Genomic DNA, 103,551 nt, shown 5'->3' on the forward strand with positions numbered 1-103,551 from the left:
GGGAGTCTGAAGGGGTTGGAGAGGCGATGAAATTTTCAGGCCGGTCGAAAGATTTATTCTAATTGACCTTTTGACCCGTAAAATGTGGCAGGCCTGCTTGAGCCGCCCCAGCCGCCGAATTGGGCGTGTTTGTTGTCCTCAGATCCGGCAGAGTGACAGGTTCGGCTTTTTACCCTCTTTAATACCTTCCCCTAACGCGATACTGTGAAACTGATACCCGTGGATGGTAGCAAAGAAAACATTTCACTAAATAGCTTTAAGTAGGGTTATCGTTACCCATATAAGGATATTGCAGTGTTCTACTAAACGCTTCAAATGTTTGCATTATAAGACCTTGTTTAACTGTATAGATTTGCACTCCCGTGTCATTGCCTCTATGGAAATACGAGAATGAATACGTCTTATAATATAATATTCAGTGTTTTCCAGTTAAGCTAGTGGAGATACATATTGACTCTTTCCTCTTAATCCAATTAATTATGAATATTTTACGAAATAAATGTCACTTTTACTTTATGATCCTAGTGTTATAATCAACTAGCATTTTAAACACTAGGAATATACAGTTATTTCTACAAGGGTCAGAGCTACGGCCTGTGTTATTTCTTTATTCATTACTTATATTGCTCTTCAAGTAGCATATCAGGGGGCGTGAAGCTACTTGATGCTACTTATGATGCCACTTTATATCAGTAACATCTGATAGTTGGCCAGAACTAGAAGAAAAACTCATATAATAAAATGTCTCAACTCAATGGGTTTCTCGATGGGTTAATCGTCTTACAGTAATCAACGAGAAAACAATTGTAATTGAACTTCATATATTTCAGATCATGCTTGGCCTTTTTAATATTTCATTGGTGATTTACATAAATTGCTAATCCGTCTCCATGCACAAAACTGCTTGGAATTTACATTTTTTTTAATTTATGATTTACTGATCACATTGGTTCAGTATGCAAAAAGTTTTGTTACGAAGCCTTTTTTGAAACCACTTTCCTAAAGGGGAGTCCAACGTCCCTATACCGCCCATGTTAAATTGACATATTTTCGGTACCATTATCTCCTGTTCTACTAATAGTACACTTTTGAAATTTTTTGCAGTTACTTATGTATGGTTGCTGAGGCATTGGACGAAAAATCTATGTTCAAAAATACATAAAAAAATTTTTAACAATTTTTATTTAAAAAACATGTTTTTTTACAATGAATTTATTTATAAAAATATTTTTTTCCTTGTTCAGTTTTCTACCAATTTAAAATATTTTAGGTCCAAAGCTTACTTATAGAATAAAGGAAGTGCAGAAAAAATTTCATCAAAATATCTCCAACGGTACTTAAGATATGTGTACCTAAGTATGAAAAAAAACTTATTTTCGGAAATCAACGATAAAAAAAAATTCTTTGAATATTGTACTTTAATTTGACAATTTACTGATAATCTTTGATCACTCGCTTTTAAAATCCTCTAGGGCAGTACTCAGTATCATCCACTTCTTCTTCTCTCAATCTTTCCCTTCTTCTCTTGACCCTGGACTCCTTGGATGCCAACCCCGCTGCGTACTCCGATTTTCTGATTCGAGCTTTGTCAGCAACCTTCAAAGCGTCTATTGTGTTTACTGCCGATATCTGAGATTCCCAAATGCTTAAAAACTTCTAATCTACCCAGGTTTCCATTATTGAAAGTTATTATGGCATCGTACACCCCTAGTTCGAGTGTTTTACGGCCAACAAACACATTTTTTTCGGCAACCTGGTCCACACAACGTTGTTGAAACTGAAAGTCGTCAGCTGATTCAACACAGATTTCTGGGTAATTGAAACAATAACTATTGCCAACCTGATAAACAAAAACTACAAACTAAAACCACTCAAATAATACATGTACTATAGCTATTGTATGAAAACCCACTGATGTGAGGCAATTGGTGCTGAAGTTCTAGCAATCAAAATGTGAGACGGCATGTTTTCAAAAATTATTTAGAAATATTTAAAATCTAGTTGACACCATGTTTTTGGTATTAAAATGTTCAGAAAATACTAAATTTGTTAATAAAACAAAAAAAACTAAATTTGAAAATTTTTCAATTTTTTAGTGTTGGAACCACTTTCTTCAACCAAACGTTTTGTAGCAGCGTATTATGAGCTAATTTATCCCTATCTACGTATACTAGACTATTCAGAATACATGGTAAGCGTTATGCGTGATTGTGGTATACAGTGTACTTTTGTAACCTTTACATTGTTTTTAAAACTCCGTTCATTAGTTCTTACAGATTCAAAAAATGTCCTTATTATCATCTTATTAGTGGAGAAGAATTACTTACCATTAATCGCAATATGGTAATTTTATATGATATACTGTGAGATTTAGAAATTACGTCATAATCTGATGAGCTCGTATCCAGTGTAGTAACACTTACACACTACCGGTGAGGAAACTCAACTCAAGTGGTAAGAATAACTATTTTTACAAGTTGAGGCAGATAGGATATAGAATGATATGAAAGGTGGAGTTACTGAGGTCAAAGGACCTGAGGATTATCAAAGGACGGTGGGTCACATATACATAACACTCTGCAAAGTATATGTAACATTGAAACATACACGCAAATGTATTAAATTAATGTGTTGTCATCGCTTGATTCTTTCCAAAAACATTCGCATCTGATGTTCCAGACACATATTTTGGATATATCACACGTTTTTATTCATATATAAGGCCAATGTTACAAATTTTGGAATGCATCTGGTTTTAAAAAGTCCCTAAAGTAATTTTTTTTTTAACCTGTAAAACTGTAACGTTTTACTTTGTTTTATTTTCTTTTTTACTTTTAGGTTACAAATGGTACGGGTTTTAGATACCCATCATCCAGGTATACTGAAGTTTGGGAGTAATTGATGAGTTAATGAGGGCGTAGTAGTGGTGTGTGATGACACTCATATATCAAACCTTAAGGTGCTTGGTACAGTTTAAACTATAGTAACCTACAGAATTGATTGGTTGACATCCCGGCTGGAATTTCGTCTACCTCCTAAGGAGTTCTGGAGAAGACTGTGCGGTCTCATTAGGCCTTCCTGTGTGTGACTTTACCACCGCTACCCTTGCCGCCGCCCTTGCCGCTGTCCCGCCCCTACCGGAATATAAGGTGGATATTAATTTATCTTCAGGAAGCAGTAGCCCTACCGCAGATCACATATTCCGCCCTTTGGCGGCAAACCCGCCACACGAACACACGGATGTTGGAGTTCTTGGGGAGTCTTGCTGATTTATTGTTTTCAACTGAAACGTTGATGATTCTTCTAAACTTATTCCTTAAAGCTGGGAAACTTTGGAAATCAAGGAAAAAGTTAGATCCCTTTTTATTAACCTTTTAGTTTAGAACCTTTGAAATTCCAAAGATCTAAAATGTCACGGTATCTGAATGTCAAGGCCTGGGCATTTAAAATAGGTTTACTGCACTGTAAAAGAAAAATTTAGAGACTCTTTGGTGAAGAAGAAGAAAACCTAGAAAATCCCATAGGCATAATGAAAATGTAGTCAGACTAACGTATGTCTGATGGGCCTGAGTTTAGTGACGAATTATTAAATTAGAATATCCATTCGTTATTGAGGAATATCCATTAGAATATCCATTACAGTGTTGCAGCCTCAAATATTATATTTTAATAAGTAGCAATATTAATGTGAATATCTTGGTGTATAATCTTTAAATGTTCATAAATACTTATAAGGATTGCATTTCAAATAAAGTGTAAACTAATTAAAACCTAAGAATGTATTAATATTAAAAATAACCGAGATATAAAATGAGCTACATAATTTCAAGTTTTGAAATAATTGCATATGTAAGACATAAACACTGTTTGAGGTGTGATGTGTAAGTTTTGACGGAGGACAAGCATGTGCGTGCGTACATATAAGTATCTGCTGAGACCAAATGAGAGGGTTGGTATAATTAATTCTACATTTAATTCCTTATAAACCTGATATTTTTCCTTTTTTACATTTTTTTCAATAACTTACATCAGTACCTATAACGAAAAAATTTTCTAAAATGCATTCTGACGATTTGATTTGATTGTTTGAGATTTATAACGAATGATTACCCAGATATCACAAATTAAAACATCTCGTTTAAAACTGTAACAATCTCAATTTTTGTAAAAAAATAACAAATTTTATAGTATAAAATGCATTATATTGTTATAAATATATAATATTATTATTTTTAGTATTAATATATTATATTATAATATTATAACAGAAACTGTTTATGTTGTATACGTTATAAATAACTACAGAGCATCATTTGTTTATTGTTAATGTTTAGATTCAATAAATATGTTATGTATAATTTCAAGATAATTCGTTTATTTTAAAATAGTTAGCATAATTTGTAACTTTGTAAATATAAGTCTACAAGAATTTCGCCGAAATTTGTACATTATATAACTTACCAAATACTTACAAGTACATGACTACTCTGTCTGCATTGTTATAATTGTACTTTGGAGTAGAAATTTAACTAAAACCTTAACGATCCACAAAAAAGATAATTAATCATACTAGTCATTACTGAACTCTGTTATTGCGGAACTATTCTATTTAAAAGGAGAATGTCTGTGCCATATCTTAGCATTATTTTCTATGTTATTCTAGCACAGCTCTTGGGCTGCTACGAGGGTATAAAGAGCGGTTCTAAAGTTGGGAACTAAGAAATGTTCCATACTACAGTGACGCAAGTTGACGGCGAGAAGCTAATGAGCTTCTGCACAGTAGAAACTTGAAGAAAGATGCGATTGGTTGTTGTGGTCTTTAACTGAACCATAGAAGTCAGTTTTGGGTGAAGTTTGAAATGTATCTTCTATATTTTGTTGAAATGGACATTCATCGTAGGAGTAATGCTGCAGCTCTTTAAACAAGAGATCGCGATTTCGATTCAAAGGGAGATTAATACAAATTTTCATATAGTTTTGGACTGTATTTCTTTAAAAACTTGTATTGTAATGTAACCAGAGTAGAAATAACAGCATTAAAAATTCACGTTGCGTAATGATATTCATACAGGAGAGAACCATCATACGAGTAATTTTGAAGTCAGTCTCTCTTCAGAATAAAATCACTCGTAAGGTCAGTGTGTAATCAGACAAAATTTGATCCTTACTTTTCCACCGAACGTAAACTCTATGGGGAGTACCAGAGAAAGTAGTAAAAACTCTGTTGTTGCTTGAAGAAGATCGGCCAGATAGTATAAAAACTACTAATTTCTTGCTCTTCAAAAAATTCTATAAACGATCATTCTGTTTGGATGGAATCGGTCTGAAAGTGCATTAACTTGATACGTCATGCAAATAATCAGATTATTCAAACTTTACTACATTCTCGTTTGGAGTTCAGGCTTCTTTTTTGAGATCTAAAATACACAAACAACGGGCTACGATTAGTACTACCTCAATTCTGAAGGCGGTGGGCTCAGAAGAAAAAACAAAGGGAGGTGAGCCAATGTTTACCCGGGGTCTATCAGAAGAGGTTAGGGCAAGTTATCAGTCGGGCATGTCTGTGTTTGTTCTTCTATCGTGCCCTATCGATTGTTTCGCCTTGCCTCAATCCCGAGGACATCGGAGAGATGCACTCACAGACAAGCGGATATAAGTTGAGGTCTTCATATGCACGAATTCTGAACGTACAATTCAGTCTCGTTAATACGATTTCTTCAATAGACGAATTTAAACTATAATATACTTGCATTTAACACCCTTACAGCTTTATAACATTAAGAGAAGCCTACACTTATGTATATAGTATGATTTAAGAAATGACTCGTGAAAGAAGAATACATGTGCCCATAATACATTGACTTTATTGGCGAACCATGATTTATTTTTGTTTCATTCATTGGTGATAGATTTGTACTAGCCCTGTAAAATCAACCTATTGAGCAAACAGAAAATGTTTAATATACCAGCCAACGTGTTTAGAGGCCTCACATTTTCACCCTATTCAACATACAACCTTTATAGGGTTTTCGGATATACGGATTTAAAATTTTGTAAAAATACTCTCTGGGTATGTATGTTGCACTTTAGTGTGGAACATGAAAACAAATAACATCCTGCTAAATACAACACATTTAAAAGTTGTTCAAACTTTTTACAAAATTTGGCGTGTCAATTTATTTATAAGAAATTGACACCGCTTAACACCTTTAATGCAACGTAGTTTAAAATATTTCAAAGTTTTTGCTTAGGAAATAACTTTTATAATTTCCGTAATGACTTATAGAATTACTTTAATCTTATAACATTCAAAATTAAACTATTCCTCTCTAACCCCAAACTAATATAAATTGGAAAAATCCAAATTCCGTTTTTGAACACTGCTCATAAGGAATTCCAACTATTCTAGGGCTGATGGTAGTTTAAATGGTATTGATGCCATTTATAGGGTATTTTAAAGTAACATCCCCTTAAAAGAGTTTCATGGAAACAGGAAAATATCAAATACTTTATTTGTTCTAAGGAACTACAGTAATTTAGAAACAGCAAAGGGGTGCATTATCAGACCCAAAAAACAGCTGAATATAAGGATACGAATTGCTTACAGTATGTATAAGTAAAATAGCAGAAGGAAATGACACATTAATTTAATTATCTTAACGAATGATTTATAAAAAACTTATAATTGCCTTGAATTATGTGAAAATTCACATATTCATACAATAATGTAAAATGTTCCCATCCTTATCTTCAGCAGCTTTTCACGAGCATGGTTAATACAATATTACTATATTATTACTTTAAAATCCTTATAATTAAGGTTTAACAAAGTATTCTAGTTTTTCAGTTTTCAGTCGAGTTATTAAGGCTATTATTCTGATTAAAATAGTTGTTTAAATAGCTCAACGAAAATCCGATTGAATTATCTCAATAACAAAAACAAATTTAGAGAAATTATTCCCTCACCTCCCGATCCAACTATCTTATAATAAAACTATTTTATGAACGGTGTATAACTCTGAATTCATCATGCATACATGTTGTTAAACGTTTTCATCAATTATCACTGTAAAGAAATACTGTTGATTGAAAAGAAATGCACTCTCAGGAAAGCACACTCATCTAAATTGTAATGCTGCAGAAAGCGATATGTAACTTAAATCGGTATCACGATAACCTCCCTGTACACGATATGCCCCAATTAAACTACTAATTTATACGAATGATGGATTTCATTAATCAATTAGAAGTAGCGGAGACGGCGCGGCGGCCGGCAGGAAGTATCAGGTTGTTGGCGAGCCTGCGCTGATAACATCATCATACATCACAGTGATAACATCACAGGGACAAGGGGGCCATTCAGTGGACTCATTGCGTCCAGCCGAGCGTCCATCACCGCTCCTTGCAGCATCAGCTTCGGCCTAGTCGGTCCGTCGGCTCCAATTTTTATATCGAAATGTACATTTTTAATAATATTTGTCGTTCTGATTAAAGAATTCAGCTGAGTACGGTAATTCTTTATCCGTATTATATTCTGGGCCATCCTTCCTATATGGAATTCTTTCAAATTATATCATCAATACAAATCACTACTGTGTAAAAAGTATTTACAATAAAAAAAATTAATGCTTAAAATTGTAAGAGCTCTGAGAAAAGTATGAAGTGGGTACCATTATAGTCTCTAGAGTACTTGTACAACCTGAGAGGAGTTTAGAGACTATAGTAATGTTAATCTAAACATTTCTTAGACCTAAGGTATTTTCATTTGCCAAAACCTATTTAATGTGATAAGTAACGGAAAGCCTATAAAAACTAAGGCAGCATCTTCGGTTTTGGTTGAATTATATATTTTTTATTTAGCAAGTTTAGGATAACGTTTCCGATGTTAGGAAAAAAGTTATCGCTGCAGAAGAAGAACTAGATGCGTTTAAATAGCAAAAAATGTGTAATTTTGTAACCAAGATCATGAAAAAACTACGGAATATAGGAAGATCACTTAATGTATATGAATAAAATTATTTCATAGACATTATGAAAAGGTTTTCTACTCATCTTTAGCCGTTTTTTCGTAGACTTGATTTGAAGATAATATTTTTCTGTCTTCAGTGAATTACCTTAGATGGCTATGATTATGAAACTTGGAAAATTCCTTTTAATATTATCCGTCGAAAACCCCCATACCAGAAACCGATTACAATTTTTTTAACACGTCCATTTTATCATCATGTATCGATTAAAAACGTCCTAGCAATCGTTTTTGTATGGTGTATGATACTTGTATTATATTTTTAATATAATGATTGGAAATAAAATGTAGGGACCTAAAAAAGCTCCCTTTGGTCTTTGTAATAAAATTGTCTCGTTTAAAAACTAACTCCTATAAGTATGATCCTCATATCTGTGGTAGCAATTAAATTCTTCTGAAACTTTCAGTGAGAACGTTTTTGGACAAACACTGTGTGTATTTTATATACATATCATACGTTTGTATTACAACAAATTATAAGTTAAATTGAAATTCTAATGTAATGTGAATAGAACACAAAATTGTTAACTACTGGTATTTGGGGTATTTTTCGTTTAAGGGCCAGCACCTTACAAACATACTATACCTGACTGACAGTGCATTTAATCGTTTTTTTGGCGTTATTAGTTCGTAGGGCAGTAGTCCAGGTACTACTTCTAGTATAAACTCGTCTTATCTCATCAGTGATAAACGCGCGCCGCTTATCTTTTGCCTGTAATGTAACCTGCGTTAGTTCTGTCTGAGTTTTAGCGTGGTGAGTTGATCTGGGCTTGGACTTTTCAAGCTCGAGTTAATTTTTTTTCTAAAAGAGCAAGCAGCGCAAAGCGCTGCGCAGCGGGCAAGCATCGCGTGATCTGAGTTTTGAATAGGCAAGCTAGGGTCTTTTGTGCTGGCCCTTAAACGAAAAAGACCCGGTATTTGTAATTTTATTATTTAAGGACACTTTCGTTCACAATCGATCTTTAAAATTTGTAAAGTTTTGATTAATTTAAAATGTTAGGGGTTTTTATATATTTGTTATTTCCTTAAAAATGTATCGTTTCTCTGTTATATATTTGTATCCGTCAAAATAATTTTAAGATTTATTTTTTTAGAATTAAGAAAAATATTTCCAGAACAGAGAAAATTTATCAAATAAAGAAGTAAAATTATTTCTTTATATTAATACGCAAGTTAATTTTTCTTACATACTGTAAACATAAGTCTTAGAAGGATTATAACTAGGATAATATCGAGTGGGAGGGAATTACAAGAAGTTTTGAAACAAGACATGGTTTGTATTGACAAAACCACACATATATTATTTTTAATATCGTACAAGTACATTAAATTAGAAGATGTCTAAGACGTAATTAATATTAAAATCAAGTCTAAATTGACTGCGAAATAGGGGCGCAACAACGGATAGGGACGAAGGGTATTTATCTCTCCCTCACTTAAGAATATTTGATTTAAAATAATAGATTGCCTATTAGTCTATTTTTTGACTAAAAATCAGATGTGTTTTGGAACTTTTATATTAATCATAACTTAATATATAAATCCAAACCTCATAACTATTTTAATGTACGAAATATACGGCACTACACATATAATAATTCAATTTTGTTAAAACGCTAAATATTTTAATTTCACCGTCACGCAGAAATTACGACAAGGAGGTTAGTTCTTAGTAGTTGGTTTCTAATTGAATCAGGTACTTTCAGAAACTGAGTACAAAATGTACTGATTTAGAATCATACGTCGCAGAGTACTCCTAAAATGGTACAGGTACAAATTCCGTCCAGTTACTGTTAAATGAGTCCTAGTACTTTGTACCTGGAATGGCGGTAATCGTGTAAAGTATCTGTTTCGTAAAAGTACATGCACCAGGTACTTTCGGTTGACAGACAGACGAGTACCTGATATAAAATATCTGTTACAGCTATCCCGATATGATCAATTATCACACTGAGTGAACTGTCGAGCTCTGAGCAGTTCTGTGCTGTTTGGCACTATGAAGCAACCTCGCTCTAGGCAGTCTAGCGATTTACGCGTTTTGCTGATCAAAATTAACTAAACCTGCTTAGTTTAATATGTGTTAAAAATTAAACTTTTTACATATTGGTTTACAAAATTACGTGCTCAGAATAACTGAGTGTTTCACAACATGAACGATACCAGCTCTTATGAACTACCTAGTTAAGAATAAAAGTTACGACGGTAGTTTAATAAAAACTTTATTGTCCTGTTATTCTGAAATTCTAAATTAACATTCTCAATTACAATACACTTGTATCTATCTTGTACAAATATTTGTTCTTAATCAGATCACAAATTGCGAGTTGTGAATCAGTTTTTCAGTTTCGTTGAATAGCGCCAAAATCCGGTATTTTCCCTTGTTATCGATATAAAACTGGAAGTTATAGTTAGTAAACAGTTTTATATTTCGAAAATCAGAAATAAGTAAGGTACGTTTTGATATACATCCTGTTATTGTAGCTCTATTAGTTAGTTTGCTGTCAGTGTTTCAACTCGGGTATCTATACTTTTTGAAATGGGAGTAGACATCAAGATTTATTGTAGTAGCGTTGGTCTTTATTTGTGATTTAAACTTAACTATTTTGTCCAATATTCTGATAATGCAATGAAAAAATTTTGTTTTGGTTTAATATACTTCATATAAACTTTATTGTATATGTTACAGAATATTTTGTCAATGAATAAATTTCTTGATTGGTGGTAGAGTGGTGTTACTGTAAACTTTATACATTCTGACCTGAACTTTCTCCTCTTTTTATTAGTTCAGAAGTAGGCCTACTATAAAATAATGATTTGAGGAGCTAATATTTCGACGGGATTTCCGAACCCCGCCCGACTGATCCAGAGGGGTTCTCTATACCCTCGACTCTCCAGTGTTCCGGACACCCCCAGAGAAGATTTCTGGGTGCGGCACTGTTGCGAAATACATGTTAATTTTATGTGCAGGATTTTAGAAAGATGTATTGTATTCATCAGTCGTGTTTAAAGAAAAGTAGACAGTACAAAACATACTTTTCACAGAGAGTAATAACTAGTAGGACAACTAAACACAATTCGCTAGCGATGCATCTATGCCGCCAGAGGTAGTAGGCTAAAAACTGACAGCCAATTTGTACTATACAAGTGCACAGATGACATTTTCCTCTGTCGTACTAGTAGTTATGCAGTATCGTCGACAAAGAACTGAAGATAGACTGAAATTCGTCTCTTTAAAAGACTGTATATGGTTATCTGTCGCTGATGTGATATTTATTTTCGTGTAGGACGGTTGGTTTTAAACTTGTTAAGCTAAGAAAATTATGAACAAGTTTCTAAATAGTATTATTTAATATGCTTAACTATTTTGATACCGTCTAATTTTTTCTATAAATGTTAAGGGAACCAGGATGTGCAGTGCAAATTGGTTCTCAGCTTCCGGAACATGCTTTCAAGTGTAACAATTTTCCACTGAGACTTATGTGTTCTATCTTTTCTGTAGGTTAGTGCTACTAGGAGATAGCTGAAGGAAACTGAAATGTGTAAGCTTTACAAGCAATCCAAATATTTGTGTAGCTTTGCACTAATGCGGGTTATGAACATATGAAACTTATTCAAGAAATCTAATGTATCCATCGCTACCCTTGAGTTTTAGACCGAGTAGATCGTTTCAGACTAAATTTGATTTGGTACACGATAATCTTCAAGCATTTCATCAAAACTAGTAAACTTCACTAAGATGATTTACTCCTTTGTCATAATGCTGTTATAATAATTTATATATATATTTGAACGTCATTATAGTTCTACCTCGATTACATATACGCATTTAGAAAGTAAAGACATGACTTCTTCCTAAATTGTGAAAAACACATTTGTTAAACTTAAAGTGCCATGGTCCTGCAACCTTGGCGAGGCAGCTTCTTTGCGAAACTGGGCCAATCGTGCCCACCTGTCCAGCGCGCCTTTCTGGGAATGATGCCTAGTACATCTTGGACTGATTGATTGATTGACACGTGATTGACGTTCGTTGCTCGCCTCTGCTGCCACTGATCTGGCCGTGGTTGACGGACGGTTGACGGTTGATGCGTCACTCGAGAGTCCGGCAGGTTTTGAAATAGAGAATGGCGTCTTCTAAATCAGCGTGTGAATTCGTATTTCCTTATTAATATAGAGTATATTGGAAGCTAACGAGTATTTGTGTGGCACATCGTTAGTCTAAGGCTATTTAATCTCCCAAGACTCTATTAGAATGTCAGCCTTGAGATTGATCTCATCGTTTAGTTTCTTTGGCATTTAAAGAGAAACAACAGAATTGTTTCTACAGTTTCACATCGAGTCCTCCTCGAACTTATTCTTGCCTCATCCACGTCTTTTAGTTCTGCACGCAGGGGTTTCGTATACGAGTATTGTGTATTTAATTTTTAATTTTTGTTATTGCTCTTTGTTAAGGCGACTTCCTCGACGTTCTAAACTCTGATCCCTTGGAAGTCGCCGCAGCTTCCATATCTGTAAAGGACTCGTACTTTCAACGTCCAATCAAAACCTTTTCGCTATTGGTTTTAACGCGAGCTTCCCTCTGCTCGCAATTTGTATTGGTTTATACAATTTAAATTTTCAAAACCCTTTCGGAAATGCAACATTGCGAAAATATGTTTGATTACGTTTTGTTTGTATAAAATATAAGTTTCCTAGTTTACTTTCAAGAAAATAAAAACAAACAGGTAACACTGTTAATTTTTTAATACAATTTGCTAGCTTTCAATAAGTTATATTCGTGATGAAATACTGAATCATCAAATAGCAAAAAATTACATAGCAGATAGTTTTAATTTCACAATACATGTTTTTTCTATCAACATATAATTAGACCAAGCACATGCAGTTGAATTGGTTCTATCACCATCATGCATTCATTACAACTTATCGCTTATTAGTTTAATACAAAATATGTAATTTATTCTTATTTGCATTATTGACTCTGTTAAACAAATTTAAAATTTCGTTTTTGTTAAAAAAAACCTCGAAAATTATTAATCCTTCGCTAAAACATAAAATTTTTTCCATTGTATGTTACATACTGATTATAAAAGGGAAGTGAATTGCATTACTTTTCTTAGTGAATCTTACACATATGGCTTGGAAAATTTTAAGATAGTTCAAGCTTTCAACTCCAGGTTGTCATAGTTTGAACATGGGCGTGTAAAGAAACACGCAGATCGTTACGGCAAATCTTCAGGAGGATATTTGCCGGTGGTCTATCTGAACTTAATTTCTATTGTGGGGTTTTTTACTGTAAACTTCCATAGCTATTACATTCACTCGTGACTTCAAAAAAGATTGACTGGTTGTATTTTTTGTAACGAAACATAATTAGTCTCTTTTTGTATAAGATGTTCGACTTTGTATATGACATCATGTCACCTAATGAACACTGTCACCTTCTCGCCAAAATAGCGTAATTCGAAGTTGTGAAGTCGATTCCAGCAATCTACCAATATAGTACAAATCTGAAACACCTCTTTGGATTTCATACTTGTGCAACATTTTTTATTATCACTGTTACTTGAATTATTTCATCACCAATTCCAGTTTTTCTCCAAACACCATATAATTTTACCTTTTATTTTTTACATATGCCTGGTTTATACGTTTGGGCAATACTTCACAGTTGGGGTTCTTAGAGCCTTCTCTTCGGGATTATCCCAGACAGGGTTTCTCCTGGGTGACGGGGTCTTCGTAGTCTTATATATTTGTTACCTTACTATTACAATTCCTATACCTGTACTATGTCTTTATTTGCATAGAATATTATATATTAAATATGGGTATAGTTGTTATCGTTGCCATATTAACTTTGCTATTGTTGTTAACATTACACGTATAATGTTATTGTTATTGCTCATATGTGCGAAGTTATTGTTATGACAACATAGGGGAGTTGTTATATACTTTTGATCAATCTTTGTGATACCATTCTTATTGAAGTTTTTCGGTTAATGCCTTTCATATTATTTTGGTACGTCATAATTGCTATTTGAATATTGTTGTACCATCTTGGGTTTTATTTATTATGATTCATATTCTATCTTGCTATTACTCCTCACATTTAACTGTTGTAAAATGGCTCATATCGTAAGCAATAAAGGAAAAGAGTAAGAATAACATTTGTTAAGCGCATGTCAATCTCAGCCAATCAAAATTGCACATCATTTCCAAGTTTTTCATGACCCTTCATTCACAATCTTCTTAGAATACAATCGCTGATAGATAGATAAGGATAAAATATAATTCACAACTTGTAAACTCATCTTGATGTTAACTCTAACCAAACCTGTTACGCGAATAAATATTTATGAAGCCATTACTTCACATCTGAATCGTATAATATTTATTTATCAAGGGAACATCTCTGATTGAGCCAACTCCAAAACACAAATCCCGGTTTCAACCTGTCTAAGAAATCTATAAATTGTACTTAAAGACTGATATTTAAATTTATTTAAAGACCATGAGTATATGAAAGGATACAATTATAGCTTAATAAATCTCACTTCCTCCAAACCAAATTGGATTAAGAAGTTGGATTTGAACTATGGACTAAATTCAGCCAATTTTTAATTTAAACTTATTATTATAATTTTATTAAATCAAATCAGTTTTATTGCAGCGACAATAGTACACTGTATAGCAAACGTCATGGATTTTAAACTAAAATTTCTGACATTCATATCACAAAATTCTCATTCATACATACAATAGTATGTGTTGTTTGTAATAACTATACAATTTATTATGTTAATATTGTTATATTGTTGTTTTGACACACATTATTCATGTATGTGAATCTATTTTATTCTTCCATACTGTGGTGTAGTATTTTTGCTTGCCGTATGCTATTATAATGTAAAATAAAACAAAATGTTAATCCTACATTTGTAATTAAACAACAATCTATAGATGCTCGATAATAAATTAGTTGTATAATTATAACCCTAAGTCTCGAGATTTCAATGTAATTAATTTGTCATACCAGCGAAAAGTAAGAGATTCAGTAATTACTTTATACATCTTCAGATTACAACAAACGAAACAATGTTTTATTTACTAACTACCCGTTTATTAGGTGGATTTCACTGTTTCCATGAATACTTGTTTATATTCATATTTTTATAGCATATGAAAGCATGACTCATATTTTATACAAAAAATAGTAGCCATTTAATGTTAAAGTGAGTTCATATGCTAATGTTGAACTTTTTATACTGCTTTATAAGATTTCTTCATTCATAAAACACGTTAGTATAATAAGATTTAGAGTTTTTAGCTATGGATTTGTTGAATGAATAAATTATTGACCACGTAGCATTGTTTGTATTTACTTAATAACGTTCCTTTATTCACAAAATACGTTAGTATAATAAGATTTATTTTTTTAGTTTAGGTTTTTAAATAAATTATGGACCACGAAGTATTGTTTGTACTTACTTTATAATATTTTTTCAGTACAAGACACGTTTTTACCTATGAACTTTTCAAATAAATTAAGGAGCACGTAGTATTTATTGTTTGTATTAACTTCATAAGATTTCTTCATTACAAGACACGTTTTTAGCTTTGGAGTTTTCAAATAAATTATGGAGCACGTAGTATTGTTTGTATTCGTGCCGAACAGGCCAGTGAAGTTGAAATATCAAGGCACATATAATCACCTCGGGTCGAAAGTGCCATTGACCCAGGAGAGTTATGGTGCCGTAAATATGCTCGATCGCTTTTTTATTATTGCGGCACATAATTGAACAGTTTCTCCGAACTTGAAACTAGAACATTCCTAAATAATAATTGAGGTCTAGTGACTGTTTAATTACAAATGTTTAATTAACGTTTATGAGCCTGTACATCCTGTAGTAAAATATGTTTTCTTCAGAGAGAGTATGTTATAAAACTTTGGTAAATTTGACCTGAAAGACTGTCAATTAAGAGGGATATTATATTTGTAATGGATAAGTTAAGTGTATAATTTACGGTATTTTATAGCCAAGATTGACTGTTCATTAGGGGTGACACAATCAGGAACGTGGTGACCAAGAACTCAGATGAGCAGTTGAGAGGATTTCATATACACTTACATGATCTACAGGCTGACGAGATCCGTAGGTTCAGGACAACGAGAGAAATTTGAGCCACATAATATGGAGTGCCAAATTACCTGAGAGAAGCACGTGTCAGAATACCTAGATCACAGAATACTAGGTCAAAAGGGAAATTATTGTATTTCAATTTATATTACACTTAAAACGTTATCAAAAATTTAAAAAAATATATGTCTAATACAAAATCTTAGAGGACTAAGAGTCCTTTTAATCAGTCGAAATGAAATCACAGGATCTAAAGTACCCAGAGGTGGAAATGTAACAAGTCACGTCCAATCAAAAGACGGAAAGGTCTTTGTGGACTGGAGGACTTTGGCAATGCTCTCAAAAGTAAAAGACTTATTGTTTAGTAGATCTGGAAACAAGATCCGTGAAAGAATTTTAGAGAAGTGGAAATTTCCAAGGACCAACCAAGTACCAGGAGTTCAATGAGGTTAAATGTCCTAAACAAAACTCTTGCATGAGGCTTGGGAAACAAGATTTATTTTCCTTATTTACATAATTCAATTTGCAATGCTAATAGAATATTTACAACCATGATCATTTTATTGCCTATATCCAATTAGGTGAATTGAATAAATAACACATTGTTTTACTTGGATCAATACATTATTCTTTTGGAGTTTCTTTAGTATTATATCCATGCTTAAAATACTCCATCAGGAATTTATTTTAATTATGAATGTATTACATTTACTTGTTAAGCGTAATCATATAAATCATATATTACAATATTAATGGAAATTATCTATATTAAAATTAAATTTAAATTATTTTTGTGTGACCATAATAAAGTTATTGTTGTAACATATATGGTAATGATATAGTATTAAGATTCTCTCAGCACTTATTTTTATTTTATTTGTTTACAATGTAGCATAGTGTAGAATATATTTGGTTGGGAAACACCCAACGCGCTATTACATCCGGATTATCATCCTATACTTAGTATATAATTGGCGGAACCCAATTATCAGTTGTGATTCTTTTATATTTCTTCACTGCGATATAAAGTTGAAACTGCAAATGTTCCATTATTTAGAACGTGATTTACTTTTAATAGTAATATTAATTACGATAAATGTGTACTAGCATCTTTTTAGTTTGAAAGATATGAAAAACATATTGAAAAATTGGATGAGTTACAAACATATTTCTCACATGATTTAGTAACGAATGTATTAAGGCCGTCTTGTATTCCGCCTTGTTTTTGTCTAAAATCTCACAAAACACCCAAAACCATTAACATATCAAACGCCTCCGCACTGCTGTCAGTAATTTTTAAATTTAAATAAATTACGTTTTGAAAATTACAAACTAAACAAAATTACTGTAATTTTTCGGTGAGTAAGTTTCAGAAACTGAGAATAAAACTGTTACAAAAGTAAGAAACATCAAAGATTATGTTTCATAGCTCGGTACTGAATCAGCTGTTTCAATATTAGTACAACAGGTTTTATAACAATGGTAAAAACTGCACTATCGTTATTCTTTACCAGAAAAAAATGCACACCTTATCAGCTGACACACGTTACAGTCAAATTCTATAGAAGCTATATAGTTAGCTATAAGTTAAGGCAAATTGCTTTGCATCCTCATGGACAAACATTGAAATTGGGCTAGTGGAATTCGTATTAGAGGTTGATATGCTTGAAGAGGCCTGCAATAATTTTACGAGTTTTATAAGGACATTGTTTAGAGAGTGTTGGAATGAATAAATGGAAATTGTTATTTTTTCCTACACAACAGAAACCGCTTGAGATAAAACCAAAGTTTAAATTTGAAAAATGTGTTTTTACTACGTTTAATTTAGCTTAATTCAAGCATACGGTTGTATTAAATATTTTTTTTTAGTTACAAACAATTTTCAATTTTTAAAATTTAATAATTTTTAAGACTAACATTTTCTTGAGAACTGAACTTTCTTATTTATTTTTGGAAATGGTACGTCATCAACTATTTTGTGTAACATTTGGAGCTTTGTAAGTTGGTCAATAAAGTACCAAACCCTGTAACGCTGATTAAAAACATTCAATACCCTGTACATTTACAGCAAGAAAAATTGAAAAATTTATTTTAACAATCTGTGTCAAGAGAGAGAGAGAGACCTTTAAAATGAGGTACCACACTACTCTCCTTTACATTTAAAATTTCCAAAACTCCAGCAGGAGTTCCATGCTGGTGATAGCCAATTAATTCAATACAGGAGAAAGCTTGCATGCTGTTCATTTTCATCCCAATTTGATATTAGATTAAAGTTTGTTACTAACAAAGTGAAAACCAATTTATCCCGTAGTATAGAGGGCGTACACTAATAAATAAATCCCATCATTCTGAACTGATTATAATCATTTATTGGTGCCAAATATTAAGAAACACGTATATTATACAATAATTAATTCTATTTTATTACCGGTTATTGAAGTCGGTTTATATTTATTTTTAAAATTATATTATTTTTTTTATTTTTAGTGGCTAATGTTATGTACCCACTCCCATAATCAAGAAAACAGATGAAGATATTTAGGGATAGAACATAACATGTAAGATATGTATTTATTGTATATGTTATTCTGTAAGAGAATATGGCAACACTTAGTGGGGTATTTATTTCATGAATGCAATGAATTTTAACTTATTCTTCATTGATGTTTCATGCTATGTCAAACAGAGACAAAGCTTCAAACTCTGACAAAGCAAAAGTTCCCATGCAATGTCTAAGAATTAAAAAATCGCAATCCATGTATACCATACTATCCCTTTACTCCAAGAAATAATATATTCCACGTAGGTATTCTTAAAATGAGGCGCCATCGAAAAATATTAAGTAACGTAATTGCTTTCCTAGCCTTACTCAGTCCAATCGAAGTCCATGAAATAAATTCCTACTCAGCATACTAATCTATTCACAACTGGGATAAGAGCCTTCTTAAGGAAGGCAATATCTGGAATGGGAGTGAATGACGAAACATCCCGTAGCAACATGGTAGACTGCAAACTTTAATGTGATGGATCGCAATATATATACTTTATCCTTTCTCACTCCTCCAAGTTTCCTCATACCTCATACTCATACAACAAAAACACGTCAACCAACAGTCCAAACCACTCCAAGTGATATATTTATTGCCATTCTTGAGGTAAACGATGGTAATGGATATAAAAATACATCTCGGCAATATATATTCCATCTTATTGCTCCTTCTTACAAAATTTCAAGGTCCTTCTAGAGGTATCCTGATATAAGTAGAAACGTTTCCCAGGTGTATGTGGGGTAAACTATGTTTAGTTGACAATTGTTTCTTTCTGACCTCTCTTCATATTGCGGTTCTGAAATGGATTCTAATAGTACGAACAACATTATATTCCCTAACATACTATGTAGTCAGTTATAGCCGGTGAAATAAGAATACATCTCATAGGAGCGTCATTTCGACTCTGATGTAACCTGGGAAGTTTTATACAGCAACTCTGAGGTAAAAAATGGTTTCTTAAAAAAATCCAATCATAGCATTCAGTCCTCTCTCATAATCCCAGACGGATTTATAAGCTTTATTGCGGTGCGTTTACAAAAAATAATACCACACTTAACAAACATATTAATCCCATCATTTCCAATATAAACTTAAAGATAAAACAATTATGTATGTTTGTACAATACAGAGCACAGACAGTATGTTTGTTTGTGTATAGGTGTATGTTTTTAATTCCACATTTCCTCAACAGGAACAACACACAGACTATTAATATCAACAACGGCATGTTCCCTTAGCCTCTGTGAGGTAAGTTATGACCATTGTAGAAAGGCCTTGTATACCTTGGCAACTTATTCTGTCTTTTTTTTTCCATATAATATAACGAACTCTTAGAGAAGGTTGTCTGAAACATTCTTGTACACTGGGAAGTTTCCCACAACAACGCTGAGGTAATACATACTGATTTAAAAATTAAAATTTCATTGGTACAGTAGACATTCTACACTTCTTCCATCACAGTCGTCACTTGGACTATTACCATGAAAAACGATATGTTCTCTAGCATGTTTGAGGCAAGTTATAGTAATTATAAGAAACCCACATCTAATTCTCCCATTGCTCCAAATAATGTTTCAAAAGACTCCTATAGGAGCGTTTCTGGAAACCCTGTTGTAGACTAGGAAACTTCCTATTGCACCTATAATATAACTTCCAGAAGTTCCAACCTCTGTACTCAATCTTATACCGTTGCTCTAGCACGGATTTTGTGTAATTGCCTCCCCCTAGCACCTGTGAGGCTATTATACTATATATGCAAAACACTTATTATTGGGAGAAGTTTAGTTAAGTAGTGCTCAGAAAAGCTTTTAAACTGTATTCTTCAGCTCATCAATAGAAAAGTCTCGGTTGATGAAGAAGCAGGAAACAGAAATATTTCAGCATTGTTGGTAACACACCTCAAGTGGCCCTTGCAGGACGGTTAGAATAATACTACTTGAAAGTAGGGGACTGCTGAATTTGAGACATATTTTGAATATCGGCATATATTAAGTACATAGAAGTGTAAAACATTCTAGTTATAAGGCCCTCTTTGGAGGACGCTTAGATAAAAATGTATAGATCCAAAGCACCATTTTCCCAAGAATTTAAGTCATATTATAGAGACGTTATACAGAGGTACAGTATACTCAGTGCTTCTGCCAAAAGTTATGTTATTTATTTACAATTTTTTTATTTTTTCTGTATATAGGTACTAAAAAATCCGTCCTCTGCGGAGGCAACACTGTGACTGACATGCAGACGGTACTTCAGTCGATTTTAACAATTTTTATTTATTTCAATACAACTATCATGTCTCCGAAGCTCGAAGGAGGTCGTATACTGGTAGGTACAGTCAGTGCCACGCTAAGCGTCTCTCCATACCGAACACCTCTTAACCAGCAGATCTTGTAGAAGGCTGCAGGACACAGTCTCACCTCTCGTGTAGATGGTATGGCGCCTTCCGTAGGTGGTGTAGCGCCTCCGAAGCTCGAAGGAGGTCGTATACCGCCAGGTACAGTCGGTGCCATGCTAAACACCTCACAATCAGCATGTCTGGTAGAAGGCTGCAGGGCTCAGCACCTCGCCTCTAGTGTAGATGGTGTAGCGCCTCCGTAGGTGGTGTAGCGCCTCCGAAGCTCGAAGGAGGTCGTATACTGCCAGGTACAGTCGGTGCCATGCTAAACACCCCACAATCAGCATGTCTCGTAGAAGGCTGCAGGGCTCAGCACCTCGCCTCTAGTGTAGATGGTATAGCGCCTCTGTAGGTGGTGTAGCGTCTCCGAAGCTCGAAGGAGGTCGTATACTGCCAGGTACAGTCGGTGCCACGCTAAGCACCTCTCCATCATCAGGTCTCGTAGAAGGCCGCAGGACTCAGCACCTCGCCTCTCGTGACTCGATCCTCCTTTGTCCGCGCCTCCATTGTCCGCCAGTGATACAGAGCTCTCGCCCCACTAACTAGCCTCTGTCTAGCTACAGATCATGTTTGTAGTACCGTTATTACATAAGTGGAACTGGCGTAATACGGTCAACTTTAAACATTTCACTTCAAATGAAAACTTCGTTTTATGAATTTCTCCTCAGTGATCCGTATGTCAGTCCTCACAGTGGACATTTGCTTAATCGACAGAACAACGTGCTCTTCTACTTGAATTAGAAAGGATTGATTTCGGATTACATATAAAATATAGATTTTATCGTTTTCTATTTAATTTAGTTTTACCTTTCACAATGGGCCATATCAAACATGTATTACAGTGAGCATTAAAAAATAAACAAAATCTGTACTTCTGTGTGTAGATTAAAATGTAATTTAACTTAAGATATATTTTAAGTTCTATTTACTTCTTATCTAGGAAACCCCATGTAAGCTTCGAAGACTCTAAACTAAATCACACAACTAATAAAAGACTATTCGAAGAACTGAATACAATCACTGAAACTTGGTAATACAAATATTTGCACGATCGATTGGTTAAGACTTATAAGAATAATATAATTGTGTGTGTTATAAGAGAAACATACGAGCACTAATAAAAAATTTTAAAATTATCATAGAACAGCAAAAAGGTTGCATACTGAAGATAAAGAGGTAATAAATAAAAAAATAATAATGTTATTATAAAATATAAGACAAGCTTAATTAAATAAGAAAATTACACCTTATCTACACACACTGAAACAGATATTTGATATTTAGTTCGTGGTTAATTTAAGTTCTTAAACTGTCTTAATAAAACATAAATTAAAAAAACAATCAAATTTCCTAAATACTTTCAATAAAATAATTGCATCATAGCATATCCGTGAAATTTAAATTAAGAAAATATGTTACTGAATTGCCAAAAATGAGATTGAAGAACTTTCTTACGAACCTTTCAGGCCTATCAGTCTATTACTCAATCAAACTTATTAATTATTTGAAAATAAAAGTTATAGCAGGACTGAATCCAGGCTAAACCAGCTTTTATACAAATTGGAAATTTTTCACAAAACTATCATTATCGGATATATTGTAACAGACCAGAAGACTCAATTAAACAATTTATTTTTCTAAATTCAAAAGATTGTAGATTCATTAAAGGTAAACTTAATTTACAGGTAATCCCAGAAATGTATCGACTAATGTGTACAGGGGTTCATAAATTACCTCATATTATAATTTAATACAAAAATATACTAAATAAAAATCCTTTTATATACTAATAAAACCAAGAGGCTCTTGGAAAATGACAGTACTTGAGACATTTCGTAACATTGCGTATTAAACAAGACTTATCAGTTAGATTTCTAACATATCTACTACAAAGTGTTTGAATAAACAATTATGTATCTATTTATCATCACGATTACGGTATTCTTAATGCATGTTTGCGATAACTGTCACAAATGTTCTAAGCGTAAATGCTAAGATTGAATTAATTGTTAGGGTCACAATGAGTAACTTAGCCTTGTAATTGCATACGTTTAAACGGATATTTAAATACACTTTGAATGGAAGGATCTGTATTCAAGATTAGATCATTTTAAACAATGGGTATTTTATGAAACATAATTTAACAAAATAATAATTTTTGAGCTGCTGTATATTATATTGGACCGCAGGGGCTAAGCTGTGGGCCAAAAATATCATCCCGTGTGTATCTACTGTATGTGTGTTCCTTATAGTCTTTTCAATGAATGGAAATTAATTAAAATTGTCATATATATTTTATGGAGCAAATGTTTTTAACGCTTTCGCAACCAAGAGAAGAGCTCGAGGGCCACACAACTGTAATGGGTACGGAATCCGACAGAAACCTTACAGTGTCCGAAATAGAGTTTGGAAACATCAAGAGCCACTCAGAACCCGACACCTTTTAATGTACGAAATCATTGAGAGGTAGGAATGTTCCAGATCCTGGAATATGGATGTATTACAGGATGTTACTAGACACTGAGAACTACCAGTGGCCTCCAATCAGACTGAAAGCTTAAAAAATCCGATAGGCTCTAGAATCTGAATACTCCAGAGATCAGAACCTTTCAGAGACCCAATGCATTTAGAAGTGGTATACCTCCAGTTATTAAAAGTTGCCAGTGACCACACCATCTTAGAGTCTGGCAACTCGCCGTTTGGCTAGAACTCTAAAAGTCTGGTTAGAATAGAAAAAGTTTATGTGACCTTTCTATATTGCAGAAACTTCCAGACATCAGGAGCTTTCATATGCACTAGGAGTCAGGAACTCACTCCTAGTGACGAAGCCTTCTACATTCCGGAAAATCCTAACAATGATTTATTGAGATGCCACGAATTTGTAAATGTCAAGAATTTATAGAGATCGGGAGTTTCCAGAGCTGATAGCTAATAGGGGAGTTTTTAGATGCTTAGAACTCGCGAAGCTCAGGACCTAATAGAAGCCGGGAATCCTCAACGATTGGGAATGTAGAGCCCGGAGCTCAGAGACCAGAAGCTCACAGAGGTCGGAGCCTCTCTAGGATTCAAATGGTCGAGAGCCTCCTGAGGCAAGACCCTTTCAGAGGCTCACTCCTTTTACAGGAGTTTTTATACGACAGAATCTCACTCACACCAGTGGTTCCTAAGCCCACAGAGGTTGAGATCCTGAGAATACCCCATAGTTCAGGAGCTTCTAGAGAAAAAGAATCTTTCAAGTACCAGAAGTTCTCAGAAGGGGTTCTAAAGTTAGAGAGAGATCGTAACCTCTCATACAACTCTATATGTTTGTTCTCATAAAACTATCATAACAAAATTTTAATTCAAAGTGAATAAGTCTATTTCACAGCATGAAGTTTAATTTACCTACATAATATGTAACTATAACTATGCTTCCAGCATATATGTATACATCGTTAGGTTCTTGTTAGTTCCTACAGTCTTATATGAATAAAATCACTAAATTACTAGCAGCATACATTCCGCTACGAGACAAGGACGATAAAAGAGAATGGTTGGCAAATTTAGGATAGCCGCCCCACAAAAACAGTGTTTTCCCATACCTGAAACTTTGAGCACATTATCCAAACGAAGTGTTTGCTGTTTCATCCAGATAAGAATGCTGCTTCTAATGAATTTACGTTCTTGGAAGGTTCACCAAAGAACCCATCTACATAGTTGCTCTTTTCATCCGTACATCCATTCATAGGCTTTCAAAAACTGTAGTGCCTTGTCAGGATAAGGAAGCTAGGTCAGTTTAGTTCGCCCAGCGGGATTGTTCGACATTTTCTTGAATTAAATATGCCATTTAAAAAAGCATATATGTCTAACTAAATCATCTCGCTGTTTTGTTTGTGTAAAAAACAAAATCGTCAGTATTTTATATCATGATTTTAACACACAGGATAGGTAGCTGCGTTTCATTATTTTTGCATAATCACTACACTAGCACCCTCACGGTAAAGTGGCGAGTCGGGCAGAACGCAGCATTTCTAGAATTTAGTGTTGTGATTGTACTTCGCCAGATCTGCACCCACACTCACAAGTTAAGACAGTCAGTAATAAATATTGCCTGATTTCTAAATAAATACAAGTCTAATGATTACAAATTCAAATCAGTATTCACAGTATCATACAGTATCTTCTGACATACAGTAAGTGTCAATATAAAAACCAAAAACCGATTTCATAAGGGTTTACAAAAAAAATTAATTACGCATTTAATTATTAACTTAGTTGCAGTTTGGCAAAACTGGTCAAAACTTGCCTATACATACTACAATCTGTTGAAATTTCTAATGCTATATCTACTATATGGTGAATAAAATAAACTAGTACATGATTGTATAACCTATTTCCTATTCCGACCCCCATCTGATGAATTAAATAGCAAATGCAACAGGGATGGTCATTTCCTCACTGATAATAACTATGCTAATCTATTACCCTATTGCCCAAATAAGCTAAATTTTGAAGAAATTTGGATAGTTTAAAAACAATTACTTCAATAATAAAATTTTTATTTTTATATTAACTTTGCTGTAATATGAAAGATTAAACACGGTGTTTTCATGTGATATGATTATATAGATATATCAATTATTTTCTAAAGAAATGTTACTGTGAACTAGTGTTTATTGCATCCATTAGGATTATGCAGAACTAACTGAACTTGTATCGCCTAAAAACACTGAATCAACAATCAAAACTGTTTTACCTAGGGGTGACGTGAATTACGTCTCGACTAAAAGCGGCACTCAATTTTATCATCTGGTAAAGCCCGAAGTGTGTATTTAATTGCCGATCGACTAAACCACTAGGCCATTAAGCGCAATAGGAGTTTATCATTTTATCTCCTTCAGTCTGAATCTGTCTCGTAATATCTGTAAGTGCAGTGTTCATGTTCCTTAAGTGCCTTTACTGCAAATCCCATTGCGGATTCTGCAGGTAAGACACATTTACGATTACGGATATTCCATAGTAATATGAATACATTTGAATTAAACAAAACAACAGTTATATTGAAAAAAAACTTTCATAGATTTTCACTGAAATGTAGTAAGAGTTTTTAGAATAGGCCGAGACGAAAAATTATTTTAAACTGATCAATTTCGTGTGCTGAGAGGAAATATCCCGACTGACCCAACGTTTTGAAATTTGTGGTGATTCCACGAGCATTGCCAATTCGATAAGCGTACTATTCCCGAGTGAACCTTATCTTAGTAAAGATTAATTATCTGGTTAGGCTATTTGTTTATGCATGTTATAACGGGTTTTCACATGTATTTACTTATTTTAAAAAGGAATAACTATTACATATCAAAACAAGAAAATGAGATATATACAAATGAAATTAAATAAATAAGCTCCATAAATGCTAAACTATACTTAAATAATAAACAAACCAATAGCAATGATTACTAACATCTTATAAATTATAAAAGACTAATAATATGAATAAACAATAATAAATGTCTAAAGCGAAACATCAACAAATTTCTAAACCGAATAGAGTACTAAGATAGCTAATAAATAATTATTGTAAATCAATAATAACTTATATTAATTGTAAATATCTTATAAATTGTAATAAATAAATAATAACAAACAATAATCTATCACTACAACCCATTATGCAAGAAAATGCATTACAAGTGCATATATTCCACATGTATAACATTAAACTATTGAGACTGATAATAAATATTTACGTGTAAGGTTTCAGGTACGTAGTGACCTCGGCCGGTTAATTGTTCGACCAATGATAACCTAAATGTGTATATATTCTGAAAACGATAATTGCTTCAATTATGTACATGCTTACTACCACTTATTTTAATTCTATGCTGGTTTCTTATTATTTGCACTTTGATGTCGTAAAATATCTTCTAGGTAAAAATCTGAAACATTCGAGTATTAAATATAAAATGCTAAATATATCTATCTATCTATATCTGCATACTTTTGCGTAATAATTTCCAGAAAAATCTTACTTAAATAATATAAACTATATCTGAGTTGAAGACTCTTGGAGCAATTGGAAAACATTTTAAAATAATTGGTATTAAATGTTAATAAGACAATACTTTTCCAAATAGTTTTTTTAGTTAGTTATTTCAAGTTTGATATATTTTCGAACCTAGTGCAACCACAGTGATAGTGCGTCCACAAAGGTCACTGGTTACACTGCCATAAACATTATAGATCCTTCCTTCAACCTAGAATGATCGCTCCTACCGTTTAAGTGTTTTAGGAAATATTCCCGGCAGGCTTCTCGAAGTTGAAGCAATTCAATTCCCGGCCAACATAAGGTATGCCTATACTAATTGTACGATGTATAAGTATGATGCATTTTAGTTCATTGGAATTTGAAGAGTGAATAAGCTACTTCTTGGAGTATTTGCCTTTTTAAACGTTCAGTATGACCTTTTGTAGGTACAGAGCTACTACAGTGGTTCAAGTGATTGGCAAGAACTAGGAGTAAGTGTGAGACCGAACTATATCAAGATTATAATTTCTTGTAGTAGCAATATTTCGATTCGGAGTAACCAGATTTCGGAACTGGTGAACCAGGATAATTATAGTTGTAACATCCCCTACGTAAGCGCAGAAGTTTCTGTGACATATAAGAATATTTGACATGTCTAATGCTAAGATAGTCAATGCAACTACAAGTAAGTAACGAGTACAAGCTACAAGGACAATATGGATTAGCTCTCAAAATTATATGACCTGGAATTAGAAGGGAAAGTGAAACACATCCTGCACTATGTTGTGGGAGACCCTTTGTTTAAATATTTTACTAATATCTGGGTCATTGTGGCAACAACCAGTAGACTAAAAGAAATAGACCTAGTATTGAAAACATTTCTAAACAATCAATCTATATAATAATAACTGCAATCCTCTTTTACCAAATAAAATTGTAAGTGGGGACCGGATATTTATATTCAGTAGGCATTGACTTAGCAGACATGAAGATAAAACTTCATTGAATTGTAAATAATTAAAAACAAAACATGGCTACCGCGAAAGAGCTTGATGTTAGGTGGATACGAAGATATCGAGGATTCTGTATAGCTGGCTGTGTTATTTGTATATTTCAAGTCTTCCTAGCTTATATATTTTTTACCATTTACGCTGATGAAGGTAAACATTTAGAAAAATATGTGATAAATAAAAAATCTAATTTCGAGGTTAGTAGCCTATTCAACACTAGCCTTATCCATAGAATAGCAGAATAATTTTAAGAATCAAAAGTTTTGTTGGTACCCCCATTTAATTAACAGAAGCGTATTATTATTTACCAAAACTTAAATATTGTGAAGCAGAGCTATAAATCCAATTCATGGATCAAAAATTAATTTGTTACTGCCTCTCTTGTAAATAGAACTGTTTACAAAGTACAAAGGTCGATTTATGCAAAAACTGCATTATTGATATAGGCTAGTTAATATGACATTCAAAGGTTTAGTTTTGTGATTTATGAATATTCTGTTCATAAACAAACTTCTAAAGATTCAACTGGCCCATTTATCCTATTGAGACTTAGTATGTCAGATGTAGTGATAAGCCTCTTTTACTCCAATCCCTTTTAATAATATGGATAATAAGTACTTTAGGTACATTACCCAAAGCCATTATTAAGAAATTCTCTAAATAGTATGTTTTTATTTTCTGAAAGTATTTTTGGTGGTTACAAACTCACACACAATATGTTTGAAACTTGTTATATCCTAATTAGTCCATCAATCTAGAAGCCCCAGGAGAATCAGAAATTCTGGGCATTGTAAACATTCAATAAAATAAAAATCTTAACAAATCCGTTAACAGTAAAACATTTTATATCGGAAAATGTTAATCATGTATAAAGTACATTTAGTTCTAACTCTGCTTAAATGTATAAACCAAAGAAAGTATTGTTAACTCAACACACTAAAATTTAGTATTACTGTATTATACTGTACTACCAGTTACCCATGGCTTCGCGAACAATTTTATTTTGAAAAAAGGGACACCATGACCATATTCTTGTTAAATGACAGTCATAACAATCTTGAGATAAGTGATGGTGACTGAAATACATTCCAATCTCTTGATCCATTTTATATGTAAATTTAAATATGAGGTCCTGTAGTCAGAGAGTGAAACTTTTTTATAATAGTCCTAAAATTTCTTTCCAATATTTCATTGAAAAGCTCCAATGATTTCCTTTACAATTGAACTGTTTTAAGCCAGTGTGGAGAAATCCTACGTCTAGAGATACTAAAGTCAAAGTACTTAGCTTTTTAGTTAACACATTTATGTAATTAATTATGGCATTTTACTGATTAAAATCTCAATAAAAATAAACTTAGAAAAAGAAACACTTGTGCATGTAAAGTACATAACAGATGAATAACATAAAAAATGTATCAGCACCTGTATTAATATGTATAAATTATTATATTTATTATTATTGACGGGTAGGGTACGATAAGTGGACCCGGTTTTTTATATCGAAGAATATAATCATCGATACCTAATATTCGCATCTCGAATCCTAGACTATCAATTGATATAAAATATCTGTAGTCCTAAATAACAATTATGTGTTTTAATTTAAAATATAAATATGTAGACATATAGGAAAACTCATAAATAATTAAAAAATTACATAAATAATAAATCAACCAAAACGAGAATGATCAAACAGGAAAACTGTTTATGTCATAATTATTGATTATACACACGTAATTATTTATTATTGTTTATATATACACGTAATCGTATATATATATATATATAATAATACGATTAGAGATGTTGATTTAGATTAAGTTAATTGTTTAAAATAATCAATCAGTAGCCTGATTGGTTGTATCGATGTTTACGATTATTCAATATCGTTTGCCAATTTCGATATAAAAAACCTGTTCCGCTTATCGTACCCTACTATTGACTTCGAAATTTGATTAAAAACACTTGCTATCTGTTGATTAAGCCAAATCCATAAATGTATTGTATAATGGAGTGTTAGGGCATGTCCATGGTAAACTCACGTTACATTTCAACATGGGTCCTAAGTTGTTTGTTGAAACATTTTATTTTTTTAAAGCATAATATTAAGCAAAAATATCTTGCAGTATTAAGCAAGAATTATAATTACACATTGGCCAGATTTCAACTTCCTGAGACTAATAATTAAGGTAATAATAATTCTCTAGTTTCGGTAACTCATGTTACACAAAAAGGACGTCATAATTTGAAAGCAAACTTTAACATGAAACAACTTTTGTCCTAAATGTTTAATTTTCTTAATCTAATTACTTAAGATTGGCTCAAGAGTTTGTAGTTTAACTGTGACAACTACAACAATAAGAACTGAAAAACATAATTTTAATAATATACTATTGATCTAATTGACAGTAACTCACGTTACAGTAACTCATGTTACATTGTGTCTCTTTCCTAAGGACATTTATTATTTGTAGAAATAAATTTTGTTATGCAATGTTATATATTGAATTGTGTTCAATAACTACTTTAGTATCAGTACACCTAATTATTTTAGTTTGGCATAATTAAATATTTGTTTTTAATTGTAAAAATAATACAACTTTTTACCAGTGTAAAAACAAGTTTTATTATTTCTAAAAACAACATATTTTTTGCTTTAGGCCTGTTCTATAACTTCCAGTTTGTATTTTTCTTATTACACAACTATGAAAGAATAAAAAGATAAGATCAAAATAACTTTATGGTAATTATAGACTACATTTTTACATGGTTTGTATATATAAAGAATATTCACTAACGCTTAAAACTATTAGACAGTCTGTGTAGCTAACATTTTACTTTTCTCTGATATTTATTTTGTTTTTAAAATAATAATAATATCTTCCACCTTTCATTTTAATTTCTGGAAGAGGTAGTAGAACACTCAAAAATTTGTCCAAGTTTGACGAAAGTAACATCATTTTCGATTGGTTTGAATGTATAACAGTTTTTATCACTTTTCAAAACACATTACTTCAATGTCTCCAAACTTGTCAATTTACCACTTTGGCAAATAGCAACATAATTAAATGTAACCAAAGAGTCTTTTTCACTTGAAAGTTCAACTTTTGATGCTTTCTTTTCTAATTAGTTCACTAGAAACACTCGGAACGGATGATTCTTCATCAGAAAGGTCAGAGTCATCACTGTACACCAGATTATATATAGAATATTTCTTTACTGTACCACTACTTGTCGAAGGAACAATTGGGTCATTAACAGGCACTTCATATATTTCTTGCTTAGTAGAAAAGTTTGAAGATTATTTCTTAATCTTTAAAATATTACAGATTAATTTTTTAGGATTAATATTAATCTTGCCTCCTACTAAACTACCCAGAACTGTACATTTTGGGAATACTTAGTAACCAAAATAAAAGACAAAGGTTACCTCGAGAACTCACTTCTAGGTTGAAGTGGTAACTCACGTTACAACATTTTGGTGTGTACTTAAAGTGGGTCTAATAAAATCAAAATAATAATTTCCTGAATAAAAAGATTTATATAAGCTTATTAAGGTAAGGTTATCTAAGTTAGATGCAAGTTTTATATTTATTAAAATCATAAGATCAGACCCAAAATATTGGAACAAATTTCGGTAACTCATGTTTACACTTATATTTAGAAGTATGTTTGAACAATTAAAACAGGCATTTATATTCTGACCAATACAAATATAAATATTACATAATTATTTAATTGTTTTGGGGGTTAACTATGTTAAGAGCTTGTTTTGTATTAGTATTAACTCCAATATATAAACAATGTTTAAAGTGCTATGAATAAATATCTTTACAGTAACTCACGTTACAGAAAAACTTATATAAAATTCCTGCAAATGAAACAAATTTAAAAATTAAAAAAAAAATAGTACCATACTCTTAATAGTTTTTCTTAAATAGAATCTGTTTTATTATTGTTATTGGTTGTGTATTACATAAGTAAACTTGAAAAAATCTGTAATTTTGGTAACTCACGTTACATGAAGTAAGGTTTTAAAACATATCCTAATAGAAAGAACAATTCTTAACCTAAATGTAAAAAAAGCATATTTTTAGTTAGCTTTTGTTCTAAAGATGGCTTCTTGGTACTGGCCACCTTCTAGATTAATGTATAATCAGTTATAAAATTGAGATGTGAGGCTTAACAAACAGCCATCAATGAACTCTGCTAACAGGTGTTAACTAAACACAAAATACCAACAAAAATAAAATTTTTTCCTCTAAAAAGCTAATGCTGCCAACATTGCTCAGAATAATCTTTATCTGAAAACTTTCAAACCTAGGTTATTTCATAAAAAATATTTTTTTAATATTTTTGTCCTGTTTTACATGGACATACCCGTTAAGGGAGTTTTCAAAACCAGTAGAGCATAGTCCCATCGGATTTTCGAAATCAGTCCATTAGTTTTTACATGATTTAGTACTACACACACACACACACACACACCATTAGATTTTTATACGGTATAAATAGAAAGAAACACATTCTCCATGAAAAGTAGCCTATACATTTCAAACTAGCCTATAAATAACGATAGTTATGAATGTTGGATATATGGAAGTCATGTCATATATTGTATATGGTGTACAGTAGTTTTTAGTAACCTTCATTGTGCCATGGACCTGATATCACGCATTTAAGATCGTCACAGGACAGAGTACGATAAGCAGAACCAGTTTTTATATCTCCTAATATAATCATCGATATCAAAGTATCTAAAATATTTAAAAAATCACATTTAAAAAATAAAAACAATAATTTATTATGTTTAATGACATAACCTCATAAATTATAAAAGACATCATAACCATAAAACAAACAATGGGAAAATACAGTTTATCATCTTTAAATGCTATTTCGATTAGTTTTCCTAACTTAAGTAACATTTTTAGCTATTTCGATTAGTTTTCCTAATTTAAGTAACATTTTTATTTAGATTGTCACTAATAAAATATCATACTTACAATCTAAAATTGGGTTGATGTTGTTACAGATGATGTAAGTTAATTGTTCAATTCAATTAATCAGTGGCTGTTGATTATATCGATGGGTGTAACTATGCAATACCGTTTGTTAATATTGATATAAAAAACTGGATCTGCTTATTGTACTCTACCCTTATCACATAAAAGGCAGCACAGATATCAGACTGTGTCTCTGTATGCGACTAATGAATAGGTAAATATTTTCTGATGATTTTAAAAATCATATGGAATCACTACCTAGACACTACGGTTAGAATTGAGTATTCAACAAAAGCAGCTCTACAACTGTCCCTAGGCTGTTACCCAGCTAGTATTCTTATGTCTAACACTTGGTAATCCAATAAGTTAGACAAAATAGAGCATCAGCAAACACGTACCCAAGTGTATCAGGTATCGTAAGACTATTTTTAGACTTACGAGCATACAGTGAATAAAGCACACATACAGATATTTGAGAAGAAAGCACACAAGGGCCAGTATGACAAGGGTAGGGATTCTCAACCTTAGACCATGTCCCAGATCGTCCAACTTTTCTGACGTCAGATCATGTATAAGAAGGGGTGAAACTATTGATCGGAAATTCCCATCAGTGTGGCTTCAGTGGCGTCTTTTTGCCACTCCGCACTTCTGCAAAAAAGAAACACATTCCTTTACATAGTACCCAAATTTAATCTTAAATCACATTAGTGCTCTACATGCTTAACTTTCCTTATTTCAAAGAACGTAGGGGCTGGATTCCTTTTGTTTAAATGGGTTAACTTTGTGCTTTCTTCACAGTGCACTTTTTTAGTGACACCTTCTCATACATCTTACTCTGGAAAGTACATTATTGCAGTAGTCAGTTTATCAGAAAATGTTAAACTCAATACAAAACATTAATTTCTAACCTTCTTTATTTTAAATTAAACAATATAAAACAATTATATTATAAAACAGTCTTTATTGTGTAGTGAATCTTGTTCATGGAGTTTTGGAAAATAATGAATCCTTGTTAAATAAAATAGTAATTTTTCAGCTTCTTGACGATCGAAATGATATGGAATCTTCAAGAAGATTTAAAGAAGCTTATTTAACCATGGACGATGAAGAAGATGACAGTCCTGGCAACAGCAATGCTGTAGAAAAAAGGTTAAAAATTCCACCGGATAAAATAGATCCAAAAATTGGCCCTGGCGAAAAAGTGCCTGTGAAGTCGAAGATAGACATCCAATCTCCTGACGCTTCGAATAGGTAATTTTAATCTTATAAGAACTGATTTGAATGTTTTTTTCGCAAGGTACTATCACCATTGTTTATGCGTTTTTCACTATGTTATTGTAGTTCTATAGTTTATGGTTTATGCTCCTGCTTTCCATGTTCTACTTGTAAATATCAATGTGTTTGACTACATTACAATATATTTTGATAAGTTACATTAATTAGCACTTGTAATGTATTCTTTTAAATGGATAATGATTCGTAATGAATCTGAGTTGTAGCTGTATATGCAATAATTCCAGAGTATCAGCCAACAAGACGTCGACGTTGCGACTGGAAGAGTTAGACTTTGTGCCAATGTGTGAGATCACGGGGAAGGAAGCTGTCTCTGCAATTCACCGAGCCAAGACGCAGCATTGTAAGCAGCACTTGGCCAACATTACGTGCCTTAACTTGCGAGAGGAGCTCTATCCCCACCGGCTGCCACATCTTTGTCCCAATGGCGGTTAGTACACATCTGTCAAACTTTAAAATTCAATTTTTTTCAGATATTTCTCTGTTAAAACCATTTGGTCATCACAAAGTATTGTATGTATAAGTCACCAACAATTTAAAATGAAGTCTGGTGTTAATACCGAATGTATTAAAAGTTTTATATAGTTTAATTAAAGTTTCTTTACTTGTTCACCTCTTACTCTTTCAAAATTCAACAAATGTGAAAATGAAAATGTTATGATAATAAATTTAAAAACTTATAAGTTGTGCCATTTTAAATAATTTTAAGTTATAAACTATGTGTAGAATATTAAGAGCTGGCTGTACTGGCAGTTGTGTTGATTTTAGCCCCCATAACAACCATATTAACTTCACACCCGTTTATTTTGTTATTTTTGGTTGTAGATTTTTTTGGAAGATAACTAATTTTAAAGATATACTTAATAAGCATTCAAACACTATTTATATTGTTTTATATATTATCAGTTATTAGAAATACTCAAACTTTTTGTATATTGTCAGTTAAATACCAATAAAGTATACACGCAAAAAAACTTAGAAGCATTTGGATGCTTATCACTTATATGGTATAAATGAGATAGCACTCTTAATTGTACAACTAAAAATTTCTAATGGAGTTAAAGCATAGATTGTTTCACCACAACCAGCTCTTAACCTTAGATTTTTAACCATCCGATATGCTTCTAACTATTCACAACCATTACTCTACGAGACTACTCTTGGAAAAAAATAAAAAGTGTATAGTTTAATAATAATTTTATCGCTACAAATGTTTTTATGAAACTAGAGAATCTATTGAAAGTGCGTAAACAAAACTCACTAAAAATATAATAGCAGTTTTTCTCTCACTGATTTAAAATATATGTCTTGTTTATGCCATATTTATGACTTAAAATATAAATTACTAAAAAATACTATCAACACCTTAATAACTTTGTAAATGTAATAAGTAATTGATAAATCATGGGGTTTCAATATTTGACCTATCTTATTTACTTCATCACATGCACTAAATGTATGGTGTTTGAGCATACAGTAAGAGACGAAAACAGTACAAAGTAAACTTGACAACTCAGTTGATAAACATAAAAGTAAATAAATAAAGAGTAAATAACTAATCAAATTAATAAGTAAATGTAAATATCTTAAAATTGTTTTCACCAATTACATTATTGTTATGAGTTGGACCCACAGTTTACACAGATTTTCATCCTGTGCTTAAGCTACATATGACGCTGGCAGGTATAATACATATTTGTGTCTACTTTCTTTTTCAAGGACAAATAGAACATAATCTTCTGCTGGATCTGCTGGCAATACTGTTCATAACCACTCATCTTTGAGACTACAAATGAAAATTAAACAAAAATTATTTTAGAACTACCAATGACTTCAAGTCAACCTCACAAGGAGAACTAACAGGAAGTAGGGATGGAGGAATAGAAAGGGGTTTAGGTTCTCCACTCCGCCAAAATATAGAGACCAAAGTATAACAATATTAGTTCATTACAATTGAAGTCTTATTTTATGTCAGAACTCTTCTTCACATTGTAAAAAATAACTTTTTATAATAAATTAATACACTCAAAATTAATTTATAAATTTATTTACTGGACATGCCCTCCTTGATGAATATAATATATACAAATTCTTTATCATGTCTCTTGTATAGCTTGAATTAAAAATTGCACCACATTTACACCACCAGGCTTGATTGTTGAACCTTCCCAATATTTTTCCACTGGTGTTGGTTTTTCAGGTTCCATTAAAGTAGACATTAAATGTTTAATCCCTGTAAGGTATAGTCCTCATAGTGAGCCCCATCTTATCTACACTAATTAACGTGTTTTCATTAAACAATCAATATCAATATCAACTGGTTGAATCAATGTCATTATTTGAAGTAATAAATTTTATATTAGCAGTGTTTTTTTGAGATTTCAGTTGTTTTTAGAGTTTTTTGTAACCGTTTATAAGATAATACACTTGTATCTGTGTTGTTCATTGGTTTTCTGTAAAACATTTTATTGATGTTTGTGTACAGAGAAGGAGGCGGGAAAGTTACTGGGTTGTTACAAGGATGAGAAGGCCTTCAGACTGTTGACGGGTTATTACACCAACCTAAAAACCACCAACTCGCCACAGAACTGCATCAATTTGTGCCTTCAGTCCGGATTCCCTTATGCCGGAGTCCAGTATGTGTGAGTATTTCTTTGTGAGTCTTTATTTGGTTAAGTACTCAATATATTTCTTTATTATAATCACTTACAAACACTGGTAACATCAAATAAAGGAAATCATGGTCAGGATTGTTTGAAAATAAAACATGAAAAGTTTACAGGTCACTCATTATCTGCCAGCTGCCTTCAGTATTTAGAATTTGATGTTCGTGTTGAGATTGTGCTGGTCAGGTGTTTTATAGATTTCTAACGAAGGAATCTGTTTAGCTTTTATTAGTATTTGTGGAAGTAATGCTATTAATGCCCTAAAGATTTCTGATAATTTTTAAATAATGGGGTCTTCAGAGTAGTAAGAACATACATTTAGTCAAATTAAATTAAAATATTTGAATATTGCAAGAGAAATGTTTACTACTTCTTGGCTTATGGCCACTACAACTCTTCCAGTGTGTGTGGTTTGTTTGTATAAACAAGTACTATAAGGAACCTCACAAGAAAAAATGACAAATGCTACGGTCTGGGGAGCGAACTGGCCATGCTATGTTTCCAAAATGCTAGATGATTCAGCCATTAAAATTGCAACTTAAAAAGTGAATCATCTCATTGGCTGTTTGGGCAGTTGCCCCATCTTGCTGGAACCACATTTTCCTGCACACTAACCGATTTCTCTGAATTTCAGGGTTCAGGAAGTTATTAACATCAACAGATAACATTGTGAATTGACAATAACTGTTCAACCACTCTCTTCAAAGAAATATAGCCTAATGGCACAACTTTGTTACACTGCACCACATAGCAACCTTGGGACTATGCAGAAGACATTCATGCAGTTGTTCAAGATTTGTAGCAGAACAATAACGAAAGTCCTGTTTGTTAACATAACCATCTAGATATAAAATGAGCTTCATCGCTCATCATTAAAATCGTTTCATCAGACACTACAAGATCAATCATTTACTCTACGAATGCTTTCCATATTGTATAATCATTAGATTCTAGCTGCTGGACAATAGCCATTTTTTATAAATGCAGATTAAAACGCAGTATTAGTCTTACCTGAGCAGACATGCACAAAGCAGTAGCTTGTTTGCGGGCCGACCACTGAGGACTGGTTTCCACAGCTCTTCTTACATACTCAGCTGAGCACTGGCCCATGTCTACTAAAAATGTCCGCGTGTGGGCTCTAGAACGCGGTTATACTCAACATCTCCCACCACCTACTCGACATACAGTACCGCAGCGAAACCAGTCAGATCATTTTGCTGCTACCTGTATATGAAATTAAAAGTTTGTCTAACAACCTTAGTTTGAGTTAAAATTTTGAAAATGTACATTTTTTAAAGATAATTATAACATAATCATGACATTTTCAATCTTTAAATGCACAGTAATTCTCTGTGTGCCATTTCTGACAATTCGTTACTTTCATAACAACTGAGTTCTCTTGAACCAAGTAAAGTATAGGTTTTCACTATGTAGCTCCATTTTCCACTTTCTAAACCTTATTTTGGGAGGTGCTAATGCCTTCTTGATCTTGGTTTTTCCAATTAATATTCATATAATAGTTATATTATTCCAAACAAGCTATGTGAAGGAAACAAAAAAAATCAGTAACACTACATTTTGAGATCTGCAATCTGATCTCTTCTTCAGGTAAATAACTAACCTAACACATAATTACAAACTAGGCTAAAATAAACAAATCATACCAGAGCGTTGTGACACGCCTAAGTCAGGAATCACAACCACCATGTTGTGTGTCAATTTCACTAACTCTAAAACATGCACTTAATAAAAACTAAACACAGCACTAATTATTAAAACTGAACTGCAGAATACAGGTCACAATACGTTTGCATCTATCGATCAACCACCTGCGACTGATTCAAATAGAGTATTGACTTAGTTTTAAGATTATAAAATGTAAGTAAGAAAGCTGATAAATTATTGTGAGTTACTAATAATAATAGCTATAATAGGCCTGATTTTGTATACTCAGCATACATTATGTTTTTTTTTTTTTTAACACTGTCTTAAAAATCTACCAGACAAACATTGGTTCACTTAAGTGATCCAGCCCTCCACAGTTCTAGCTCTGGCTGATGTTCTTGAATTTGTCGTCAGGAATGAGTGCTTCTGTGGTACAGAAGAGCCAGTGTCCACGGCCAGATTGCCCGACTCTTCGTGTAACATGAAGTGCCCTGGAGACCCTCGAGAAGCTTGTGGTGGCTACTACACTGTCAACATCTACCAGACAGGCATTGCCAGTGAGTCCGCACTATTGTAGCTCTGGCTGAAGTTCTTTATTTGTTGTTTCAAGCCAAGAGGTGCAAGTCACTGATTACTTCACAGCTTTTTAATCTGTAGAATGGTAAAATTTATGCTGAAACATTATACTTCATGATATCATGGTACATCATATCATGCAAGTTTTTTGTAATACTACGTTCAACTTATTTTGATTTTTCAAGGACTGTGTATGACCATGTGTGGTTTGATTTATACAGGGTGTCCCACGAATAACCTGACAAGCTTCTCAGGTGGTTTCCTCTTATCAAAATAATAAAGAAAGTTCATATAAGCATATGTCTGGAAACGCTTTGTTAGCGAACTACGGCTAGCGAAAGATTTGGTCCGAATTTCTGAGAAAAGACGGAAATAAACCGAAACTGATATATTTATGAGCTAAGTTAGGTGTTAAATTTATCGGATTTTATGCAAAATTTATTAAAATGCGTCCCAGACCATCCAAATCTGATTACATTAAAAACATAAAACCAATATTTAATACATTTTTATTGTTTTGTGAGGCCTTTCGATATCTTGGATATCGAAAGGCCTCACAAAACAATAAAATGTATTAAATATTGGTTTTATGTTTTTAATGTAATTTAACAGTGACCAATATAAGCTCCATTTACAGCATCCATATCTGAGATATCAGACTAAATATGGAAAATTCAGTCTCATAAAACATGCTTTGTTTAGGTTTGAAGTAAATTAAATTCATTAAATGGGTAATAAACACGCAAAATTTTTAACCAAAACTTTTAGAGGATTTAATTTTAAAGAGAATGATGTAAAATAGGCCAATAATAAACAAACACCAAGTTAAAAAAATTAATGTTTAATTAAATCACACATACGATAAATAAGACAAATGCAATATCTGTTTATTAAATGTACATTCTTCGTAAAAAAATATTTTAATTGCTGAATCTTTTATTCCAATTTCCATATCTTGGGTTCAAAATGCCTTGATAATTTATGCACAATCTAAACAGAATCAACATCCATCTAACTCACAATGCACAAGCGTACAACGTTGTTCTGTGTAACATAACCACGTGTAGTTTTTTGGATAGCTTCTCGGCAGTTCTTAAGTAGTTCACAAGCGTTTAAAATTCGGTTGAATAATTATATTTTAGAATTAACTGGTTTAGCATCTACAAGTTGCTTTAAATGACCCCAAAGGTAAGGGATATAAATCAGGGGACCTAGTAGGCTGATTAATTGGTCCACCTTGACCAATCTATCTTCCTGGAAAACTTATCTACAAGTGCTCTCCAACATTTATAAATAATATGCCAGTGTGCCAAGTCAAGTGGTACATCTTCAAGTAGAAGTGGCAGATGATTCCCTAAAAAGTTTTTGTACACAAGACCAGTAAGGCGGTTTTCAAAACAAATGGGCCAATTAACTGGTCTCCAGTTATACCACACCATATATTTACCGGAAACCAAATTTGAAAGTTCGACTTTTGAATTTTCAGTTGACCGCCACTGATTATTTTTCAAATTTAGAATTCTGTATCTTGTAAACATAAATTTGTTTGTGAATAAAAGACACCTTACATTATTTCAATTTTCTAACACCAATTGACAAAATTGTAATCTTAATGCACTGTCACCTGGATGAAGATTTTGAACTCTTTGTAAGTGATATAAATAAAAGTGTTTTTTTTTTCAATGTTGTCCAGATTATACTACGAGACATGTTTAATCTATTTGAAAGTCGGAAGTGCTAAATTGAGGACTGAACTGTATCATGTCAGTGATATTATCTTATTATTATTGCACACAGGCTGCATTACAGGTTTTTTCTGTGGAATTAACAGTTGGAAAATATCCATTTGTTCATTAGTTATTGAAAACCAATGCAAATGTTTCATGACAATGTAATGGAATGCTGTGATGGAATTTCTTCCTCATTTTCTATTTACTAATGTAGTTTAAAAAATCATGGTCTGCGCTGTTTTGTGTGTATTTTTTCTTTCCTTAGTGTTGAACATCTGGTGTTTTGACATGACTATTTTATATTAGTTTAGTTTGATGGTTTTTACCAATGTGGTTCTTTGATGTGTTAACATCCTTCCAAGCGTACATAATGTTCTAGGGCTTGACTTGTAATGAAGAGAGCAGATACAGTTCTAAAAAAATTGTGTTTTAATATGTTGTAAGATATAACAATGTCAAATATAAATCCAGTAAGCCTATCAAATCATCCATCATTAGTAGTGAACCACAAACAAAATTGATCCTTTATGACTTATCCCTGCAGAGTTCAGCCCCCAACCACCCAACGAAGTGAGTTCGGCTGTTGGAGGCAACCGGCCGGTACGGATTGCCTTCCTCCTGACACTAAACGGTCGTGCCGTGCGCCAAGTGTACCGGCTTCTCAGGGCATTATTCCACAAGGACCACTACTTCTACATACACGTTGATTCGGTGAGTCAACAACGTGTGCATAACTGTACTATGATCATTTAATGTTGTGCAATCAGATTTTGGTTGGATTATAATTGATTTTTATTTCAGTCAAAGCCCTTTAGGTTAACTTCCCATACTTCCATAGGAAGGAATTACAGAATTATAACCTCAACTTCCTCTGGTTTCTAACCTCAATGTGGATACAGGTGCAACAAAAAAGAATTACAATCTATACTATGGTAAGTGAAACAAATTACCATGACTTTCATTCAGTTAACTTACCTGATGAATTATTTTTACAGTACACACTAACATGTTTACTCAGTCTTACATCACACACAAATTTACAGCAGATGATTCTAGTTGTTAAATTTTCAGAACAATTCATCTTCTATGAACAAGTCGAAGACAGTATTTACCATGTAATACGTTATCCCTTATTCTGTTACACTGGAAACTCAAAATTCAGGAAATTTTAAAAAATTGGTAAAAATTAAAAAGAATAGTAAAGTAGATATATAACAAATTAAAATGTAAAAATTTAGCCCGGACTAAATTTAGAATACAATTTTAGTTTTAGCCGTTATTGACATTTTCCGTATACAAATATGAATCACTATTATAATTAAATGTTACTTAGGTTCATAATTTAATTAGAACTTAACCTTATCTTCTTAACCCATTGCGGATCGTGTTGTTTTGGCGCGCGTGCACCAGCGGGCACGAATTAATTTACGGTCAGCGGCCGCACGAACAGCAATGGTGCGCCACATCGTATCGCTCGCTATTGTATACTAGAAAATTCAGCTGTGAAGGTATTCATTCATATGGAACATGGGCCTGCTGGAGTATCCGTGATGTAGGAACGATAACACGCGAGCAAGGTGCCAGGGTGGCAGGGATGATGTCTGAATCATAGTCTAAATAAAGCGGCTCGGGCGAAGCGATTGCAACATCCGGGCCATTGTCTAGACTAAACCCACCAACATTTACGTCTGCGTCTTTTCGTTGTGTCACTAACCTCAAATGTATTATAATAACAACTGAGGAAAACACCCAATCAGAAGCGCTAAAAAGCAGAGAGTAAACTCATATGAATGATTTTTTCAACTTCGACATACAACTGCGATCTGTAGGATATTTATAAAACTTTTGAAAACTCTAAATGTAGACCGTTGTTAAACACTCTTAGTTGACAAGCGAAGACGATCGCCCGATCTATCAGACATTAAAAGAACTATTTGGAGGGAAACTTGAAAGCAGACCGCTTTTTGCGACCTGAGCTCGTCATCGTGCCGTTAGGCCCGGCCGCTGCGTGACGAGCCCAACTCGTCAGTGATCCGCAATGGGTTAATTGTGGAGCCAAAACTATCTCTACTTAACTATAATTACTATAAATTACTTTTAGTACGGTATATGAAAGAAAATAAATTGTTTGAAAATTGGTATTATTATTATTACAGAAGATTCATTCATTCATTATAGAATTGGATTAACGATAAAGGTTCACTTCTGTTTCTAATATGATTAAAAAATATTATAATTGTTTGATTTTTATTGTTTGAAGTAAGAAATAGAAATGTTCAAAATTCAAACACGTTGAATAATTTCAACACTATTTATTCTAAGTACAGTATATAGATATTGTATTAACACTTATTAACTGCACACATGGATGTGATGATTGTGTGATTTGGGTTGTCGCTGCAGAGGTTGGACTACATCAATCAATCATGTCTTTATTCAATTTATACATTTTCTACAATGAATAGTGTTACACTTGTATTACAAATCCTTAAAACTAATGAAACCTAAGTGATCTAAGGTTCCATAATCCTGATCAGCCCATAAAATTCTTTACGTGAGTAAAGGGCACAAGCTCTGTCAAAATGTCTTTTAATACATACCAAAATTTCTTGTTGTCATCTTAGTATTTATTACAATTTTGAATTTAAATATTGAACTTTATCCAAGCACTAAAAGTTTTCTTTAAACAAATCTTTTTACATACTCTAAGTGGTGCTGGCCTTGGATATGCGACTGAGCAACTTGCGATTGTCACGTCACCGTCACTCCACCATCTGGAGTGGTACTTACTTTCACCTATCTCGTTGATGATTGTGTGATTTGGGTTGTTCCTGCAGAGGCAAGACTACATGTTCCGAGAGCTGCTGGCCTTGGAGATGCGACTGAGCAACTTGCGATTGTCACGTCGTCGTCACTCCACCATCTGGGGTGGTGCCAGCCTGCTGACAATGTTGCTGGAGAGCATGTCTGAGCTGGTACAAGCTGACTGGCACTGGGATTTCATCATCAACCTCAGCGAGTCAGACTTCCCTGTCAAGTAAGTCTCACCTAAACGTCTGTTAGAATAGACTAGTAATGTCTTCTAAAGTGTAATGCGTTTAATTTAACATTATGTTGTAATTTTTAGGAGATCCAATGTATTTGTTAAAAGACACCACTTTACAACAGAGATTACTCTTTTAACAAAAACTAAGTGGCTTACACAAAATTTGCTATTTATTTCAGTCTATTCAGCATCATGTTCCTTATATTTTTAAACTTTGATTTTAAACATTAGGTTAACCCTTTTAGGACGAGCGGACTATTAATTAGTTTTGCCGAAGAAGACGAGCGGACTTTTATGTGCCCGCCGGATTACGTTTGCATAATACTCACGTAATTTTTGAAAATACGATGAACAAAATTCGTTTTCCTTGTAGAGGCACATCCTGTGACAGGAAATGGAGTATTTCGGGACTTATCTTGGCCAAACAATACAACATATGTCTATTTTTAGAACAGCTGCACATGAGCGCCTATTGTAGTGCCAGTCGGCAGAGCACGCCAATTCCGTCTGGTTTGTTTACATTCAGCCAGCGTTGGACATAGGACATAGGACATTAGACATAGTCAACAATCAAGAAAAAGGAAACGAGCCTCCTATATTTGTGCAATTTGCAAGGAAGGGTGTCACCCGATTTGCTTTCCAAAACATACGTGTTCTAACTAATTAGACCATTGTTGTATGTAGTGTATATATTTTTGTGAGTGTTTTATAGTGTTTCTTAGCAATACTACATATTTCAATACCTGTGGATAAATTTGACCTGTTAACCACATTATATGGTAAGTAAAACCACTTTAATTGTTTGTCTTTTATTTTAGTCCGTTTTATATAATTTGGTACTTTGTAGTAATGTAAGTTTTTTTGTTGTAAAACAATTATTTCTCAACCAATGTTAATAAAATTTGGTATTTAAACTGAATAACTTTAACCAAGAACCAATAGAGCTTCAATAACGGGAATTAAGTTAAAATGTATGTTGTTTATTTCTGTGTTTAGATATATATAAAGTAAATAATTTACAAACAATAACTTCCAGTTTTTATGTCAATAACAACGAAGAAGGGTACTGGTTTTTGGCACATTTAAACCAAGCTGCAACTTTGAAAATTCATAACTTGGAGACTTGACTAAATTTTTATGCTACACTATTGTACTTTTTGAATACTTATACAAGTTTTTGAATACTAATATAATGTAGTTGTTATTTGTAAAGTGTATACTATTTTTAATATATAAATTTGAAGTATAAAAAGGTTTGAGATTTTTTTCTGAATAACCAATAAAAATATTGAAAAACTAAAAAGTTTTAGGATGAATATCAACCGAATCTTCAAAATGAGCCATCTTACATTATTATACTACTAAAAATAAATGTGTAAAATGGTTGAAGTTTACAATTGCTCTTATGGGGCTAAAATCAAAATTGCCACCAATACAGCTGGTTCTTAAGATAAAGTGTTAAATCTTTGTATGAAACCAAACAAAATAATTATTTTTTTCAAAAGGTTACATTTAAAATATTTCAGTTTTTTAAGTAAGATCTACATACTTTTTTTATTTTTCTACATAGTTGCCTTGTTTGTTAAGGCACTTATCATATCTTAAAACTAAGTTTTGAAATCCCTCTTCAAAGAAATTTGCCGCCTGCTCTGACAACCAGGAGTTCACGGCCGTCTTGACTTCTTCGTCGTCATTGTAGCGCTTCCCGCCAAGATGATTTTTCAAGTACCGAAAAAGGTGGAAATCACTCTGAGCAAGGTCGGGGCTGTACGGCGGATGATTCAAAACTTCCCAGCCACAAGAGTCGATCATTTCCTGTGTCTGAGCAGCGGTGTGAGGCCTTGCATTGTCGTGGAGGAGCAGAATTCCCTTTGTCAGCATGCCGCGTCTTTTGTTCTGAATGGCGTGTGTCGGAGACTGGCCAGGGTTGCGCAGTAGGCTTCTGAGTTAATCGTCATTCCTCGCGGCATAAAGTCCACTAGCAAAACACTGCGCCGGTCTCAGAACACAGTTGCCATAACTTTGCGCCGCGACAGCGTTTGCTTGGCTTTGACTTTGACTGGAGATGTTGTGTGCTGCCATTCCATGGACTGTTGCTTTGATTCAGGAGTGATATGGGATACCCATGTTTCATCTCCTGTGACAATTCGACTCAACATGTCGTCTCCTTCCTCGTCGTAGCGGGTCAAGAAAGTCAAAGAACTGCTTAATCTCTTTTTTTTGTGATCCTCAGTGTGGAGTTTGGGTACCCATCTTGAGCACAATTTTTTAAAGTTTAGGTTTTCTGACACAATTTTGTACAGTACTGACCTGGACACTTGAGGAAATTCCATACAGAGAGTGGTTATTGTGAACCGTCGGTCCTCATGAATTTTTGCGTCAACTGCAGTAACCAAATCTCCCGTGACCACAGATGGCCGGCCTGAGCGATCTTCATCGTGGACATTTTCGCAAGCTGACGGTGAATGTCAGCAGCCGACATGTTTCTTGCAGTCAAAAATCGTATCACTGACTGAATCTCACACGCGGCGGGTGATTCAATAATCTTAAACATTTTAAAGATCCACAGTAATGCATACAGGTTAGCTACAGAGCTGCAACTGACATGAAGTTGTTCGCTAGGAATGCCGGGAGGCGGGGCGCACGCTCGTTACGGCAGGAACGCAAACTACTACCGTGTACGGGAGAACGGCCCTTACTTAACTTCACTATATAATTTGTTTAATAAATTGTTTATTGCATATTTTTCTCATTGCCAACATGATTACCTATTAGTCCAATATAACACTTCCTTAATATACAGAAATCAGGATTCAAGTGATGTTTACCATTTTCAAAAACGAGATGTAGAGGTAAAGTAGAGTTTCACATCAAATTTCAACCCTCTAGGTCAATTCCTTTAACAATTGAAGTGCTTAGAGAGACATTATTTAGATTTCACCATCAAATGGCGGGAGAGGCTTCGCTAAATGCTCAGCCAATAATTGTTTCTATATTTGTTGCAATTTGTTCAAACAATTCTTCTCTTGTGTAGTTTCATTTTTTTGCAATATGAGTTTTAAGATTTCAAGATATTTAAAAACTTGTTTGTTTTGTTCTTTTTTTCAAATATTAAAATTAAAATTACCCAATGGTAAACTATAAACTGTTTCCATACAAAACCAACCCTTGAAACAATTTTAATTTATTCGCCTTTTTGTTTGCTATCTGTCTGCATGTGTTTTTTATTTAAAAAAATATTTTTAAAGCTTATCAACCAATTTTAACCAAACTTGGATAAGTAGAACTTATCTTTGTGTAGATAAGATCTATCGATAAAAAGTTAACTTTTTATCGATTAAATTAAAAAGTTAAGTTTTTATATTAAATTTCAAAATTGCAGCCATGTAATCATTTAAATTGGAATATTAAAGTACAAATTTTACAAACAAGTAACAAATTGAACTTTTTTTTTAAACTACTAAAAGATTAAATGACACTTTAAATGTTGAAATTGAATAACAAATACCTTACTTATTTCAAGTTTCATACAACCATGCATGTCCACTCTTATGTTTCTTCACAATAAGTAACAGTTCAACAATAAAAGAGTGTAAATAAATAAATAAATACATTCAAAATCATTCTCTATCAGTTACTGTCCCCATTATGAAGAATAAAAAATGTTTTTTCCTCATCATTTTAAAGCTATTTACTTTTAATACAATTTTATGGTAACTACATTTTTGTGAAATGATCTAATGTTAAAACAACATAAAAGTTATTTAAACTAAATATTGCATTTTTACATGGTTAATTGTGTTATTAAATACATAATTGATTATGTAATTTTCACCATTATAAATACATAAATTATTACCTTAAAATGTGTTTTTATATTGGTTCTATAGAAAGAAATCACATGATCGATCAAAATGAGCTGTTGATAAAATTAAAGCAATTAACATTTCTTGAAGCATATGAAAGTCTTTGTGATTATTCAAGAAATGTTAATTAATGCATTTTTATTAACCGCTGATTCTAACAAAACATATTTACTGTTTATAGAACAGATGTAATACACTAAGGTAATATAATAATAATATAAAGTGATCTGTTTATTTATAGATATAAAAATCCACAAGATTTATTTCTGTATTCCAACTATACAGTACAAAATAAAGTGAATGGTACCTTATATTAATATTTGAAAATGTAGGCATCAGGAAATTCGGAATTGGATTACTAGGAGATTTCTTTGAGAAAATTATGATAACACTGAGTTCAATTTAAAAGTAAAAATAATAAATTAAAATGTTGCTTTTTCACATCTGCAGTCAATATGGTGTTTGTTATAAATAAAATCTCACAGATTTTTCAGCCGCCATTTTACACCAAATGAGATAATTAAGTTTAGTTTTTACTGAACTCATGTTTGGTTTACAAATACATTTAAAATAATATATAACATTACATATGCTCACATATGAAAAAGTAAAGAATCAAACACCAGAGCTCTGTATTTTTGTGTACCCTAAATATTTTAAAATTATTTTGAAATGTTGTAGTTCTCTCACAATAAATTTGAGATCCCTTATATGAAAAAACCATTTATATTACACAACATGCCTTACATAAATGCTACAGCGCCTATTATAAAAGTAGGATTTATACAGTATGGAGTAGTTATTACACATAGCAATACATTTAGAAATATGAGGTCTATTCAGAAAGTAACAAACGTTTTGAAATACAAAATTAACCAACTGAAATAGGAACATTTTAAAGCTACACTCTTAGGCTGGCATTTAACATAATCCTGGTTCAAATCGAGACATTTATCATAATATGACACAAGTTTTTCGATTCCAGCTGTGTAGAAATCTGCCGCCTGAGATCTTAACCACTGATTCATGTCAGCGTGAAGTTCATTATCGTTATTATCGAAGCGCTGCATTACGAACCAGGTCCTCATCGCTGGAAAGAGGTGGTAGCTGGTGGTGGTTATCTGGGCTATAAGGCGGGTGATCAAACACTTCCCAATCAAAATCATCCAATACTTACCTTGTGCATTTGAAGACATGCATTTTCGTGGAAAACCTAAATTTTTGAACTGAATTTTCTCCTATGCTTGTTTTGTATCTTCTCGCTGTAGCTTCTTCTACAATGGTTTACAGTACATCTCTGCATTGACAGTTGATCCTTGTTCAAGGAAATCAACCAGAATCACTCTCTTAGCATTCCTAAAAACAGTTGCAATAATCTCTTCTCTCTCTGATAGAGTTTGGAGACATTTTCTTGGTTTTTTTGGAGAATGTGTGCGCCCCATTCCATAGACTGCATTTTTGTTTCACAATTGACATGCTTCACCCATGTTTCATCACCAGTAATGATACGATCGAGAAGTTTGTTACCGTGTTTGCCATATTCATCAAGGAAAGTTAACAATGCAGCAAATCTTTGTTTTTTATGATCTTCCATAAGGACATATGGAACCCACTTGGCACAAACTATGTGGTATCCAAGCTTCCCTACAACAATTTCATGGAATTTGTGGGAAATGTTCAAAGAGTTCAGTCATTGTGAAACAGCAATTTTCAAGAACTTTTTCATTGATTTTCAACATCAAATCTTCAGTCACTAGGCTAGGCGACCGCTACGACTATCATCATGAACATTGGTGCGGCCATTTCTACAGTCAGTATACCTCTGCTTTCACTCATTATTCCATTTCTATAAACTTCACACAGTTGGCGATAGATTTCAATTGGTTTATGATTTTTTGTCAATAAAAACCTAATCACTGAACGCCCTTCGCAAGTGGCGGGGTTTCTAATTGCAGCACATATTTTAATTAATTACAGTGAGAAAAGTAAAAGAGATACAGACCCCGTGCGATTACAGCTCGATGCATACTGAAAGCCAGAATGTTTTGACACCAAGATGGCGGCTGTAGCGCCGCCCACTGCCGCACCATTCAAAGACGTCTGTTACTTTCTGGATAGCCCTCATATATATTCTTGTACTATTAGTCTCGAGTAGTTACATACTACTTCCATAGATCAAGGGTTGAAGCCAAACTAGATGCACTCTCAGGCCAACATTATCTCTGGCAGGAAAGATGAGAGAGAAACACATAGAAAGTTTGGTTGATACTATTAGTCTCGAGTAGTGTACAAAGCGTTGGCTCCAGAGAATAAGGGTTGAAGCCAAGCTAGATGCAATCTCAGGCCAACATTATCTCTAGCAGGAAAGGGGAAAGAGAAACACATGGAAAGTGTGGTTGATACTATTAGTCTCGAGTAGTGTGTAAAGCGTTGGCTCCAGAGAATAAAGGTTGAAGCCAAGCTAGATGCACTCTCAGGTCAACTGGCAGGTAAGATGAGTGTACTGTACATTCTTCAGAGGAAAGAAACACATGGAAAATGTTGATAACTATAATATTTAGATGGTGGATTACAGGAGTTTTAAGAGTATTTTGTAAGTATATCTGGTTTATAGTTCAAAATTATTGTTACAATTTTTTTTGTTACTAAAATCATGAACTACTGAGTATACTTGTTCTCTGCCAAAATCAGTCTCTTGATGTCAGGGAGATGTGACGTTTTATCTTGCAGTATCTCTTCAACCTTTTGCAACTTGCCACTCTCTTGTACAAGTTTGTAGACTAGAAAATAAACAAAACACAGGCTTTTTGAAATTTGAGAATTTCAAGGAATCTATTGTACACTTAAATAATAAGATGAAAACAATTCAAATCAATTTATTGTAGAATTAAACAACAAGTAAAATTGCACATGCATTACGTACGTATAATACACGTGCAATTTTGCTCACATCTATTCATCCACAGGCCATTCCAGTCAACATAGATACTACTAAAAAAATGTTGTGGTACCAATTTTGTAAGAGAAATATCTAACCTTATTTTTCTATTGCTGATAAATATGAATCTTGTGGCTTGCACAAGCCAACCTTGAACCCTTGTGTGCATATGTGAATTTCTTCCCAGCTGTGGATATCGACAGTTTGTGGCTGGCAGCGTATAGTATCTCATTAGTATTTTTATTGCAAGGAAAATGGCAGAACAATTGGAACAGCACAACTGCATCAAATTTTGCTAGAAATTGTGGAAATCATTTGGAAGATTCATATGGCTTTCGGTGATCATTCTATAAGCATCACACAGATTAAGAATTGATACAAGCAGTTTCAATATAACCATACATTGGTGGAGAGCTCTAATTGGCCATCAACATGTCGAAATGACTAGATCATTACTGCAATGAATGCTGTGGTGATGAGGGGCCTTTGTGTGACTATCCAAAAAATTTCAGAAGAAGTGAGAATCAGCACTTTTTTTGCAATTCCATTTTTATTGAAGATTTTGCAATAAGGAGAGTGACGGCTAAATTTGTGCTGAAGTCAATGACGGCAGAGTAAAAGCAACTTCTTATTTAAGTCTTACAGGACATACTGTACTCCACAAACAATGAGCCCCTAATTCATGAACACCATAATAAATTGATGTTGATGAGTCTTGGGTGTTTGATTACAACCCACAAACTAAATTACAATTATTAAAATTCCATTATTAAATAAAAAAATTAATTGAAAAAATGACAAGTGCACATGACCTTACTGAAACACTATCAGCCAGTGACTCACACAATCCACAGGTGAGGAGAAATTCATACATGCCCTCAAGGGTTTAACGTCGCCTTATGTAAGCCCACTTTATTTATTATTTAGGTATTTGTTTGAACAAAACGATAAGGTTGGATACCTTTCTAACAAATCTCTATTAAATTGCATATCACTTTTCCTGATAAATAAGGTGTTATTAATTAACATCCATATTTAAAAACCAACTAATTTTAAAGTTCAACCTGTATAAAACTGAATTCAGTTTGTTCATTTTTGTAACTAATTCTTTAATATCGATGTAGAATTTTAATCAAGATCTAAATGGAATATGAAATCCAAAAATGGAAATTTATAATACTATCTTAGTATTACTGGTATTTAAAAATTACCTTTCATAAACAATTCAAAGCCCAGAACTTTTTCTAGATAAATTCTTTGTCGTTCATTTTCTTCAAAATCCATTTCATCACACTCCATAGCACCACAGTAGTTATCTGCAATCAAGTTTAAGGGATATTCATCAGTTGTTAAGATTTATATAGATAAAATTTGTAATGATAATCTGTACCTATCTTATAAGAAATTAACAATACAAAAAAGCAACTGTTATTATCAGCAACTGAATCAAAATAAGAGCAAAGGTTAGCATAGGAGAGGAAGGATGGATCAGTGGCATGAGTGTTGGTATTCATAATTCTGACTTGGACATCTCCCATATCTGGCATTGATGGAGCAATTACCTCAGCTGACACAGAGACAGACTTTGTTACAAGTATTCTGATGTTACTTTAATGCATCAAAATTAGTGCTGGAACTCTGTTCACTTCCTGAGTGGTAGTAGTCATCATCTCTTTGCAAACAATATTGGACTTCCAGAGTTCCTTATCATTATTCAACAACCGAACTGGTCCTCTGCCACAGGCCAGCCAGAATCGTATAAAGCCATAGCCATTGTATCACATAAGGCATTAAGACACTGTCAGTTTATTGGTAACCTTTAATTGCGTGACCAGCTACCAATGATACATGAACATTTTCATGACATTGTACATTTAGATGCCTCCTTGTACTGATGTACATTTTATCTTTGTAATCTGAATATTTATGAATTAAACATAATCCAGACCTGAATTTCCAATAGAGGCAGTATTAACTCATAGAGTTAATACAATTTCTTTCTGTCCACAATATAGTGTAGTGTTAGAGATTAACGAACCTGTGAAATGCTTGTCAAATCTATTTGATGAACATTTGTGTAAATTACTGGGTCAAAAATAAATGTATCTGTAATCTATTTAAACTTACAATGTTGCCTTTTAAATACTACAAGATAAAGTACTATTTTTTTTTTTAATTGAAATTAAAACTACTTATTTTTTTTGCCTTAAGTGTTTTTGTTACTTGTTTCCTTGATCAAATTTGGCTTTTGTTAGTTCATCTTCATATATTAATTTCTTTATCATTTTCACATGGGTTTAATTTTTTATACTACATTATTTCATCACCTGTATAAGAACACATATCGGTTCTTGAAGTAATAATATTCTATTATTGTAACATATAATGATGCATGATTATCCCAACATGCTTCACTCATTATACTTTTTAAGTAACCAAAGTACTTGGGAAAATGATATATTGCTAGATCTTGGGAAAAAAGAAAAATGTAAACCAGCTGTAGGTCACTGAGCTTTTACAACCTAAAATGTATATACAATAAAATTACTAACTGTTAATATTAAGTTTTAATCACTTGCTCACAATTGTATGGGTTTAAAATTGTTTTAAGTTTGAGAAAAAGTATGAACTCTTATTAAAACTGTATACATTCAAATGATACAGTTATGAGTTGTTGTATTACAGTAATGCAATAAAATCTTTATGTCTGGTTAGGTATTAATAGCTAATTGAGTCTAGTGTCAAACTTGTATTTTATACACATTTACACATTGTTTTACACTTCATTTAGCTCATCTCACTTTAGCATTTTCTAAGGATAAGTGTTTTGCAGTTTATTTCATTTACAGTTTCTAAAGTATTTAAAAGTTGTATGAAGCTGATTTACTTTACTTCAGATGAGTTATTAAGAATGAACCATAATTATGGTTTCATGAAATAATTGTCATCATTTAACAAATTATCGGATTGAAAAGTGTAACTTATCACTTACCTGTCAAGATAGAATGTGTTTGTGTCACTAAAGGTTGATCACTTTCCTTCTTAATGTAATCTTTATCATCAACACAATTGTCAACACCCTTCTCCTCAGGAACATGTATTAAGACTTGGCAACTTGGATGTGAGTGGCAGTTAAAATGCTGTTCCATAGGTTTAACCAGGTCTGGCAAAATTTGTCCTTCAAATTCCTGTGTTATATCTTCAACATAATTTTCACCGTCTCTTTGCATATTTGTTGTTGAAGCTTTTACACAATTAACTGTTTTACTTGAAATTATGTTATCATGTTGACAGTTTTCTTCATTTTGAACCTTGTTTACCATTATTTCTTTGTTGAAATTTTCCAAATTGATAATTGTGTACGTTTTCTTGAGGATGTCAAATTCATCAGCTGTTGAAGTGTCTCTCACCTCTTTCCATAAAGGATCATAAACAGTGATTAAATCTTCAGTTGAAGTTTTTTCCATTTTGGAAGCTGTCATTTCCAGCTGTGCAGTATTTAAGCTTAGGTCTTCATTTGTTTCTGTCCATTTCATTCGTGACTTTTGTCCCTTTCCCTGGAGAATTGCTTCATGGGGATAGTGTTTGGTCCTTAGCATTTCCATCACTTGTTCACTGTCTTTTGTTGTGAATAGTTCAGGTTTCTCTTTGACAAGCTTCGTTTTAGGTGCTGCAATCCAGTTCAAACCAATTTTCGTCTTATAATACACTCTGGTCTTATAATTGTCTAATCTTTGTTTGTTGATAAAAGTGATATCAGAAATGTTTAAATGTTGGTAGACCTTTGTTGTGTTTGTTTTTTTGTTATTATGTAAAACATCAGTAATCAAAAGTTGTGGTGCAAACAATCGATTAAAAGAGTCTTCAATCACCTCGTAATCAGTCCTTGTTGGTCGCTCATTGATTACATCTTTTTTGCAACTCCACATTCTGTGAATGTCACGTAGAGGAGGTAGTTTGGGTCTTGCATACTTTTCTGAAGTGACTTTATTACCAGCACTGAACTGCACGTTTCTTGATTTTTGTCTTGTAAGAAAAGGAACTGCAACATTAGACATAAATTTGTCTAAACGCTTGCAAATTAGAGTTCGTCCGAGGATTTGATTTATCGAAGGCCTTTCTTTTGGATTGCGTTTGAACAGATGGATCAAAAGATTTCTGAACTCAAAACTGTACCTCAGTGGGAGTGGGGGATAAGAACCTTTTACAATTTTAAAAACTAAACTTTTGACATTTCCTGCAACAAATGGTCGCCGAAGAGTAGCAAGCTCGTAAAGGACACAGCCCAGTCCCCATACATCACTTTTACTATTGTACGGTTTGTTCTCACAAATTTCGGGAGACAGGTAGTAGGGCGTGCCCACACAGGTTTTGGCCAGCTCTACCGTGTTTTGTAAAACCTTAGCGATGCCAAAGTCACCGAGTTTCACTATGTTCCCTCTTGTCAGAAATATGTTTTGGCATTTTATATCTCTGTGGAGAATTTTCTGGTCGTGGACGTGCTTCAAAGCCAAGCATATTTGGACGAACCAGTCTAGAATTTCATCTTCAGTGAAATAACACGATTTCAATGCGTTCCTGCGTACTCTGGTGGATAAGTCACCACCCTCGCAGAAGTCCGTTACAATGTACAGGCTCCCATTCTGCACAAAGGATTCCTTGTAAGTAATTATGTTTGGGTGGTGCAGTCTTGCCAGGACCCTCACCTCTCTGAGAGCTTCCTCCTTCTCCTTATGGGCAAGTCTGGAGATGTTGATTTCTTTGATAACATACCTGGCTGCAGTGTTCCTGTAGCGTGCCAGATACGCCACGCCGTATGACCCCTCCCCAATACGCCTCTCCTTGTGGTAGTGCTCCATCCTTCAGTGTACTGGCTCTGACTGGTATTGATTGACCACCATTCTGATGTTGTGTGCTGTTACCTGGTTACACTCGCTTTGACAGAAAATAACACACATTAATATTTAATGAAAGGTCTTATCTGATGATGTATACTCATTTAGTCATGCATTGCTGCTAGTCCTGATTGCTTTTATTTAATTAATCAATGTGTCAAGGTCTCACTGAGACCTTGCATATAATTATCTCACTGAGATATATGCACGGTACATAACACAACTTGCCAATATTGAGATATATGTATACATACTGATATATATATATATATATAATCTTACATACTTAATTGCATGTAATTTTAATTTTTAGTAAAAAAAATTTTCAAAATTGTACTATGAACTACCTTGTAAAGTTATTGAAATTCAGAATCTAAATATGCTAGTTACAACCGTTTATCTCCAAGTTTCTTTTTGTTTCACTTGTTACACCTTAAAACAGCCTAATGTTTCATCAAAAACAAATAAATCAATCCAATAATATCCAATATAAACTCTTCCCCAGTTAAACTACATCAACAATTTCATATATCTTTTTAAGTTTCACATCATTTTTTAATGTTTTGCTAATATCAATTATTCAATTTTTTTGGGGATATTTTAATGAACCATATTCATCAAATAACAAAACTTGACTTTATAAAAAAATAATATACTTTTCATTATAAACAAAAACCACTTTCATTTAAAGTATAGTTATTTTTCAGATCTCATCCATATTGCAAAACAAGGGAACATTACAGTTCTATTGGATAAGTATATTCATCAAATCACAAGCATTTACTTTATAAACAAATAATATAGTCATAATTATAAACAAAAGTATATTTATTTAGATTTCTTTTTATACTCAAGATTTTAAAACACATAATCATTGTCTATAACAATCTTGTGTCCCTTTCAAATGATCCAAGATGTTCCACTAGATGTCATGAAATTTACTGTAACAGAAAGAAATATTTAATGCATTAAGGACGCATTACCATGCTTTTTTTTGTACCAATACATTAAAAAACTCATTATTAGTGGCAACAAATTACTGAACATTATTACCGACTATAAGCAAGCCAGATGTTTATTCCAGTTACTTGTTTATAGTATACATTACCTGTACACTGAATATATTCACTTTTACATAGGTCATATTGGCAGAACCTTTTCAAGCCCATTTTTAGAAGCACAAACATTTTCAACTTAACAAAACCATACAAACAGAAAAAAATGTTGTGCACACCTTAATAGTTACAACCATTGTTATAACAATAACAAGCATGACAGATAATATGGAAATATTACACCATATCCATTAAGGACAAAGCTTAAACATATTAAAGGACATTAAACTACATAAAGAACATCATATAAGTGAAAACAATATAAATAAATCATTCCGTGCATGAATAATCAAAGTATCAGTGTGATCGATTTAAGCATAAGATAGTTGATAATAAAGAAAATGCAGTAGGAATATTTTTAGATTTAACACGTGCTTTTGATAGTGTTAACCATACTAAACTCTTAGAAAAACTGTCTAATTTGGGAATACAAAAGAGAACAATAAATTGGTTTAAGTCCTATGTTAATGTTTTGTAGAAAATATTTGGAAAATAGTATGGTGAATTTTTATTGCCCTCAGTATATTGAAATTTTAAAAGTGGAATATGGAATGGAAAATCTGCTATGTCGACAGAACTGTAGGAGACAACCTGTTTTCAATTATATTTTTTACAAGTTGTGTAAAGCTGCTGGTGCTGCACAGGACGAACACACAGCTGGTGGAGTTTCTGACGGCCAACCGAAACCACAACTTTGTCAAGTCACACGGTAGAGAGGTACAGCGCTTTATACAGAAACAAGGCCTGGACAAGACCTTTGTGGAATGTGAGGTAGTGAATGTTTTGTATTACTTCACATTTACTAATACACATAGGGTTAGCGGCACATTATACATTTTGTACACTTACCTTGCTAAGTATTCAAATAAAGCCTTTCATTTAAGTTTGCCAAGGTATTCAGGACTCTCTAGAAAAAAGTGTGGAATATATTTTGAGCTTACATTTTGTAAAATAAAGGAAGATGTGTGAATAACATAACACTTTTGTGTAAGTCATTTTAAGTAAAGTGTTACATTATCAAATTTCCCATTAAAAAATTATGATTACTTATGTCTAAAACTGCACTGGTATTTGCCATATTGTTCTGAAACTCTTTTGTTATTAAATTTGACTATATGTAAAAAAAGTTTTCTTGTTACTTAGTTTTCAAAGTGGCAGAAGTAAATATTGAAGTTTTATGACCCCTATTTAAAAAGCAGTTTTAGACTAAATTAAAAGAGAGTATAAAGAACTCCTAGTTCTCTGTATATCAATTTAAGCTTACTTCACACATCAGAATTTATTAGTAGGACCTGCCTACCCTTGTACCTTCAACGAGATCAAAGAGTTTCAGACTAATATTAACATGTAATTCATCACCTGACTGTGCAGTTCCAAATAGGAGTTTTCTCCTAACCATAAACATGTCAAAACCTAAAGTAATGTGTCTTTCAGTATCCTCCTACTCATTACATAGTCAAAACCTTGAATCTTCAGTAGTGAGTCCTAAGGTATGGAAGTGTTTCCTAAATTGACTGATTCCATTAACAAAACTTTAGTCCAATGAAACCACACATATTCTTTATATTTTTGCTTTGCCCAAGGCACTGCATGACCAACATTTGCTTAGATTGTGCTTTCTGAGATACCCAACGTGATCCATGTTTGTTTGAGTTTAGTCTTTCTCTTCTTCTCCCCTAGCACAGTTTCAATTGTAATTTGTCCTAAATGAGAATATTTGAAATATTAAGTTTTTGTTAAGCATCATAATTAATTGGCGATAAGTAACAAAAAAAAAACATAACAGTGAGTCAAATATAAATCACTCTTTTACATTACTTTCCTAATTTAATCATGAGTGTGTTTGTATAATAGGGGATTCGAGATTATTATGCTAAAAAGTGGAGACCTACACAAAGAAGATTGAACAAAAGTTTACATTGTTGATTACACAAGATATTATTTTAAAGTATTTAACATAAAGAGATGTAAAATCAAAGAAACTTTTAACTTGTCAAAAGCATTGTTGGGAATGATCCCTTGTATCAAGCTCAAATGTTTCATTGGTTTGCATGTTTAAAGATGAAGTAGAAAGTTTGGAAAGTTGAAATATAATTAACATACAAGATTGAATTTCACAGACAATATCACCAAGCAGATTGTGGCGCTATCATTAACTCACTGTCAATGTAACCTCATCATAGGTGGGCATCGTCCTTGAAAATGTCAAAAAAAATATCAAAAAGCTTCCCATAGTAAGAAAGGTGTGGCCTATTGTCCCTATTCATCCTTTCCAAGACACCAGGCCTCAGACAGCAATTTTCAACATTTTAAGTGGAATGCTCACATTGGGAAACATTTAAACACCCTTTCTACATCCCTGATTTGTTCCCATATAACTATTTTTCAGTTATGTTCTAGGAAGAAGCAGTGAGAACTGAAATCAAATTAAATGAAAAATATGTTATTTACAGAGGTAGATTATTTGTAGACCCAAAAATTGATAAATATATGCACAATCGGTTGATGATCCAACTTCAAACATTCTTCAATGAAGGGATCTTCAAAGTTCTAAAATGAAGGAAAATCATATACAGCATGCAAGAGTCTACATTGTAAAAAGTTTAATGTTTTGTGTGTTCTTTTATGTGTAATAAATTTTTATAAAAAAGTCTGTTTTATATTGACTTTGTATTATTTTACCCAAAGGAATTTTTTTAATAAGAAGTCTACAAAATTGGTAGTTTTCAAAGAAAAAATATTTTAATATGCTAATATTATTATTAACTATCTCCATCATCGTCTTGTTATCACGTTTTAAACTGTTTTTTTTTATCAAAATTATAAATGTATTTTAATAACTTTTAGTTGACTATGGTTAGAAAAGTTCAGATTTTGCTTCTAATTGACTATAAATAATTAAAAAACCAACAGAAAATTTTTAAAGCAATATTTTTAAACCTGTAGAAAACCATGTATTGTCCTACAGTATTTTTAGATTATGCTCTCAGTAGCTTGAACCAACTTGAAGGTGTGTGTGGTTGTTGTTATGAAGGCACACATGTGGCGTGCAGGCGAGCGTCGTCTACCGTGGGGTGTGGTGATCGACGGAGGCAGTGATTGGGTAGCTCTTAGCCGCCCTTTCGTCACGTACCTGACACAACCTTCCAGTGACCAGCTCATCTCTGGTCTGCTCACCCTCTTCAAGTACACCTTGTTGCCAGCAGAGGTCAGTGTTACAAAACAAATTTTATTTATTATCTGAGTTTTCTAAATAACACCAATATTACAGTCAATCAAGTATAAGTGAACTGTCTTTAAACTCTGAAAATGTTATTCCTTGCATGTACGAGTATATGATTAAATGTGCATGTAAAGGACAAAATGACAGTTGAATGTGAAGTCTTAGTAATGTATGTCCAATATTGTTGTGATTGTATAGGGCACTTTACAATAGAGACTCTCACAAGTTTTCGTGCTTTCTAGTCTTTCTTTCACACTGCTCTTCGTAACTCTGAGTTCTGCGGTTCATACGTGGACAACAACTTACATGTGACCAACTGGAAGCGCAGGTTGGGCTGCAAGTGTCAGTACAAGCATGTAGTGGACTGGTGCGGCTGTAGTCCCAACAACTTCAAGACCGAGGACTGGATGAGACTGCAGGTTTGTATATGACTATATTAGATTATGTGTTGGTTACAATGTATGTTAGTGGGATCCAGTGTTAAGTTAGATTAAAGGAGATGGACACGATATTCACTTGTATCTTGATGGGATATTAAAAGGGGGGGATATCTGTATCTTTGGCTAACCACCCCTTGTTTGTCTTTCCTCTGGGGCCTAATAATAACGTTTTGGAAGGTTCTCACTTCACCAAGACACTTCTCTCGTCTTCACCTGGTCTTCCTAGTCCTGGTTATGACTGTTTTACACGACGTGGATCGTGAAATTGTGAATGAAGATCGACGTATGTTCGTGAGCTTCATCTGAGGGTTGCCTCCACTAGTGTAGTGTAGTTTATCTTGGTTAGTTATACTCCTGTGCTATGGAAACCGTCCTCCCCTTCCCCTCCAAAATCACGTAACAATGCATTGGACAATTTAAAATCGGCCAACCGATCATTCCAGACTTCTGCACAAAACAAGCAGTATGCATTAAGCGGTAAAGCGGCAAAGCAATAGTGAACGCAATACAAATATGTTTTTTGTATTTAAGTATTATTCAGTCGTCGAAGAAGTGGGGCTTCGGTTAAAGTTGTCTAATTTTTATTCTTGAGTGAAAATAGTATTTTGACAAGATGTATGTTACCACAGGCACAAAATTAACAGTATTCACCTTATAAACAGGCTTAATAGTTTGGTTAATTGAATAATATAATATGTTTGACGGTTTGATAAGAGGTGTAACCCGGTTTTTTGAGTATACCAGAATTCCAGTTGGATTTTTACCAGGCCTGATAAAATACCTTTTTGAGAGAAGAATAGCGGATAAAATATAACAAGAAATGTCAAGAATCGATCCAGCGCTCACCGCCCACCACTTACCATTTATATCGCGGCCGAGGCCTCAGTTGGTTTATGAACAATTTCGCCTCACACACGTTCCGATTGGTCATCAGATTACATAGGTTAAAACAAAGAAAGAGGTTAGTTAAAACATGATGTTATGTTTTGATATCACAGTCATATCCAAACCTCGACTGAACTGTGTTTACACTGTCGGAAAGTTTTGTGTCCGACTGTAAAAATTGTGTCGAACTCTATGCACGAGCTCTTGCGAGTGCAGCCGCAACAAGTGTCAGACAGTTGTTTGCAAGAACTGGATATCAGTGTTGTCTATTAAAATTTCAATTATAAACATTGCCAAGACATCACAGCCGTGTGTGAACAGACTTCGTATTGACTCCCATAACATCCAGCAATACAACTTTGCAAGTATTTGCGTGATCCTATGGAGCAAATGAACAAAATAGATGAATAGCTAAAGATAGAAATTAAAGTAACACGATTAGATTTTAAAAAGCACTTTTCTTATAAATTATATATAAATTTGTTGTTGAAAAGAATTTTTGAATAAAAGTAACTAACTACTTTATCTAAAGAACTAACTACAAAAGTAAAATTTTGTTCTCGGTTATTGACACGAAATTAAAAGAAGAGAGTAAAATATTGGAAGTACAAAATAAAATGGAAAACTTAGAATTAAAAATATACAGTTCCATAAAGAAATATAAAAACAGTAGTTCAGTAAAATTTCTTAGTCTTCATTAAATTTATAAACCCATGAAAATTAATTCCTATGAAAATTATGGACTAAAAATGGAATACAAACCAATAAAATTAGAACCTGAAGAATTTTTTATTAGAAACATAGCATTGAAAAATGAACTTTAGTTTATTTGGAATGTGTGTTTGTTCATGTATTTTTTATGTGCATATAAATATATCTTGATGTTAATGAAAAGAATTTCTTGCAGTTGTAAGGTATCTTATTATAACAAATATATTGAAATTATAATATTATCAAGCCACTGTTATTTGTTACTGTTTAATAGTCTGTTTAGTACTTAATTGATAAAAGACATATTTTGCTGGTAAATAAGTTGGTTGAAGAACAGGACATATAATTTTTGAAGCAGTTTGCATAATTCAATAGAAACTAACTAACTTTTTCCCCCATTTGATCCCATGCTACCTCACCATGGCAGATTCTGGTTAGACTTAATTCCCTCTTCATATATTAAGGGAATATTATTAGATTAGACACAAATGTACAAGCTTTTACAAGTATTTGTGTATTATTTCATTTATAATTATTATAATATTACTGAGATTAGTCCATAAATAGATTGTATAGATTGTTCCAAAACAAAAAACCAAGAATCAAAGACATCCTAATTTTGAACTATTATGTTTTTGACTGTTGACAGATATACTATTCAAATAGTAGATATGTGGTATCTGTTGTGGTATCTACTTGTTCAATCTTTTTGATTTTTGTTTTAAGTATACAATAGATGAAAACACCTGTACATTTGTGTTACAGGGAACAGAACCGAGGTCACTGTTCTTTGCGAGGAAGTTTGAACCGATCATAAATCAAGAAATAATCTTTCAGTTGGAAGAATGGCTTTATGGACCGTATCCCAGCAGTGAGTTACATTCTTCTTATTTTATTATGTGCAGTGTTTGAGAAACTTATATTTCTATTTAAAATATCATATGTGGTTATAAATTATGAATGTCAATTATCAATTGAGTTAAAAATATTTGGAATCCAAGTTATTGCTTTGTGTTGAATATTTTATATATCCAATTGATTTTACAAATTACCATCCAATACCCACATATGTAGCAAACAGAGGTAGATCTCATTAAAAATTATTAATTGTTATTTCTATTCACCTTTCATTTAATTTGTTATTATTCCAATTAATATAAGTAATTATTAACCATTTTAAAATTAAAACTTGAATTGAACATACTTGGTTGAGTTTTAGCACTTTGCACGCCACTAATAAATCAGTTAACTTTCCTATAACGTGAAGACAAGTTAAAAAAAACGTTGTTTCTTTATTTGCTCGGCTCGCAACCCGCCATATCACCATTTGGTTGATTGAGCTATAGTTTACTACGGTTTATTACTCCCACAGATGTGAGTAGTCTGCACAGCTATTGGCAGAGTGTGTATCACTACCAGGATGTGAGTCCGCAACATGATGACACGTTGGGAACGGTAGCCTCCTCACTTGCTCGGCTCGCAGCCCGCCATCTCACTAACTCTGCTGTCCACTGCGCTGTCTCAGCAGGCAAAGTGTTAGAAGTTACTTCATATCTGCACAACGACAATTACAAAGTTAGTGAAGTAATTAAACTAATCTTGAATCCATTTATGGATAACACCATGTCACGATTTTTAGATGGTTCTATTCTCCATGTGTAAATAAACACTTAAACCATTACCATTTTATTAACTATACAGTTTTAAAAATTGTTGTTGTTATTTTCTTTCATTTATGAATTGTTATTATTTTTTCCTGTGCCAGTTCCATTGTTAGCAATTTTAACAGGACTTGGAACCTTGTATTTTGTAAAATTGTAGTTATTTTAAATTAATTAATTATTAGACTATTAATTACTTTTAGCAACCATTTCCTTACATACCACTCAGGTCGTTCACACTTATTCTTTATATAATTTTATCTGATACAATAGGCATTCCATTTCAACAAAATATTGACTTGTTTCTAGTACCACTACTACTAAAAGATACTCAATGTTAATAATTTCATGTATGCCCAGGAACATATTTCCTATCTCAGAATAACTTAGAACTTTGACAGTTGACCCACTCAGATATTTTACAATGTAGCGATTTTGTCCCAGGGCACCCTGATAAAGTTCTCAACCCAGATTAAAGGGAGAGAGGAGGCTGTAACATTGGAGACTTGGTTTCGGCCCCAGAACAACTTCACAGTTATCCACAACATTGGACCTGCCCAGAGATTGAAGGTGAGTGGCCAGCATTATACATAGTTCTGTAAGACGACAATCATTTGGAGAATTTAACCTTATAAATACATCAAAATGGGTTTCTACAGTTACTAGTTATCAATAAAATGTGTTTTTGGTACAGGCACAGAAGTAAATGGCACAGCATTATTCTCTTTGTTTCATTCAAATAAAAATTTACTTATCCAGGTTCATTCAGTCTCACGGTGTGTTTACACTTGGATAGATTTTAACCTTCTGTGCGGCAATCAACAGTTATTCGTCTAGTAAACAAGTGCTCACTCATTCATTTTTGTAGTGAAAAATATGAATGTATAGACATGATTGAAACACATATCTATGATTGGATCCTAACTTTGACAGTCTTTTTCTACTTTTTTGGTTTTATGCCGTGATGTCATTACCTGCTGAAATACGACATTGTTCTGCAAGTCAGCCATTTTTGCTCATCATTTGTTTACTTGGCTAGCAATCATAGATTGTATTGTGTTTATTCAGTAATTTATGGTGGTAATATCGTAATTTAGTGATGTGGTTTTACTTATGACTAGTAGTTAAGTGCCTATAAATACATTTTAGTTGATAAAATGATAATTTTTCTGAAATTTCAGTTATGAATTTTTTTACTCTATGTCGAAACTGTACTTTTTATTTAGACTAGATTTTATTTATACTATTTTATTTATTTCCTAAATTTATTAGTATATAAGTTTAGGAAAATGTCAAAATTTAGTAACTCATACAAAACAATTGGCCTACCAATAACTGCCACAAGGAGGGTTAAAGTAAGAGTACCACACTAGGATATTAATACTGTCATACTACTATGTGGCTATGTTTAACCCGTTTCTGCCCAAATTATTTTTTTTGTCAGATTTTTTGGTGGCCTTTGGTTATTTGCTTTATTATCAGTTATTTACTATAGTTTTTAGTATGAAATATGTAAAATTTAATAATAACAATAAATTATAGCATGTCGACATATGTCGACAGTGGGCAATGAACGGGTTGCAGTTAGAGAATAGAGGCTAATGTAGACATTTGTCGACAGTGGGAATGAAAGGGGGTGGTTTTAAAATAAGTTAAAAAATGAAATAATGATGCTTTTATTGTTCCATTACAGTATTTATGAATAGATTACATATCAGAAAGGATTGTATAAGAGATTACTTCCTCAGGAAGTATGGAAAGCCTCCGCACAAAGCACATGGCATCCAACTTGACAAGTCTTGCACCGTTTCCTTGTTGCTTTGGAACACAGTGCGCAGCGAATTTGCTTTTGAACTGTTTCTAAATGATGATCTTTTCCACTGAATCGGATTTCAGGCAACACCCTACTGGATACTGTCTGGCTTGGCCGTCCTGCAGAGGATCGATGGCTTGTGCATGTTCGCATGTACGTACGGACAATGTAGCGGGTGAATCCAAGAAGATCTAATTGTTCTTCAGCTCCTTTTGGCGTCATTCTGTATAAAATCCAAGCATTATTCATACTCACATTCAGCATGTATGCAACCATTGGCCAATACCACTTTTTGTTGCGAATATGAATACGGTAGGTAGGATACATTTTCATCTAGCCTATCCACCCCACCCATATTCATATTTGTACCAATTGACACAGTTTGGCTGTGGCACAACGATGTGTTTTTTATTGCTAGAGGACCAACGCTTTGCTTTCCCCTCAGGATGAACGCCTGTTGCTGTCGACGCTATAGTAAAAACACTGTTGTCCATGTATCTTACAAGTGTTATGTTGGTGTCTGTGTCAGTTATTTGATGGAAAGTACCTCTTGGTTCTTTCTTGAGATCTTGAGGTTTACGAAGAGGGGCATCCTCAACTCTGTCTACCCTTATGGTCCCTGTACCATGATATCCCCTGTTTTAACGCTTCAAGCAGTTTTTAAAGATGTAAAGAAGTTGTCGAAAAACAAACTATATTTTCTGTCCTGTGGGAGTTCAGATATAAGATCAATGACAACTGAGCCTCCCACACCGAGCTCAGGAATAGTTGCTCCAGTCGCTTTGCCCTGATACGGTTCGCTTGAATAGCGTAGCCTAACCTTGTAGCTAATATCCAAACTTTATATCCGAATCGGATAGGCTTCCCATGGATATGTTGTTTCAACCCGTGCCTTCCAAAATAAGGGTACCATGGATTCATCAATGGATAAGTAAATGTCACCTGGGAAGTAACGAAGCCATCGCTCGTTCAGCATGCACATAACAGAGCGAACTTTGGCAAAACTTGTCATCTTTGTCTAATTTATCATTTTCACAGAAGTGAATGTTTTTCAAGATTATCCTGAAAACGATTACGTGAAATTGCACGTGAAACTGCTTCATGATGTGTGTCCTCTGCCGTTTCCCAGTACATTCTGTAACGAGCCATAGTGTTGTATCCTGATAGAAAAAAGAATGGCGAAAAAAAAACAGACGTATTTCATTTTTTGATGTAGAAAAGTTTATGTTTCCTTTTTCTAGGGAATATTGATTAGTGCAATAAACAATGTACTCTACGACCTCGTCATCAAAGAACATTTCAAACAGTTCTACAAGAGAATAATCATTTGACAAGAAATTCGCACGAGTAAACTCTATAGAGCTTACATCTGCAATGTCTTTTTCTTCCCATGTACGTTTTTGACTTATTTCCTTTCACCGTCTTTTTTGTTCTAACATCTTTTATTTGTTTTCTTTTTTTAGTTCTGCTCTCTAACGTATTTTTTACTAACTTTTCCTTGGGTTTCTTCTTCAAAAAACAACATCTACGCTTACTACACTGTCATCTTCGTCCACAGGTTCCTCAAATTTCTTATCTTCTACTTGTTCCACTTCTTCTTGGTCACTTTTTTTCTTCAGGTATTCCACCAATTCTTATTGTAACTAACCCATCTTCAGTTAATTTTCTTCCTATCAGCTCACCACCAGCTCTGAGTTGGTTGCCAGATAAATGATTTATGTTGCCACTATCATCGTCATCGGAATCACAGTCACTGAGGGCTGGATTATCTGGTGGCTCAATAAAAAATGTTGGATCTATAATATTTTCACTCTCTTCCCCAATATATTAGCGATGTCAGCTACCGTCAACCTAAAAAAAACAATTTGTTGTAATGGACATCGACCCCTACCGCTGGTGCCCCACTGTCGACATTTGTCGACATCAATATTTATGATTGTAAAAATCGATACCCTAAAACAATATTTTACAGTTCAACACAGTAATACGTCATACACATATCTTATATCACTATAAATAGCGTTACGGTAAATAATATTATTATTTACAAGGTTGTAATACACTTACCTGTCTATCAGTGACATAGTGAGGCTGAGAGTCAATCAGTAGAGTTGTTGACACAAAAGCACCAAACTAGCCACTGCCGCGGCGCATCAACTGCTAGTTCAGAGATACCAACATAACAGCGGGATATTATCGTAGAGTCCTAGACAATCAAAATTTCCCACAAAAAAATATTAAGTTGCGTGTCGACAAATGTCGACAGTGGGAAGAAACGGGTTAAACTCATTAATTAAAGCTTATTATTGTAACATATTAGCAAAAGACACATTTTTTACAAGTTTACAATTTATTAAATAAATGGTGTGTGTATATATATATATATATATATATATATATATATATATATATATATATATATATATATGACAACTGCTCCAATAATATAACGAATTATCTAAACCAATATTGTACATATATTCTTTCATTAATTTATATTTAAAAATGCTTAAAGATTTTATGATTTATCTTCCTAGATTTTATTTTTTATTATACAAAATTATCATATTTTTCATTCATTTTTCTTTAGTATCTGAATTTTACTGAAATAGAGAAACCATAAGCAGTAACCATAAGCTTTGAGACCTCAGGTCCTGACAGATGGTTGGAAGTTTTTCATCAACTATCTAGATCATCAGATACATCTAGCATTCTTTTTATTCGCACCACATTGGCCACTATATGTTCTTCTTCTTCTTCTGACGGACAGCATATTGATAAACACTTAAACTTAAGAGAAAATTATAGGTACCCCAAAAGGGTACAATGAATCCTAATAGTTTAACAGTCATGTAAAACGCTGAAACAATTGATCACATCTTCCTGAGAAAATTCACCGTCCTCATCCAAAATACATACCTTTCCCTTACTAATACAGTCAAAACTCAGGTGTTCAGGAGTTTCCGCCTGCTCATTACAATAAGTAGGCATTACATATTTTTAGGCAAAGTGGATTGTACCTAAAAATACATACTCTGTAGAAATGCTTTCTCAGATGCATGCACGTTAATTAGACCCACAACTTGAGAAAACAACAAGATTAATACTACCTTAAAGAAAGGCGATTGTAGAACCAGTCTACTCACCTTGAATTCGTGCTGCATCTTCCATGTTCAATGTGCACCCACCTCGAAACTGTAGAGGATACACACAAAGGAGTTCCATAGATCAGTTGTCATGTTTTGAGGCAAAGCCTAAGTTTGCCAGAGTGTCATCTGTTTCTTTCTCCACGACCCTCTCTTGTCCAGGAACCCAGCAAAAATAGGTATTGTTGATTCTGCCAAGGGAAGAAACAACTTGACAACGATCCCAGAACAAGTTTGGAGTTAATCACACAAGAGTTTTGTAGGTTTTTAAGATATCTAACTATCAGTGCAAATACTGCCTTGTTCTTGTACCGTAGATGAAAATTCTCATAAGTCCATTTCATGATGGCTGTGCTTCTGCCTGAAAGACTGTGGGCTGTAAGATAAGGACTCATCCATATTTTTTTTATCACACAGAAGAAAGTTTCTCATTACATAACATCAATTTATAATTAAATCACATGTTTAAAACCTTTCTTGCTGTGGCTCTATACTGATTGATCCTATAGTCTTGTAACATAGCAAGTACGCTAGGGTGTTTGACACAGTTAACATTTTGAATAGAAACATTTGTCTTTTGTTGTTTTTAGATGCTTTAACACTTGTTCTCAGTTAGAATTTTCTAATATTGATGTGCTGTTCTTATTTGTCTGGGTGTTATTGTTTTACATTGTCTACATATAAATAATACTATTTTATATTATTTTTATATCATGAAAGAATTTCTAATGTACACATTGTTATTGCTATGTTGAAACTTTTTTCCCAAATTTAATTGTTTTATTTATAGATTTTATATATACTAGCCTATATGATGTATCCTATATATGATTGAATTATCAATAAAATCTATTGTATATTTTTATTAAATGATCAATAACCGTTTTACCTATGACTTGATGACTCTGAGAATAGATTAATCTTAATTTAGAACAAGATATATTGGCTCAAGTAGTTTTCTGTACATATTTATGTTTATTTTCACAGTGAAAGTAGATATCTTTGTAATTGCAAGTTGTTGAAATTGGAATGTTACTTTCTCTGTGTGGATTTTAAATTATAGAGTTTTTTACAGTCAATGGTGGTCAGCTCTGAGTACGATCAAAAGGAGCAGTTCTCTCGAAACTTGCTGAGAGCGCTGGGAGTTTTCTCAGAGCCAAGTCTCAGTCTGCAGGTCATCAGTGGGACCGAAGCCCACAACCTCACCTTCCTCTGGGTGGACCCCACAGGCAACCTTGCAGACGTCACAGAGGCCTTTGTTGACGAGACTGCCTCGGTGAGTGAATCTAATTACCAGATTGTGCTTCAGAATATGTAAGATTGTTACAAAATTGCTACATTTATTGATTGATTCCTCCCGGTGATTACACTTAAAGTTTAAAGTGTCTGAGATAGAATCTTTTTTTGATTATAAGCTTGAAATTTTCATATATTACACAGAATTAGTTTACCTAAATAGAAAACTGTCAAAATTAATCACCTTAATAATAGATTTTATGTTTCTATTGATCATGATTTGTAGATCCCTGAACCACCACCAGTTGAATATGGATGGACTCATGTAATATAATTTACGCTTGTAAACTGTAATTTGTAATTGTAACTAAACATAGCAAACACACACATGGCTCGGATAAGTCTAAGATAAGTCCGTCATCTAATAAAAGGTTTTGAGTAGATTGATATTGATCTAAAATTAATTCGATCTTGAATTTTATACAACATAGACCAATGATTAAATGTTTATTAGAAAATTTCTTAACTTTTACTGTATACAGAGTGTCCCGTAACTCTCTGTACAAAGGTATACCACATTATTCCTCAGGTCAAGACAACATTATTTCACCGTATGAACATGGGTCTCCAATGCTTAGTTTCTCATCTGTCTGTCTCTATGTGTTTTTTATAAAAAAAATTAATATATTAAAAAGCTGCAGCTTATTCAGTTTTTGTATTGTTGGCTATTCGCTGAGAAACTCAATGTAGGCCATGTCTTGTCACAGTAAATCTGCTCTAAATCAGTTATTTATTATTCAATTTAAATCATTTTGGTGTCATTAGATTTTTTGATAAAATCCTCTAAAAACCGTTAAATGCTATTTTTAAGGTATTAAAAGTTTTAAGCGCCGCCATTTTGAAAATACTAAAAATAATTTCATTATATTTTTCAGTAACTGGCCTTGTTATTATAAACATTTGAACCAAATTTGGCATAATTTAACATATAAGTTTTTAAGATATTATATTTGTATAAAAAAGCATAGAATGAGAATGAGAATGAGAACTGTTTAGATAGACAGATGTGAAACTAAACATCTGAGACCTATGTTCATATAGTGAAATATGTCTGTCTTGACCTGAGCAATAACATGGTATACCTTTCCAGAGAGTTACGGGACACCTTTTACATAAAATATATGTAATAATTCATATATATATATTCACTTCGGGTGAATAAAAGCAGAATTGCTCTATTATATCAATTATTAGACTTCTTGATATAAAGTTCCTTTAATATTTCGGCTTTGCCGTTTTCAAAAAGGTATAATAAGGTATAATAAAAAAATAACAACACAGCAACACTTTTGTAAATTTTGTTGCTGTGTTTTTATTTTTTATTATACCTTATTATACCTTTTTGAAAACGGCAAAGCCGAAATATTAAAGGAACTTTATATCAAGAAGTCTAATAATTGATATATATATATATATATATAAGGTTACAAAATAGTAACTGTTCCAATTTTGAAAGGGAAAAAGGTTTTAAAATTCAGATAATTCAAACCATGTTTGTCCCAATAAGTTCTTTGTGTATCGTAAGGTACCAATATGGTAGCTGTACACAATTTTGAGAAATAGTGTATACGGTAGCATTGCAGCAATACTTGGGAATACAAAAACATAATTAATTTTTAACTGATTGCAACCAAACCCGGCAAGATTGTATTTAATATGTCCCCAAATGTATATGTTTATTTGTTAAATATTTTCTCTTGGTTATTTTACAATATAAACTATTAATCCAAATTATATAAAATTATGAACTTTTATATCCTTGCACTATTTATATCTAAGTTATGACTGACCCTTTTGAGCAAAAATAGTGTTTTAATAACTTTATATTCTTAGAACCACTATGATATAACTGTTTAAATCTTGTAAGGTATCAAGATTTCAGAGCTTGTAAATGTTTGGATGTAATCTATTAACATGCCAACCATTAAAGATAAGTCAAATCATCAATGTTGTAGAAACCACCTTAAAAGTTTTCAATGTATCTTCAATTTTACTTTATATCATGACAACCATATTATCAGCTACCTTCACAGACTGCACCGAACGAAATAATTTGAAAAAATGTTAACCATAGTTTTTCATCCAAATATTTTCAAAAAAGCAATCACATTAATGAATTGAGCGCAACTAAGTACACAATTGCTGTTAAGTTATGTGCCAAAAAACATGTATAATTGGTTATGAACTTTAAATATTACGCTGTGTAATAACTTTTTATTAAGAAGTACATTGTGTTAAAGTTTTTCTCTGAATTTTAATGCTAAAATTGTATGCTAACTTGTACAAATTTTAATCTTGAAAAAATTTGTTTTATTTTATATCTGGCTAGTATTGTAACTAATTATTTTAAATGATTGTGTACAATGTAGATATATAGTTTTTAAATTCAAATGCTCTCAAATATTGAGCAATAAATCAATCTTGTGAGTCTTAATAGTTCTGAGAACCATTTCTGTTGACAGTTTTAATGGTTTCAGATCTCTAATGTGAAACCAGTGCTCAAAACACCATTACTCCCAGGGGTCTGGTACCTGAAGATGGTGTTCAATAATAGAGTCATCGCTCAAACCGACTTCCTCATCTCCCCCCTCCAGTTCACTGCCGGTTTTCCGATAAGCCAGCAACAAGCCAAGTTAGATTCTTTAATTACTAGTCAATAGTCACAAAACATATATTTCTCTTAATTTTTCAAGTCGAAGATTAAACAGGCAAGAATTATTTTTTCTTTTAAAAACTCGTGAAAATAAAAGGAAAAAGGAGATCTTACAAAAATGAACATAATTGCATTTACATACTTTAGAGTTAATAATGTTTTATAAAAAAAAAACTAAATAAAATACAGGAGTAGTGTGAAAAACCTCAGAAGTTTCTCAGATATTTTGTAAAGTGATGGATTGAGTTAGTGCTTGTGAAATTTGTATCTTATATTTTGTAGTCTAGGTATCTCTGATGTCAAAACAACGCAAAGAATCCATTTTTAATGCCTTCAACATCGACTTTTTTTTGGGATCCATCAGATGAATGTAGACTCATTATTCCAGGAGTCAAGTCTGTTACAGTAACAGATTTCAGATGCTGCATTATGTGGAAGCGGAAATAAAGCTAAACTCAACAATCGCAGTGAATCAACCTTTCCCACCCATAGCTACATTATATATGGGTACGATAAGTTGCAAATTAAGTCTTTGCCAGCTCTACCGTCAATATATGAACAGCTAAGCATAAAGATGGCTATCTGCCTGCATAAACCTACAAAATAACTCAGTTTAAAGTTTGCCTTCAGAAAAAGTGAAAACAAAAGTTTCCAAACAGCTTGATGTCACTATAATTATTTTCCAAAATTAATATGTTTACCCTTGTTAAATTTTTATTTTTTGGCTTTCGTTGGGTTTATTGCTATTTGCATTATATTGAAACTAAACCTTCCACATTGGTTTTGTTCCTTAACAAATTGACTGCGGTAGACACACCTTGCTACTATACTGTTTGTCCTAATGTCAGTACATGACTATTGTCGCAGTTAAGATATTAAACGTTTCTGGCTGCTTAGTTAAGGGAAAGTAAACATGTCTATTTCCTGTTATTTGGGATTCAACTATCCTTACTTCACATTAAATATTCTTTCACTAAGTCTCATTAGTAAATAGCATTACAAATAAGATACATTCACACAAAATGTGATGGGGACAAAACTAACAAGCATGTGATGGGTTGAAATTTGTTGGAAAGTCGGGAACAAACTGGATGCCAAGATTTGTTTTGTGTATCTTCTTTTCGGATAACTAATCATATACAGGTATCTAAAATTAGCTCAGGTATCACGTGACAACTCAGTTGCTTTCAGGTTCCTACCTATCTCAGCTCAACTCAGTATATGAAGTAGAGTTTATCCACATTCTAAAACACCTTTTTTATCATTGCTTGAACGTAATGAAATTGTGAGCAAAATAATGTAACAATTTGTTTAAATAAGGTTATATGTTATTTTTTCTGTTTAATTCAGGATCTAATTCAGGTATTATTTAGTGAAGAAAACAGGATTTTCTAGACATTTGCCATTGTTCAGTATTATAAAGAATCATGACACTACATATTAAGATCTGTAATCTGATCTCTCCCTCAGGTGGGTAAATAACCTAATACATAAGTACAATCTAGATTAAAATAAACAAATCGTACCAGAGCGTTGTAACACTTATAAGTCAAGAATAACAACAAGCATGTTGTGTGTGTACTCTATGCAATATGTACTGTACTTAATAAAAACAATTCACTGATTATATTAAAACTGGACTAAAAAATACAGGCCAAATTAGTCTTACATTTTAGTTTAAGATGATCCAGGGAATTACTCTACTACTTTGTCAGTTGTATTTATAATTCCAGGTTCCAGCATAGTGGCTCTAGCCAGGCATACCGTGCCAGGGACTCTCCTCTCAAAGACCTCCTGGAGCCTCCGGATTCCAGCCAGCTGTCTCGAGCTAATGCCAACTCCAAAAGGTTTGGGAAAGACCTTTTGCAGTGGATTGACAACCTTGTCCTGAGGTGTGTTTGAATTCAAAGTTTGCTAGACATTAACTCAGACATAAGTATTTTGTTAATACATTGATACATATAAATTATACAGGGTCTGCAAAAAGTCCAGGAACAGAATTTTATTTTTTGAACTTTGGTAAATTAACTTACGAAACTTGCTTTCCATGTTTGCTGTCTGAACATGGGGAGACTGAAATTTACACAAATTAACTAATTTTATTGTTAATGTGTTACTATAAAAAAATATATGTGTAAAATATATGTATTCTTATATGTGTAAAATAATGGGTAGTTTTAATACCACTACAAAATTGTGCTCACTACCTTTACCTAGAAGTTAACTTCAAGAGTTGTCAAATCACAAATATAAATCATAATTAAGAGACCTGAAATTGTAATAAAAGAGAGTTTTCATGAACTATGTCTCACAGGTTCTACACTGTGGTAGAGTCCTGTGTTGTGTCCCAGACAGTCCTGGATCTATGCCAGTCCCTACAGCTGGAACCTTGTTCCTCTACTGTCTGGAGCTCGCAGGCACCAGACCCTAAATCCACCATCACTTCCATTAACAAAACCACAGGCCAGCTTAACAGGTATAGTCACAGAGTAGAGGCTTAGATTATAATAGTTACATGAGTTACCCATCCATTACTATTAATTGAGGCACAGCAAAGACGGCTTGGATTTTTATGTGAAGTGGGAAGCTCAAGCAGTGAGTATTTTATCTGTACTGAGGTGTGCTGTAACTGTTGTGAAGTGATCTCATAGTATCTCTCACTTGCTCATTTATTGGGGTAGAAAGTGATGAATTGATAACTGTGTTCAAGTCAGTTTGCCAGAGTCACAACCAAACTGCTGACAGTGCCCATTCCTGTCACCTCTGTGTCATGAATTTATTTCTTTTCAGTGAGCTGGATAATTGTAATAAATAGTATGTTTTATATTACTTATATGTTCTGTACACCTTTTTTTAGTTGAAAGTTTGTGCATATACCACCCAAGATGGCCGACAAGTAACATTTAAGTGAAAGTAACCTCTTAAAAAAGTGTAGTATTAGTAGTGTTTTAATTAACCAACAAATATTCACAACTATACTGACATCATTTGCAACTAACAACTGTAAGTCTGTTCCATAAGTATATAATAACAATTACTTACCAAGAACTCTGTAAAAGATAAAAATCACCACTTCTCATTCAAGTCAAGGGAACTGTTTCATATTGTATTATTGCAACACTCGACACCTGAGCTACACCATCACCAGAGTAGCACAGCTGGCAGACAGACAGACAGACACAATCGCTGACACTGCACTAGTGGCTCACATACCTACAGAGCCTACCTCAACTATCCCCACATAAACAACTGCCTACTGACTAACAGCTCTACACTGGCTGTTCTTACCATGCAATAAATAACAAAATTTGCTTCACTCAATTCAATTGCTTCATTCATTTGGAATAAATTAATGCCAATCTGACAATGTTTGAAAATCCAATATAAATATATTTTTCTACTGTATAAAATGCCACCAACTAAGTATCCTTGTGGTGTATGTAGTATCGGGGTCAAAGTTTCAGGAATACAATGCACAGGTCACTGCAAATTGTGGTACCATGCAGGATGTATCGGTATAACTGATAAAAAACTTATAAAGATGTGCAAGTCAGATGTTGAATCCTGGATTTGTATTGACTGTAAAACAGTTAAAGTTTGTGAAAACTCCTTGGCTAAAGACAACTCTTATTTATTGATGAATAACAACCATGCGACCTCAGAGCTTGAGGAGGTGAAGTCAAAATTACAGGAACAAAAAACGCTAGATGAAGCTGACCTAGAGACTTCACTTACTTTGGCTGCAGAGGCTGGGAATGCACTAGTACATGAAAATAACAAACTTCGGCAAGATATCCAAAGCAAACATGAGTGTAACTCCAAACTAGAGATTACCTTGGCTAGCATGGAAGCCAAAATGAAGGATCTTCTAGCAGCTGAGGAAAAATATGTAGAACAAATTGAAACTCTCCAAGAAAAACTGCATGACACACTATTAGAATTGGAAAAAAGTAAACAAAACCAATCAGAACTATAAAATTTATTTGAAGACCATGATTACACTCAAAACCAACTGCTCACACAATATTCACAAAAGATAACCAATCTTGAAAAATCAATTTTGAAGATGAATAATGAAGAAAATTGTTCACATGAAAGTGCCAACAAACTGCAAAACCCAAAATCTTATAAATCAACAGAAACCCAAACATACAATGAAACCTTGACTACTATCTCAAACTCATCATTTCTCCTGGAACTAGCTAAGCTAAGACAGAGGCAAGATGAAGCAGATCTTAAGATTAGGGATCTTGCTGCTCAACTTAACAATAACTCCAAACAACGTGACAAAGAAAAAACAGCCTCTAGTCTTGACTACTGTAAACAAAATAAAGAAAACCCGAAGTCACAGGGCCAGACAAACGCAAGTCTCAGAAAATCAAGAGCTTTTAATGGAAAAGGCAATGTTTTCAGCATCTCCCTGCAGGTGGCAAAAAGTAGACCATTAACTACTACTTTACAGGAAACAGGGTTAATTGGGGGAACAAATCCACTTCCGACTAAAAAACTGCCAACAACACTGACAGAGGTATCCAGCCAACTGACAACCCTACAGGCATCTGAACCTAGCTTCTCGACAACTCTACAGGCAACAGGATTAACGGAGGGAACCAGTTAAACCCCAACTAAAAAACTGTCTACACCAACATTGACAGAGGTATCCAGCCAATTGACAACTCTCCTGGAAACAGGATTAACGGTGGGAACCAGTCAAACCCCAACTAAAAACTGTCTACAACAACATTGACAGAGGTATCCCAATTGACAATAGCCAATTGACAACCCTACAGGCAACAGGATTAACGGAGGGAACCAGTCAAACCCCAACTAAAAAACTGTCTACACCAACATTGACAGAGGTATCCAGCCAATTGACAACTCTCCTGGAAACAGGATTAACGGGGGGAACCAGTCAAACCCCAACTAAAAAACTGTCTACACCAACATTGACAGAGGTATCCAGCCAAATGACAACTCTACAGGCAACAGGATCCCAGGTTAACGGTTTGGACTTCACTCCAAGTGATGACGAGGACTTCAACATCATTGTAGTGGAGGCAGATGTTCACCACCTAAACCCCAACTCCACTTTTAAAACTAGCAGACTAACTGACTGTCTGAAAACTTCATCTGCTCTCAACTGCAAACCACCCCTAAACTCAAAAACATTAGCAGAGGACCAAACTCTAGATGACTTCTTTAGCAGTAACATAGCATTTTATAAAGAATATACTGTATGGCTGTAAACTATAACATCATGGCAGATCATAACAAAAAACACAGTTTTTTAGAGACAACACACAGGAAAAAAGCAAAACTGAAACATCTGCAGAAACAAAAAAACCTTTACAAGAATCTTCATAAACTCCCAACTGAAACTAAAAGTATAAACCCTCTAAAAAGCTAAAAATACTCCACCAAAATATTGACTCATTAATGAACAAGACAAACCAGCTTGACCACTTACTTCACACCACAAAACCTCATATTGTAGTCTTGACAGAGCATAGTCTAAAAGATTACCAACTTCTACATACCAAACTAAGAGACTACATATTAATTGGGGGGTTTTCCAGAAAGTTTTCGAGAAAAGGAGGAGTGGCCGTATACGCTCATGAATCACTTGGAAATGTAGTAGAAAGTAAAGACACAAGCTCTGAAGAACTGATTTGTGAACAATATGCAGTCAATATTAAAGTGAAGAAGAAAACTGTATACCTTATTGGCATCTACAGACCTCCAAGTGCGAACCTTGAAGATGCCCTGAATATAATCTCAAGTACCTTAGACAAAATACCTACATGGAAATGCCCTACCATCATCATGGGAGACATAAATATAGACATGCTGACACAAAACCAAAACAGAAACAAACTAGAAAATATGTTGAGCAGTCATACCATCGATAGACTAGAGCTACCGCCAACTAGAGTCACCTCAACCTCAGCCACATCTATTGACATGGTATGCTCTAACTTAAACTCTAAAGACATCAACGTAGATGTCATCACTACAGGACTGTCGGATCACAAAGCGCAAATCAGCACAATCAACGTCCAACCCCAGAACTTGAAACTCCCATCCTCAACACGTCGACAGTATAATCAGGAAAACCTCAATCAACTAAAAATTATACCATCAAACGTAACCTGGTGTGACGTTTACAACAAAATAGAAGTTGATTAGGCCTATGACAGCTTTAATAATACTTTGATTTTAGCCTTGAATACAGCATGTCCTACCAAAAAATTAAGGTCAAAGAAAATAAGAAAATTTGGTGTAGTGATTGATGAGGATACACAAACACTAAAACACAACTACTTACAAGCACTGGACAGAATGCTACTTCATGGTTCAGAAGAAAATAAAACAGAAACAGCTGCTAGAAAAAGGGAATATGACTTAAAACTGAAGGAAAAGCGAAAAGAAATCACATCGAACTACACTCAAAACTGTGAAAACAAACAAAGAGCCCTTTGGGAGGTGATCAACTACGAAAAGTGTAAAAATACAAAAGATTCCATCAACCTTCAACTACTAGTCAAAAATGAACTGATTGAGGAGCCGCTTGAAATTGCTCAGCACTTCAATCAACACTTTGTCTCAGTGGCGGAGAAAATTCTTACTGCTGCTGGCCAGATACAACAAAGGCCACAACTAAATGAGGTAGAAAATGACTATATTCCTGACTTGACTTTTCTACCAGTATCAGTCATCGAAGTAACAAACACCATATCTTCTTTTAAATCCAAACCGTCCTCTGGAATTGATGAAGTGTCCTCCATACTATTAAAACACTGTAAGGAAGAAATTGCACCTCCACTTACATTCATCATAAACCTATCTTTCACCCAAGTAATTTTTCCCAAAGCATTAAAACTAGCAGAAGTCTTTCCTAAACTCAAAAAGAATCCGAGCACCTCAATCGATAACTACCGCCCCATATCCCTCCTATCAACAATATCCAAAGTAATTAAGAAAATTGTCCTTGTTGTCAGACTCTTGAACCATCTGACAGTAAACAACATCATCACAAGCCAGCAACATGGGTTCCTCAAAGGCAGATCAACAACTTCTGCCATAATAAATTTCACTGAGCTTATGATGAATGAAATAGAGGAAGGAACTGCCATCAGTGCATTTTTCCTGGATTTCAGTAGGGCGTTCGATTGCTTGGAGCATGATCTTATATTAGAAAAGATGAAGAACATGAGGATAAGAGGGATGTCTGGAAAGTGGATGTCAAGTTATCTAAAAGGCAGATCACAAACAGTAGAGATAGCATATACATTAAACAATACAATTTATAAAACTAGATCACCACCACTTTTAATTGACAGAGGTGTTCCCCAAGGCTCAGTTCTTTGACCAATGCTTTATATTCTGTTAACCAATGACCTCCCAAAATATCTACAAGAGTTCTGCCAAGTCATGATGTATGCTGATGACACAGCCTTGCTGGTGGCAGAGAAACAAATACCAGAACTTGAAATATCTTCCTTTGTAACCCTGGACATGGCAAAGCAATACTGTCACCAAAACAATCTTATATTAAATGACCGCAAAACCCAACAACTGAACTTAGGAAGAGCAAGTGCAGTAATACATGGCTTGCCAGATATTGAATTGAAAAATGAAGCTAACTACCTAGGAATCATCACTGACAACAATCTAACCTGGACTCCACATGTAGACCAGCTCTGCAGAAAGCTCAGCAGTAGCCTATATGTATTAAAAAGAATAACAAAAATGAGCAATCTGGACACAGCAAAAACTGCTTATTTCTCACTCTTTGAAGCACATCTAAGATATGGATTAGTGGTATGGGGAAACTCTTCCATCGGGAATCTCCAACGGGTACTAATACTTCAAAAGAAAGCTGTGAGAACATTGGCAGGACTAGACCCAAAGGCTACTTGCCGGCAAGCTTTTCAAAATCTTAAAATTTTGACTGTGGTATCTCTGTTTGTGACAGAAGTGATCTGCTATGCTGTCTCACAGAACATTACAAGGCTGGGAGAAATGCACCATTACAACACCCGGAACGCCATGAACTATGCTCTGCCAATTCATCACCTTGCTCTGTACGAGAGGAAGCCAAGCTATGCAGGACCTAAACTCTTCAATATTCTTCCAGACCATCTGAAAATAAACAGTGGACAGAAATGCTTCAAGAAGAAACTCCAAGAATGGTTTCTACAGAGGACATTTTACTCCCTTGAAGAATTTATAAACTGGAGGAACCATTAATCATAGTGCTTAAAATGGTTTATCCACTGTTTTCTACATTGCTGACTAATATCCTAAATTATTACCTTTACCTACTTGACGCCAATTCTGTAACTCTATGTACATGAACAAAGAAACTGTCTATTGTCTATTGTCTATTGCATTATTAGTAGAGCTGAAATGTTTATATGTCAAAAGATAGATATAAAGGATATACACAAAAGATAGATAGATGTCAGGAAGGGTTGATTCAATGCTAGCTTCATTTCATCTTCCACTTAACGCAGTATCTGTAATCTATTTTGTCACAGACTTGACTCCTGAAATCTGGATGAGATTGTGTGCACCTGATGTGACAATGAGAAAACTTCATCTAGATTGTTTCTCGAAAACCAGATAGAGCACGTTCATAGGCTAACTGTCCCAGATGTCGAAACAATGCAAAGAGTTCAATTTAAACGTCTTTGTCGATTATTTTATTTTTTTATATTTATATATAAAAAGATGTTCTATTTTCACTTGATTATTCATCTGAGTGAAATAAACGAGCAATTTAGAAAACTGTCTATTGTTGAATTTAGTCAACTATTTCCATTCACTAATTTTAAGTCAATATTTGTCTTGGCAATGTTTATAAGAATATATCCTCAAGAAATATTTTAATACATCAATGACAGGTACAGGCAGATTTATTGATTTCAGAAATTCAAAACGTTAAATATGCTGACTCCAGATAATGCTAACTTTGTTGTACGGAATACACACAAAGATACAATATTTGACCGTAGCACTAGCACTTTTTGTTCCTTGTTTTGCTAACTTACTAAAACTAATTTATTTACTTCACATTTGTTTTATAAAAAGAAACTATTTTAAGATTACTAACTTAACATGACATTTAATATCTTGTTAGGACTAACTAAAAGTGTGCTGAGAGACTGCTCATACCACCACGTCATTAGTATACCTGTAGAGCTGTAATATTTCAATAGAAACTTAAAGATAACTTCTTTCAGCATAACAATATATCAGTATTATTTTTAACATGATGTTGTAATCTTCAGGTGGTGACACAGGCTCGAGCCCTAGGGGCGTACCTATGCAGAAGCGGCCTACGCAGAAATGTGATACAGATCCTTGTATATATATATATATTTTTGTGTGTGTACAGACAGCCTTATGTGGCTGCATTGGACCTCTCCCTTGCCATATGGTTTGACCAGTGCAATCATGTCACTAGCCGACAAGAAAAAGTTGGTAAACGGGTATTGCTAAACTACATAAACAACGGTGTTTATACAATATGAGTTGATCGTTAAACTAAAATAATTTACTGTTATTATGAATTAGGAGATGTCAAACTCTGAATGTTGCTCTCATTAAACCTGAGTGGTTAATCAATTAAAGTAAATCTTACATGCAGCTTTTGAAAATTTTTCCCTTAACGTTGTTGCTAATTGAGAAAGTTTTCTTCTAAGAGAGAAATTTTAAAAGTTTTCAACAACATCACTCCAGTGGTAGTGTTTATATTCTTCATATATGTTATAATAGTTGGATGTCCATATTCTCATGACATATTGTAAGACTAAACTCAACCTACTGTTAATAAACCTTCTAAACGGTTCCTTTACTGTTTGTTACAAAGGAAAAATTAAATACAAATTACTAAATTCACAAGTTTTAGAAGTCCATGTCACCACAACTCACCCAAAAACAATAGTTCATATATATATATATATATATATATATATATATATATATATATATATATATATATAGATTTGTAAATCTCAAAATGAACATATATGAACATTTGATTTACATATTAACTGTTTTTATACGCAGTTGTCAACTGAACAAACATGGTCACAAATGAGAGGCAATTCTAAAATATTAAACATTGGGTTGGGTCAAGTTGTAGATATTGGAAAGGTCCAATGCAGCGTTTTGTTGAAGATCAGTATTTTAATAAGTGCCACTAGACATAGACTATCATTTTGTTTTGTTGAAATCACAACAACACAGTAAGTTATGGTAGGAAACTGGCTTAGTACAACCAAGTAATTACCCAGTCTGAGAACCGTAATGTTATGTTTTAGTACGCTTGATAAAGCTTCTTAAAATGGATGGTCATAACAAAATGGAAAGTTTCTTTATCAAAACAGGGCTTTGATATATTCTTACAGCTCGAAATGTTTGGACCTTCCAATGTAACTTTATTCAATGTAATTTCCATCTTTTTTGACACCTTAAACATTGGGGAACCACTTCTGCAATGACGAATTAAAAATTGCTGTCCAAAAACTTATGGTCCGTAGTAACCACATGGAACAATATTCTTTGAAGAAGGTTTTTTCTTGTATTTTTAATTGCTTAAACAATGAAGGTATATTTGTTAGTAAAGAAATAAAATATGTGAAAGAATGTATTGAAAAAATTTTATTTTTAGTATTTTTTAGTGGGTCTTACTTTTAAAACACTTGTATTTTTGGCATCATTACAAACTGTGGCTGCAGAATAGTTGTTTATAGTTGCTGACTGAATTTGTCAAAATTGTTTGTTATTGTTTCATTTATAGAGAAGGTAGTCAAGAAAGCAAGAGACTCCACAAAATAAAGACAAGATCTTATTGTTTTTCTTCTCATTATTAATTGATACATAAACATAACTGCAAAACATTTATAGAAATGCTTGAGTTTTTGCATTAGTGTCTCGTATTTTTAGTCTCATTTCAGAATATTTATATAAATATTCTGAAATGAGGATCAAAATTCTTTTAGGAAAATATCAAATTTATGTCTAAAACACAGTACATGCAAGTATAATCCAGAACTGGTTCAGTTTGAGATAAATCTACCTTATCTGAATCCACTATATCTTCATGTTATATGTTGTGTCCACAATATTTTCTTCAGTTTTCCTGCATTAAGAGTTAATTTTTTAAGTCGTACACGTTACTTTGCATGATTGTTACTAATTTCCTCATTTTTTTACAAAAATTGGGTCTTTGTCTCATACAAATTATTTTATGTTAAGGCAAAACTCAGTTTTCCCCTACAGTTTGTGATACTTAGATCAAAATGCAATTTCCTTTTGGATATCTAAATACATGTGTTGGTGTGATTTCAACATTTAGCAATAATAATATAAAGCTCTTTTATATAAGACATTTAGGATTAATTCTTTAAGGTTAACCCCACGAGACTGTTGTTTCCTCTAACAACAGAGGATAGACTGGCCGTGGTGTACAGATATTTGTGGGTTTTAGTCTCAGAAACCCTTTTTACTCTCATAACATGACAGATTTTCTTGCTTTGCATTGTTAGATGTTTCTTTATGTGTGACATTTGTAAAGTGTTGTTGTCACTTTTTATTGTAGTTAAGTGTTTTTTATGTGTTTGTGACTTGACATATGTTTATTCTATTGTTAGTTCATTTAGAACTAAATTACCAAATCACCATTTTTGTGATAAAATGTGTGTATATTTACTTTATACTAAACATTAAACTATAATTGGAACTTTCACTTTATACAACTTTTAGGACCAATATTGTCAAATCTATATGTTGCAACTGATTTATGAAAGTGATCTATAAGAAGTTGTGGATTTTTTGTGTATGTGTCTCTTAGATCATAACTACAAGAGTCACTAAGGGAGTAAAGAATGTTTACAAAATGTTATACTATGTCGTCTGAAGATTTTCACTTAGGACAAAAATAGCCGAGGGATCTTCTCATTGCATTTAGTCCCTAAAGGACCTTTGCACTGCTTCCTGAATGACACAATATTCAGGAGTAAGTTTTGGGGTAGGAAATTAATGATAATTATCAATAACATATGTTCATATGGAATTGTATTTGTAGAAACTAATTAAATAGAAAATATTTCAAAATGAATCAGAGAACACACAGCAAACAGTGCCTAAGCACTTGAAAAACTTACATCAAAATAAATACTGTAACTAAAATTAAGTTCTTAGTAAATAATGGAAGATATAATCAAAATAAAAACATCTTAATACAACTCACTCATGATCTCAATTTTTGAGACACTTCATAACCAAACATGTATCTTAGTTGTTTTGTGCAATTTCATTAATATAGGTAAATACATTTGAAAAAACCCAACCTATAGGACACACTCCTTATATAACAGTTGAAATTTTTTATGTAAAAGATTTTATGTAAAATCTTGTATATGAGCAGTTCATTTGCTTATCATTGTGTAATGTAATAGTTATGTAGTTATAATTAATATATTGAAACCTTATAATGAAAAATCCTAAGGCTTAAAAATTTGTATTGGGAAGATTGAAGGTGCTCTCTGTGAGCTATGAAGGCAATTTTCTTACAATGAAAAATTTTTGAACAAGTCCTGAAGGACGTGTAAAAGTTTGTAAAATAATAAGTGATTTTATACAGTATATGAAAATTTGAATATCTTTATTTGTAATATCGAAAATGACAAATTAATTAGGTTCCCTACACAAAAGTTTGCACACTTACTTGATTACACACCAACAATTGATTGTATTGGTTTTAAGTACTAAAAGGAAGTTGATAAAATGTTTTTGTAACCTGACGATTTCTGGCAGAGAAATCACATTTCTGGACTTCAGTCTCAGGTATGTCTATTGTATCCATAATTAAGGAGGTTATATTCCTTGATAGATGTTTAATACTCTGTACCTAAGGTGTCTGTGAAGAAGCTTGTATTTTCATTCATTACTCTTCACATTACTGCATCTGCTTGTTGGTTCAAATGTGAGCATTATTCGTATTTATTGTCTTTTATATATTTGAGACAGTAAAAAAGATATTATCACATTAGCTAATACTAGATAAATTTTAACATCTAATTTTTCTTATGCTGTATAAACTTCACTTTTATTTTTATAAACAAAACCGTTAATAGATCAAAATTTTCTGATAGTTTAGTCTTCAATCACTCAGTAAAACCACAAAATCCTCCATTATAATGATATAAGTGTTGGAAAAACTAGAAATTATACCTGTATAGACTTCAAAGTATGGTACAAATGTATTGAATAATATGAAATAGTTCATAATGATTACCTATGTTTCCAGTACTTCTTTTCAATAAGTAAAATAAAAAACCCTTGTTATGTCTATTGCCCTTCATTCAGGAAATGTCCTGTATTATTTTCTATATTATATAGTCCTGAACTGTGGATTGTCTAATAACAATAACAACGTACCTTTGAACTGTTAGGCGAAGGTACGTTGTTGTTGTTGTTATTGTTATTGTTATGTTATGTATATTTTGTATTCTCATCTTGTAGTTTTTTTTAACTCTGTGCCATGAAAACATGTCTGCGTGTGAACTAAGTTAACTCTAAGCAGTTCATTAAAAGTGATTAAGATTATTGTGACTGAATTGTGCTCCAGTCATGTAGCAATAACTGGAAAAATATCTCAAGAAAAATTAAAAAATGATTAATAGGTCAAAGGTCACTATGCATATTTTTAACAAAATCCGAAAACACTACATTTAAAGACTTACCATTTATATATGGGAAAATCACATGACAATAATAACCTATTGTATAAGAACAAACAATAAAAAGGCAAAAAATCATGCCAAAGTGTGGTGATACAGAATAGTCTGTAAATGCAATGTACAATATTGTGTTACAGTACACACACAACGTTGCCTGCTCATGTCCAAGAAAATGGTTTAAGTTAGATTGGACACATATGTAGTTAACAGAAATGGGATGGGAATTGAATTTCTCTTTTCAAGTTTCTATATAGATTTCAGATTGTATATTAAATTCCCAATCTAGCAACACGTTATTTTTCATTAATCACAATTACACTAATAGTGTAAGATATCAATGCCTTATTCATTAGAAGACTCATTCAATAGTGTATAGATGCATTCATTGTAAAAGGACTAGTACCAGGTAGCTCTTAATTAAAATGTTGGTTCTCTTTAGATTGAAACAGCTATTGTCCACTGCATTTAGAGATTTCGTCTGTGCTGCTGTTATTTGTTCCACATCCAAAATCAGCACAAACACAAATCTAATTCATAAAAGTGATAATTAAAAATTGTGTTTATTACACAATCTCCCATACCATGCTGATTTGCTTTTTTTGATTTGCCATGATTGATCATGGTATATCAAGTTAGCTTTTATTAATTGTGATCCTTGCGCCTTTGTCGAGATGTGATGTTCATGCCTAGGTTGCACTTTAATAATGTGATTGCCACATTACTTGCTAGTATTGCTCTCTTGCTATCACATTCTATATTTTCTTACTAGGACACAATCATACTCGGATACAAATATTTCATGTGATGTACTACAATGGTTCTTCCACATCAGATATACAGGGCGTTTCAAAAAGGACGTTACAACTTTGAAAATTCATATAAATGTTATTAAACAAGGTATAGAGCTGGTTTTGGTGTTATTTTAAAGGAAAAAACTTCAAGTTTTTTTACCTTAAACTAAAGATGTTCTATGTGGCTTCCGTTAGTTATTCTGCAGATATCCCATCGGTAGTCGATTTCTTCCCAGACTCGCACTAGCATTTCAAGTGTAACTTGCTCAGTAGCAGCGTAAATTCTTGCTCTAAGTTCAGGTAGAGTGGCTGGCAAAGGAGGTACTTACACCATATCTTTTATGAAACCCCAGAAGAAAAAATCTATGGGTGTCAGGTCTGTGGAACGGGGGGCCATGCAATTGTCGCATCACGGCCAATCCATTGGCCTGGGAAGCGGTCATTTAGAAAATCCCGGACGTCAGTCAGATAGTGTGGTGGTGCGCCATCTTGCATAAAGAAAACATTTCGTTCTCGGTCATCCTCATAGATCTGTGGTATTAAAAATTGTTGCAACATATCAAGGTACACTATCCCATTGATGGTTCTCTCTTGGGAAAAAAAGGGGCCGTACACTTTCCTCTTGTTCAACGCACAAAAAACGTTCACTTTAGGGCTATCATGAACATGTTGTAATGTTTCATGTAGATTTTCGCTGCCCCAAATCCTACAGTTATGTGTGTTTACCTTACCACTTAAGTGAAAAGTGGACTCGTCAGAAAAGATTATGTTGTCCAAGAAATGTTCATAATCATCCACTCGATTTAACATATCCACACAGAAGTTCCTACGGGCAATCTTATCAGTGCCTTTAATTGCTTGTAAAAGCGAATATCGGTATGGTTTCAAGTGCAAATGTTTTCTTAACACACGCCAAACCGTCGTATGTGGTACTTGCAGCTCACGAGATGCATGCCGGGTCGATTTCGTAGGGCTATTTACAAAACATTGTCTCACTTGCTCAACGACTTCGTCAGATGTGCTTGGGCGACCTGAGGATTTTTTTTATGTTTCACTGAGCACCGTTTCTACAAAACAACTATGCCTATTATATATTTGTAGTGAGGTGTAATCCCTAGAAGCCCTCCCAGTTTCGATAATTGCCCTTTTATGATTAAAACTTCTTTAGTATCCTTTACATGTCACTTTGAATCACCAAATCTAGAAAATTATCTACTTTTAAAAATGGAGCACTGGAATTGAAAATCAATCCATTTGTAATATATTAACTTGCACATCGTCACACTTTGGTATGAATTGTTACCACTTTTATGTTAGATTATTCATACACTTGAGTATGAGGTGCCAGAACATAATGTCTGTATGACTCTCTAGTGACAAAATATTACTTTTTAAATTCTTCATATCTTAAGATTTTCGCCATGATGTTTTTGTTAAACTTGGAACTAAAAACAAAAGAGATAGTTTTCCATTTTAACTATTGAATAATTTATTATATAGTCAGCAATAAGCTTTATATCCATTATTTTAGTTAAGATGCTACTTTAAATTACTCATTAGTTTTATTCATTTAGTTATATACCATTATTATAGATGATTTTGGTTCTTTTTATGCTGTTTTTGCTTTTTCACTGCCAAAAATTAGGGGTTAATATTTTGGCAGTTCAATAGAACTATCAAGTTGTTTTGTAGCTATCTTTTTACTCATTTTGTATAATTTTATAAGCAAGACATTAGTAATATACAAAGTGATTTGAAATAGATCAGATAGGTGATTTTTTTAGATTTTGCAAATTTTTATATTATTTTGTAAAATACGAAGACTTTAAAATATTTTGTAAAATTATAATTCTTAAATCAATAATTATAAGTCTTATCTCACAATATACTTTTGGGATTATATTTTTATTTTATCTTAATAAGAATTTGCTGCAAAACATTACATTTACAATTACTAATATTTTTATGTTGTGCCATTTGTTTCATTTTGTTACTTGTTAGCCTTTAAAGGTAAGATCAAAAACTTGTCCTGTGATGTGCCAGTGTTTACCTAATGTCAACACGTCTTTAGTTCACAAAACTTAAGCAAATTATACATTTAATGTGAGTTCCCAAAGTAAATTAACTAGGTAAGGAGAGGAAGGAGTTACAAAATTTTATTTTTCCAATCATACATTTCACAATAAATTTTGAGCTTAATTTGTAGAAACATAAACGAAGTGTAATATATCGGCTCGTAAATTTGTATATCTGTCTCATACGTTATTGAAGAAATATTCCAGATCTTATTTTTTTTACAGATTCTGAATGTGTTAATTTTGTCATTAAAACATCCATAAAATAAGCAATGTAAAAATTGTGATTAATTGTATTATCAAATGTAAATGAAAATATTTTCACACTTCCTGTACAGGCTGAGTGAACTAGAATGTGAGGAAAATTAGGTGTAAATGTGATTATGGATATTATTTTGGTGAAGCAAAAATTACTCTTGATGATTCTGCAACTTGTGTCAATGTTAATAGTTGTTTTTTCAGCTCCAGTTCTGGTTCTTTGATTCCTATTCTTGGTTCCAATTCCAACCACTTAATAATTTTAGGAATCATTCTTTAAAAATATGTATGTACCTAATCTGTTATGGCTCAGCATTGAAATTGAAGAGTGACGTAGTGAAATGGCTTTTTTCTAAGTGAATTTTAATGGAAGGTGACAAATGACCATGTATTTAATACAAAGACTTAACAACACTAATTCTTCAATGATTTCATTTAAATATTCTGACTATTATGATTTATTGTTTCGGTTAAATGATGAAAGGATTTTGTATGTTGTGCTTTTAACTTGATACCTTCGTACATTGAAGATGACAATTACTTGTGGTTATTTTAATCTCCAATGTAACCTCTAACATGGACATGACAGTGACATGCCTGTCTTGTTCAGATAGCCCTCCACGCATGACTGCTCATTACCTCTTCACTTAGTCTCGTAATTGTGGCTATAAGTAAAGATCTCATTTTACAGGATGTTTTGAACACATATAAAACCTCTAGAAAACATATTCTTGAGATTTAAATAACATTTTTTTCTTTTTAGAACAGTATTTTAATATTCAAAATTGTTCTTGTCTTCAAACGATTTTAAAAAGTCAGCTTTAGGATCTGTTAACTGTTCCTATAATGACCTTATATGCAACCATTAATAACTATAATTAATTTTAATAACTAAAAATTGTACAAAATTAACAATTTCGATATCTTGATGTTTTTGGGACTACGAAAAGTTATTGGGAAAATTTAACTTAAGGGTAATTCTTTTCTTGGTGGAGTGCTGATAGACGCACTGAGATAGTACACTCAACAAAATACATGGTTCCTTGGATACCTATGTATAAAACTATTTATTTTTTATGTGTTTAATTCATCCTTCTTGAGTATCATGATAGAAGTAACTACTGAGATGTGAATTTTAATATTGTATTATTAAAAAAACAGTGCAACTACAGTAATTGCTGTGAGTTACAAAGTTAGTTTTATGGTTTAGAAAGAAGAATTTTAATTGATGTTTAATATTATTTACTGAATTTTTTTATTATAAATATATTTAAATCATATTTAATCATATATGCTAGAAATAGACATAACAAAAATAAAAACTTTAGTAATAAAAACCATGAACATATTTAATTAAAAACAAATAATGCTAAAATTAATGAACAAAAAACTTGCTTCATGTGAACTCTTGTCTCAGATTTAACTTAAAAATAAATGTATTACAACATCTAGTTAATTACGATTGTTTTTATATTTCCAGCAATAAAAAGACAACCAATAAAAATAAACAGGCAGCAAACAAAGTATGGAAAGAGGTCTTAAAAGGTTAATACTTTAAAGAAAAGTTGTTCATATAGTTTTTTTTATTGTGTTTTAACTTAAGTAAGCTCAGATTGAGCAAAATTTTTGTCCTCTTATTTATTTTAATAGCTTTTTCTGTTTCACTGCAATCCATCAGTATCACTGAAGTGAGACAGTAGGACAGAGTGACTAGCTGTATCACAACATACACAGTATATCCTTAGTAAATAATGCATTAATCCTCATCTTGTGTTACGGATGAATATTTTGAATAGATTTTCCTTTTAGTTCAGAAGCTGAAAGTCAATTTGCATTGTATAAGCAAACAACCTAGTTTGGTTTTTAAATCGATATAGAGAAACAGAAATTTAACCTAAGAAAGAAATTGATCATAATATTGGTGGAGACGAAGTCAGAGGTATCAAAAGAGTTTAAAATATAAAAATATTATTTTTTATCATATCACATTTCTCTTAACTTGAAACACTTAAAAAAAGATATGATTTTTTATAAATATTTAAAATTGATTTCTTGTTCCGTGATTATTATATAAACTAGATAACACAAAAAAATAAAGGAGAGAATTTTTTAAGAGGATACACTGTGGCTAATTAGGAGTGTTTATTATGTTTCTTATGAAAATATAAGAGAGGAAAATGTTTGGCTAAGAATGACAATGACCCCCTGGCATTGGCCAGACACAAAAGGAAATTTTGTGAATATTCAGTATGGAGCAGTAACATAGAATACAGGAGTCTGTATGAATACAAACAAATCATTTTCCTGAAAGTGGTACATTTATATAGTTGTCTAAAGGTGATACGACTAGTACATGCCTGACGCACAGTGTTAAATTTTGGCAAGCTAAAACGGAATATTATTTGAAGAAAATAATATAATAAAATTTAAAAAAACTCGATATTTTTAACCATTTCTAAAACATATCACATTTTGATCTCCAACAAAATTAGTATGGTTAACAGGTGATTTCTTTCCTTGGGTAAATTCCTTTACCGAGTTCAAGAAAAACCAGACTGTGTGCTTTTATGATGCAAACTGGCTCTTGAATCCTAGGCTGCGTACTATGTTTATACATATTACTGACCAACCATCAACAGGTTACTGTGTAAGTAGACAATTTATTTATTTTGTTACTTATACATTTCAAATATGTACACTTCAAAACTTTATTTAAAAAAAAATATATGACACCATCAAACTAAAAAAGACTGTGTTGCATTCCTTCTGTATAACTGTAATCTGAGAGATCAAAGTTCAAGTCTTTGGAGATGAAGTATTTTTTGTTCATAAGTTCAATGGGGTGATTATATATGTGGCCTAGAATGTTGTTAAAATATGACTTAAGCATTTTTTGGTTAAAGCCATCTTAATGATTATGTTTATTAACCCACTCTCACCAGATGACGGTTAAATGTGTATTCTCAGAATGTTTGTAATACTCCTTCCTACAAATTTATATTTCTCTAGTCACTAATTTAATTTATTATACGTTTAAATTATTAAATGTATTGAGTTTAGTGTTCAGTGTATTTTTCATGCTGATTACATGAATTCCAACAAACCACATTAATGTAAATGCACAATTTCTCATTCCACATTGTTAGTATTTGTAAATATTTTACAAACCGGCTGAGGTTAAACTGGCTGATTCCATGTTTCTTCATTTACATGTTTACAGATTTATAAATATTAGTTAAGTAATGTTAATTAGAGAGAAGTGTTGAAATTCTTATACAAAATGTGTATTTTAATTTTCACATTTTCAAAATAAATTGTAAAAATGAAAGTTTTACAAATTTGTACATATGTTTTTTTTACCCATCCATCTGTTACAGGGCAACAAATCAAGAGTATATTGTGGGCAAAAATACTGTGCGATAACAAACTCCTACCTTGTTGTACTCTCGGATTACAAAGTATAGATACTCATCTTTGAAATTTAACTTAAACTAAATAGTAGAGTTACAATAATTGCAGTTACATTAAAATTTAGCTTGTTTATTTCTGCGTTTACACATATAAAGCAAACCATTAACAAACAATTAGTCTATTTTTTAATGTTGATACAACAATGGTACCAAATTTGGGTGCTTCTCAACCAAACTGCAACTTTGAACATTCATATCTTGTAAACTTGTGGTCCAATTAAGATAAATTTCTATAGTTACATATGTACTGTTTTTGAATACCAAATTTTAAAATTATAGAAAAATCTAATAGTATTTGTCTGTGTATGTTACAGAGTAAAGTTGCATTAGAGCAAGCAATATTATTAATTGATAGAGCTTGTTAAATGTAATCAACTATTCTGTGTAAAGATTGTTTTATGACAGCACAACCATTACAAGGTATGTTCAAAAAATATTGCAACTTTGTTTTTGTTTTTTCAAAAATTTATTTATTCATCAATATCAATTTTGTCCCCTTCAAAGTAATTAGATACTCATTAGATACTTGTGCAAACTCTTCCAATCCTCTTAGCACTTAAAAAAGTTGTTTTTTTTTATCTTGTTCAGCTCCTTTGATGCTGTTTTTATCTCATCATTCGTAGCTTAGCGGTGTCCTTTTATGGGCCTCTTTAATTTCAGGAACAAGAGAAAGTCACAGGGGACCGGATGTAGGAAATACGGTGGCTGCGGCATTATTAGTGTTTTTGAAAAATATTGAGCACAAGTACGATGTGTGAGCAGGGGCGTTATCGTAGTGCAAAAGCCAATTTTTGTTCTTCCACAAATCTGTGGGTTTCTGGCAGATTGCTTTACGCAAATTGCACATAACTTGCAGATAATATTCCTTATTGAGTTCTAGATGGACCCAACAACTCATGACAAGAACTCATGATACATGGTAATGCGCTGTTGTGTTTTTGTCGAAGTTCAGCAATTTTTTTATGAATTTCGCGGCAACCCGTCTCATGCCCAAATCATTGATAAAAATCTAAGGGCACGAGCCAATCAATATGTTCAGTTCCTGGGCAACTTCTCTAACGGTGATTCGATGATTGGCAAATACTATTTTCTTCACTTTGTCAAAGTTTTCTTCTGTTCATGCTTGGGCGTCCGCACACTGTTCGTCATTCACATCTCGGCCCTCTGAAAAAGTTTTGTACTACTGATAAACGTTACTTCGGTCCAAGGTAGCTTTTCCATAAGCCACAGTCAACATTTGGAATGCGTCCCCGAACTTAATCTCATTTTTAACACAAAATTTGATACAGATTATTTGGTTCATTTTTTCGAATAGGCACAAATCGAAGACGAGGCACGACACATGCAAGCAAATCAGCTGTCAACAATTGAATGAACATTCAAAATGGCAGAACTTGGCATACATCAGAGATGTGTACCAACATAACACCACAAAAAATTTTTTTAAACGAATATACATAACCCGTGGAAATTTAAAAGTCACAATATTTGTTCAAGATTCAAGATCTTTATTGGTCTTTAAACACATTCAATAGTGCAATAGACTTCGTCAAGTTACTAAAATATTCTAAACTAAAACACAAAACTAAAACAAACCACTCAGATTCTATCTACTCAATCCAGCCTACCAGCAAATATATAGATCTATATAATTAATAACAACAATAACCAAACAACCAACAGATCTATATAAATTAACAATAATAAATAACTATTAACATGTTTAACATGGATAAAATTTTAAAACTCAACAATATTAAAACTAAATAAATAATAAATTACTGAATAAATAAATACCAGAGACAAAATTTAAAAAATTATTGTTGTGGTATCACAATTTAAGAATTCATCAACACAATAAAATATATTAAATTTTAACCAGCACTTGAAAACTGTTTTAAATTTGACTAAAAATACAGATCTAGCATCTAATGGTAACTTATTGAACAATTTAATTTTCATAAAAAGATGACTGCATTTTGTTTTGGTTAATTTAACTGGTAAGAGTTGTAACAAATGTTTTGTTCTAGTAGGATAATCATGAATATCCTGTCTAGTTGTAAATGTTTCAAGTTGTTCCTTTACACTTATAAGGCAGTAGAATATATACATATTAGGAATAGTCATTACTTTTAATTCCTTAAAAATTGGAACACAAGTCTCTCTTTTTGAAACATTTTTCATAACACGTAATGCATTTTTTTGCCATTTAAATACTCTTACTGCACTACTACTGTTCCCCCATAGAGTTATACCATAACTTAAGTGTGAATGGAAAAATGCATAATAGGAGGCTAGAAGCATATCCGTAGTTATACAATGTCTCAATTTACTCAAGAGATAGACTACTCTAGATAAATTTTTACACAATTGATCTATGTGATGTTCCCAACTCAATCTGCTGTCAAGGTATACCCCTAATAGTTTTACAGGTTTACTAACTTCATAATTCCTATTTAAAGTGAACAGTATTTTCTCAGTCTTTTGATCATTTACTACTAAGTAGTTTGTCTCAAACCATTCCATAGCCGATTTTACCGCATAGTTTTCTTCCATAATAAGATTCTCATAATTTTCACTGAAATTCAAGAGTGTGGTGTCATCTGCATATCTGCATAATGTACTGAGGAGCATGGTACATTAAACGAGAAATCATTAACAGCAACCACAAACAAAAAAGGGCCCAGGACAGAACCTTGTGGGACTCCAATTTCAATAGGTTTTAGTTCGGATCTATCTTTATTTTGCACAACTATCTGCTGTCTATTTTTTAGATAGGACATCATTAATTGCAGTTCTTTGCCTCTAATACCATATCTATAGAGTTTGGATAGTAATAACTCATGATCTATGCAGTCAAATGCTTTGGTCAAGTCGATTAATGTTGCAGATGATAACACCCCTCTTTCAAAATTCGCTAAAATTGTATCTACAATATTTTCAACTGCTTTTATTGTACTTCGGTTTTGTATGAACCCAAACTGTTCTTTACAAAATAGATTATTATTAACAAAAAATGAATTTAGTTGCCATTTTATACAAGTCTCAAATATTTTACTAAAAATTGGTACTAACGAAATCGGCCTGTAGCTAGATGGGCTAAATTTATCTCCTTTTTTGTACACAGGAGTTACTTTAGTAACCTTAAGGGCATGAGGGAATACACCTTGCTCTATCATCATATTAAACAATAATGACAATGAATCAGCTATTTCATTTATAATTTTCTTTACAAGCATATTAGAAATACCATAATAGTCTTCACTACATGATAGGTTTAGATTGGCAACAACTTTTAATACATCAACTGTTGTAATTCTTTGCCATGTTAGAGTGTCACAGTCATTAAAATTAGATGGCGCAGTTTTGAGGTGGTCTCATATTGGATTTAAGATCCAACTCACTTACTAAATTAGTAAAATAGTTATTAAAAGAACTAGAATTTATTACTGAGTCACTGTAATTTCTTCTACTGCCTGTTTCACTCTTAATAACTTTCCATGCAGCCTTGCATTTATTAGAAGAATTTTTAATATATTCTTCATTTGCTATTTTTTTAAGGTAATTTATCCTATTTCTATAGAGTTTTTTAACATTTGCATAATCTTTTTTATAATTACTTTCATTGCTTGTTCCTTTACTATTTTTAAATCTATCATAAAATGCTACAACAAACTTTTTCATTTCTTGTAATTCTGGTGTATACCATTTAATATTAGGCCTTTCAACAGTTTTTACCTTAATTTCCTTTAATTTACAGCACTCATTAAGAGAATTTGTCACTAATAACATAAAATTGTCAAAAGCTAGTTCTGCATCAGTATGTTTATTCAGTTGTGATAGGCTAGACCGACGTAAATAATCTCTAAACTTAAATATTGCTCCTGGTGTCAGATCTCTTATAGTTCTAGTTTTGTACTTTGGATGGCTATCTGAGAGAGATAATCCATTGAACTTAGCAAAAACTCCAGCATGGTCTGATAAGTGAGGTTCAACAATTTGACACTCGATTTGATCTCTAGATATAGTAGTTATTATATTGTCTAGACATGCATCCCCTCTAGTGGGTTCTTCATTCAGCCAGTAAATATTGTAGGATCTCAATAAATTTAAAAAGGACTCAGTTTGCATTGAATTTACACTAATATTTATATTAAAATCTGCAGATATTATATATTCAAAACTATTGTACTTTTGATTGAGAAAACTAAGGAAAGACTCTAATAGTATTAAAAATTCCTTTGTATCAGAATCTGGTGTTCTATAAAGAGTGACAATAACTGTTTTAATCTTTAGGAGAGTTATTGCTGTAACCTCAAATGTAAGATCACCATAAAATTTATCTAAATTTATACTTTCAAATTCAATACCCTCCTTAACATATATTATCCTGCCACCTCCTTTGGTACGTAGACTTTTCCTACAGTAAACAGCAGCTAAATTAAAACCACAAGGAACATAAAATGAGATTTCTTGTTCACACAGCCAATGTTCATTAAGTGTTAAAACATTACAATTTATACTACTTATAAATAAATTTAATAAATCTAACTTTTTTCTAATCGACTGTATATTTAAATGCATAACACTAAGAGGTATAGCAGAAAGTTCCCCTAGGAGTTTCGGCCTAGAAATGCTGAGCTAGAGTTTCCCGATGGAGTCTCAGTGCCTGGTGGTGGAGGCTGCTCATCCGTCAGTTGTGGGTGTTGTGACTGCGTCTTTCTTCCTGTTGTTGCTTCCACAATTAGTTGTTGAACAGACATTGTATTTAATGAATTTAACCACTATTTTCAATTTGTTCATATTTATAGTCTTGAAAATAGAATAAGCCTGTTAGTAACAACACTTCTTATTTCAACCTTTTCTGCAACCACTGTTGAATACAGTTATAAAATATCCAGATAAGAAAATTAAGATTTTTAACTGATGCACATTTGACAAAATACTAAGTATGCAGTGCTTGGTCAGCACTGTAATGCAGGTATCAAAGTTACTGCCTAATGTTTACTATAAATTTAAAAACTGTTGTAAAATCCATCTTAGTTGTATTTTGACAGTAGTAGGCTTCTTAGATCTGTACATGTATATAAATTTTCTTAGTCGGGGAAACAAGGCAATATCATATATGGCATAGAAAATATTAAAACAGGGTATATTGCAATGACCATAAATAGACTTCACTTCTCGTGCTCGTGATTTGTGCTCGCAACTTGCATCCTGTGTAGTGACAACGCCTAGACTGGATTTCAAGTAGTTCTGGTATGATTTGTTTATTTTAACCTAGATTGTGGTTGTTCACCTGTAGATTGTAGTGTTATCGATTTGATGGTTCACAACAATTCTAAGAGACCATTATCTGCTCATGCGAATTGCATATATATCCAATATAATCTAATTAATTTTGATATTGCTTCAACCAAATAAGGAATTATTCATTTGTAACTTAATTTCAATGTAATAAATTTAAAGAATGTTGTAATCGTACATCAGCAAATTTTCAAATCTAGCCAACCAGGCGGTCTATATAAAAGATAAAACTGTATTCCTCCTTTATACATGTTATTTATTTGTCGAGGCTTTAAAATATTCTACATAACAACTGATGAAAATGAAAATGTAATGTTTATGATATCCATTCTTATATTATTATTTTCTCTAAACCTTGAACACTGATATATTTTATTTCAAAAATAATATCATAGGACTCTATAGTAGTATGGGAAGGAACCAACTGTCATAATGTAAGTATTGAATCAAATACACGTAACGTTGTATAGAATTGCAAGAGAATGGCGGGTATGTGCTGGTCCCCATATATAAGTAATATACATGCCAAATTTCATCTAAACCTGTCAACTAGATTGTGTTTCATTCACTAAAAACCCAAACATTCAAATGTGCAAAATTCTAAACATAATTCTTTAGAAACTGTCACATTTATAATATTAATTGGATTTCTATTTAGGCCTCCTTTAAGGATTATAAAACATTTTTTAAGATATACAAAATGACCACAATTTAAAAAGGTACTTAAGCAATGTATTTTGTATAAGCTATTTAAGATGTTTTCATAAGAAACTATTTTGTGAAAAATTCCACAAAATATAAAAATGGTACAATAAAATAAGTTCCTTATAAATTTAAAAGTATAACGTTTATTCCAAACATTAATTCTATGTAAACCCATTACATATAGTAATCGTATTTTTAAATTATGTAAAAGTCGTATGTTATTATGTAAAAATTATGTTCTATATTTTATGTATTTCTATATAAACAGTCAAAGTTGTGATCCCCAGAAACCAACAATGTCTGCTAAAATATTTTAGAACAACCTTGAAACAATAATTTACCTTTAGTGCTATTTTTGGTTATTTTTATGTAATTACTGAACTTTGTAGGTTAACACAAAATATAATCTGAAATGGAAATACCCAAAAATAAACCACATTTGCCTATTTTAGTTGTTTGATTTCTAACCAGAAATAATTTATAATAAAATGTTCATTTTTATGAAACGGTACATTTGTAACATGATTTATAAGGAAAAGGGTACTTGTACTATACGCTTTTATAGGCTGCGTGTTGCTTCGCTATTACTAGGGTCAAACCTCACAGAAATACTAAATCTTGCACACTCAGATGAGATACACAGGTAGATGGGTGGTATAGCAGTAGGGCGTGGTGAATTTAATGGAAGATGTCTGGTTGAGAGTGAATAGAGAGGGGCCCAGATGAGCCACGCCGTGGATCGTCAACAGTTGGACAAGACAACTCGTTGTGGGACCCAACATCTCACAAATAATGCACAATACGACGCTTAGAAAGTAATGTGCAACTGTCTGTATAAAAAACTTGAGGTTTGTGATTGAACCTTTTATGCAAGTTCGTTTTAAATCTTAAATGCTCGCAAAGAAAATAAGCAACTAAAGACATGGCCATACATAGACATAATTTATGCGCTAATATGCCGTTGCGAAGCACAGTTACTTTCACCTAGTACAATACGATATACCTTTATTGCCAGAAACAATTTTATTTTAACATTGCATAGCCTGGTATAACATAATAATAATTTTACATTCTTTAAAATAATAAAATTCCTTATGCTAAGGATTAAATTTTAAAATATCGTAAACAATATCGTTTTTAGTTAACAATAAAGGTTGTCAAGCAATAAAATTTATAAATAATAAAAAATAACTGGATGTCAACGCCCCTTTACTATCGCACATTGAAGCTAGCGAGATGGTTCTTGAATTCACCAACTGTATAAAATGAAGTGTCGCAATGCACTCTTGAAGCATTTTACATCATTTATTGATTTTATTTCTTCAGGGAGCTCATTTAGAAACTTTATGCCAGCTTGAGAAGGAAGTTGCTCGTATCTTCTTAATCTATGCTGAGCAGGTCTGAGATTTTCACGATACCTTGCATTGTAGTTGTGAATGTCCCGACCTCGAACCATTTGGCTCTTAAACCGGCAGTGTACAGTAGTTTCCAGTGTATACATACATGGTAATGTTAGTATTTTGAGCTCCCTAAATGAATTCCTACACAACTCTCTAAACTTTAATTTAGCAATAATTCTGAGAGCTCTCTTCTGCAAGACAAACAGTCTGTGGAAGTCGCTATTTGAACAGCTACCCCACAATATAATACCGTAGGATAAATGTGGGTGGACCAAACCGTAATATGCAGTCTTCATTATTTGATCTGAACAGTATTCGGCAAGAATTCTCAGGAGATAGATATTACTTGATAGTCTCGTACAAACACTGTCCACATGGTTCCTCCAAGTCAACCCTCTTCGAGTTATATTCCCAGGAGTTTCGTACAGTCAACTTCATCCAGGACCTTCTCGTCCAACATCACAGCAGGTCTGTACTGACATGGCGCAGTGCTTCCACCAAAAACCAAGTAATTTGTTTTGGAACAATTGAGTTTCAAGTTTATGTTTTCAAAATATTGGGTACATACATTTAATTCTTTGTAAACTTAAATTTCAACTTGAAATTTTGATTTGCATGTGAAAGAGAGAGTCGTGTCATCTGCATATTGGACTATGTGTCCTTTATGAATCTTTGAATTAAAACTGTTTACGTACACCAAGAAGAGAACTGGTCCGAGGATGGATCTCTATGGGACCCCATATCTAAGACTGGTTGTACGTGAAAATTAATTTTGAACTGATACTTGTTGTTTTATATCAGAGAGGTATGAGTGAAGCCACTTCAGCGGCAATCCTCTAATACCGTTGTTGTGCAATTTGTTGAGGAGAATGGTGTGATCCACACAATCAAAAGCCTTAGTCAAATCAAGGAAAACGCTGAGCATCACTGTTTTCTTGTCCAAGCTATCAACAATCAGCTCAATTAAGTGCGTAATTGCATTGATTGTGGGTTTACCTTGTCTAAAGCCAAACTGATTTGAAAATAATATACAATTTTTCTCAAAGAAATTTAGCATCCTACTTAACTTAACTTAACAAACTTAAGAAAAGTTTTCACAAAAACCTTACTTAGCACTGGTAGGATTTAGATTGGCCGATAATTATTTACTTTCAATGGATCATGTTTCTTAAAATTGGAATTACTACAGCTCTTTTCAGTGCCGTAGGAAACATGCCTTCTTGGAAAAATTTATTAGTTATCATTGAATGTGGTTTCAGCAGAGGCATTTAACATTGCTTGAAAAGAAAAGAGGCCATTTACGTCAGTTGACTTCGACACCCTTAGAGCACACATCACGCTAGCCATTTCCTCCTCTGTTACAGGAGTTTACGCCATTGACATGACGGGACTTGGTGTTTGACTCGTTTCAAAACAACAGCTAATATTTTAATTTGGAACATTAGAAAAAATCCATTAAAAATGTTTGCTAGATCTGAATGGTCCTTAATAATTTCCCAATTGATTTAAATTTCTATAGGTTTATTGGGTGCCTTGGTTTTGTGCTTATTAATTATACCCCCACACGGTTATTTGAACGTTTTTTTTGTCATTGCTTTATTAATTCATAGGCTTTGGCCACTTTAATAACCTTTCGATAGATTAATTTATACTTTTTTACAACATTTTTGAATTCTAAACTTGTTGATAGTTTTGATTGTTCCCAATACAACCGTAACTTATTTCTAGAAACAATTGTTCCTTGAGTAATCAAATTAGTTTTTCTTTTCTCTTTAAAATTATTTTTTTAATGGACAGTATACATTTAGATTGTAATTAAAGCGATCATTTCAATAATCGAACATTTCCGACGATTTGGGTTTTGTTAAATTGCCAAAGTTCTCGATTTAACCGTTTATTTAACAGGTTAACGTTGGAAGGACGTGTATCTCTCCTATAACGTATATACAGTAACGTCTTGTGTTTTTTAACCTGTTGACTAATTTTGATTAATTGGGCATTATGGTCAGATATGGCAGTGGCTACAACGGACACGAACGTCCCGGGTATGTCGGTCACAACGTTATCTATAGCGGTCCGAGAACCACCAAACACTCTCGTTGGTGAATTCACTAACCATCCCAGATTGAAGCTAGCCAGTAAATCTTGGAACTTTCTGGTTTTGCTACAACCTTGATTCATTACGTTAATATTGAAATCTCCAGCTATCAGAAATTGTCGATTTTGTGACGTTAATTCTTCTAGAATATTCAAAGAATTTACTTTCCTGAAAGATATTGAGCGACAATTACTGAGACTAACAGAAATACACAAGAGCTCAAATACCTTTTCCTTTACTTGAGTAGCATCCAACTTTTTAAAATAAAAAAAAACTATTTGACAAAAACAGCAACACCGCCTCCTTTAAAATGAGTCCTATTAAGACTATGGGCAGTGTGTACTTTTCTATGACAAATAGATCGATATTTTTGTTATTAAAACCGTGTTCGGACAAAAGAAAGATATCCGGTTTGAGCTCGTCACAAAGTAACTCCAGCTCCTGGAGTTTATTAGTTACTGATTGCACATTTTGGTGTAAGATAGTTAAGATTCCCGAGCTTGAGGCACTTTGTAGGGTCAACGGCAATCCTTTGTTAAAGGCGTTTTTACGTTTTCTAAACAATGTTTCCTTGAACTGGTGTTGCAAACACCATCTGGGTCAGGTAGGCCTACGCATTGAGTACTCAATGATTGAAAATGTGAAGTGCACTGATTTTCAAAGTTCTTTTCAGAAACATCACTAGCAGTTGAAGTTGCAGACGGCTCCATCGCAGCCGCATGACTACTGTTGCAGGTGGTCTTGAGGGCATCAGAGTATGTGTCATACTGTTGCATAGATACTGGTGGAGAAGGATGAGCTGTTCAGTTGTCCATCCTCAGAGGAGCTGAGACAGGCGTGGAAGAAATCATGCTGTTAGTGACCGGGTTGACTAATTTGGGGATTTCTCGTAGGACAAGAAGAGACTCACTTATAGGCTGCGAAGTAGCTACATCTCTTCTGACTGTTTT

The 103,551-nt window shown here is 33.0% G+C and overlaps 1 protein-coding gene across 1 annotated transcript; it reads left to right on the forward strand.

Annotated features, from left to right (window-relative positions):
- Positions 1–28,138: 28,138 nt before the first annotated feature.
- On the forward strand, positions 28,139–86,401 carry LOC124353906 (xylosyltransferase oxt). Its single transcript, XM_046803960.1, has 18 exons — positions 28,139–28,319; positions 34,165–34,379; positions 34,649–34,851; positions 36,907–37,063; positions 39,167–39,309; positions 41,603–41,769; positions 43,896–44,095; positions 57,563–57,689; positions 59,953–60,126; positions 60,384–60,560; positions 62,943–63,048; positions 63,550–63,752; positions 64,283–64,408; positions 69,873–70,073; positions 72,571–72,725; positions 74,480–74,638; positions 75,061–75,222; positions 82,040–86,401. Exons 1-18 carry the CDS (start codon positions 28,143–28,145, stop codon positions 82,044–82,046), a joined length of 2,859 nt encoding a protein of 952 aa, XP_046659916.1. The 5' UTR covers positions 28,139–28,142; the 3' UTR covers positions 82,047–86,401.
- The last annotated feature ends 17,150 nt before the right edge of the window (positions 86,402–103,551 follow it).

The sequence above is a fragment of the Homalodisca vitripennis genome, chromosome 2 (assembly GCF_021130785.1).
Source record: "Homalodisca vitripennis isolate AUS2020 chromosome 2, UT_GWSS_2.1, whole genome shotgun sequence".
Lineage (NCBI taxonomy): Eukaryota > Metazoa > Arthropoda > Insecta > Hemiptera > Cicadellidae > Homalodisca > Homalodisca vitripennis.

Coding starts and splice junctions, on each gene's coding strand:
- LOC124353906 (XM_046803960.1), top strand. CDS start 28,143: ATGGCTACCGCGAAAGAGCTTGATGTTAGGTGGATACGAAGATATCGA. Junction 37,064..39,166: donor TATGCCGGAGTCCAGTATGT/GTGAGTATTTCT, acceptor ATTTGTCGTCAG/GAATGAGTGCTTCTGTGGTA. Junction 44,096..57,562: donor GAGTCAGACTTCCCTGTCAA/GTAAGTCTCACC, acceptor GGTGCTGCACAG/GACGAACACACAGCTGGTGG.